The following is a 144,179-nucleotide window of genomic DNA, read 5'->3' on the forward strand; positions in this document are numbered from 1 at the left end:
TTTTCATTGAATCGAGGGAACCATGAAAACCGGTCAATTTCAAGCAAACCTGCGCAGGTAAGGACACAGCATGCTGGGATTTGGAAAGCAGTAGTGGAAAGTGTAGACCTCCGGGAACGTTTATATTAGGGAAACCATTATTTCTCACTATGAGAGAGGCTATGCTAAAATCTTGGAGAGCCTTTTCGGCGATATAATCAGCAGAAAGCAAAGTTTGGTAAGTTCTTTGTGGGATGGAACAGAAGGAATGGAGAGAAAATAGGTTGTAAAGTATGAAGTAAACACGGACATCCTACTTCAGAAAGGCCATCGCTGCCAGAACAGTATGGTAGAGCTTGAGTCAGCAGTAACCAGAGCAGAGTCCAGCTGCACCGGAGCTCTGTAAACGGAAACAGGAATTCGGGGCCAGAGTTAAGTGCCTGAAGGTGCAAAGCCGGGTTGGTTTCTGTTTCCGGGAGCAGAACTTAGGGTCGCCATTGGGCTTGCTACTGGCCAAGTCGGTGAACGCAGGAGGAGCTCCAGATCTCCTATACTCTTGACTGCTTTCCTTGCTGACCTATAGATGCCTTTCCTTTAATTGTAGCCTTAAGCCACACATAGTTCTACATTCTAGGATTAGGGTGTGAAAGGAATAAATGTGATCCCTGTCCTGTTTTTACTAACTCTTTAGAGATGGAGAAAAATAAAGACTGGATTATCAATTGCGCTAAATTGGGCTGCAAATTGTGAGAAAGAGGATGAAGGACAAAACCAGAGAGTGATGTATGAGATTTTAAGGGGATTTGTTTGTAATACTGGAGGAAAAGGGCTTCATCTTAGATTTTTTAATAAGTCTAGTATGTCCCCTTAGAAAGGTAGCTGCAACACAGTCATATAAAGAAAAAGGTGTCTGGAGAAGCTGGTATTACAGTTAAGGATTTGGAGTTCATCATGGTATAATTGTTAGCTCCAGCTATGCGCCTCCATTATTGTACAAAGAGAAAATGTGTAAAGACACCAAATTGTTAATTAAGCCAGAGTGCTTTCGAGGCGGATTCTCAAAGCATCTACACTGATTAATTCTATTTCAAAAAAAAAATGTTGCATTTTAACATCAGGACAGGATTTAAAAATAATTTCAAGTAATTTCCTTTAGATCATAATATTAATAACCTCAAAAATTGTCTCTAATGGGGTCTCGTGTGCTTTCAGAGGTTCTAATCAGAAAGTATGTGAGACGGGCCCATGGTTGGGCTTAATGCCTACTGAGCACTGTGTGTTCCAATGGCTGTCCATTTTAAAGGTAGCTTTAGCACTCTGTAGTCAGAGGGTTGACGGATTTGCATCTTTCATTTAGTTTTCTGCTCTGTGAAATGGTAATAAGCCATGCGTGTGTTCAGTAGTGGGGGAGTCACACACTGAAAGCGTGTAAAATTTTGTATCTGAGTGCAGGGAAAGATGGGGATTCTGGCAGGACGAGTCCTATTTTTCTTACTCTGAGACTCACTGGTGGCCTATAGTGGTCATTAATGCTCATGAAAAGCAATGGGATCTTTTGGAATAGAATGATCAATAGTGTGATACTCTCCAATGACTGCTGTTTCTGTTAGGTCTACATGAGAGAAAGCTACCTTTCCCCCTGTGTTGGATTGCAAGTACAGGGAAGAAAAGTGTGGAAACACACACACACACACACACACAAACACACAAAGTCAAGCAATTTAAGATATGACCTCTGTAATAGCAACACAAAAATCTGGACTTATCTAAGACCCTAGGCCTCTGAGGTTTGTTAATGCTAAGAAATATGGTCACTTCCCATTTAAAATGACTATTTTTTTATTTTATTGCATCATTTTAATATAAAGGTGTTCCTAAATTTGCTTAATTACTTGGGTTCAGTTGATAAACTGAACTAACAATTTCAACTCATGTTTATCTTTACACCTACTATTTAAATATTTTAAGCCTAAGCATATTATGCTGTTATGATTTTAGAATAAGTAGTGTAAAAATGAAGAGTTACGACAGAAAGCCATGGGGGAGGGGGGAGAAAGAAAGAAAGAAAAAGAAAAGATCTCACTAGCTAACACATTTTTAATTGAATAAAGGAAATGTTATCTGTTGAAGGATCTGAGTAATAACCTTAGCTATTTTAACACAGGAGTAATATGATTTTTAAATGTGTCTACTGTTAAAATAACCTTTGCAGCGTCCACTGAGCTAGGCCTTTTGTAGTTTAGCTGATTTTGAATTAAGTTAGTGTCAGGTGTGGTGGTGCACAGCCTGTGATCCCAGCATTCCAAGAGTAAGACAAGAGGATCAAACCAGTCAAAGCCAGCCTGGGCTACAGAGAGAAACCTTGCCTCAAACAAATAAACATTAAAAGAAATAGCAAGTTATCTAGATTGTGTCTGGAGAGGGCTCAGTTAAGGGCCTGTGCTGTCCTTGCAGAGGAACCTAGGTGGATTCACAGCTCCAGGCTAGTTGCTTACAACCACCTGTAACTCCAGCTCCAGGGAATCCTATGCCTCTAGACTCCCAGGAGAATATCTGCACTCATGCACATGTGAACAATGTAAAACAAATCTTTTTATTTTGCCAAACATTTTATGTTATCAAGTGCCAAGAATGGGCTACCTCTTGTTGGTCATTGGTCAAAGGAATCCTGTAAACTCTCCCAGACACCACAGGCTATTGCCACAGTAATTGGTTGCCCTTTACAACCTGGTGATAAGGCTTTTTTGTTTTGTTTTATTTTTTTTGTTTTTTTGTTTTTTTATTCTAAGGAAACTTGGCTGCTACAAATGCAGCAGAGAAGGCTAGAGACTGATCAGAGCAACACTTCAGTGTCTTTCATTAATGGTTTCTTTCTCATGGACTTTGTGTTAGGCACAGTGTAGGCACTTCTGATTTAGACACGATTCACTCCTTTCAGACCAAAGCCTAGCTTAAAAGACTAACTTCATTTCTGGTGTGAATGAAAGTGGTCTTGTAGAGAGCACTTTCTAGTCCTTGCAATGTTCTCACATCTATTCCTTACTCTTTCCTCTGCACCTATCCTTGGAACAGGAAAAAAACGAGCTAGCTTGTACCATTTTTTTTCATGGTGTGCTGTGTCCTTTAACTGAGTTGACAGAAAGCCATGACTCAGAGTTAATACCCATTGACCAGCCATGTGACACGGATATAGCTGTCTGTGAGATGAATTTTTACTTCATTTATTTAGTAGCTGGCCATCTTTCCTCCTCAGGAATTGCTTGCTTTTAGTTCTATCCATTTTTTATCGCGTTACTTTTTTCTGGATTGATCTCAGTGGAACTTAAGTATTGATATGCTTTATAAATACCTTCTTTCTTCATGGCTTTGAGTCACCTGCTCAATTTTTGTGGTATCTTCCCATAAATGATGTTCATCCAGTGAAGAGAGTTCTAAATATTGTTAACAAATGTCAAAGTTTTGTTTCCCACACATAGTCTTTATTCTACTAAAAGCTTAGTTTGTACAGAGGGTGAGGAGCACACCTAATATTTTCCCCAGGTGTGAAATGCCAATGTTCTGAAATGTTCCCATACAGCACAGGCATGTGGCTGGCTGCTAGGCTTGGAGCTAAGCCTGTTTACTGAGTGGGATTTGGATTTATTTATTAAAGTCTGATTTCCCCCCACTGGTTTGAAGAGCGAGTTTGTTCACCTTTACTGTGTTTATGTCAAGCAGGCCTATTTGTCCCTTTCTATCCTGGCACCATGCTGCCTTAATATAGCTTTCTGTCTTCATCCTTAGTGGAATTCATTTTTTTTCCAATTTGTCCCTCTTCAAAATTATTTTACCTTCTTTTAGCCTATCACCTTTTTCAATGAATCTTGTAGTTAACATGTCAAATTGCATACCATGATTGAATCAGGATTTTTTTATAAGAACTGCAAAGAATTTATAGAATGATTTTGGGGGGGAGAGTTGATATTTCTATCTATTGAATCTATAATTTACAAATACGGTAAAGCTGTTTTATTTTAGATCTTATTTGTTATTTCTAAAATAAGGAATATTTCCATAATGTCTTGCACATCTCTTATATTTATTTCTAATATTTTTTTGTAATTCACACATTTTAGAATTGTTAAATCATTGCTTTTGATTCCTAGAAGCATGGACATTAATAATTTAAACATTTCCATTCTGAACTCTAATAATATAGCTGAAAAGTGAATAATTGAGACAAACACATGATGCTTATACTACATGGATACATAGAGTCTCCATAACTACTTGGTGACTGCAATGTGGCTGCTACTGTTATTTTTATTTTAAATGTGAGAGCTAGGCAGAGCAAACACTTTAACGTGCCCCAATCAAACAAGGAGAGTCAGTATTTGAGCTGAATTAACTGGCTGTGTGCTCAGTAGAGGGTTCTGGAATTTTCATGTTAATAACTACCTATGAATAATGATAGTGTTTATCCTCCGTTCCTTATCTCTATGCCTTGGACAGCCTATATCCACGCTTCCATATTGTCCAACTCAATATGGAACACAAGTCACAGGGGCACATCACCTTGTCTTCCTCCTGATTTCACAAGGGCCACAATTTTGCTGTATTTCAATTTTCAGAAAAAGAAAAAGGAAAAAACAAAACAAAACAAAACAAAAAACCTATGAGAAAACAGGCAATTATTATAATCATGACTATACAAATGCAGGACCTGAGAGTTAAAATCAATAAGCTCTACATCACACATCATAAGTTTTAGAGACAGTGTTTTCCATCTGGTTTGATTGATTCCAAAGCCTGTACTCCTACCCACAGTATGTATAATATGCAGTTGTTGCATACCTGAGTACATGTGTTTAAAGAGCAAGAGTTCATGTAATTCCTTTGGAATTGTTTTTACTTCAAAAAAAAAATAGTCACGTCATTGTTAAAGATAAAAATTCTCACAGATCGTTTTAATTACTGTTCTACTGCTTTAATGAAACACAACGACCAGAGCAACTTATAAAAGGAAGCACCAACTTGTGATTTTGCCTATAGTTTCAAGGTTAGTCCATGATCAGCAAGGTAGAGTGTGGTGGCAGGCAGGCATGGCGTTGGAGCAGTAGCTAAGGGCTTACATCCTTATCTGCAGGTCGCAGGCAGGAGGAGACTGGGCCTTTGAAACCTTGGAGCCCATTTGTAGGCATGCATCTCCTCTGACAAGGACACACCTCCTAATTCTTCCAATATAGTTTCACTAAACTGGGGACTGGGCATTAAAATTTGTGAGCCTATAGGAGACATCATCCAAACCATTACAGATCCTAACAGTTTATAGAGTACATAAAGGCTATGTACTGGGAGCACATTTCTGGGAGCACAGCTGGGATGAGTAGAGCAGAGCAAGACCTCTTAAGTATATTGCATTTGTATTGGAAGCTCCTTGGGGTGCCTAGGAACACCACGGTGCCTGTAACAATATAAAGATAGATGTTACATCTTTTCAGAGTATATGGATTGCTTTATCTTGACTGCTAGGAACTGATGATTACAGACAACTTTTCTGTTTACTCAAATACCTCAGCAGTTATCTAGGCTTTGGGTGAGTCAGAGCCACTCAGTCCAGGATGGCTGATGTCAGTTACAGAGACTGTTTTGCAATGTCTTTGTCCTCAGGACAAATGATCTTCCAGGTCTCTGACAGCAGATCTATAGAAGGAGAAGAAGCCCTTCCTAGTTCTCTTAAATTACATTTTTATGTCCTGGTGACAGCTGAGCTAAGGAATTAGCTGCTGGCTGAGAAAATGCTTGCACATTTGTTTAGAGAGTCTCTCAGTGGGTAGTTCTACAGTAGCAGGGTGGGTGTCACTTTTACAGAGGATTGTCAGAGAATCTTCCACAGTAAATTTCCACACAAAGTGCATCGTTTCCTTTCTGGAAGAGGGTCTTCAGTAAAAGATAATTGCATGGTAAAAATAGTTATTCATCAAAACTATTTAACTGTGTTGACTCTTCCTTTGTTTTTTGATAGCTAAAGGCACAGCCTTCTAAAGTCATCATGTCTTAGAACAGGCTACAACCTTAATATGTAAGTCAGAATTCTAAGAAAAAAAACACTAAAATTTAAAATAAGCATAACAGCAATATGAAGAGAATATAAACCAAAATCAACACAAGAGATGACGCTGAGAAATGCTGAAGAATCCTAGGTCCTGACGCACATTACCGATGCGGCAAATGGGAACCTGGAGAAGTCATTGCATTGTGGATTTTGAAATCAGCAAATAATCCTAGAGTAGCGAAGTGGACTCTGCGGTTACCTTGCGTATCTGTGGAAGAGGGAGGCAGAGGGAGGCAGAGGTTGGACTCAGTACAAAGGAAGTCCTGGAACAGTCACATCAGAGAAATCTACAGATGCTATCCTCTTAGCTTTAAAAAGAAGAAAAGGGGCCATGGGCCTTGGAGGGCCACCCTACATATGCAGAGCTCGAACAGCCAGATGAGAAGTTTCTCAACAGAACCTCTGTTCACGTCACAGTCTAAAACTTGCCTTGACATCATCCTATATAACTGATTTCAGCCAGCATGTCTATAAAGGATAAAGTTTGTTGCTTCAAGCTACAGTATTGACAGAGATTTGTTACAGCAGCTATACAAAACCATTAATTCATGTTTAGGTAATTGGAAAAACAGGTAAGAGGAGTCAAAAGTTGAAGCTGAAGTAATAATTACAGCCGCTCATATGAGGTGGTGTATGCCTTTAATCCAGCTGTTGGGAAACTGAGGCCAGAGTACTGCATGGTTGGTAACAGCTAGGCTACACAGCAAGACCATGCTTCAAAAAATAATTCAAAATATCATAGAATGAAATCCCAAACCCCTAAGAACACCATATTAACAACTTATAATCGGAAGAAGCTTGTAGCTGTTTCTATACCCATCTCCCTCTTTCTAGGTGGCTCCAAAGCTCACGCACTAGAATCAATCCAGTGTGTGAAGTATGCGAGCTACTAAATGTTTGCTTATATCTTGTAACTGGGACTGATAAAGTAAGACAAAAAATAGCGTAACTTGTTTTCTCAAAAGTAATTTGAGTTTTTTCTTCTGCGCTACCTTTATATTATCTTTCCTGTGGAAAACTATATTATAGTATACTGATTTTTTCTTTATAATTTAAGTAGTAATTCTTATAATAAAGCAGGAAATTCTACAGCTAGCATTTAGCCCCAACATATTGTTTGGAAATTCTACTGGTCTATGAAATTCTCAAGTTTACAAACCACTTACACACACTAGTCACAAAAGTAAACTGTGTTGCATATATTGTATTTAATGTTATTGTATCACATTACCACACACTTAGAGTGATGATGTATTATTATCCTATTATTCTGTAGTATAATAGTCAGATGTGGGTCTCACTGAAAGACATATTTCACTCTGTTGGGCATAGGGAGAAAGTCTGTTCTTGTCTTTTCCAGTTTCTGCATCCTCTGTTTTGTGGAACAATAGCAAATTTGAGTTCCACTCATGCTGTTATCTCTTACTTTACCCTGACCTTGGCATTCCAGTGCTGAGTAAGTGCAGTTTATCCACTGTAAAGATTTTGAAGCACACTGTCAAACCCACACATGTAAAAAAAAATTCTTTGAGTCATCACTGTCTGTTCAAGTATTAGTTTTCTTACTCTTCTTTACTTCAAAAGCAAAATGGAAATAACTAAATACTCAACACCCCTGAGAAACTGACCATAAACCATAAAACAGTGAACCAACAAACCAAGTCCCTGTCCACTGATGAACTTACACTTACCAAGACAGACATTGCTTTCACAATATGTTATGGCAAACTGCCTTAGGTGATTATCTTCCTACAGAGAGCTCTTGTATTTTGTCTCTAGTTCCATGATGGAAATTGCTTTATTCCATTTTTATTATGTGTTTATTTTTATTTCTTCTCCTAAGACTTGGTTACTCAGGACTGTGATGATCAGTGGCCATTGTGGAATCTTCAACCAAGGGCTCTAAGGTTAAACCTCCTGAGGTTACATCCTGGCTCCACAGTTAACCATATCTTTTTGGTGTCCTGACTATGTATTAGTGGCCTTCTTGGGCTGAATGAGAATCGCCTTCATGACGTAGAACTGAGAAGACCTCTAGGACTAGACCGAGATGTAAACACTTAGATGTATCACTGACTTGGAATTCTTTGATAATCATGTTCAGTAATTTGATAAGTGTGAGTAATCTTTATTGATTCCAAATTTTCATTTTTGTCACTATGTAAACTTAAAAGTTTGATTCTAAAACTATGTCATCATTTCATAAACCTGTAAGAAAACTGACAACTAAACAACAGAATAAATGAAAGCACAGAATTCAAGATGTTAAAATCGTATCCTGATTTTGTGGTTCAGAATGGAAAAAAAATCCCTGCCAATGACACTATAATGCTTATAGTTACTTAAATTTTTATCTAACATTTTTGACAACTGTATTCTTAAATTTACTAGGGATTGGGGTTATTATTATTATTATAATTATTATCACATGTGACAACAGTATATAGGGCAACAGACAAGTTCCTGCAGTCCAGAGTAATGACTGCATCATGAACGGTGTCTGGCTCAGAGTTCCAGAAGATATCATTGACTAGAAGGCACATTTGGATCTCAGAGATGTTTAAAGATGTCTAAAGGTTAGAATCAGTGAATGATATATACGAGTACTAGGGAGACTATTCAAATATGGCCATTTCGACCTCTGACTCTTCAGTGACTGATGAACAGGGCTGTGATAGGAGAGGACTTGTGGTTTTTTGTTTTGTTTTTTTATTTTGTTTTGTTTTCCACAGCACATATTGCACATGTCTCAGGTCTGCTGCACAGGATATAGTTGCTCAGTTACCTAATGAACCTGGTGGGTTAAGCACTCTGTCCGCACAGCCTTGAGAGTACCCATGCAGAAACTTACACTCTCCTTGTCACTCTAGGCCAAAGTTTAAGATGAATTGGCAAAATTAATAGTTAAAATGGCCATCTTGCCAAAAGCAATATACAGATTCAACACAATACCCATCAAAATCCCAATTCAGTTATTCATAGAGTTAGAAAGAGCAATTCTCAAATTCATCTGGAGTAACAAAAAACCCAGGATAGCTAAAACTATTGTCAACAGTAAAAGAACTTCTGGGGGAATGAGGATCCCAGTGCTCAAGCAATACTACAGAGCAATAGTGATAAAAACTGCATGGTATTGGCACAGTGACAGACAAGTGGACCAATGGAATAGAATTGAAGACCCATAAATGAATCCACACACCTATGGTCACTTGATCTTCAACAAAGGAGCTGAAAACATCCAGTGGAAAAAAGACAGACTTTTCAACAAATCGTGCTGGTTCAACATGCAGAAGATTGCAAATTGATCCATTCTTATCTCCTTGTACTAACCTCAACTCCAAGTGGATCAAGGATCTCCACATAAAACCAGACACACTGAAACTAATAGAAAAGAAACTGGGGAAGACCCTTGAGGACATGGGCCCAAGGGAAAAGTTCCTGAATAGAACACCGATAGCTTATGCTCTAAGATCAAGAATTGACAAATGGGACCTCATAAAATTACAAAGTTTCTGTAAGGCAAAGGACACCATCAAAAGGACAAAACAGCAACCAACAAATTGGGAAAAGATCTTCACCAACCCTACATCCAACAGAGTACCAATATCTAATATATACAAAGAACTCAAGAAGTTATACCCCAGAGAACCAAATAATTCTATTAAAATGGGGTACAGAGCTAAACAAAGAATTTTCACCTGAAGAACTTTGGATGGCTGAGAAGCACCTTAAGAAATGTTCAACATCATTAGTCATTAGGGAAATGCAAATCAAAACAACCTTGAGATTTCACCTCACACAAGTCAGAATGTCTAAGATTTAAAAACTCAGGAGACGCCAGGAGGTGGTGGCCCTCGCCTGCAATTCCAGCACTCTGGGAGGCAGAGGCAGGCAGATTTCTGGTTCGAGGCCAGCCTGGTCTACCCATTAAGTTTCAGGACATCCAGGGCTATACAGAGAAACCCTGTCTCGAAAAAAAAAAATCCAAAAAACCAAAAAACCAAAAAACCACCACCAACAACAAAACAAACAAACAAACAAAAAAACCAAACCAAACCAAAACAAAACAAAAAACCCTCAGGAGATAGCAGGTGTTGGCAAGGAACACTTTTCCACTGCTGGTGGGATTGCAAGCTGGTACAACCACTCTGGCAATCAGTCTGGCAGTTCCTCAGAAAACTGGGCATGACACTTCCAGAGCACCCTGCTATAGCACTCCTGGGCATATCCCAGAGCATTCCCCGGCATGCAATAAGCTCCACTATGTTCATAGCAGCCTTATTTATAATAGCCAGAAGCTGGAAAGAACTGAGATGTCCCTCAATGGAGGAATGGATGCAGAAAATGTGGTATATATACACAATGGAACACTACTCGCAATTAAAAACAATGAATTCATGAAATTCTTAGGCAAATGGTTGGAACTTGAAAATATCATCCTAAGTGAGGTAACCTATTCACAAAAGAACACACATGAAATGCAGTCACTGATAAGTGGATATTAGCCCAGAAGCTCTGAATACCCATCAAATCATTCCCAAGAAGAAGGAAGGAGAGGGCCCTGGTCCTGAAAAGGCTTGATGCAGCATTGTAGAGGACTGCCAGGACAGAGAAATGGGAGGGGGTTGATTGGGGAATGGGTGGAGAGAAGAGGGCTTATGGGACTTAGGGCGAGGGGGAACTGGGAAAGGGAAAATATTTGGAATGTAAACAAAGAATATAGAAGATAATAAAAAAAAGAAAAAAGATTATGTAAAAGCTCTCTGTAGCTTTTGGCAGAGTTGACCTCATACATTATGCAAATACTGTTTGAACAATTAAAGAGACATCTACCACTTATTTAGGGTCTACTATGTCCAAGTGCTATGATAAGGGCTTTCTAAAGACTTTTCTATTCAACCTCCCACTATAACAACTTTAGGTAGGATAGTGTATCACATGTCACTGTGACAGAATACCTGACAACTTGAGGGAGAAGCCTGTTGTGGCTCCTGGTGTAAGTGGGTATAGAGTCAACCTGGCAGAAAAGGAGAGAGGCTGGTAGCGTTGAGTTGCCTCTGCACTCAGGAAGCAGGGAATGAGGGACATTGGAGGTCAGCAGGCTCCACCTGGCCCTCTTCTTATTCATTGTGGAGTCCCTGTCCAGGGGGGTCTTCCCTCTTCAGTTAAGCTTCTTTGGAAATGCTTTCACAGATGTCTCCTGAGGTAGATCTGGTAGGCCAGTCCAAATCCAATCAAACTGACAAGGAAGACTAATCACTGCAAAGATACAAAATGGAGAGTCCCTGAGTTAGGTAAAAGGATGGTCTAGGAATCATGGTTTTGAAAAGCCAAGCCTGGCTTTAAACCCTTGTTTATTTGACTCTAATTACTATACTGGATTGGCCTCTATATAATTACATGGGTTATACCTAAGCAAATAAATAACCACTTCCGGTTAGCTGAAATGAAGTCAGAGGGGATTCTTTAGTGATTAAATTTGTTCTTTGACAATTGCACATGTGTGTGCTGCAAGGTTTAGCCTCACACTGTCTTCCTATACCTTCCTTTACATCCCTGCCCTGCCTGTCAGCCTCACTCCTGACACATCATTTCCCACATTCATGGCTTCTGTTTTGCTTTGTGGTTCTGCTCAGAGGAAAGGATGGTGTGTGTGCTATAGTCTATATTCTTACTGTTTAATTCTCATGAAGAAACTATACTTTATTGACACGATAATAATTTAAAGAATAATACCACAAAATACAAAGTCACCATTTTCTCTAAATGGCTAAAATCAGCTTCAGCTGGAGGCCTGTCTGTAACCCCCAACTACCACATGTTATTAATTCTGTGTTATAGCTAAACAATATGTGTAAATTAAATAAATCAACATTTTTTTGAAAAATAGCCCACAAAGTAAAAAATAGCTCTTGAGAGTGAGATAGCTCTACAAATTTAAAGTAATTATTATATATTGAAATATTGTGGTAACTTATTCACTGGAATACTTCAGCATTAAAAAATATACATTTATATAATCTAGAAATGTGCTCTTATGTAATAGGTAAAATTGAAGTTACGATTTTCCAATAATTCAGGGAAAACAGCCCAACAATCTCTCTCTAAACATCCCCAGTCTATGACAATTTGAACAGTCTCTAATATTCTCTCCTTAATGTAGTGAACAGACAGCCAGTTCTTACTGCTTTTTCTTTCACAGATTGTTGACACTCCTACCAGGAAGCTGGATACAGCAGCAGTCTTCAAAGTTGACCATCTTATTGAATCACCTGCAAGAGTTTCAACAAAGAAACACCAAGCAAACTGCTGGCAGGATTTCCCCACAGCTTGCAATTTAAGAGACAGAGACTGTGGCCTGGGCATCAGGAGTTTTTTAAAAGCTCCCAAATCATCCCCAGATGATTATCCTGGGCAGCCAAAGTTGAGAAGCACTGACTAAAGAGTTAGATAATAGAAAACACATCTGTGAGTTTGAGAAAGAAGGCTGACTCAAATAGCCTAACAGTAATACTTCTGAATTAGCTACAGATTTTGAGTATACGTTCTATGTGTTCTCAAAACACCATAGAAAATGAAGACTTAGATATGGTACTAACTACACTAATATCTTATGAGCCAAAATTATAACCATATCATTATCTCATTAATACCCTGCTCTTAAAATTATCTTATTTGTTTCTGGAATTCTGTTACAATCTGTGTTTGGATTGTAGCACCTGAAAACCCAGAAGTTCTCCCACTGTCTTGAGGGAGGGCAATAGGAGTGCACACAGTAACAAATTTATAACTTGCCATCCTGGGCAGTTATCCCAGTCAACGCTCTTAAAAGACAATTGACACACTAATATAACTTCTGCCAAAATAATCCTTTGCAGAGCCAAAGTAACTTTAGATATGATAAACTGTCTGCAATACATGAACCTTATGAAGCAAACAATTGTAACAGGCTATCTGAATTTCTGACATTACTGTTTGTTGGAAGAACACGCACACAAGACAGCAAGACTTTGTTCACCAAGTGGAAGTGATATGGCTAGATATCCACATAATAATGATAATAATTTCTATCCATAAGAATAAAAAAGAAATCTTCACAATAAAATTTCGTATTTGATTTCTATGGTGATTTAAAGTCGCCTCAGTTCTTGGTAAAGGTCTTTCTTAAACATTTTTAGCGCTCAAACAGTACACTAAAAAGGCAATTTAGAAGAAAAAATCAGACTTGGTTGACAAGAAGTGATCATGATGCTGTCAAGGCAGATAAGGGAAGTCGCTGTGATGTTTATATCTAGCATTATAGCTGTTTCTAATTAGCATATTTACCTCTGGTTCCGACTCTACATCATTACCCATCAATACTCCACTTTAAACAGCCCCTTAATGGTACGTCTTCTAAACAGACAATTGGCAATTGCAAGAGCAAACACTGTATAAGAGGAAAATATGACCTCTTAAGAGGAGAGTGTCATCTACTGGGACTTGATGGCAGGGAATGAATATTCATTCAAATCAACATCTGTTACTTCCACAAGCCACAGCAGTAAATCACTTTTAAGGAGCCCGAGCAGAGATGGATCTCATATCCCTTCCCTCACCTCAAATCAATCTCTTTACAATGGCATCGTTTGGTTTAGATGTCACATCACACATAAGACAGTGAAACACCCTATGGTTATGCCATGCAGGCTATAGAGCCTCTGGGGTCAAACTCTCTCGTGCTGGCTTTATTTCTTTTGTATCCACCATTCTCTGCTCTATATTTATGAAGTGATATCGTTGGGATGGGTGCAATGCTAACCATTTGCAGGGCCTTTAACAGACACATGTCTGGTCTTGTAGCATTGATTTTATACACACACACACACACACACACACACACACACACAAGTGCACACAAGTGCACGTACAAATGAGTACCATCTTCTACATGCATATGTATCTAAGCTCTGTTTTACTACAATAAGTATACTCAGATCTAGCCATCAATTCAAACGCTGTACTAGTCTGGGCACACGATACCTAATGATATCAGGGATTTCCTGCAGATAACAGCCTGGAGGACCTTATCTCTCTGTGTTCACAGAGTTCAATTCACAAGCAGTTTTAGTTTTCTTTACAGAAAGTGAGAAATTTCAGTATTCTACAGTTTCTCAGCCCATATCAGATATATGCAAACTTCTTGCTCCCTTTATGAAATCTAGGTTCTACTTAGAATTAAGATATTCCTAAATCTGATTTGGGAGATATTTTTAAAGTATTGAAGAAACTATTATATTTCAGCAATGCACATTTTGTTTTTAACATTTCTCTATGTCTTCTAATACTGATGTGACAAAGCACTAAGATTTAATCTGCTACAATAAACACTCTGTAATCAACACAGGGGGCAGTTGGTTGTTGTTAAAGCCATTGACCTGCATGTACCACCCCAGAAAGTCATGTTTTTGAAGTAACTTCAGCTGTTTTCCCTTAATGGCAGTGGAGAACAGAGTGGTATGATTTATACATTTGATTGAACAAACAGAATGATTTACAATTTAGGTCAACTTTATAGCAGACTAAAGGGAATGGTGTGGGCAAGGGGGGAAGGGAGAGAAAGAAACAACAGAAAGAAAGAGTAAATTGCAGGCGCATTGGTAGAAAATTTGCCCAGGACCACAATCATTTGTGAATTTTATAAGAGCTTACTTTCTTTCTCATTGAACAATCGTTACCAACCTCAAATGGTTCAAAGACCATCCAAACCCAGCCCTTCCCTCCTTGGACTCCTGAAACCAAATACTTAACTCTCCCCACCGGCTTTCAGTATTTCCAGTGGGTCCTAAGAGACCCCAACATTTTACTGTTAATAGTTGGACTAAGAACACTATTAATTGTTTCTCCACCATCTTGTGGGACACACCATCACTTGCAATATTATTTCGCTCTTAGGAAGTGGCAGCCCATAGAAGACCAAAGCATGGCTTCTGGGGTGAGGAGCCACCAGGTAGTGGTCGTGGGACTGTAACAAGTTATTTTCTCTGTCTCTGTCTCTGTCTCTCTCTGTGTGTATGTGTGTGTGTGTGTGTGTGTGTTGGTTTCCTCATCTGCAACACTAATCTGTTCAAGTACTGGCCTCACAGAGTATCTCACAAGTCAGTATGTAGAACTGGCAATGCAAAGGTAGTCCTTAGGACACACGCGTTTGCTGTATTTATCCAAGAAATGCTTACCGAGAACCGACAGAATGCACAAAGAGCACTGGTGATGGAATTGTGACGGCAGGGAGTGATAAGAGCTAGAAGGATGTTTGCTCTTTCTCCTTTAAAAAGAAGGGTAACTCACCACAATGCTAAAGAAATAAATAAATGAAATCCAACGGCTGCTTTTTTAACCATATAATTATCCCAAGATAGAACTCGTTTTTCATCTACTCCACCACTGCTCAGCTCTGTGTGTGTGTGTGTGTGTGTGTGTTTTGAAGGACATGTCACATGCATACAAAAATATTCTTTTCTCATTAGGTGAAAACTCAGTCTCTGTTGGATAAGCATGTAAAATTACCTCCTCCATTTTCTGCACTTCGGGGCAGTGAAAGCAGAGGCCTCTGAGGCTGCTTATCTGGTACCACGCAGATAAATGAAACTGCCCTGGTTTATGATGCAAGCAGCTCTTGTTTGGGGACGCTGAGGACGTCTCCTTTTTAAATCACCCCTTAGATTATAAATCCTTTAGAGCAGAGATGATAGCGTTGTTTTTGCTTGGTCATATTTAGCATGGTGCTTTCTGTTAGGCTTCTTAATTGAATCCAGTTTTCGATATGCTAATAATTATATTTTATAACTACACTTTATAGGGATTTCTGGGTGCGGGGGGAGCAAAGGCCGTAAGGTAAGTCATAGACTTCTTCTGTGTTTTGTTTTTGAGACGATGTCTCACGATGAAGCCAGACTCTTCCTCAGAGGTGTGTCATCCTGCCTGGCCAACAAAGGCTTTTTAAAGCTAAATTTCTAATAACAAGAGAGAAATAGAAAATCATGTAGATAGATACGTTCTTAAAATTGTTGTTGGTCTGATTCTTAAACGCACTGTGGTGTGTGTGTGTGTGTGTGCCCACCTTAAGACTATAAACCATGTAGATTTATTTGATTTGTTCATTATGGCTTTATTTTAGCAAAAGCATAAATCACTGGTTTTCCAGAACGTGAAAGAACCTCCTCTCTCTTGTTCTCTGTGCCTCCATTTTGGGTAGAGCACTTACAAAGAAGAAGGGCTGGCTAGAGGGCTCAGGTTATTGAACTCCCAGTGTCACAGCAGGCCCTCTCCCCAGCCCACAAAGTCACTGGCTTTATCCCAGATGTTCCCAAGAGATCTCTGAGCCTTCCTCTGATCTTTTGTATGATGTCATGGGCTCCCGAGAGACTTGGGGAGCAAGTGGTTCCTCTCTTTTACCTCCAGGGGTAGCATCTGCACACTTACTAATCAGAACTAGAATCTATGCCACTGTTTCAGTGTGCGGGAGCATGGAGCTAGTAAGAAGTGGAGTTACTCTGCCCTAAGAGATACAAGGTCTCTTTCCACTTATCTTTTTAAAAAGTCCTCTTCAGTGAGCCTGAAATTGAATAGGGTAGATAGATTTTAACCTTAATTTTTAGTAGTTAAGCCTTATGATACACAAAACTTAATCCCATTCATGCAGACATTTTATTAAGCAGGTTAAAAGGTGTTTTGTTGCCGTACTCTTTTTAGAAATAAAAGGAAGCCTGTGGTTGGGTACTTATGCTCTGACTATGCTGTATTAGAAGTGCTTTGAGTAAAGCGAACCACAGGCACTATTTAGGAGATTGCAAGGTCACAGCTGAACACCCTTGGTTTATCTGGGTGTACAAACCCCCTTGTCCTTTAATTTATCTAATTACTCTGATCCCTTGTGTGCTTGGCCTATGTTACTTTTTATGAAAATTATTTTAGGCTGTGGAAAATATTGTTTTCCTTATTATTCTGTAGTATTTCCTTCAGTTGGCTTCCAGGGTGAAGGTAACCTGCTCACTCTTCAGGAATAATTTACTATTATATTCCAAGTACATACATGGGTCTTAGCCTTAGTGGGGGAAATAGTAAAGATACTTATACAAATAAATTATGATTAAATTATGAAAATAGCATGTTTTACATGATTGTAATAGAATTGTTCTATGCTACTGTAACAGAACATCTCTCATGTTACAGACGGAGGTGAATATTAACTGTTAGAAGGAGTTGAGGAAGGCTTGAGGTTGATGGGAAGTAGAACAGAATGGGGGCAGGATTCTGAAGTTTTGCTTTTGAAACATTCATGCTTTTTATATTAGGGTAGCCTGGAACTTCCTTTGCTGCCCAGGCTGACCTCAAACTTGTAGCAATTCTCCTGCCTCAGCATTTCCAAAGGCTGACATTACTGCCATGAACCACCATACCTGGTTTCTCACATTCTGCCTACTGTTCTATAAGAAGCTACCTTAAGGGACCCAGGGAAGTCATTCAAGGTCTCAGATCCTTAAGTGCCCAGGCTGAAACATCCTCATTTAAATGATGTTTTTGTTATTCTGTCTCAGTTACAAAGATGTTCATGGGGATGTAAACATGCAGATTAAACTACTTTGTTTACAAACAAAAGCTTCATACAGAGTCTTTTCCTATTTAGACATAATTTGTGCAAACCAGACAAGGTGGCTAGAACCACAAGTAACCAAGTTCCTTAATCCAAAATGATTTCTTGCATATCTCTTTTTATTCACTTTTATATACTTTCCCAGGGGATTACTGCACACACATGTGTTTACTGAAGAAGAAATAAACATTAATTCCAATTTTACACATGAGATACTGTAAAGTTTCCTAGAACCATCTATATGATACTGTTAAGACTGCCATCTAAAAATAATGCTTGACACTTCTAGTTAGTCAGTATTCTATGAGCAGACCTTGGAGAAAATGGTTTAGGCACAGACAGGAGCTGGTGGCAATCGCAGTTATATTCCTTCCCATTCTTCATACATGTATCATTTTCCACCAAGTGAGTGAGCTCTATTTTACTAAAGCTTAGCCCTCATGGTGGACAGTTGGAGAGGTTTTGATTTTTATAGAAAACAAATTACATGAGAACAAGCATTGTCATATGGCATTTAAAAATATTTTCTATTATTTCCTTAGGATAGATTCCCAGAAGCAAAATCACTAGGTCAAAGGGTATGAATGTTTTTTATGCCTTTGAAACCTACTGCCAAATGGCTTTCTGAAAAGGTTCTGTCAATTTACCAGGCCTTCCGTAATACAGGGAAGGGCACTACCCATAGAATTATCACAGGTAGTTGGCATTATGGTTTTTAGATTTAGTGTGCAAAAATGTGCAACCTTATTCGAACATACATTTCAAATATTTAAGGCAAAGATGAGTCATTTTTATGCAGATAAGCAGATCTTATTTCCGGTTTTCCAGTGATTATATGATGTTCTTATATTTTTATAAAACTATGAGGAACTGTGTGAAGCATGTATGGGTCCCTTTTCACAGTAAAAACCATTTTTGTAATTTACAGTTTAAATTTTGCTGCATATGCACAGGCAGCACATCGAGGATTCTGCTTTTGCCTCACTGAATACATTTCCTCCTGAGCTGTTTGTTGTTCTGTTGTTCCTTGTGTCACAACTCCTCTCTACCCGAACTAAGAACCCAATTATTCTGATTTTTCCCCTAGAAGTCAAGTCTTAGGAACTGTTTTAGCTTTCGTGTTTGGAGATAAGGTCTCACTTTGTAGCCCAAGCTGGCCTGGAACTCATGGGATACTCTTGCTTCAGTATGCAATTATAAACTTAATTTAGAGATATTACTAGACCATGCATACATGAGCAAAATTACAGATATGTGATACAGACATATCTTTAAGTAATCTGTTTCATGTTGGTAATTACCTCAATTCACTTTTAGTTAATTACACAAGCATTTTGCTGTGATTTAGACAGTCTCCTAGATTAATCTATTTATTGGGGTTTTCATGATTAAAAATTGTTCTTTCATTTTTTTAAATTAACTTTAATATTACGACAAACTCTAAAACAGCCTGCCTGAATCCTCTCATTTTCATTTACCTAAGAACAGAACTACAAATTGTTACTCAGCCTCTGTTTCCACTAAGTTCATGCCTGTGTATTTATTCATTCTTTGCCCCTCCCTTCTGTAAAGATAACACTTGCTCATTAAAGAAGAACAGCAATGAACCCAGTGGGAAAAGTTTATCTACCTCCATCACAAAACACTCAACTTTGTGGAATCCTCTTAGACATTTCAGTCTTGGAAGTTTTGAAAATACAGTCTACATCCACTGAAAAAATAGTGGGTTTTTTGGCCAGTGTTCTGCTAAGGTGTATAAGATAGACACAATTGTACCTTCATTAGCATTTGTTGGCAATCTGTTTCTGGATGTGTGCACACTGGTCATGTGCATCACCGACGCGTCGGCGAATCTGTTGTGTGATTGTTTGCCTAAGCTGGATCTTCCCACCTCTGCAGTGATATTTTCCCTTGCATTTATTAACAGATGCAATGGCTGTTCCTGGCTGTCAGCTTGACTATATCTGGAATGAACTACAATCCAGAACTGGAGGGCTCACCTGTGATCCAGATCTTGAGGCTGGGAGATACAAGTTTGTGACCTGGATCTTGGCATGGAGATCATGGAGATCTTGAGGCATAGAGGCTATGTAAAGTTTAGGCCCAGGCAAGATAGTACACACCTTTAATCCCAGGAGACTGAGGCAAGATCTCTGAGTTCAAGGTCAGCCTGGGACAAACCAGTCCCATGGTGGCATACACCTTTGCTTTTTTGTTTGGTGTTTTTTCTGTTGTTGTTGTTTTTGTGAGACAGGGTTTCTCTGTGTAGCCCTGGCTGTCCTGGAATTCACTCTGTAGACCAGGCTAGCCTTGAACTCAGAAATCCGCCTGCCTCTGCCTCCCAAGTGCTGGGATCACAGGCGTGCGCCACCACGCAGGTGGTATACACCTTTAATCTAGGCCACACCTTCCGATGAAGACCTACATAAGGACATTGGAAGAAAGAAGATTTGATCTTTGCTGCTTGCATTTACTTGCTAACGCATCTGTTGGAACCTACTTGCCTTGTGGGACTGAGCAACTGCTAGATCCTAGGACTTCCATTCTCAGCTGCTGGTGACCGTTGTTGGGAGCTGGACTACATTCTGTAAGTCATCAACAAATTCCCTTACTGTATAGATACTACCCATCTGTTCTGTGACTCTAGAGGACACTAGCTAAGACAACAGATCTGCCTTTTAATTATACTTCTCCTCTTCCTCTCCCTCCTCTTCCTCCTCCTTCCCCTCCTCCTTCTTCCTCCTCCTCCTTCTTTCTTCTGATGCATGGTCTTGTTCAAGCTAGCCATGAACTTTCATGAGTCACCATGTCTGGCAAGATGCTTTTCTTAACATGGAGAGACCGGATTGAAAGGTATGAGTATAGTTTAAGGTTTCTGTTAAAACCCCCAAACTGAGCTGGACCTGGTGGCACAGACTCCCTCACTCAGCACTCAGGAGGCAGACGCAGGCAGAGCTTTGTGAGTTCCAGGCCAGCCAGGGCTGTATACTAAGACCCAGCAAAACTACACCCATGTCTAACTGTTTTTCTAAACAACTTTCATCACCTAAGAAAGGGCGAAGGGAACTTAAAAAAATCAACTTGCAGCCAGGCAGTGGTGGCACATGCCTGTAATCCCAGCACTCTGGGAGGCAGAGGCAGGCAGATTTCTGAGTTCAAGGCCAGCCTGGTCTACAGAGTGAGTTCCAGGACAGCCATAGGTATATGGAAAAACCCTGTCTCGAAAAACAAAATAAAACAAACAAACAAACAAAAAAAAAAAAAGAAAGGAAAAAGAAAAAAATCAACTTGCCAGAATTTAATTATGAACTTTTTTTGAAGAGGTATCTCAGTTTAGGGTTTTTATCTGTTTTGCAGTGTCTACCACGCAGCACTGTTTCCTGAGTCTGTACCACATCCTGGGATAGTTCCCCCTTCCCCAATCCTTTACTTTCCCCATTCTTTTTTTCTCATCCTTTTCTTTCCCTTCCTGGTTTTCTTCGCCTCTCTCCTCTTTCTGCTCCGTCGTCTCCCTGCCTTTTCTTCTATTACCTTTCATTTTTCCCCTATAAGTAAAACACATTTCCCTACATTTGCTCCTCTTCATGTTGCTTTCAATCCTTGAGCGCTGTTTTGAGGATTTGAATTCCTTAAAAAGTCCTTTCTGCACTAAACAGTCCTCAGTTATCTCAAAGTAACACAGCAAGAACTAACAACTGCGAAGCCAAGGCCAGGCTTGCAGACATTCCCGCCCTTTGATCTCAGCCCTGGAGTGGGTTCCGCAGAAGTGTGTCCTGGAGAGATCCCCAGATGAAGCAGTTCACTGAGCTTCAGGAGTCCAGAAGCCGCGGCAGACAGAGCCTGGTAAAGGATAGCGGGGCTTGACCTGGCTTCCCAAGAAACAAATCCAGTTCACTGAATAGGGACAGGAAGAGAAAAATTTAGGGCCTGAAGGGTACAAGTGATTGCAAAGTACCAGAAATAGCCAAAAGAAAATAAGACAAAGGAAAAAAAGAAGAAAGAGGTGAAGAAAAGTACATTGAGAAAAGTTACAGGGTTAAAAGAAACAACAAAAAACCCACCCCAAATCCATGTTATAGATTAGTAAAGTTGTATTTTATTTCTGGTGTGTGTGTGTGTGTGTGTGTGTGTGTGTGTGTGTGTTTTGCAGTGAGTTTAGCTTCTTAAGTCTCATCCTGGGTTACACAATAAGCCAACTCAGAAACCTTTAAAGCAACTAATAACAAACAAACAAACACAAAACCATGGGTATATAATTAGAAAACACTAGATCCATGGGAAGGCTTCTGGAAAAGCATCTCCCAAACTAAGGACATGTGATGTGAGCCTTACCTGTTTTCACAATTAAAAACACTCTCACTGGGAGGTGATTGGAGAATGGGTGGAGAGAAGGTTTATGGGACATATTGGGGAGGGGAGATCTAGGAAAGGGGAAATCATTTGGAATGTAAACAAAGAATATTGAAAATAAAAATATTAAAAAAAAAAGAAAAAAACACTCTCACTGAGTCACAGTGGGAGATGGGAAGAGGGAAGAGGAGTTTCAGTAATGGTAATGGCCATTGCAGTTGGACTGTGTCTTTGCTCTAATATCTGATCCTCTTAGGACTCTGAGAGGCTGGCAGGACCCCATACTAATGAGAGAGTGCATGAGTGAGAAAGAGAGAGAGGAGGTGGAGACACACACACACACACACACACACATACACACACACACACAGAGAGAGAGAGAGAGACAGAGACAGAGACAGAGAGAAAGACAGGCACACAGAGACAGAGAGGGAAGTTGGGAAGAAGGGAGGGAGGGAGATGGACGCCAATCATCATGTAGTTGATGTCTGCTTCTTGGCACTATTTTGTGGACACACTGTAGGGGAATTACTATGTATTTTAGGGGATGATGTGCATTGCTTTAGACTTATATGTCACCTGTAGTGGCTGTTCATCATGATGTTCTCTAATTTCAAACATAGACACTGCAAAAACAAACAGAAAAAAGTACAATCCTGGGTGCCTTGTGAGGAAGGAATTCTTATCCAAACCCTTTCACAACTTAAGAGTTGCTCCTGGGTCAGGGAGGTAACATCATGGTACTCTGAAGGACAGCTAGAAAAAGCACCTGATCAGCTCTGTTAGTGAACTGAATGGGGATGGGATGGGGTGGGGTGGGGTAGCCGAGTACTTAGGATTGTGGTGGCAGAGGCCTCTCTTTCTAAACTTCCCACTGATCCTTTTAACTTAACAGCATGGACAGTACTACTTGCTACATGCCTATTAAGGTCTGTTTCTTGCTTTCTCTTTGCCCTGTACTAGGGATCAAATCCAGGCCAGAGCATATGGGCAAACACTCCATTATTGAGCTGTATATCCCCAAATGGCTTTCAGATATTTTACCAAGAACGTTGTCTTTATTGTGTATATTTTCTCCCGGCCTACTGCTCCCGCCAGGCTCAGTCTAATATAACTTCTCTTGGTTTAGGCCTGTCACCACAACTCCAAGCTGCATTAATAACTCGTTAGTTTTTTAACTTTAAAGACATTTTTATTACATAAAGGTTGTCACACAATTGGACGCTCCTCTAGGTCCTGCGGACCTAGCACAGGACGGTGCTCTACTTTGTACACACTTGTTCTCACTCTCCGCAGAAAGGCTGCTTCTGAACCAGTTTTTTTTAAACTGGTAGTCAATACTGCTCCAATCTCATTTTCCCTCTCCTTTAATACAGTATTTCTCAGTCTTTATCTATTTTCTTTTTACTCAACTACACACTGTGCATAATAAGGTATTCCCAACTGCTTAAGAATTTGCTAGTTCCCACTTGTTCCGATGATCTGGTCTCCATGGATCGAAACTCACCAAAGATGAACTTTTTGTTAACAATTAGCCTTTGGGCCTTCAGGCTATTCCTAGGGTATTGAATTTCCCCCGGAAGCTCACCTTCTACCCACAGCATCCCCCCGCAAAGCCAAAACTCCAAGCTGGCTGGCTGTTGCGCTAGTGTCTGGTACATGATGTAAGTTGGGAGTTTTCTGATTCAGACCCTGTCCATTTGCACCCTTTCATTTCGTCAAATCGAAGTGTTGGGGCATTGATCCACAAAGAGATCATTATCCCTCTTCAGACCCGACTTTGTTCAAACCGGAACATCCTTCCTTCCATCCAGGTGAATGTCAGTAATGGGGTCTCTTTCCAGTCACAGAGCTCTCGGCAGGAAGTAAGGAGACTTGGCACTGGCCACACGAATTTTGAAAGCAGTTTATGTGCCTAGCATATACCAGTATGTAGCCCGTGTGTGTAAGTTCACCGAATATGTCTCTGAAAAGTTACAGATGTGACTTATTTATAGTTTTGAGTAGCTTCTTTACCAAAGCTTTCCTATTTGGAGGAAAAATATTACATTGGCTCACTCTCATTTTTCTTTCTCTTGAGCATTGGCTCATCTGGTACGGCTCCGCCATTCTAGCTCCTTCTGTGAACTCTTTCTCCCAGCACCCCTGGCCCCGGACACTTGTGGGAGAGGAATGCACAAATTCCTTCGAGGTTCCATCACTGGAACATGGTCTTAGGAGCTGCAAACAGGAAGTTTCTGGACTTTTGTCTATTTTGTGCTCGGGGCAAAACTGGCCTCCCCTGGAAGATTCCGCAAAAAGAAAGGCAGGCGTAAAGCAACCTTCATGATCCCTACCTAAAACATTTAATGAAGACACTGCCATAGATTCCCTCCATGGCTTCTCTGTCCAGAAGTGGTGTCTCTCTGGCAAAGCAGAGCCCGCAGCCACAAGTGTCAGGTTAGAGCCCCTAAACTTCCTCACTCCACTCTTTACATCTTGAGCGGGACATTTAAAAAACAGTTTGGGATTTGTAAGTTTTCAAAGCGTCCAGAGGGCAAGTCCCCTTTGGCAGCCACATAGCAGGACGGGAGCCAGAGAGATTAGCTGAGGTTGGTCCCCGGTCTCAGAAGCCAATCCACCTCGTCAGAGCCCAGGACTCCTTTACCTTGCTACTTCCTTCAGCTCAGAGGGGCCAGAAGCAGCTTTCCTTTGCCTGCGTGCCTAGCCTCCTCAATAACACCATTCATCTCCTGCCTCCCGGGGCACTGGGGAAGCCCCAGCCACGCGCCAGGGTTCACGCTTAGGTACGGGATTCCCGGGGAACCGTCGGCCCTTAACCCCAGGGGCGGGTAGTCCAATGGGCAGCGCCGGCCCCGGAGGCGGGCTCAGGCCGGAAGCCACCCGCGGCCCCGCGAGACCGCGCCCCCGCCTCCTCCTCCTCTTCCAGTACGAGCTTAGCGGCGGCCAAGGGCGCAGGGGCCAGCCCGCTGGTCCCCGCCGCGCTCTTTGTCCCGGCCGCGCGCGGGCGGACGCCTGCGCATCTGCCCCCGAAACCCCCCACCCTTCCCCCCCCACCGGGGAAAAGGAGGCGCGGCGGGAGCGCGCTCGCGCGGGGGCGCGCGGGAACAGCTCGCGCCCCCTCCGCCCGGCAAGTGGCGAGCACGCGCACCGCCGCCGCCGCGCCCGCCCCTCCCCCGCCCGCTCGCTCGCCCGCCCGCCCGCTCGGAACTTGCTGACTGCGCGACCGGGAGGAGCCGAGCCGAGCCGAGCCGAGCGGGGCGGCGGGAGGCTGAGCGCGCGGGGGGCTCCCGCGTCCCTGCGCCTCGGCCGGCGGAGCGCCCACCCTACCGTGGCTCCCGGAGCGCGGGGCGGCGCCACCCTCCGGCCGCAGCGCGGCACTGCACGGCCGCCTGCGACTTTCGATGTTCCACACTCCCGGGCCGGAGCCTCGGCGGCGGCTTTTTTTCCCGCCCCCCCCGGTCCCCCCCCCAGGCTGCCTCCATTTCCTCAAGGAAGGTTCCTCGGCGCTCTCCCTCCCCCACAGCGTAGCGGCGCGCGAGCGGGCCGGGCGGGCGGCCGAGGTAAGGCGGCGGGGCCGGGGCCCGCGTGGGGGGCGGCGGGGCCGGGGGCGGCAGCTTTGTTCGCGCCGGGCGCCGCGCTCCTCAGTCAGCCGCGCTCGGCCGTCGGCGGCGCGGGGCGGCGGGTCCCGCATCCCCCGGCGGGCGGACGGGCGGGCGGGCGCAGTGGCGCGGTCCCCTGCGCGGCCCTCCCCACAAAGGACCGCGGGGCTGCGTGGCCCGGCGCTCGCCCCGGGGCGGGCCGCGCCAATTTGTTGCACTTCTGGGGGTGGGGGGTGGGGGAGGGCTTTTGTTTGTTTATTTGTTTGTTTTGCTCTCGGGCTTTTGGCCGCTGTGCGGATTTTTTTTTTTTTTTTTTTTTTTGACAAAATGTCGGTCGGTGAGGGAGGAATTGAGCGGGGAACGTCGGTGGCACCGGGAGCTTTGCAGAAGGTGCAGTTTGGATCCTGCCCTTCCCCGGGTGGCAGCTCGGGCTTGGCCGGGTGAATCTTCGTCGCCGGCCTTGGGGACGGCTGCGGGGCGGCTGCCAGTTGATTTTTTTTTTTTTTTATTCGAGTGCTGTGTTCAAAGGCTTTCGGTGCGCACGGGAGGACCCGCCACCGTAAATAAGCATATGGGCGACTAACAGGGTATGTTTCCCTCTGGGAAGGAGGATTTGGTAGCTCAGACCGGTGTCAGCCTGTAAATATTTAGACGGTATTAGTGACTTCTGAACATTCTCAGCGAGATCTGTTATTTACAGTTGTCATATGTTATTAATGCCCGTTGCCCAAGTTCCCTGGCAAATCTGTTTCATGCCTTCTGAGAAAGTAGACAATTGATAGATTGTCTAAGGGATGGGAAAAAAATGTGAGTGGGTTTTCTGACTTGCATTTGGTAAATCCCTCAATGCCTGCGTTATAATACATATCAGACTCCCTTTAACCTTGCTGTACCATAAGTACAGGGACTTTCGAATCCTTTTCAATAAAACACTCTCAAAGGTGCTTACTGAGAGAGGAGCATGCTGCTGATTTTTTTTTTTAAGCTCTAATATTTCTGTATGGGCCCCTTCTCTCCTTAGAAGTTTTCCCAGAGATAACTTCACCAAGATGTCCAGTGATAGGCAAAGGTCGGATGATGAGAGCCCCAGCACCAGCAGTGGCAGTTCAGATGCAGACCAGAGAGATCCTGCCGCTCCAGAGCCTGAGGAACAGGAAGAAAGAAAACCTTCTGCCACCCAGCAGAAGAAAAACACCAAACTCTCTAGCAAAACGACTGCTAAGTTATCCACTAGTGCTAAAAGGTAATGTCTACAAGGGAGGACTCACACTGTCAGGTTCCCTTCTCATTGGTTGCTTTTGTTGGCTTTAACTTCAGTGGCAATAGTTCAGAAATACTGCTCCATCAAACGCATTTGAACTCGAGTGGGCTGTCATTCTGCGTGTGGTATGTACGCAGATTCCCCACAACTATGGACTTTAAAGCAAGTGTACTTTGTCTTGCATGATGGCAACTCGAGGATCGCCTCGAGGAGAGCCAGGGCTCACTCTGACAGATGAAGGAGCTGGCAAGGGAAATTTGGTGAATCCAAATTAGATGGCCCATTGGAGAGGCTTCCTTTTGTGAGTCACGTGTGGGTGACATTGACAGTTTCGAGAGATCATCAGTGCTTCTCTCCATAAAATTGAATGGTCAAAAATGACAATATTTACCAGGAAATTGGTAAACACCAGGCTTGGCTATAGTGGGAAGCAGCTCTTAAAGCGTGCTTTAAATTGGGCTTACTATTTGTCTGACGAGGACTTTAAATCTTGTGGCACAGGTGTAACTGTGTGTAAGTTATCGTTCTCCCACCTTCATGTGAGGGCAGATATGACTCAGAAGCAGCCGGTTACAGTTTAGGTGTCACCCAGTGACTGAAAACACCCTGGTCCTTCTCACTCCAGCATCATGGATGAGCTTGACAGGTTAACAACAGGGGGAATGTTTCTGAGTCCAAGTGAAAGATCGGTTCTTCTCTGTTGACTTCTGTTTTCTGTGGTGACTGAAAAGATTCTGCCAGTGGGGCTCCAAGAGGCAGCTGTGTTGGGATATCTAGAGAAACTAATGATTAAGGTGGAATGTGCCCACCTTATCCAAGACCGGTGTTTCATTGTTTTTTGTTTGTCTGTCTGTTTTGTTTTTTATTGGCCGTAAACGAAGGAAGCAAAATGTAAAAACTGATCAAATGCTGTATTTTATTGTGGTTCAAACTTTTTGTATGGATCTTAACCATCGCTCAAATGCTGACAGCTTTAGAATATTTTATTAACCTGGAACAGTGTTTGAAATAATCTGAAGTGACCAATTTGTTGCACTACCGTGGAAGAACGTATTAAACATGCTCTGAGTTTTGAAAAATGCCCTGAATTTGAAGAGAATCGCTTTTGCTTATGCCTCCAGCTTATGTATTTCTCTGTCTTCCCCACTGCAGATAAGGTGTATCAAAAATCAGAGAAGACACGCAGCTGATAGGAATGCCAGTTTGAAATTTTCATTGGCAAAGATATTTATAAATTTTAAACTTTTCTGGCAGCTAAAATATTGCCAGAACTGTTAGTGTGCTCTTGTAGCCCTCTATTAATTCTTAGCTCAGTAAAAAGTGACTTGAAGTCATTGTCAAAATCTCTGGTGTTTTCCCTCCTCCCTTTCTGTCTCATTTGCATATAAGCTTGAAAAGAGAATTTCTTTGGTAAAAAATGTTTTTTAATAGATTATATATCCGTCACTGAGTAGTCAGAAGGGGCTGTTTCCCAGATCAGGTGTGAGTGACACACTTATTTACAGCTGCACGTGAGAAAAAGAGCTGCGAAGTTTCCGCTAAGGGATTTGGGTTATGCCTCTGAGAACAAAGAGGAAGCAGCCATGTTAGCGTTACTGAAGGCAAAGCCAGCCTTGCATTTAACTGCATGGTGGTAGAGGGCAGTGTGATTCCCCAGGTCTTCTGCAGACTACCTCAGATCCTTTTTGTTTGTTCTCATTTCACTAACAGAATTCAGAAGGAGCTAGCCGAGATCACCCTTGATCCCCCTCCTAACTGCAGGTAAGAAACAAATTTTGTTGTTTGGATTGTGAGTTCTGGAAAAATATTGAGAGATGAATGATCTTGCCTGAATATATGTGCAGCCCAAGAAGCTGGCTTCATTTGTTTCCTTTTCCCTTTTGAAGTGCAAAAACTAAAAGTGCACTAACCAGATAAACTAAATAGAAAGGAGAAGAGACTAGCGTGTGCGCATGGTGAGCTCCTGAGTACAGGACTGTGTGCAGCTGAGCTTGGTGGGACCGGGGCTGCTGTTGTATGGATGTCTGTAGAGCAGTTTTGTTCACAACCATATTTCAGTGATTTCTAAAAGTCTCAGCCTTAAAGAACTGTTTGTGTGCAAGCTAAACTGACCTTCCAAATTTAGAAATTGCTGAATGCAGTTTTAGAAAATGTATATGCAATAAACAGGAGTATAGTCAGTTCTTTTTGATTTATTCAGTAACTTGCCTTAGGGTAAATTTTATGTGCTAAACGATTGGTTTCAGTTGTTTTCTGGAGGATGCATTGTTGGAGTTACTTACGTTTTAAGCAATTGTCCTAATTACTTGAGAAAATCCTTAGTAAGTAGTAAGTTGTAATTGTGGAAAGAATTTGACTGGAACCCAAGTAGCTAGTGAGTGCTTTTTTTCTTTTTTCCTTTTTTTTTTGTTTGTTTCATCATATATGTTACTTTTAAAATTTTTGAACAGTGGTTTTTATATGGCTTATGAAATGAATCAAATTTAGAGATCAATTTAAATAATTTGTATAGAAAGAGTTGCTGGTACAGTTGAAGTGATGCTACAGTTTGGTAGGAAAATTCCTCAGTGTTTAATTCATTTCTGCTACAAATTCTATATTGCGTGTGTTGATCAGAAAGATCTTTAAGTCATTTATAAACAAAAATATAATCCATTGACCTCTTACTGTGTATGTTAATCAGATTTGTTGAAAAGATGATCTGATTCTGCATTTTCCAATAAATTAATAGCTTACTTAATAGTAGGTATGTCTAACTTTAAAGTATTAATTTCTGAGCTATGCTATCAAATACAGCAGCCACTAGCCACATGTAGCCATTGATGGCTTTATTTGTGGCTGGTTCAAAATGACATGCTAAAAGTGTGATATATGCACTGGGTTTTAAAAGATTAGCAGAGCATAAAATTTTGCTTTTACATGTTGTGATAATATTGTGGTTATGTTTAATAAAAATAAAATTGTTTTCATTTTTTTTTTAGTTTTTAGAAAATTTACAACTAATTACTAATGACTAATGTTGCATTTTTGCTGTTTTAAAAATAAGTAAACTGAGGGATTTCTGTCTATCCTCCTAAATCTGTGTTCATTTAAGAAGGTCAAGTTGTTTGCTCTCTGAAAGAATAACTTAATTTGCAACATATATACTTATTTCTCCCAGTATGAGAGATGTAAAGATCAGAGAGAAATCTCTGCTATTAAAAAATTCTGTAAGATCAAACATTTACAAAGGTAGTTGATTTTTCTGCAAATAGCAAAATCCAGGGGACAGGAATGAATCTATGGTAGCTGTGTTGAATGCCTCTGAGCAGAGCTGTAGTGCTGATGCAAACCAGCTTGTACATTAAGCCCAGGATGTTTCTACAAGGTCACCAAGATTATGTTAGAGGAAATAGAACCTCTCTACTGTGCAGTTTGATTTGTCCTGAAGTTGTGTATCAGTCCATGAGATAGTGCTTGGCATTTGGCAGTTAGACTGGTGGGAAAGGGAGGCTTGGCCCGTGTTTGCACACAGCCATTTGTATCTCTGGGCTTGATAGCTGTCAGTACTGCAGACGATGCCTTTCAGTTCCCCATTTCTTTGCTACCTGACTTTTTTTGCCGCTGCATAAGAAATTAGAAAAAAAGCAGGCTTTATAAATTGTTTCTTAGCACTTTGAAGTTAGGCTTTCTTCTCCTACATGCCTTACTTGTAAAAAGACCAGATACTTTGGTATGTCTGATTTTGTATGGAAGGTCTACTTTTTACTGGATAGGAACTTTGCAGGTTGTTTTAATGTAGGCAGTGTTGAATTTTGACAGAGAAGTCTAAATTTATTTTGTGTGTGTGTGTGTGTCTGTGTGTCTGTGTGTGTCTGTGTATGTCTGTGTATGTCTGTGTATGTGTATGTATACACACACATATCCTTCATGTCAGATCTGGGAAAGAACACCACTGTGTTCTCAAAATTCAAAGGTGTTTAAATGTTTGTTGTGAGGCTTAATGAAGATTGTATGCTTTAAATTTACTTTTTACTTAGGATGCCATCAATATGTGTATCTCAGAAAAAAAAAAGTTGAATGAAATGCAGGAAAATTTTGGGGGAAAAGCCAGATTACTCCGAGTAGAAAGATTTTTCTGAAATTTTCTTCTTTATTCTTTAGTTAGGTTTAATCACCTACCGTGATTAAATATTGTCTAATTGTTGAATTGTATACCCTTAAATAAATTTGATTATAAGTTGGTAGATTCCTTCTTTTTCTTGGTAGTAAGAACATTGATAACGATGTTCTCCTTGGTGATTTGATTGTGTTTCCACTTTGGAATTATGAGATGCTGCTGCTCCCAGGCAGGATGGGACTCCCTTCTCAGTTCTCTTGGGAAACACCCTCACAGACGTGGCCAGAGGCGTGTCTCCTAGGTGACTTCAAACTAAGCAGGTTGCCCATGAAGATTAGCCGCTGATGAACTATTTTCTTACTGGTTTACATTTATAGTTTTGCCATCCAGGCTTCAGATTTGGCTATAAATAATCATATGCTAGTGAGGTTGAAAGAAAATTGTGTGTGCATTGCTCTGCTTTTAGAGAAACCTGTTGATAAGACTGTGGAGTGATTCATAAAAGGGTGACCTTGTCTTACTGGCACAGCTTGTAGAAACTCCGAATTTAGAAAGGTGCTATCTATACTTTTAACTTGACCCCTAATTTCTCTCTATATATAAACAAGTGCAAATGTATGTTTCTAAAATGTTCTTTAGCATGTTTAGGTAGAATCTATTTGTATGCAAACATTTAGGGTAGTATAGTTTTTGGATGTGGGAAATGTCTAATTTATGGTAAAACCTAAAAGCAGGTGTTTACAAATTTTGACAACTTACCCCTGAAGAAAAGGAAAATTGGAAACCTAATTTCTGAATGAGAAGCTGATAATTCCTTACTTATTCCTAAACTCAATCTGGGATTTTCTTCTACCTTCTTCTGGAGGTTGCTTAACTGCTTTTCATGGTAGATCAGACCTTTGCTTAGTGAGCTGCAGACCACACCTGTGCAACACATGTAGAATTGTGAGAAGTGCAGAGTGCTGTCCCCCACCCCACTTTTTCCTCCAGAGGTGAGGACTCATAACCTTGAATTTAACAAGACTTGAAGATTTGTGTGTTAAGGTTTGAAGTCCTAGTATAAAAGTCAGTGTGTCTGGGTGCAGATCCTGCTCTGCTGCTCAATAAGCAGCATGTCGCACTAATAAGTTATGTTTTATTTTTATTCTTCCATTTTCTCAAGTCTAAACAACATGGCATTCCAGGAAAATAATTATTTTGCATTGAAAGACAACATTAAAGAGTGCATGTGTTTGTCCTTATTTCAGTAGTGGTGTTTAAGATGATTATTCTAATAAATTCTAAGCTATCACTTTTATTTGATTATAAGAAGAAATTGAGATTCACAGTAATCTTACTTTTTGCATGTAAACCAGTACAGAAGGACTTGATTGCTGTAAGACTAAAGACATTTTTGCCCCCAGAGGAGTGACTGAAAGAGCCCCCTGCAAAGGTCATGGCTTTGTTAGTATCTGCTAATGCTCCCTTCAGATAAAGTCAGGAAGGAGATGGCAACAATAAGTACTTTTGAAAAGTTACATACTGTAAATTGTGTTCTCCATACAAAACTGTTTGGCACTCTATACCATATTCTCATCTTGAATTCAACTCTGTAACAGCAGATGCATTGTGTTTGGTTATCAGAAAAATCGGATTTGCTTAGGTGTTGAGATTTAGAGAGTAGAACATGACTTTTTTTTTTAAATAAATAATAATAGTTATTATTACAACACCCAGACACAGGTTTAGAGAATAGATGTAGAATTTTCTTTTTTCCCATGTGTGTCAATGCATTTGGGCTTTTTTCTAGAGGCTTAAATTCTAGAGGATAAACTGTATTAAACTTGTGATATTTTTCTTTTGTCTCTTAATCAGTGGTTTTTATATTGGGTCACTGCCCTAGGGCCCCCAGCCCTATCTTGGGAACGGTTACCAATGCCTAGAGACAGCATTATTCTTGAGAATTGAGGAAAAAGGCCACTAGATTTAGAAGGTAGATGTCAGAGGTGCTGCTGTACTTTGTAAAGCACAAGACAGCTACCCTCCCCCAGGAATGATCAGAACAAAAGCACCAGTAAAGCTGGGAGGGGCATCGTGCTTAACTATTCCTGCATTCTGTCTCTTAGGTCAGGGGACAGTTCACTTTTGACTATTTTCACGTATGATTCTTTCCTAACTGATGCCCCCGTCTCTTGTCAGTGGCTTGTGTCTTACATTACAATTATTACAATGTATGATGAAGCACAAGAATTGATAGCATGAGTACCTGCCAAATCACAGCTTTGAAGCACAGAAATGCTTTCAGCAATGTTTCTTTTCGGTCTCATAACTGTTGATAATACCCTTGGCATGGTTTGGCTTTAGGCTGATTGTTATCTATGATGTTCTAAGAAATATTAAGGAAACATAAGGGATAGGTACGCAAGGGCCAGACATAGTGTCAGTGGTAGTGCTTGCTTAGCATGCATGAGGTCCTAAGTGTGACTCCAAGTGCCACAAAGCAAACAAACAGGAAGACACCATTGAGGAATCACCAGTGTTGAGTTTTAAACTAACTGAATTATATACAAGCAAGAAAGCCATGCTCTTCATTTGCTTTTAAATTTCATTATTAAAAGTATTAGCCTGCCTGAGTGGCATATTGCCACAGTTTCATACTTCTTTATTTCAGGCTTTGGGCCTAGTTATGTTTCATGGTGCGTGAACTGTCAGGTGTTGGAAAGGCAGTATGATGTGATTACTGTGCTTCATGCCTACTTGAGGCAGCACTCCATAATCATACTAGGGATGTTTCTACGCTAAAGACTTAATGTTTCTACACTAAAGACTTGTGCATATTCATACTAAGTGGGATAAGTAGAAACGATAAGTAATTTAAGGCCAGCTCATAATTTGGCTTTGCTACTAAGTTATTTTGTGCCAGTTTTACTAGCTCTTTGGGTCTTGAGAGCTTAGAACACACAGGTTAGAACACACAGCTTAGGCGTGTGTATAAGTAAGCGCTGCCCAGTGCAGCCTCAGCTCTTAGCCGTGGTACTCAGAGCGGCAGGGCCTAGTAGTGGGTTCCAGGTTCTCAGTCGTTAGTTTTGGCTTATTGGGTGGTTGCTTTTATTGTTTTATATCTTGTATGCTTACTAGAAAAAACAATGTAGATTTAGAATTCTTTACTCCTAACGTGTATAATTTATTAGTGTATTTCCTTTAAAGTTTCTTTATATTGGATTATTTTCTCACTTTGCTTTTAAAATACTGCCTTAATTTTTCTATTCATTCTAGATATACAAAATTACAAAGAAAATATATCCTTTAACACATACAAGATGTTTCATTTTCAAATATGTATTGTCTTGAAGCATTTTAGTCAAATTAGGCTGTAAAAGAGAAACACCAAATTCTAATTTTGGTGCCATTATAGAGACGCTTAGATGAGTTGTAGGCAAATACAGAGACAAAGTGTGGAGCAGAGACTGAAGGAAAGACCATCCAGAGACTGCCCCACTTGGAGATCCATCTTTTGGCTTAAATTTAAAAAGTAAATCTAAGAGTTGTTGAGAAATCTAAAAGATGTAATACCGTGTATGTGAAAGAGTCAGGCATACATCTTAGCTAACTTCAGATTTGAAAGTAAGCTTTTTCTCTTTGAAATAGTACTGTTTGAAAACCTGATGAAAAGTATTCAGAGTTTGTGGGTCTTTGTGTGTGTGTTTATTGTCTTTGTCGTGTTTATTGTCTTTGTCGTGTTCCTCTGTGAAAGTATCCAAAATGTTGGTACTGCATGGTTTTAGAATCTGGCCCAAAGTGAGTTTCAAGTGGTTAAGTTGGAGGGGAAAGCTTCTTCCTCTAGCTTAGTGGTACTGGCCTTTCTCTTTAGGGAGTGAGGTATCATTCTGAAGGATTTTGTTTATAGGAAGCATTGCCAAGGTTGCCAGCTCTTTGTTCTTCTCCCTTGTAAGGGCAGAGTAGAGTTTTCTGCTTATGGCTTTCCTGTGCACAGATGATAGATCTCCATTTTTCTCTGGGTTACTGTACGAGTAGTCCATTTTTATGGGTTTTGAATTTGATGAGAGGCTTTGTGCAGTTAAGAATGTCTGTGCTTCGTTGGGAAAGCTATCAGAACCAGACTTTTTTATGGCTGAAGATTTTATTACAAGCAAGCCAGCCTGGTCAGACCAAGGCTCCCTAGTGTCAGCCACCTAGTTTCAGGCTCTGAACTCGAAGTAAATGTCCCGCCTTTGCCGCTCTTGAGAGGAAATTCTCTTCCCTGATGGGAGGGAAGGTCTGGTAGGTTCTCACATAGTAGGGATTACTTAATAGGCTTTACTTACTCTTCTTGCTCAGAGGCAGGCCAGTGGGTAGTGGGTACCAGTCCGGCTCCTTCACAGTAAGGAACACGGGACGCTGTGCCAGTCTTGTCTTGGTAATACTCCTGCTGCTGCTGGACTGTCTTGTAAAAGTTAGCGAGCTCAGTGGTGCGCCTGCTGTCAGAACAAGATTTTAAGGAAAGTCTAAAGCTGATAGCATGTGCATATATGATAGTCTTCTGTCACTAGGAGCTGCTTTTAGCAAAATTTATATAATGTTCTCAGAGTGATAGGCCAGGTTTATAGAACTTATCACTCAAATTTATATGTTACATTGTTTTTAGATGTGACTTTGAGGTCTCATCTCTGAATGTTGTGGCAGTTTATAGGGAGCCATAAGTAAACACTTTTGGCTTATTTATGACACCTGTGATGCTTAATTGTGATTAAAGTAGCATCGCTAATAATGGTTCAACTTTATGAGTTGGTGGTTAAAGTTTCTAAACTTTAAAGATCTGGTCCTCTGACTTTTACTGTGAACAGTTGTTGTTTTATGTTTATGGCTTTTTGTAACAAACCTTTGGAAAGAATTGGAAGGAATCCCAGTAACATTCTCACTGTCATAGGTCTGATACCTGTAGGTCTGCCAGATTGGAGGGATTGTGATCAGTTGTGTGTCATTCATAAAAGGTTTTTCTTTCCGTTTTCTTTTTTGCTCTTTCAGTGTCCCAGAGCAAATATACTTTGTCGCCTGTTTAACATTCAGTTTGTCTGGGGAAAAATAAAGACTTTTGTAGCCTGAAATTGCTTTTGGGGGTGTAAGGGCATATCTTTTGGGCTGAAAAAGAGGCCTAAGATGGATTTTGCTACTTCTTCATTTTATTTTCCTGACTCGAAAATCATCACAGTGATCCTCCCTTACAGCCATGCCTCAGTGTTTATAAACACCATCATTTCCCTTCTCCAGGTCATTATTTCTAGATAGTTTTGTTGTATAAAATGTTATAGGTTTCTTACAAGTGTATCCTTTTTTCCCCACATTAAATTTTAAGGCGAGACTCCTGAGTCCCTAAGAGTGAATTTTGTGAGTGTGTGGCTGCTTAGTTTATGGCTTTTGATGCTTTCTATAGTTTTCTAAACTAAACTTAAAAAGTAGTGGCAGCAGGATGTAGAAGACCTATAGGAAGGCATTGGCTTAATGATTTTATTCTTGCCTCATACTAGAGCATTTGACTATTTATTGGATTTGTGTATGTGTATATGTATATATGTGCATGCTCGTACTGTTACCTGTTATCAGTGAGGTTAAATCTACCACTTGGACTGGAAACACAATTTGAGGCAAGTATGTGACTTATGAAATAGGCTTTCTTCATTTTATTTATAGAATATCTTTGAAAAAATTTGAAGGTCATTTTTGTTAAATTTGCTTATGCTTGCTGTTAGCATTTCTATTAAAGGCTTTGTTTAAATTGTATTCATTTTTTTTAACCCTGATACATGTTGTAAATGAACATTCCTTGCTAAAGCATTTTAATTTTTTAAAAATAACCTTTTTGTGGAAAATATCAAATGTGTAGAAGAAAACAGAGCAGTTCGAGTTGCAGTAGTCACCGATCTCTGGCTTTCTGTTTCCTCTACCCAGTCCAGTCCTTTAACTCTCCTTATCACTCAGGGCAGACATTAGCATTGTTTCTCTCCCCTTTTAGAAGAGATAGTGCCGCATACTCTTTTTCAAAACATATAGATTACTTTTAACTTAACTACCGGGTCATAGTTCCTTAGTTATTATTCAAAATTACAAATGTGGGACAAGACTGAACAGCACCGCTCCATGGCCTCTGCAACAGCTCCTGCTTTAGGCTTCTGCCTTGTGTGAGTTCCTGTCCTGATTTCTTTCAGTGAGGAACAGCAGTATGGAAGTGTAAGGCAAATAAACCCTTTCCTCCCCATCTTGCTTTTTGGTCATTCATGGTATTTTGTCACAGCAATAGAGACCCTGAGACACCCGTTGACCATTGACTCCTTTTTCTTTTTGTCTGTCTTTCCTTTCCTTTCCCTTTCCCTTTCCCTTTCCCTCTTCCTCTTCCTCTTCCTCTTCCTCTTCCTTTTCTTTTCTTTTTTCTTTTCTTCCCCCTCCCTCCCTTCCCCCTCTTTCTTTCTTTTCTTTTCTTTTTTTTCTCTTCTCTTCTCTTCTCTTCTCTTCTCTTCTCTTCTCTTCTCTTCTCTTCTCTTCTCTTCTCTTCTCTTTCCTTCCTTCCTTCCTTCCTTCCTTCCTTCCTTCCTTCCTTCCTTCCTTCCTTCCTTCCTTTCTTTCCATAGCAAAACTGCTAGACAGAATGCCTTCCAGGAGACACTCAGATGTGACAACCTTTTTTTGATGTTTTCTGACTGAACAGCCCCTCCTGGGCTTGGTAACACTGTTTGGGGAGGTTATGTAACTTATAGGAGGTAGGGCCTGGCTGACAGATATTTTCCCTGAGGGGCCAGTCTTTGAGGATAGATAGTCCAGCCCCGCTTCTGCCTCTGTTTTTTTTTTTTTTTTAAATTCTGCTTTCTAAGCAGAGACCTGTGTTATATGCTCTCACCATTGGTGCAGTGATGTCTGCCCCGCCCCACCCCATCCCACCTCATCCCTCAGTTACAGTTTTTTGCTCCCATGGACTGAAACTTTCTAAAACAATGAGCCTAAGCCCATTTCCTCTTAGTTGCTTATGCCAAGGGTTTTGTAACATGTGTAGAAGCCGTCCCACACCAGTGATAAGGTGATCCTGGTTAGCCGTGTGCTTTTCCTTTCACTTCATCGTAGTCAGTTTTCTGCAGTTCTTTGTGGAATCATTAATTCCTGGTTGTTGTCTTTGAGTGGATTGTACTTCTTCAGAATGTCACTATTATCCTTTTAGAACTTTCATATGTGCATATATGTGTATGGGTGTGTTTCCTTCCATGTGTGTGCATGTGGAGGTCATATGTTGACTTAGATACTGCTCTGTTTTTTTTAATGTTTTAATTATAGTCTCAAAAAAGATAATTTAGAAAATGTTAAGTTTATGTAAAGATATTTGTGTACATATATCTCTGTGTGTTGTTACCTGCAAAGGCCAGAAGAAGGTGCCTGGTTCTCTGGAGCTGGAGTTAGAGGCAGTTGTGAATGCCCTAGGAGGCGCTGGAAGCACATTCGGGTCCTCTATAAGAGCAGCAGATGTTCTTATTGCTGAGTCACCTCTCTATTTACTTAATTATTTCTGTGACATTTAAACTTTTTTATATAATATATTTTGGTCATATTGGCCTCTCCTCCTGCCCAGCATAATTGTTAAATCTTTTTGCCGAAGATATCATTTGAAACCATTGAAAATGGAGAAATCCAGCTAGTGTCCAACTAGAAGCATCACCCCTACTGACTTGCATTTGTGGTGTTGGAAGGTATTGTACTGGAAAAGAAAAATAATCAGTCTCATCCAGCTATGAACCTTGTGACCTACTTTATTTTTTGAGACAGGATCCGGCACTGAACCTGGAACTTGTTTGAGTAGCAAGTAGCCATTGAGCCACTAGGAGCCTAATGCTTAACCACTCATTCCTCACTTCTGGGGTTATTGCTTACCTTACCTGTCTTATGTGAGTACTGGGGATTTGAGCTTGGTCTTCATGCTTGAGCAGGAAGCACTTTACCTAGTGAGCCATCTCCCAAGCCCTGTGTCTTTTAAATAAGCACCCTCCAGGCTAAATCACCATGCCTTAGGAAAAAAAATAGAAGTAAAGGTATTTTGAAAAGTTAACAAGCTATTCCTTTAAACATGATGACCTGGCCAATTGTTATTGTAGAGAAATTAAGTCTTAGCAGTAGAACAGTAGAAATAGTTTCCTATCTTTGTTGAGAATGGGTTCAATGTTTTAAAATCTGGGTTGTTTTAATTTTTATTTTATGGGTATGGGTGCTTTGCTGGCTGTGTCCGTACTATGTTTGTATCTGGTACTTGTAGAGTTGACATTGTATGTCTTCCTTTATTCTCTGTACTGAGACAGTGTCTCTAGCTGAACCTGACACTTGCTAGGATGTCTAGCCAGCCTAGTCTACCTCCCTTTGGGAGTTCTTCATATCTTTTACAGAATGGCAGGGCTATGATAGTCCACTGAAACCTCTTGGCTTTCTTATTTGGGTCTGCAGATCCAAACTCTTACTCTCATGCTCGACTGCTGGACTCTGAGTCATCTCCTCAGGTATAAGTATCTGTATGAAAAATACTTTCTTCCCTCAAAAATTACTTTTTAGACATTTTCATTATGTGAACTTGTAGTTAATTTGAGGGTTGTGGGTTCATTATGTACTGCTGTTCACCTGTGTGAGTGTTTGTTTGTGTTTGTTTTTCTTACTAGTGAATTTTATTTACAGGGAAACCTGTGTTAATGGGATTTTCATCTGTTACTTGAAAATATGCTTTTCTAATCTCTTCTATTAGCTTCTTTTGCATTCTAAGAAAACCTGTTTTTAATGCTGTTAGTTTCTCTTGCTTTTCATACTTTTATCCCTTGAGGACTTAAGTATTCAACTGTATGAATCTATGGGGCCATTCTCTTTGAAATCACTACACATGGATTGGCATTGTGAATGTGTGCATGGGATGTTTATGTGAGGTTGAGAGTGAGGCATGGAGAGTGATTCATTAGTTTAACACAATACCAGGAGTATGTTTTGCAGTGTGGATAGTTTAAGACTTGTGCATTCACAATGTGACTGTGTGTGTGGTGTGGTGGTGGTCCATGTGCCCAGCTCCAGCATATTCGTGGAATCAGTTGTTTTCATCCACCTTCATGTGGGTTCTGGGGATTGAACTCATGTTGCCAATCTATGCAGCACGTGCTTTATCCGGCAAGCCAGTTCACCAGCCCTTTCAAATGATTTTAAATAAAATCACAGTTCACATTTGTGAGTAGATGAGACAAAATTAGCAGTATGTTTTTGTATGAGCTGCTTTTAAAAATAGCGTGTTTGTATCAGAAGTCAGTGCTGGAGATACAGGAACTCAACAAATGGGCTCACAGGATTAAAGCTCAGGGTCTGCTTGGCCATCAGCATCTCATTACCTTCAGATTGTACTGACTTCTTCTCAGTTAGCCCCACTTTAAACACCCCTTTTTATGTCCATAAAGCAACTGGTAATATTTCCAGGTTTCTCTTTCACATTGAGTTATCTTTTCCCATAACATGACTTTCCACCCTAGGCTTTTTGTCAGAAGTGTTTTCTTATTGTATGTAGTGTTGATCTATTTTGTATTATTTATTGTTGATTATCTTTGTAAGCTAAATTGTATCACTTTTATGTGTACATTGGAAAAGCACAGTGTTTATAGGGCTTGGTGCAACGAATTACTCACTAGCAGTGTTTAAATATTTTTATTTTGGGAGATGGTTTTGTGTTCCTCTGGCTCTGTGTACTGTGGCCTGTCTTCCTGTCTTCCCTTCTATACATTGAGTACATCGTTGGTCACCTGCCATGTGCTCTTTTCTCCAATCCAGCTCCTCCCTAGAGAAGTCACTGTTAGTTTAGTTATTTTATGTGTGTAGGTGTTTCACCCATATATATGTCTCATGTGTGCCTAGTGCCTTTGAAGGACAGAAGAGGGCATTAAATCCCCTGGTACTACTGGAATTACAGATGGTTGTGAGCTGCCATGTAGGTTCTGGGAATTGAACCCAGGTCTTCTGGAAGAGAAGCAGGTTCTCTTAACTGCTGAGCCATCTCTTCGGCATTTTTCTTAATTTTTCAAAAGCATACTTTACACAGAGCAATGCAGTTTGCGTATTAAATAACAGTATGACAGAATGACTTGATCAGTTTTAAACAGAAGAAAAAGATTTCAGATTACAGTACATATCCCACCAAAACAATCATTTTTTTTCCGAAGTGGGTCAGTGTGACAGATGTGTTCCATCATAGGTTATGTCTAATTCCTTTTTTCTTAATAATCAGTGAGAGTAAAAAGGCAGCTAAACGTTCATCATCACCACCTCAATAAAATGTTGGATTCATTTGAAATAAAAAAAAATGGTTTTTGCTACTTCAGAAAAGTAAGTATGTAGTTTGCATATCTACAAGAAAAGAACCTATGGAATGAAACTAAACATAATAAAAGTTGTATATCCTCTTTCATGACTCCATCCTCTTGCCTGTGGCTATCTTTCCTCATTATCTTCCCTTGGTCTTCTTTCTAACTTTTAAATTATATCCACACTTATGCCTGCTTTCATACATGCATGTGTGCATTATAGACTAGGACTACATGTGTGAGAGAGAAGATGCACATGCATTTTCATTCTTAGCTTGGAGCCATTGACGTACGCATACTTTCCAACTCTGCTTTTTTCCTGAAAATTTTATGATTTCCTTTTTCTTTTCCAGCTGGATAGTATTTGAGTCTGTGCCAGGTTTTCATTATCCAGTTATGTGTTGATGGACATTCAGGTTGGCCCATTCTTGACTGTTGTACATAGGGCAGGGGAGGGGCAAGCATGGTGTGCCATGCCTTGGTGGGAGGGAGGGCGGGCACTTGTCTAGGAGTGGCAGGGCTGTATTGTAGTTTCATTGCTGATTTTTAAGGAGCACTCCAGCTGACTTCTGTAAGGACTGTGTTAATTTATACCCTGTAAGTAGTGAGTTAAGGGTTGCTCTTCCCCTGCATGCTCCCAACATTTGTTATCAGATTTCTCAGCCATTCTGTTGGGGTGAGGCATTGTCTCAAAGGTAGTTTTAAAATAAGTTTTCCTGATGACTAACAGTGCTGAATACTTTTAACACTGGTTAACTTTTTTCTTCTTTAAGAACTGTTTATTGTTTTGCTGCTTTGTTTTCTTGGTGATTTTAATTTTGGAGTTATTTTTAAATTTTGGTATTATCTCTTATCTAAAATACAGCTGGTAAAGATTTCCCCACTCTGGCCTGCTAGTGTGCCACTAGCACACTATTCCACCTGCTAACTCTGCCTTCCTGTGGAGTCTTGTTTGCTGCCACTTTGCTTGTTCCTGTGCCCTGCACTTCTGCCTGGAAAGTTCTTGCTTGACTTCAGAAATCCCAGTGTTTTTCCTAAGGTAGTTTCAGGGTTTTAATTCAGGTTTCAGATCTAATTCTCCTTCATTTTTGTGTAATTCTCCTTCATATCCAGTTTTGTTGGAAACGGTTATTGAATGAACTGTGTTTTTTGTAATGTAGTTTTTGTTAATTCAGTCGCAAATTAGGTGACCATCGCTTTCTCTGTTTATTGCCAAACCCCCTTATTTTGCTCCAACAATCTGCTTGATTTTATGCCAGTTCCAGGCTATCTTTATCACCATAGCTTATTATATAATTTGAGATCAAATACCGTGTTAGCTCCAGCTGGATTCCTGTGCCTCAGGATTGCTCTGGATGATGGTGGTTCTGTTGGGTTGCTTTACTTTGTGCTCCTATATACATTTTTTTTCTTTTCTTTCTTTCTTTTTTGGTTTTTTGGATTTGATTTTTTTCAAGATAGGGTTTCTCTGTATAGCCCTGGCTGTCCTGGAACTCACTCTGTAGACCAGGCTGTCCTCAAACTCAGAAATCTGCCTGCCTCTGCTTCCCAGAGTTCTGGGATTACAGGCATGTACCACCACCGCCCGCCTCCCATATAAATTCTTAAATTGAGTTTTCCAGACCCATCAAGTATGATTTCAGAATTTAGAAGATCATATCACTTGGTCTATATATTTTGTAGTGAGGCTAATTTCACAATATTAATTCTGCAACTTCAGGAGAAAGAAAAGTTTCTTTTGTCATCTAGTATCATCTCTGATTTTCTTTTTCAGTGTCTTGAAGTTTTCATTATAGTGGACTTTTGCGTTGGCTAGGTATATTCTTGGGTTCATTTAGTATTTTTCTCTTTCCTTTTTTGAGTTAATGGGCATGAAACACTTCTTTCTCTGAGGAGTCATTGCTATCTTTTAAATGTTTGAATCTTTTAAATACTTTTTTTTTTAGTAGATTCTATAAAGTCTTTCTTTAATAGATTCTGTGGTCGTTTAAGTATAAAGTCACATCTGCAAGTGAGAATAGTTTGACTTTTCTATTTTTAAAACCTTTTTTATCTTTCCAGCTCAGACTTAGAGCACTATACGAATAAGAGAGGTCATAGAAGCAAGTCTTCTGAGTTTGTTTCTGTTTAGTGTATGATATTAGCTGTAAGTTTGTTGTATATAGTCTTTATCATTGTGATTGATGTTTTATCAGTTCCTAGTGTCACTAGTACTTGTGTTATGAAACAATGTGTTCTTAAACTTTGTCCAGTGCTGTTTTAGTATTGAGAATGATTACTTCCTTTCTGATAACTTGGTTTATATAGTGTTTAACTTTTTTTAAAGATCATTCTTTCATTTATCTTTTTTACACTCCATATTTTTATCTCCTCCACCCCCTGTCCACCCTCAGAATGTTCCACATCCCATACCTCTTCCCCACTCTGTCTCCATGTGGATGTCCCCACCCCACCCCTGCAAACTTTTATGTGTTAATTTTGTTAATTTATTCAACCTATCAGTGATTCAGATGCTGTGGGGTGAGAGCAGTGAAGCTGGCTAATGAATAGTTTGTGCTGCAGTCATTGCTTGTCCCTGAGGTTGAGGTGGCTGTTAGAAAGGGACATATTGAAAAAATATGGAGAGAGGGGGCAGCCTTGTCTAGTCCCTGATTTTAGTGGGATTCTTTAAGATTCTCTCCATTTAGTTTGTTTGGCTATGAGCCTTGAATTCCTGTTTTTTTTCCAAGACTTTAAGCATGAAAGGATGCTGAATTTTTGTCAAGTGCTTTTTCAGCATCCAATGAAATGACCATGTGTTTTTTTTTCTTTGAGTTTGTTTATGTAGTGGATTGCATTGATGGATTTCCTTATATTGAACCATCCCTGCATCCCTGGGATGAAGCCTACTTGATCATGGTGAATGATCTCTTTGATGTGTTCTTGGATTCAGTTGGCAAGAATTTTATTGAATATGTTTGCATCGATGTTCATAAGGGAAATTGGTCTGAAGTTCTCTTTCTTTGTTGAATCTTTGTGTGGTTTTGGTATCAGCGTAATTGTGGCTTTGTAGAAGGAGTGGCTTCATAGAAGGAGTGGCTTCATAGAAGGAGTTGGTAGTGTTCCTTCTGTTTCTATTTTGTGGAATAGTTTGAAGAGTATTGGTGTTAGGTCTTTGAAGATCTGATAGAATTCTGCACTGAAACCATCTGGTCCTGTGCTTTTTTTGGTTGGAAGACTTTCTATGACCCCTTCTATTTCTTTAGGGGTTGTGGGACTGTTTAGATGATCTATTTGATCCTGATTTAATTTTGGCATTTGGTATCTGTCTAGGAAATTGTCCATTCCCTCCAGATTCTTCAGTTGAGTATAGGCTTTTGTAGTAGGATCTGATGATTTTTTTGAATTTCCTCAGTTTCTGTTGTTATATCCCCCTTTTCATTTCTAATTTTGTTAATTTGGATACTGTCTGTGTGCCCTTTGGTCAGTCTGGCTAAGGGTTTATCTATCTTGTTGATTTTTCTCAAAGAACCAGCTCCTGGTACAACCCTAAGATTTCACTTCACACCAGTCAGAATGGCCAAGATCAAAAACTCAGGAGAAAACAGGTGCTGGCGAGGATGTGGAGAAAGAGGAACAATCCTCCACTGTTGGTGGGGTTGCAAATTGGTACAACCACTCTGGAAATTAGTCTGGCGGTTCCCCAGAAAACTGGGCACCTCACTTCTGGAGGATCCTGTTATACCACTCCTGGGCCTATACCCAGAGGATTCTCCAGCATGTAATAAGGATATATGCTCTACTATGTTCATAGCAGCCCTATTTATAATAGCTAGAAGCTAGAAAGAACCCAGTTATCCTTCAACAGAAGAATGGTGCAAAAAATGTGGTATATATACACAATGGAGCCATTAGAAACAATGAAGTCATAAAATTCTTAGGCAAATGGATGGAGCTGGAGAATATCATACTAAGTGAGGTATCCCAGTCTCAAAAGATCAATCATGGAATGCACTTACTGATAAGCAGATATTAGCCTAGAAACTTAGAATACCCAAGTCCTAATCCACACATCAAATGATGTCCAAGAAGAACGTAGGAGTGGCCCCTGGTTCTGGAAAGGCTCAGTGCAGCAGTATAGGGCAATACCAGAACATGAAAGTGGGAAGGGGTGGATGGGGATCAAGGGGAGGGAAGAGGGCTTATGGGACTTTTGGGGAATAGGGAGCCAGGTAAGGGGAAATCATTTGAAATGTAAATTAAAAATATATTGAATAAAAAAAAAGGAAAGGGACATACATTTGCAATGGCTTGCCATAAGTTTAATGAGTCAAATAGCATAGCAGAGTCAGCATTTGTGAGTTTGAGAGTCACAAACATACATTTCACCTCAGCCTTCCCTCTTATATTGTCTTAATTTATGTAGTGATTTTCATACCATAGAGACATTTGGGTATGAATTTTTGCCTTATAGCTATTGTCAGAACTGTAGAAAAATTCTTTATGGCTATGAAGTTATACATCTTTATTCCATTTAATGCAAAGATCTACTTTTATACTTTTAATAATTTAGGTATCAGGTATCAATATCTTAATATGTTTTTGTGAATTTCAAGTTATTTGTTTTGGTTAATGAAGTAATAAAAATGCTTATAACAGTTTGAGTTAATTGGTTTTATTTTTCAAATGACATACCAAAACAGGTTTACTCCTAGAATTAGTTAACTTCAGCTGGAAGTCATGAACTGCTGTAGAACGGGATGAGGTCAAGATTTTATGTGCACATGCATATAATGACAGATAAGCCAAGAGCCCTGCCCTAAACACCAGTGGGTGGCTTAGGACTGTTGTAGGAGGCTGCTACAGCTGGCACAGAGACAATAAGAGCTAGAATTAAGCATTCTTCTTACAGGAATAGTTTCTCTAAGAAGACTCCCATATTCAGTTCAAAGACAGAAAGTTGACTTACATAAACAGGACTATACTTGTCCAGCTGTGATACAGTCTCTCATTAGGGATTTGACCTTCTGATTTTGTCTTTTTTAAATATCGTGAAGGCTACTTCTGAGTCCAAGGTGGCAAGATAAATGAGATTCTAATTAAATTAAATTCAGATCAACAATGAATTATTTCAGACAAACACAGATGTGTGTGTGTGTGTGTGAGAGAGAGAGAGAGAGAGAGGAGAGCACGAGCATGAGTGTGCATGTTCAGATATATGTGAAGGCATAGGACGTAGTTATATACAAACTAAATATTCCTGGGAATTTAGGGTTTGGACTGGTTTTCCATATCTGTATGGTTCAAGTTTGTTCATTATATATGATATGTATCTTATGGTCACATACCTTTTTTTTGGTTAGCATTTTATTATTAATAGTTGTCCATAAGTTATCTTCCCATTTTTGTTGTGTTTCTTGCAGCATATCGTATTTCCTCTTTGGTTTATTTGGGTTTTCTCTTTTCTTCCTTAGTCTGGTTAAAATGTTTTTCCAATTGTGTTTATTTTTTGAAAAGACTTTTGTTTCTTTTTTTAGTGTTCTATTTCATTTATTTCATCTCTGATCTTGTTATATCTCTCCTTGTATTAATTTTGGATTTAGTTTGTTCTTGCTTTTGTTGCCTGAATTGTATCTTCGGGATGCTCCTTACTGCCCCCCCCCCCCCGCCCCATTCCTTTCTCTTAATATGCATATATATTGCTGCAAGCATCACTCTTTGATACTGCTTGCTGTGTTTTTATATGGTACTTTTATTTTCATCTTGTTACCAAGATATTTAAAAAAATTTACATGTTTCCATTATTCATTAAAAACCCTGTTTAGTTCTCTGTACAACTTCTAAAGATTTGTTTATTTCTATTTTTTTTTTTTTTCTGTGACGGTAAAAGGGCATTCAGGTGCGAACCATGGCTTCAGTTGAATCTAAATAATACTTGCCTTGTTTCTCAGACTAGTCCTGAAAATATAAATAGTATTAGTGACTTGTCTTGTTCTGACATTGTTCTGAGAAGAAGCAACTTAGGGAAGGAAAGAAAGGTTTAGGTTCATTTTTGGTACCCAGTTTGAGGATAGAGTCCATTGTGGTGGGGAACCATGGCAGCAGGAGCTCAGGCCCTAGTCACATTGCATCAACGGTTGCGAAGTGGAATGATGAATTCTTAGGCTCAGCTCACTGTCTCCTTAATCAGTCCAGGTCCCCAGCCTATAGAACGGTGTCACGTCATATGCAGTGTACGGTTAAATTGGTGTTGCTACCTCAGTGAATCTAATCTAGATAATTCTTCCCAGCCATGCCCAGAAGATTGTCTCCTGGGTAATCCCAGATCCAGTCAAGTTCACAACCGATATTAATCATCACAAGCATTTATAATATCAAAATACAAGTTCATTTTTGATGTTTATGTTTGCGTGTGTATGTGTGAGTTGATGCATATGTACACATGTATGTGAATATGAGGGATAGAGACAGTCTTGGCAACTATCCTAAGGAACACCTTCAAACTTACTATGAGATAGGTCCGACTGGTTGGCCAGGGAGTCACAGATCCATCTGTCTCCCCAGTCCTTGGGATTACAAGTATGTGTGCCATTATATCTCAGTTTTTACTTGGTTTTTTAGGATTGAACCCAAGTCCTTAGGCTTGGAAATAAGTATATTTTGAGCTGTCTCCTAGTTCTGCAGAGCCATTCGAGAGTAATCAGTGATGAGCGAAAATATGTGTTAAATACACTGAGAGCATGTGGTTTATCCTGCAGAATGTTCTGTAAGCTGAGATGTGTATTTTGTTGCACTTTGATGAAGTACTGTTGGATTCACTTTAATATTTAACTGTTTCTTTGCTGATTTACTTTTGGTATGGGGGTCTGTATGTTTTATTAAGGATGAATCTAGCCGGGCGGTGGTGGCGCACTCCTTTAATCCCAGTGCTTGGGAGGCAGAGGCAGGTGGATTTCTGAGTTCGAGGCCAGCCTGGTCTCCAGAGTGAGTTCCAGGACAGCCAGTGCTGCACAGAGAAACCCTGTCTCGAAAAACAAAAACAAAAACATAAAAGGATGAATCTAGGGTATTGAGCTTGGGTTTGTGAGGTCCCCTCTTTAGATCTTGCATATTTTGCTTCGTGTAATTCAGTACTCTGAATATCGTATGCATATATGTATTTAAAAGTATTTTCTTCTTTCACGTTGATTCCTTTATGATGGATACTGTATGTGCCCCTCTTCTTGGACAAGGACATTGCTTTGTAGTACCAGTGAGCTGAGTTAGTGATGCTTTTTTCCTGCCCACCCTCCAAAAGACTGCAGTTACAGTTGTGCACAACTACAGCTCACTTTTAGCTTTTTGACATCTGGTTTAGAATTTTTACATTATATATATGTATGTGTGTGTATATATGTATGTGTGTGTATACATATATACATTATATACATGTATGTGTGTATACATATATACACACATACATGTATATATATCAATATGTATGTATCGATCAATATATATTGAGTAGTAACTCTTACTTTTGGCTTTCTGTATATCGTATGTCTTTTTTTCATTTCCAGTTTGTGTGTCTTTAGTAGTAAGTGAATTTCTTGTAGATGGTATACTTTTTATTTATGTTTTTAGCTATTGAACCTATTTTTCTATATCTTGTGAGTGGGGAGTTTTACCTGTTTATATTCAGGGTTGTTAACTGGTGGGAAAGGCTCACCTGGATTATTCTGATTGTTTTCAAGCTCTGTATGGAGCTCCTTTGTTCCCCTCTTGTTCATCTTCCTGGTTTGGAGATTTCTACAACAGTAAGGCTGGATGTTTCTTTTTTGTGTGTCTTTGCTGTACTATTAAGCTTTGCACATCAGTTTCTGCGATGTTTTCTATCAGTCCTTTGTTCTAGTGTAAGTCTCCCTTAAGCATATCTTGGAGGGTCACTTTTGTGATAATTTTATCATCTTTTTAACTGTCATGAAACTTTTTCTTTGTTTATGAAAATGGTTTTGTTGACTATAGTATTCTTAGACTAGAATGTGTAATATTTAAGTGAAGTAACAATCTCAGAAAAAAATATCTTCTCCCTCATGGATCCTAGTCTGTACGTGTGATCTGTAAGTTCTTTATAATAAAGTTGAAACTTTTTGATGACTTGTCAGCTTTAATTCGTCATACAGTACATAAGATCTTTATAGGCTAATTTAATTCAAGCTTCTCAGTAAAATTAAGCAGATCCCCTGATTTGGGTACACACACAGGTGCTTTAATAAAATCTGGAGAAAAAGTCTAGATTTCTGGATTCGAGTTGCGTTACTCAGTTTTATGTCACTAAAGCTGACACCTGAGATCAGGTTATTTATGCCAAGCAGATTAACTGGTAGAGTTTTGAAGGTAGGGAAGTCCTCCGATACAGTGCTGATACCTAGGAGACATGTGTTCTGTTACTGCATCTCATGGAAAGAGAAGGAAAAGGTGACAGAACATAGGAAAACAAAGGTGACAGAGCAAAGAATAAACTGATCTTTTATCAGCTTATCTCCACAGCAGTGGTATTAATCCATCCTGGAGGGGCTGTCACCTCCCTTGGTACCTTCTGATGTGCTCACACTGGATATTAAACTTAGATGTGAGTTTTATAAGGAATATTCACACCATAGCAACCCAGTGCTTTTTATGGTGTGCCACTATCAAATGGGCAACATTTTCTTTTAGAAAATCAGCCCTGACTATGAAGGAGTTGTGTGATGAGGAATATTATTTAGAACTTAATTTCTAGCTCAGATCCTTCCATGTTTATCATCTCTTATCTCAATGGCAATCTTGTGTGAGCTGTAAAAGTTGGATCACTGAAATCCTTTGGTAACTAGTGTTACAAAAATTGTTCATTCCATTACTTTCTGGTTTATTTTAGATTTTAAAACCAATCAATCATTTCTTAATTTAGCTGCTTTTAAAAGGAGCAAATATTGCAGAATCTTTTTTTTCCTAGTTAGCTTAACATGCAGTATTTTTATTTATTTGATTTAAAGTTCTGTTTATGAGTTTTATTAGACAAATATATTTTATGGAATATGTTTTCCATTGTCAGAATTAATTTTTCATTTTATGTAGAAGGGCAACTATTTGGTTGAACTGCAAAGTGGAAGAGTTAGTTACTAGTCTCCTTGGAAAACAAATATTGTCTTGTAGAAGAAGCGACAATGATTTGGTTTGGTTTTATGATACTTGGGATCAAATCTAGGGCAGTGTTCATCCTGGACAAGCTTGCTGCTACTGCTGGCTCCACACTTTGCACCTGCAGAAGCTGACAGTTATGAATAGTAGTTTCTTCTTGCCTTGCAGCAACATAAGCTAGATTGCTAACTGTAATTTGGTTAGATTTAGTAATTTTTGTTAGTGATTTGGCTCAGCAGTTACGATCACTTGTTGCTCATCAGGAAGACCCATGTTCAATCCCCAGCACTCATGTGGTGGCTCACAAACAACGCCAGTTTTAGGGGAGCTGATGCTCTAGCCTTCACAGGCACCAAGCATGCGCATGCACGTGTATGGATATAAAACACCTTTATACAGAAGGGGACCCTAGGGTCCAGAAACTGTTATATGCAATATATACTGTTTATGCTAAGAATAGCTTAAATATTATGGATTATATTAGAAGCACTGATTTGGGTTCGTTTCATTGACATATATAGTGGATACTGTAATTTTTAATATGCCATATATATATATATATATATATATATATATATATATATATATATATATATATATATATATATATATTCAGTTGTCAAGGTACTTGTCAGCTGCAGTTGCCATTTTGGTGTTAATGTTATTTTATTTCCTCCTTAACTTTTTTATGTAGTTTAGTGTGAGTGTGTAGAGGGTGTCTGCAGACAAGAGTCACTTATCTTCACTATACGGGTCCCAGGCATAAAACTTAGGTGATTAGGCTGAGTGTGGGCCCTAGTGCTAGTGTTTTAAAGGAAATTACAGTTTTAAAAATCAAGATGTTTCTGGGGGTTGGTTTGCACATGTGTGTATGAGTGCTTTTATAAAGTGAAGAGTATGTGTGCAATTCTAAGTAATTTACAGCTATCACACATAGTTAGACCTAAAGCTAACTTTGAAAGTTTGTTACATGACTCTACTGTATTCTGTTTGTACTAAGAGTTTGAGATATACCACAACTTCCTTTGTCTATGGATGTATTATATATTTTTGAAATTTAAAATCTGGAATTTGAATTGAAGTATTAAGGCCCTTGATGGCATAGGATATTTCAAGTTTCACCATTATCTGACATTTTTATAATGAATTTCAAGTTTTTCCTTCCATGTTCATAAAGCCCCTTCTTATGTAATGAGAGTACAATTAGGGATAACAGGCTTTGTCTAAGACTGAAAGAAACAAATAGTATCAATGTCACTCAAAGGGAAGGTCGCTCTGCCAGGCAGTTCATTTTGTAAAAGTGCTTCTACAAAACCTTAGTCTAACAAGCATTGTTGGCTAAGATGTGTTCTGGATAGAAGTATCTTTTTCTTCTTATCAAGTCCTCTGTCATACTACTACAATGTTAAATTTATCTTGAAAATTAGTAATGAAACATTTCTGTGATACATCATTTTAAACATGGAAGGTTTAGGGGTGGGAACAGACTTAGCTTAGTTGGCAGAGCGCTGGACAAAGGCCCTGGGTTGGATCCCCTAGTGCTACATAAACCGGGCTTAGTATTTACATCTGTGGCCCTAGCACTTAGGTGGTGGAGAAGGGAGGATCAGAAGTTCAAAGTTATCTTTAGCTGTGTATTAAATTCAAAGGGAGGGACTAGCTATATGAGACCCTGTCTGAAAAGGGGGGGGGGTACAAATCAAAAGCAAAATATTAAAGGTTTGTATCACTGTTTAAATCCTGAAGACAGGAAGCCCACTTAGGATTTCACTTTCTTAAACAGTACAATCAATAAGACACAGGAATAAAATGAAGTTCCTTCTCTTGCTCTCCCTCATCCTCCTCCTTCCCTCTCTCCCTCCCTCCCTCTTTCTTTCACCTTATGAAAACTATTCAGAGATACCAAACTATCAACTTTGATTTAGAAAAAAAAAAAACCCACATAACAGAATGGCTATAGTTACATTGAAATATGTTGATGATGTAGTTTATAGTAAATCAACAATAGTAAATTACTAGTAACCTGACAGAAGCTGAGGTGGTTTATTGGGATTGTCAGTGTGGTTATCCTGAGCTCAGTAAAGCATAGCTCTGTGTGTTTCTGCTGTGGCATTGCCAGAGATGGTGAGATCTTGAATTTCTGACCTAATGGATGGTTTAATTCACTGATATCTCTCCCCACCTCCCACCAATAAAGATGAGAATAGTTTGGAGTTAGTAGAACTCAGCAAAGTAGGGGCTGCTTGGAGGAAACAGGTCCCTGAGGTTTTTTTTTTTTTTTTTTTTGAATGACTTATGCAGTCATTCAAAAATGCAGGCTCTGCTTTCTGACTGCATTGTGGAGTGTGCCCACACCTGTGCTGCACCACAGCAGATTTTCTTTTAAACCTGTGAGATTATCACTCAAGTGATTATTCACTCTAGCTATATGAAGATATGACTCTGAACAGTTATTAATAGCTAATACTATGATTTGAATCCAGAGTAAGTGTAATACTCTTCCACTTCTCACTTCTATGACAGAGTTCAGTGATACAGAATATGGTGGTCAGTGAAATTTTGAAAAAAGTGACATATCACAGCTGTAATTAGATATTTCAAAAGGAAACAGCCCCAAGTGGTTCATTTCCCAAGAAATTGTGTGTTTTGATATTAAGTGAAGAAGGAAAATTAATTGTGTAACAAAATAAATTTAATATCTCAAATTTGAAAATAGGTAATATTTTTAGCATCAAAGTCAACATTAGACAGATGTCATATTTGCAAATAAAATACTGGAAAGCCATAAAAGCATCCTAGAAAGCAAGCCATATATGTCACCATCACCCTTCACATTCATCACTCTGGCTGCTTATCGTTTCTGGACTGGAGAGATGGCTCAGTGGGTAAAAGCACTGACTGCTCTTCCGAAGGTCCTGAGTTCAAATCCCAGCAACCACATGGTAGCTCACAACCATCTGTAAAAGAGATCTGATGTCCTCTTTTGGTGTATCTAAAGACAGCTACAGCGTACTGAGATATTATAATAAGTCTTTTAAAAAAAAAAGAGTTTAATTTCCATTAAAGAATTTAATATATTTGTTAAAATATCTGGTTTCTGAACAAGTTCTATACGTACTCTAACTTAGGTCCTATGTCTCAGTGTAACAATAGTGTTAGAAATACCCGATGTTTTTAATGCAACAACACAACAAGGAAGTTTGATCCAGGAGGCATGGGGTACATTCTAAATATACAAGATACAAGATCTAAATGTAACTATTTTAGAGGTGGAGATGTGGAGGTTTTGACTTGGGAAACTACTGTTTTGAATTTTTGAATTCAAAAGTTTTGAATTCTGAAATCAATCAATTATGGACATTTTAGATTAGGATCATTTAGCTTCTAGTTCTATCTCTGGCCCCAGATTCTATCAAAAAAGGACTTAAGCCACAAGAAGGTTGTGCTGAATTTTAAAAATATTTATTAATAATTTTTTCAATTGGCTAATAAAGAAATCTCTTATTTAACTCTTAAAAACCCTTAAATGAAACAGAATAATAATCATCACAAAAGTCTATTTTCTACAGTTTTGATGCTATAATTCAAAATTATCTAATAACAAATTTTTTTTACTTAATTTCCTAGAGTGTATGTTTTTTTTTTTTTATTAAAATTGAGGTCTAGTAGTAAACTGCCTTTATACAAATAATTATTAATGACAGAATATAGCAGATATGTAGGTTTATACTAAATTCTTTTCAGGTCTTTAAATATGTTCACAACAAGATGTTTAAAAAATAGACAATAACAATTAATTACATGGTAAGGTGTCCCCATTACATTTATATATATCAGTTGTCAACTTTGAAAAGAAATTTAATAAAACTTTCAAAGAACAATGTATGGCACTGCTAAAAATATTTAATTAGATCATTTTCTAATTTGATTATTGCTTATTTATTTTATGATGACTGGAAACTCCAAAATACTTAAAACTTTGGAATTATAAATTTTTCTGGATTGTTCTTCATATGATAAAATTAGGTGGTTACTAATCTAATTCATAGTAAAAGTTAGGCATATAATGTAGTCAGTTATGGTCTGATAGTAGTCACAAGTCTAATATTATGTGAACCCTGGTGAAAATATTAATGACTGCATTTTTTTCTTTTTTTGAGACAGGGTTTCTCTGTGTAGCCCTGGCTGTCCTGGAGCTCACTCTGTAGACCAGGCTGGCCTCGAACTCAGAAATCCGCCTGCCTCTGCCTCCCAGAGTGGTGGGATTATAGGCATGTGCCACCACTGCCTGGCAATGACTGCATTTTTAAAAAGAAGAGTCTTTAGTGACTTAACATTTTAACATCTGGTTCACAGACAATTAACTATGTCCTACCCTTCCTGCCCATTTATAATGATAGTCATAAGGGCGAAATAGTAGCTATGAAGAGCAACAGCAAATGTAGGTGTGGAGTGAAGTAACTAACGTGGGAAGAATCACACAGGGTTGTCATCATTCTGTTACTATCACAGTAAGAGGTAGGAAGAATCAGAGAAAGTACGCATCAGATTAGACTTGATGATGAGTGACTTTTCTTAAGCACTAACATAAGTAGAAGACACTGCTTTTAGTACTTCTGCATAAAATTCTCAACTAAACTAAAAAAGTAGACACTATTAGTATCATCACTGTACAAAAGATGCCAAGAAAAAGAGAACATAAATGGTGAACCTAAAGTCACACTTGTTGAAAGTGCTGGCACCAAGAGAATAGCTGTCAGCCATTCTGCTATACTAGACAATAATTCATGATTCTTTTATGTAGTTTTATATCATCCTTTAATAAGAAGGCAAACGCATTAATTAATATGTGTTTTGGGTACCCTATACCTTATAAGGAATCTGAAGACAGATGCAAAGGGTATATTCTTCATTGTGAACACTAAGAAATAAAAATAAAAATATATATCTGAATGTAATGAATCAGCAGTATATAGTGAATGAGGTTTCTTTATACAGAACAAAATTATGTGCCGACACCTTGGCAAAATTTTGAATGTGGGCACAGAGAACCAAACCTTCTCTTTAAGAAGTAGTAGTTTAGTCTTCAAAGATTGTGAAAACTTTATGAAATACTATCCCCAAAACTATTTTATCTAACCATCCATGTATCTTTCTGAGGTGTATAGAGTTATCACTATAAATAACTTGAACATTCATGTAAAAATAGCACTTGATTCCAGAACTATGGTGATTTATTATAACAATATTAGTGACATCTGATGTTCTATTTAAGTTCTAATTTTGTAATGGAACCCAAGTGTATCTGTCCTGTATTTTATTAATTTCAGAACTGTTAACACAAACTAGAGAGATGGCAGTCTGTCAATCAAATCCCTTGCTTTGAGAATCTGAATTTGGAGCGGGCACTCAATGTAAAAGCCACCTGGTGATCTATCCCATATACAGTTACCAAACCCAGACACTATTGTGGATGCCAAGAAGTACAGCTTGGTATAGCTGTCCCCTGAGAGGCTCTGCCAGAGCCTGACTAAGCCACACATCGGACTAAGCAGGGGACTCCAATGGAGGAGTTAGGGGAAGCACTAAAGGAGCTGAAGGGGTTTGCAACCCCACAGGAAGAGCAACAAGTACTTCCCGACCCCTAGAGCTCCCAGGGACTAAACCACCAACCAGGATACACATGGAGGGACCCATGGCTCCAGCCGCATATGCAGCAGACGATGGCCTTATCTGGCATCAATTGGAGGGGAGACCCTTGGTTAGGGGAAAGCTAGGGTGGTGAGGTGGGAGCAGGGAAATACTCATAGAAGCAGGGGGAGGGGGAATCGGGTAGGGGGGCTTATGGAGGAGAAACCAGAAGGGGAATAATAACATTTGAAATGTAAATAAATAAAATAACCAATAAACTTAATGATAAGTGTTAAATAATGAGATAAATGAATTCAAACAACTCCAATTTCATATAACACGGAGACAGAAATGTTACAAAATTAACCAGCCCAAGTTTCTACATACATGGCAGAGAGAAGCATGAAGTAAAACTACTTGGGGACTGAGGTGACAGCTCATATAAGGAACCATAAAACCTGCTTCACCCACTGTGTTTTGTGTGTACTATCTGTACTAAGGGTTTCCGTTTGAAGTGAGGAGTCACAGCAAACCAACAATATTCTGGGACTTCTTAACTATAGGGTTTTTTTTTTTGGTTTGGTTTGGTGTGTGTGTGTGTGTGTGTGTGTGTGTGTGTGTGTGTATACACACACACACACACACACACACACACACACACAGTTTAACCTTGTGAGTTTTTGTTTAAGGTGAGAGCTTGGTCTCTGAAAATGTATGTCTTGCCTTCTAAACTGTACTCTCTTATTTGAAGATGGAATTTAGTTACAGGTGTAATCACAAAAATCTGTCCATTGATGTGTCTACTGATAGTTTCAGAGAACAGGAAGTTAGTGTTTTCTGGAGCATGTGATGGGAAGAAGTTGACTCTGGTTCTTGAAGTGTAAAATGTTCTGTGTACTGGTACTCAGGTTGTTATAGAGCTGTATGCATTTGTCAGAACTTACAAGATTGGTTTTGTTGGTGGTGGTGGTAATGGTGGTGGTGGTTTTTCGAGACAGGGTTTCTCTGTCTAGCCCTGGCTGTCCTGGAACTCACTCTGTAGACTGGGTTGGCCTTGAACTCAGAAATCTGCCTGCCTCTGCCTCCCAAGTGCTGGAATTAAAGGCATGCACCACCACTGCCTGGCAAGATTGCTTTTTAAAACAAATAAAGTTTATTTGCATTGAAAATAGAATAGGACACCATTTGTTTTTGATTGTATTGATACTAATTTTGGAAGTCATAAAATGTCTTACTGTCCATTGAAAAATCAAAAGGGCTGTGTTTTAGTAATGTAAACACTAATTGGATAAGATTTTTCTGAAACATGAATATGAAGAAAAACTAGTAAATACCAAGGGATGGTAGAGGAAACTGACACAGCCATGTAAAATATTTACTGGTTTAGTTATGGGTTGTCAAAATGACCAAATAAAACAATAAATTATTTTACAACTAATTTTTCTCCATATTCACAATGTGTTTCTGGCACAATAATTTTGCCTGTTCTAGGATGTTCTGAAGGTGGAGCACCCCTGCCTATCTGAATGCAGTAACTGAGTTTCCTCAGTTAGCATAAAGTCTTTTTAGACATATCTATATTATTATCTTGACATCTTTAATTTATATGATAAACTAAGAATAATGTTTTTAAAAACTAATTCTTAATGGGATAATAAACAATGCCTCACAATCTTGCATTCATAAACTTCAGTTTGTAAGTCAGTGGTTCTCAACCTCACCAATGCCAGCACATTTTAATACAGTTCTTTATGTTGTGGTGACCCCAACCATAAAATTATTTTTGTTGCTACTTCATAACTGTTATTTTGCTATTGTTAAGGTAAACATATCTTTGTTTTCCAGTAGTCTTAGGTGACCCTTTGAAAGAAAGGCTCATTCAAACCATCAAAGAAGTAACAACCCAGAGGTTGAGAACCATTGTGCTAAGTCACAATGACATAGCCACCTTCATACTCCAGTGAGAGGTTTTAGCTGTCTTTGGTTCCACTTGTTATACTGTATTACATTTATCCTTTTTTATATCTGTGTTTTAATCAGTTGGCATGTTTTTATCTCTAAGATTTCTGGCGCAAGATGTATATATAATAGTGGATAGGAAAGAGTGTGGTTTTTCATTAGAGTCAGTTTTGGGTCATGAGGCATTTTTTATCATGTTTGTCATTTAATCAAAAGGCATTTATTTAGTAACATGTTAAATAGAAAACGTTTTGTAAATTGTTTGTGGTTGTGTAAGATGTTGTAACATATACTCATTTAAGTTAGAGTAAAATGGCAGTTCTTATTTAATACAAGGTATAATATATAGGGAGGTTGGTTACTAGAACTTTTAGGGGTCTCATAGGTTAAAATACTGTAAGGTCTCATTACAAAGTCACCAATAATAAAAACAACCATCATTTAAAATGACACATAAGAAAACGACTTGAGATTTTAAAAAATAAAATCTTTCCCTTTCTATCATAATGTTAGTGGAGTTATACAGTTAGTACTCTGACTCCGAGAGGAACAGGAGACTTGAGTTTTCATAAAGTATGCCTTGAAAGCTTTCCTCTGGTGCTTCAGGACACTTTCTTATCTCTAAAGGCATGTGATGGAGAGTAAGGCTTCTCAACATCATAGTGATCTTCTGAAATATATTTTGGTTTTCATATGGAGTGTAAACACTTGAGCCAAAGCCCTTTGTCTCTCCTCACAGAACGGGTAGTAACAAAAGCTTCAGCTCCAACATTTTTACAGATGATCACTGTGCTTCTACTAGTTGTTAAAATAGGTGGTGAGATTCTAAAACTTCTGTGTCATACAAGGATAGCACAGATTGTGGAATTATATCGATGTCCTATGCTTTCATTTGGTGTATTGAATGACAGCTAAAGACCCCTTGTAACAGTATGATTTGAAAGTGAATTGGAGTATGAAAATTACTTATGCCCATCACAAGGTAAAGGGTGATCTAGGAAAACCTTACATTTGCAGATCTACAGAGTGTAAATACTTTAGTGTTACTTGTCCAAGACATTTAGGAAGCCAGTGCTTGAGGAAATAGTAGAGGTATTATTTCTTCTCTTAGATTTGTCAGTAATAAGTTAATATTGGTAAATTATAGTTGAAAGTGGGGAGCATATTCAGATTTTTGTAAGGTGTTTGGTTGTTTTTATTATGAGATTCAGAAGCCATCTTCTCTTATTTATCTTGTTGATAGGACATGAGGCTTACCAATGCTTCTTTTGTTTTCAGGATAAAGATGGAGGTCTATTTGGAACATTAGTTACTTTCTTATAAGCTCAACTTTTCCTGTGTTGTCATGTTTTCATGGTTCTGTCACGTTGTCCTTATTCCTAGTATATTGTTTTCTGGAGATTTTACTTATCAACTAATACATATAGGTATCAATTAACTTTCCCATGCACTACTTCTTCCTGATCCTCACTTCTGTCCTAACATGTTCATACATCCCTGGCACTCATCAAGGCAAATGTCTCCTTTGTAATGCATATCAAATTTCTGATTTGTTTGTGGTAGGTTAGTTTAATTAAGGTCTTTATCCTCAGGTAGGCTATATTCTTGACATTAGGAGCCTTTGTATCATTCTTGGTAAAAGTATCCATAATAAAACAGTAGAAGTCATTAAATCTCTAATGAAATGATACATTTATTTCTCTTTTCTTCAATGAATCTAATTACTAAGTGCAATATTTTATAATTATAAAGATTAAATTCATTGTGGATTCATTTTAACAAACCATAACATGGGGGAATACACAGTACTGGTTAGTTGTAGTAGAAACTGGTAACTCCTTTCACTAAAATTTACAAGTCCATTTTTGAAAGGCATGCTGTGTAGGAGGCGAGCAGGAATACAAAGCAATTAGAAACATCTAGCAAGTGTCTAGGTCTTCTTTTTAGTAGGCTGGTTTTCTTGTCATCCATCCATCCATCCATCCATTCATCCATTCATTCATTCATCCATCCATCCATCCATCTCCTCTGCTATTGTCTGCACTTATCCTTAATAAATCATGAAGATTTGATTCACTGTCAACCTAGAGAAAGAATGTTTTTCCTACAGTCTGCTATAATAGCAACGGTTCACTTAAAAAACAATTCAAGTTTGAGAAGAAATAAAGGCACATGGTTTTTCCTTTGGAAGAAGTTTTCCTAGGTTTCCCATAGAGGTCACTCATGCTCATGTAAGCATTTGATGTAATTAATGTAATCTGTCTTACATGCTAGGAATATTCCAAACCCTAGCCATCAGCCATCATTGACATCTAAAGTTATTTTTTTCTCTGTTCCTGAGTTTTGTTTGGTAAAGTTAGAAATTTATAGGCCTCAGCTTAGAATTAGGAGGATGATGGACAAGGGGAGACTTAATTGAAGGAAGGGATTTTGATATCTCCATTAGTGAGAAAAGCTAAGGATATCTAGAGTAGTTCTTTTTCAAATATTTCAGTTAAATTTACTATTATATACTACAGAGAGTATAATAGACTTGAGTGTTTTGATTGCTGCTGATAATTGGACTTTACTATCTTTAGAATTTGTCCTTCTAGCATCATCTCTTAGACACTGAAATATTACAGATAACTGGAGTTGGTCTTGAAAAAAGTGTTTCACATCTTATGTAAGATGTGTTAGAAATATTTTACATGACTTATAATAGTGTATTGTGTAGTGAGTTGTGACTGGCATTCTTAACTATCTTCTAAAGTGTTTCTCATTGCTATGTATGACTATATTTGGATGATGAATGTCGACATAGACAAAGCACGATCAAAGGCTCTATGGTAATACTGGCTCAAGCAGAAAGGTTTGAATTATTTGGAACATCTTTAGACAGGTTCCATATATACTTTTTGAGTCCATCTGTCTTTTTTATGTGTATACCTGTCAGAAATACTAATTTTTTTCATAAGCATAATCCTGCAAATGGAACATGTGTATGTGTGTGTGTGTTTAAAACAAGCTGAATCTAACTCCCTTTAAGAAAAAGCTATGAAAATAAGCACTACTTTTTCTTTGTGAAGCACTATACAACATTGTCAGGGATGAGAAAAAGGAAGAAAGCAGTTTATATCCCTCACTCCCAGTATATGACTAAAAGATTAAGGCGCCTTAAAAATATAACTACTTTTCATGTGTCACAGTAGTTTATAAAAGAACCAAGAGATTACATAGCACTTTGCAGTAATTTGTGTAAAACATTTTGCTGGTACAAGGTGCTTCATGATTCCGGAAGGCCTGTGCTTTTGTGCTGACATATAGCAGTATTTAGACGGTGCCTAACAGAGATCTTACTGAAGAGTCCATGCCTTAGGGCAGTATATTAAACTGCAATTTCTGGAATTGAAAAACGTGTTTTAGACGAGGTGCATACAGTATAAGCAGTGTACAGCCTTACAGTGTAGATGAGTTACATTATTTTTGAAGGGTGATGCTCTTTCAACTTTTTAAATTTATCGAATAGTGCATTACTCTTGGGAAACACCCTTAGCCCATGCCACATGACTCCTTTGGGGGGGCAGTTAAACTTGTAAAATATTTTCTCTGGCCTTTTCAGATATTCTTGGTATTACTTCTCCTTCCTTCCTCTCCCTGTACTTCCTACTTCTACAGTTGAAAGTCTTCCCTACATTTTGTCCATTGTCCCTTTGTGTCATTTGTTCTCTACCCTCATTTCTAGAGCTCCTTCTGCCCTAAGTACCCCCTCACTGTGGACCATTTCTTCTCTTCTGGCTTCTTTGGATATGTCAGGTTATGTACTCAAATTTAAGTATATGGGGATAGAGCCGCAAGTGAGAACATGTGGCTTTTGTTTTTCTAGGTCTGGGTTGTCTCTCTGGTGTTACAATTTTAAGTCCCCCCTCAACTTAACTTGAAAACTTTATTATTTTTTGATAGCTGAATAGAATTCTATTATTCATATGTATTATATTTCTGTTCCCCAGTTGAAAAGATTCTGGTTACTTGTAGTTCCTATCTGTTGTGAAGAGACAGTAACAAGCGTGCCTGAGCCAATGTCTCTGGAGTGTGACCATGAGTCCTTAGGGCAGATGCCAAGGAGAGGTATAGTGGGGTCATATGGTAGATCTGTTTTTAGCTTTTGAGATTTTCGACACTTGTTTACAGTTTTTCATTCTACTAACAGTGAGTATAGGTCCCCTTTCCCTGCATCCTTACCAGGATTCATTTTCATTTCTTGTGTTTATCTCATCCATTCTGAGTGAAGGAAGATGAAATTTCAGAATAGTTTCAATTTACATTTCTTTAATTATTAAGAACGCTGAACATATTGAACAACTACCCAGATGCCAGACATGGGAACCACCTCCCTCAAATTGTTTTTTTGGGGGGACACAAATCTCCCCAAACAGTATGCACTGTTTCTATTGCCCATTGTTATTCTCCAGAGTGCTAAAACCTTATTGCTGAAGACACTATATTCTTCAGACACAGGACTAGGAGGTAATGAGCTGGAATTGATCTGGAAGCTGCCTTCTTGAGGGCTGGTTTCTCATAATATTGGTAGATAGTATGCAGTCTGCCAAAGGAAAGGAACAACTGATAATCCTACCCAGGTGAAAAGCCTGCAACACACAATGACCTCAGTGACAAGATACTCACAATGGCCCAGTAGTAGTATTATCTTGGGAATAGTTAAAATCTGTCTAATTGGACTTATAGCCCACTCAGTAAGGAAAGGATTCATTCCTGCTACTGTAAACCAGCCAGTAGTTACCCATGATCAGAGAGGTTATAGACCTGAGAGGAGAACCTACCATTTTCCTAAATTAATATAATATGTAACTGCATTCTAAATACTTATAGTTATACGCACAGGTAACTGTAGCTCTCACCTACTCATCAAAAAAGCATCTTTTTGCAGCAGATAGAGACTATACCAGGGATCTACAAGTTGTTTAAAATGTGAAGAATAAGTGATTATAGGGTGCCCAACACCAACTAATAGTAATCAGTGCAACCTCTGCACCTAAGGCTTGGAAAAATCACAGAAGAGAGTCAGGGGGAGTTGTAAATCAATAGACTCGGGACGCCTGTAGGAGATCGTGTTCCCTAGAAATGAAATGGAAATTGTACGCATGAAATCTTCATAGTATGATTCTATCTTAAATGAAGAGCTATAAGTAGTCATTGGCTGCTGAGAGAGGGAGAAAGTTTCCTTCAGGGATGGGCTCATGAATTTCAACCTGGACATATACATATGAACAACTGTAAAAGGATACATTAGGCTAAAAATTTACATCTATGTGTGAGCATTTATACCTTAGTAGTAACTAAAGAGGAAGTCATGAATTTGGGAAGGAGATGTGGGGCACAGGAATTGTTGAGTGTAGGCAGGCAGAGTGTCAGCTGTAATTATGGTTGGTAACATCAGGACTAGCAAATCCATTTCTGTTTGATATGTAGTTTTATACTGCTGTAGATGCCAGTGTTTATATCTTTAATATTCTTAAAGTGTATAAACATTTATTTATTAAACCCTACCTTAATTCCTGAATTGTATGCAGCTCACTGGAAGGTTTCTGGTGAACTCTTTGTTCTACTCTTAATTGTCTCTAAAACTTTTATCTAACTTAAGGGTTCCTTTCTCTGCTTTCTTCCTTTCCTTCTGTAATACTCATGCTAAGTGGTGATTGCCTCCTTGTGGGAACATGTGTCAGTGTTAGAAGTCACCACTTATTTTAGAGATATTTATAGGAATTTGTTCATTTCCAGGATTATTCATTTTTAAATGAAATGGACCAATTCTGAAGAACAGATACATTAGTTCTGATATATAAAGGACTTTTTTGAAATGTTTATTTACAGTGAACATATGAGCTAGTTTTAGCACTTAGAAGCAAAAGTGTAGAGGTTTGCCTTAAGTTTGAGGCATTAAAATTCTAGGATACTTGATAACTTACTTCTAGAAACTTTTTTTTTATTTAAATATCTGGAAATGGCCTGAGTGCTTTTAGAAATAGTCATCAATGAGAATATGTTTCATTCCCACACATTTTATTAACACTAACAATAACTGGCTTACTCTTCTTACTAGAAGGCTAATAGCTGTAGATGTCTCCTGCCTGTTTATAAGCTAGATCTTTGTTTCCAGTCTTCCCAGGATGACTGGAATCATGCTGTCATGTGCACAATCTTCCAGTCATCATGTGTACAAGGGAAGTGTCCTCCCTCTAGTCTGCTCCTTATTGATTATCTTTGTCCTGATTCCTTTGTCTCTTCTGTCACAAAAGAAACTCCTCCATTTTATATTTTCTATGACATGCTTGCAGTCAGTGTCCTAACTTCCTGTCTCTTTTCTTCGATTCTTTCCTGTTTTATTCTAATTGATAGGCTGTCCCCTTTCCTCCCTGTCCATAGCCCACCTATCACTCTGATAATACTGTATCCTCTGTCTTTCATTTTCTAATCATTTAATAAGAATCTTTTGGCCTTCCATTCTTTTTATTTTTTAAATTTTTATTGGATATTTTCTTTTTTTTTTACATTTCAAATATCCCCTTTCCCAGTGCCCCCAGCCCCCCAAAACTCCCTATTCCTCCTTCTTCTATGAGGGTATTTCCCCACCCACCCGCTCCCACTTTCCCGTCCTCACATTCCCCTTCACTGGGGCATCGAGCCTTCATAGGACCAAGGACCTCTTCTCCCACTGATACCCTACAAGACCATCCTCAACTACATATGCAGCTGGAACCATGGGTCTCTCCATGTGTACTCCTTCCTTGGTTGGTGGTTTAGCAAGTGCTATCTTTTGTAATTGGCTTACCTCACTCAGGATGATATTTTCTAGTTCTATTCATTTGCCTAAGAATTTCATGAATTCATTGTTTTTAATAGCTAGTAGTATTCCATTGTGTAAATATACCACATTTTCTGTATCCAGTCCTCTGTTGAGGGACATCTGGGTTCTTTCCAGCTTCTGGCTATTAAGAATATGACTGCTATGAACATAGTGGACATATGAACATATGTCCTTATTACATATTGGAGCATCTTCTGGGTATATGCCCAGGAGTGGTATAGCTGGATCCTCAGTTGGTACAATGTCCAATTTTCTGAGAAACCACCAGACTGATTTCTGGTACTGGTTGTACCAGCTTGCAATCCCACCAGCAGTGGAGGAGTGTTCCTTTCTTTACTTCTTCACATTTTCATCAGCATCTCCTATCAGCTGAGTTTTTGATTGGCCTTCCATTCTTTGTGACTAGAATCTTACTCTTTGTCTCTATTGTCCTGGGGTATCAAGTTCTGTTTGGAAGGATAAGAAGGAGGCCAGAGTGGATACCTGCCAAACAACTACATGAACTTGAAGCCTCCTGGTTAAACTGAGGTAGTATGGATAATGTAGTTTTAAATGTTTAACCTGGCAGCGTGGTAAGCATTGATTTTTTTTTCTTAAGTATTGTTTACTTAAAAAGATATGAAGGTATTCAGTTATGGTTATGGGGGAAAGTTGTTCATGATAATATTGATGGGCAGGCGTGGAAGGTTTCATTTGTAGTTTATTGTTAGAATTCTTCCAGAGTTCACAATACCTTGTTTCAAGATGTAACTTTAGAGTATAACTGTTTGTAATTCAGAAACTTTTTTTGTAAACCAAGACTTGAGTAATATTTAGTACTTTTTGCTTTAGCATGTACATTTTTATATGTTCTATAGTTTTTCTTTTAAATAAATATACTTTACTTTATTCTTAGGAATTTTTCATAGTAAAATTTAATAGAAACTACAGCATTGCCATACACCCCTTTGTTTCCTGCCTCCCTCATATTATTTTCATTGGCATTCACACCAGTGGTGTGGGTGTTGTGTATTACTTGCTTTGAACATGCTTTGCCACACAAAGTCCCTAAAGTCTCTAGTACATGTCAGTTTATTTTTGATGCTGCACATCTTATGAATTTAGACAAATATATAGTGATACATTTATCTATCTTCACATCAGTATCTACCGTCTAGTACCCTGCTGACATTTTTATTTTCTCCATAGTTTTGCTTCTTTCAGGTTATGGTATGTTTAGAATCTTGTGTGTCGCAGTGTATAGGTTTTCAAATTATCTTCTTTGACCAAGTAATATTTAAGTTACCTCATTTAGATGTAGTAGCTTCTAGCTCAATTAATGTGCGTTGGTTGCTGTGGTGGTTTAAATTTACTTGGCCCAGGGAATGACACTATTAGGAGGTATGGCCCTATTAGAGTAGGTATGTCACTGTGGGCATAGGCTTTAAGAGCCTTGTCTTGGCTGCCTTCAGAATGAAATGTAGAACTCTCATCTCCTGTGCCATGTCTGCCTGGAAGCTGCCATGAACCTAACTTGATAATAATAGGCTAATACTGAACCTGTAAGCCAGCCCCAATTAAATGTCCTTTATAAGAGTTGTCTTGGTCATGGTATCTGTTCATAGTTCATTGCTTTCCAGCTATGACAATTATGAATATTTCTGCTATGCACAGGTTTTTATGTTGAATTTTCTGTTTTATGGTTAAATAGCAACAAATGTTACTGCTGGATCATATAGTAAGATATTCTTATTCTTTAAGAAATTGTTAAAGTATCTTCCAAAGTGAATTATCCACAGGCAAAATCAGGGGGGAAAACTAGACATTTTGCATTGCCTCTGTCATTTTCCTTTACTAAGTTCTATACCCTCTGCTGAAAAGCTGCTTTTGCTCTGTTGTTACTTTTGCACTTACAAAGATTAACTGAAGTTGGGCCACTCTCTGGGTTCTCCGTACTGTTCTCTTGCTTTTCTCTTTTACCTATATACACTGATGTCCTTTCTATGGCTATGCAGTTGTGTTGCAAGTCTTCAATTTGGGTAATGCCTTCTTTGTTCCTTCCTTCCTGAGCAAATATTCTGAGTTCTTCTCTACATAAACTTTGGCATCTATTTGTTGGTATCTACAGAATAATTGGATTTTTTGGGGGGAGGGGCAGGGTTAGCATTGGAACACAGATGAATTTAGAACTGACATCTTGACACTAGTCTCCCTACAAATTTGATATGCAGAATATCTAATTTTATCTTTTTTAACATTTATTTGTATTTTATGGGCAATTGTTATTCCTGTATGTATGTATATACACTATGTGCATGTAGTACCTACTGAAGCCAGAAGAGCACTTGTGAAACTGGAGTTACAGATGGTTATATGCTATGACGTGGGTTCCTGGAAGAGAGCCTGGGTCCTCTCCAAAGCCACCAGTACTTTCAACTGCTGAGTCATCACTCAAGCTACTGAATTTTATTAATATTTTACTTTTATTTTTAAAATTGGCAACAGCTTTTCTATAATTTTTTATACATACTTCATTTTGTTGACTACCCCTCTTCTGGCTTCTTGAGTTTTCTTTTCAGTTGATTTACTACTTTAAAATTTAGTTAGTTGATACATGAGAAATTACCATTGGGCCTGTCAGTGATGTCATTGCTGACCTTAAAGACTTGTTTTCATAGAAAAGTGAGGAAAGAAATCCAGCTTGAAACTATATTAAAAACGGAAGGAGAGGAATTAGAGATGACACATACAAGGACTACATTAAAGGAACAGTGATCTGAATTAAAAGCTGAGAGGATAGAGAAACAAGTTTGTCATTTAGTTATGTTTGGAAAAAATGCCATTGCTGGATGTTTGTGGACGTTCACTCGAGAGAGAAAAGTTGGTGGTGTAAGGAAGGAAGGTTGTAGAGTTCTGCCCTGTAGAAGGAGAAAAGTAGAAATCATGGAGGTCAGAGGAAAGATACAAGGGCTGGTTGGTCAGTTTCACCCATGTCTTTTCCACTCAGTTCTAAGGCCTCAGTGGCAGGCTTGTTGCTAGCTTATGAAATGCTTTGAGTTAATGGTCTCAGTGCTGAAGCTCTCCTTTCCCATGTTCCTTGGTGGGTCTGTTCAAGCCTCTTTATATTCCAAGTGATGCTGTAAAGGAAATGAAAATAGACTCTTTATATTTAAAGTCCTGATGTAATAGAGTTAAATGAACCCTTTTCATGCAGCATAAGGGAGACGGAAACAAAATTTAGAAACAAGAATTTAGTTTCACAGTGGGAATCTCAGCTCCTCTACCATGTAACAGGATTTAAGATGGATTCTTTATCCTCTCCATCTTTGCTTCTTCAAGGGCTGGTAGATTTGTCCAAAGCATTATTTTTTCAGTCTGCAATTCTACAGTCCATTAAAATACATTGACCTCAACTTACCTTCTGCTCAGTCATCTGAATTTGGGTATTTGGAAGTTGGTTCTCTTTGGGTACTTATACAAGTATTCATAAGAACTGCGGGGAGAGCAGAGATTACCATAGTGACATTAGAGTAGCAAGTAGAAATATTTAAGAACTATGGGAAGCCTTTGTTGATGTTTGTCATTTGAACTTCACTAGTTTTACAATGTCTCTTTTGCAGGATTAATAACATGTAGTTAAGCTGATGTCCTATTATTAATACGGTTGCAGTACGTTTTGCTCTTACTACTTTATTAGGTCTTCCAGATCATCTCTAAATTGATGGGCAGTTTAAAAGAACACAAGTATATGCATGCTTACAGAAAGCCAGGATACTTTTTAGTATGCAAACCTAGAGGAAAATAGGTAGGACAGGTGTCTTAGCCATTAAGGAACATACCTTTGCAGAGGACTTGAATTTGATTCCCAGCACCCATATCAAGTGGCCCAGTACTTGAGGGAATAAAACACTGTCTCCTTGACTCTGAGCACCTTCATTCATAATATGCACATGTCCTCCTGCCCAATCCTACTGCATATACACACGATTAAAGAGAAGATGACAGTCTAAACAAATAGAGGAAAATGGTAATTTGTAAGGTGTGTTTGCACAGTAATTACAGGAGTCATTGAGTTGCAGTGCCAGCCAGAAATTATGAGTTAAGATTATATTGAACTGTTATATTTTTATTGTGATACTGATATTTAGCATATTGCATTAAAGTGTTTCATTGGTTCAGTAGGATCCAAGTCTTGATTTCTTAACGCAGGATTCCTGAAACAGATTCCAGGGCTGGGAGGGTAAAGCATCTTCTCATGCCAGGGAGGAAGAATGTACTCTAAAATGACACCAGCATGTTAGAAACATATTGGGGTATATTCTAAAATGATGCTGGCCTGTTAGACGCATGTTGGAGCTGTTTTGTAGGCTCACTCTCTGGACAAAAGTCCAGATGATGTTTCAAGCACCAACATAATTAAAAGCAATAATGAATTATAAAGCACTGGAAAGAAATGTACTTTATGAGTTCATATCAATAACATAATATTTATATAAACACACAAGAGCAAGAGGGGGATGAAGACAGCTGTTAAATGTGGAGGAATAACTGGAGTTGAAAAATCGTGATTGTGCCAATATTATAGGAGTGTTCAGAGGATTCCAAGTGAGTGTTAGGAGAATTTTGAATAAAGAGAAGGGTATTTGCATAGTAGTAGTTTAACCAAAGAGTACACATTAGATGCAGAACAGGCAGTAACTAAGCAGGAGGAAATTTGGAAAGCATCATCAGTGGGTGAAGCTTACTATCACCAGGGAGGGACGGGATACAAAATCATGTGCTTTAAAATGTCTTGACCCCAAAAGGACATGATTTATTGAGTGTTTTGGTTAGGAGTGTATTACTTGAGTCTTTAGAGAACCATAGACAAACTCAACTGTTGCTGCATATTTATTTTTTAAAGGACTATATTTTGTCAAATAAAAGTCAGAAAAAGATAAGTTCTGATAGAATCCATGTTAAAGGAAAGTCAAAGCATAAATGGGCGTGCTGAGGTGCACATGATGGGCAGCAAGGCAAGACGATTGCAAGCGCTGGGTCAGCCTGGAGTTGCATAGTAAAGTCCTGTCTTGGACTAGATTAATAATGTATAAGATTTTTCTTGACTCCCAGGACTGGATCTTTTATCTGGGGGGAAAGAGTATATTACAGAGTTAGTTGACAATTCTATAATGCAAATTATAGATTAGTGTGGTTGACATTTAGTAACTATTGATTTGTAAATTATTTCTAGAAGAGTACATGTAAATATTTACTGTGGAAAGGGTGACAGTGTAAGCAAATTACACTTGTAAGTGTTCATGTGTGTGTGTGTGTGGAGGGGTAGCAAGAGGGGAGGGAGTAAAGGGGGTAAATAACCAAATGCTAACAAGGTCTCCAATAAACTTACATAACTTTTGTGTTTTCATTATAATTTTTTTGTTCATTGGAATATTTCAGAATTTATACATGTGTACAGGAGTACATCTTGATGGTCTTATTGCTTTAAATTGCTTATTTAACTTCTAATTTTGCATTCATCTTAAGATGTTAACCTATATTTATAGATATATATTGATTTTTAATTTCTTTTAAATAGTGCTGGGCCTAAAGGAGATAACATTTATGAATGGAGATCAACTATACTTGGTCCACCTGGTTCTGTATATGAAGGTGGTGTTTTTTTTCTGGATATCACATTTTCTTCAGATTATCCATTTAAGCCACCAAAGGTAAGAGCTTATGTGTACATTGATTAATATTTATCCTCCTCCAAAACCCAGTTATTCTAGAATTTATGTGTATTACTGTAATAATTTGTATTTAATTGTTGTTCATGAATTAATATGGAAACTCAACCAGTTTTTAAAACCAAAAAGTTACTGACTTCTGCCTTTTTATAATAATTTTGTATTCAATATAGTTTGTTAATAGTAAATAAAACTGCATTGAAGAAAACATAAATGTAAACATATGCAAAACTCCCTCTGAAATAAAACTCATTGGTAGCTTTCAGAAATAGGTTAAGAATAAAGATTTGTCTTTATTCCTAGATAAGCAAAAACTAGAAAACTAACAAAGGGCAAAACTAATACTTAGTCATTCTATGCCATACAAAACTGAAGAGTGGTAGGCTCCGATCTACTTTCTTAATTCATTTAAACAGATTGTAACAAACTGAAAACTATGGTTATGCTATTTGATACTATGGATACTTATTTGAAGGGATTCTTCCTCTGACTTCTCATTATAAAGTAGTCGAGTAAAAACCCTGGAGCTCAGTCTGCAGCTGAGTTTGCTAAAGAGGAATCCAGCCCCCAACTTGTAAAATGCTTTTCTATTTTTTTAATTTGATAAAACTTTGTAATGCAATATATTCTGATTATGGTGTACCCTCCTCTAACATCTCCCACCCAAATCTACTCCCTTTCTTTCTCTTTCCTTAGGCCAGAAACAGGCATCTAAAAAATAAATACAGTAAAAACAAACCAAAATAGGACAAAACAAATAAAAGCAAGAGATCCAAATACATTTTCTGATTTTTATGGGGTTTCTTGTGTGAAAAGGCTTTTCATTTCAAGTCCTGAAAATATTTAAATATATTTGTGATTCACGGTATATCTATCTGTATGTATCTATTTATCTTACCTATCCATACCCCTTTCCACCCCCTCATCTATTTCTCTTTCTCTGTCTCTCTCTCTGTTTCTCTGTTTCTCTCTCTCTCTCTCTGTTTCTCTCTCTCTCTGTTTCTCTCTCTCTCTCCTCTCTCTCTCTCTCTCTCTCTCTCTCTCTCTCTCTCTCTCTCTCTCTCTCTGTCTCTCTCTGTGTGTGTGTGTGTGTAGTCTTGCAAAGGCTTACTACATGAATTAGAAAGGACAATTTTTCTGGACAGTATTCTTTAACACAGTGTAACAATAGTTCCACCTAGTGGTGTGTACCTCAAATTACAGACAAGATGGTTTCTGTCTGCCTCTGCCCACCCCACCCCCACCCTTCATTTCTCCTCTCCCTCTTATCCACTCTTCCCCTTCTGGTTCCTCATCAGAAAAGAGCAGGGCTCCAAGAGAAGACAGCTAGAGAGAACAAAACAAGATACAAGACAAGGCGAGAACCTCACTGAGGCTGGAAGGACAACCCAATTGGAGGAAAAGGGTCCCCAAAATAGCCTGGGCAAAGCACTGATCTATGAGTATAGCAGAATATCATTAGGAATCATTTCACTGGTTTTGTTTGTTTGTGTTTGGTTCTGCCTTAGGTCTCTAGGCTATCCAGTCTCTGGTTCCTGGCCATCTTGGAGTAGGGCATGTGCTCCCTCAGTGGCTGTCAAGTTAAACCAGATGCTGGTTGGCCATCCCCTCATACTCTTCACTGCCATTGCTCCAGCACATCTGGAAGGCAGGACAGAGTGTAGGTTGAGGTTTTTGTGGCTGGGTTAGTGTCTAGGTTTGTCTTTCTGTAGTATATAGAGAATCATCCTATGCCAAAGAAATTAGAATGTAGGGGTGAAGGCTCCGTGCTGGCACCGTTTGACCTCTCTGCATTCAAGAGTTATATGAATGTTGCCTCAGCTACTGTTTCCCCCACATAGAGTTCCCCTCTGTCCTTGATTCAGCCTGGGTTGTTTAGGGATCTCTACAGAACCCCCTTTGACCAACAGCTCAACTGAATGCTACCCAATCACACCACTTACCTGGCTACAAAAGATGTCCAGTTCAGACGCGATATTACTAAGAGTCCACACAAGGGTCACCTTCATAACTTCCAGAAAATTTTCACTGAACTGTTTCTACCCTCAACCAATGCCGCTCAGTTCAAGCTGTCTCTGTCTCCCTGCACGCTCTCACTTCACCCTCCCTGAGCCACTGGATTTTATAGTCGAGTGCAGACCATATTTGTCTCAACTGGGTCTGGGTTACCTCGTTGAGGATGGTGTTTTTCTAGATGCATCCATTTGCCTACAAATTTTATGATGCCTTTTTTTTTTCTTTTGAACAGCTAAGTAATACTTCATCGTGTGCTGCATTTTCTGACAGGATAGTCCTTTAGCCACCTGGACAAACTTACTTCAAATTAGAATTATGTTTAAGTGTTTTACAGTGTGGCACCTTAGAACCTAAGATCCTAAAAGCTATCTTTAGAACCTCTTAAGTCTACATGTCCACCTTGCTAAGTCAGATCGTTAGAACCCTCATGCTGTAGTGGGATAAATTACCCCCTCATTGAGATCGACACACTTGATGTAGCTTGTTTCCAGATGCTCAGTTTTCATTCTTTTGTTGTTTTCAGCATAATAAATGTTATTAAGCCTCACGTCTATTTTTATAAATAGTGAGACTTCTACATGTCTTATTTTTTCATATTGGAAATTGGTTTTAACACTTTAGAAAATAGGGGGAAGGTTAACAGGATATGGCTATATGATATTATTTTTAATGTGAGGAAGAAATAATTTAAAAGATGCTTACTTTTTTAGCACTATTAGTGGAAATGGAAATTGTCTAGCAGAAGGGCTTTGAACTATAGTCATATATATACATATATATGTATATAGTCATATACATACATATACATATATGACTTGTGGTTTTTATGAGTGTACGGCTATTTATAGATTTAGTATGCTATGGAGTTCCAATGTGTTAAATTTATAACTTTGTAATGTTATTTCTCTCCTTAAGGCAGATTTTTCCATTCTTAAACCTTATTCCTAAATGAAACATAAAATTTGTGGTATCTTGGTAACAAGACTTACTTCTTTCTTTCCCTCTAATTCTCTCTCTTCCCTCCATCTCTCAAATATATATTTTTGCTTTTATTCTTTGAGACAGGGTTTCTCTGTGTAGCTCTGGCTGTCCTGGAAAAGACCAGAAATCTGTGTACCACTTCTGCCTGGCTTTTCTATAGTATTTTTGAAGTTCACTTAAGGTATTGAACTTCCTAAAGAGTAATACACATTTTGTTAATTGAAAATAATTTCTATGTCTTTTAAGTAATCAATTCAGTCTTTGGACAAGCAAGTATTCCATTTTCTTGAACATTGTCTATTAGAAGCACGGACAAAGTACATGTATAATTTTGTATAAGTTTCCATGGTCACATTAAATAAATGAGAGGAGCTAATTGTGCATTAATTTTAAAGCTATATTTAACTCTATATATCCAGAATATTACTGTTTTAATGTGCTATAAGTAACATCTATAATAATATTATTAATGAGCTCTTTCATGTTTTTGGCACTAAGTCTTTGAAACATGGTATGTTGCCTAGTTAGAATTCAGATCTTTGTATTCACAGAGTATCATGATGTCTTCTGTAGCCCCTATTAAGCCGTCATTAGGTAGTGTGTTTATGTGTTCATCCACTCTTTCTGCTTTTTTTTTTGCCCCCACCTGCTGAAAAAGCACTTTTGGGTATTCTTCTTGTTCCCTGATTCTGCTTTGAAGCTCACAGTATACTGCTAATTCCAAGATAGAAAATTCTTTTTTCTACAAGTCCAAGTGATGAGTTTACCTCTCAACTACTTTTTGCATTTGTATAGAAACATACAGGTATTTATTCCTGAAAAAGAGATGTCAGTTTCTTTTATCCAGTAACAGGAAACCTTGCTTTTTTATGTCAGTATCTATAGAAGAGTGACTAAATGAAAGGTAGGTAACACAGATGATGGCTGCCGCCTTCTTCCTAGACCTTCATTTTATTCTGACATAGAAAGAAGTTTGGCTGACTTGGTGATACTCATTATTTTTACTGGAAGCTGACCTAACCTTTAAAGAATTTTTTATTCTTTCTTCTTACTTTTGATGCCAAAGCATTTCTCCACTTTCCATGTTCATGTATGCCCACAAAGATGTATATGATATATAGCTACACGTATACATGCATATATAATGCCATTTATGTAGGTTTAATTGATGTATTGTTCAGTTTGTCCTTAAACCAGGGTAATGCCTGGTATTGTATGTAGTGCATGGTAATAGTCCCAGTACTCAGGAAACAGAGACAGGAGGATTGCTGTAAGTTTGAAACCAGTGCAATGTGTACAGCAAGTTCATGTCAGCCAGACTTACACACCTAGAGACCTTGTATCAAAAATAACAATAAAAATAAATGAACCAAATATAGTTCTTTCTATACTAAGTCAAAATAAAACCAAAGATCAATACTTTTAGCTAAAATAAAAACTATTTAACTTTTAAAATATTTTAAAAATAGTTTTAAATAAAACTATTTAACTCTGTTGTTGTATCCAATGTAAGAATAGTGCTGGTTAATTATTTGCTGTCAGCATCATCTGTAATATGTTACTGTTGAGATGAATTGGTAATAAGCCCTGTTTGCTTCCTGTTTCTACTGTGACTGTCTATAGGTTACTTTCCGTACCAGAATCTATCACTGCAACATCAACAGTCAGGGAGTCATCTGCCTGGATATTCTGAAAGACAACTGGAGCCCTGCCTTGACCATTTCTAAGGTGTTGCTGTCTATTTGTTCCCTTTTGACAGATTGCAACCCTGGTAAGCAAATCTTTATGAATCTACAAGTAAAATGTTCGTTTAATGTTGGGTCAAGACATAAATGTTATTATTAGGAAGATCAGCATCATAAATAACCTGAGTATCCACTAAGAGACTAGGTATTAAAAGAATAAAACAACTCTGAACTCACAGGGAGACAGTCTTTAATAATAGTATGTCAAGATACAGGGACCTGGAAAAATATATACACACCATAATAGTGTTAAGTTGTAGATATAAGACATAAATAGAATATCTGAAAAAAAATGACTTAAAGGTGCTAACAGTTGTATGCCAGGGATTGGATCCTGAGTCTTTGGCTTCCAGAAGGGAAACCTTTTACTGTGTCTGTATTGGCTTTGTTTGGTATATTCTCTATACCATGTGTATGTGCTTTGCTTATAAAAGTTTTAACCTCAGATTCAACTTTTACTTCAAAATTCTATTTAAAATGAAAAGACAGGTAAGTTTTTAGGCTTCTTGTGTCTATAATTATAGACATTACTGCATGGCCAGTAGGGAACATTTCATTCTGAATAGCATTATAAGATAGAAGCCTTATGTGAAACTTAGGTTAAAATGCATAGCAAAACAAAAAATGGAGCCTCTCTCCTAGATTTTCATCTAGGAGAGATGAACAAAATGTCAAGAACAGCATGACAGGGAACTTGCATCATTGACATCTCAGCAGAATATCTTAGGGCACCTAAGTAAGACCCACACAATGACAACAGCAATTTCAGAAGTCCCTGCCCCTAAATGCTTAGCTACACTCAGTGGCTGCTGGGGGGGGGGGGGGCGGGCAAGAATGTGTCTATTGCAGTGATGAGCCCCCGATAGGTTCCATCTTTATTCCTAAGTGGTCAGCCCTAAAGACATGGACTGAAGAGAGGGAAAGAAAAAAGAGATGCACATTAAATAAAAGTAATGTGAATACAGTAGTCATATATGATTCTCAAAAGGTAAATTGAGTTTAAAATATTTGTAAAACACATCTTTTCTAAATATTATATAGCTGCTTCTAGACTATTTTTTATGAAAGAATAAAAAAACATTCTGAATTAAAATGCTGCCAAAATATAACTTTTAATCTAATGCCTTGCTATAACTCTATGTTTAAAGCATACATGTTTTAATGTCCTTTTTACTTTTCCAGCGGATCCTCTGGTTGGAAGCATAGCCACTCAGTATTTGACCAACAGAGCAGAACATGACAGGATAGCCAGACAGTGGACCAAGAGATACGCAACATAATTCATATAATTTGTATGCAGTGTGAAGGAGCAGAAGGCCTCTTCCCACTGTGCTGCGGATCTTTATAGCCTTTACAGTACGGACTTCTGTGTATATGTTATACTGATCCTACTCTTGCCTTTATCCTTTGGAGACTGGGAGACTCCCCCAAAAGGTAAAAGCTACCAAGAGTAGAACTTTGTAGCTGTAGATTAGTTATGTTTAAAATGCCTACTTGCAAGTCTTGCTTCTTTGGGATATCAAAATGTATTTTGTGATGTACTAAGGATACTGGTCCTGAAGTCTACCAAATATTATAGTGCATTTTAGCCTAATTCATTATCTGTATGAAGTTATAAAAGTAGCTGTAGATGACTAGGAATTATGTCATTTGTATTAAGGCCCAGATCTATTTCTGAGTATGTGGTTTATGCTGTTGTGAAAATGTTTTACCTTTGTCAGTTTGTAATGAGAGGATTTCCTTCTACCCTTTGTAGCTCAGAGAGCACTGATGTATCATCTCAAACACAATAAACATGCTCCTGAAGGCATAGTTTCTTGTCATAATGTTGGAAGTCTTGTCAGAAGGTGTGTCTGAGATGATTGTGGATGAAATAAAGAAGTGGCTATGAAGACTGATTATTAAGGACAAGTACAAATGAATGAATTATTAAATTGAAAACATTTAAAAATCCTAAGTGTGTAAAGTTTTTTCCTTTAAGGAGAGAATATAGTGGGCTTAAATATAAAGCTGGATTTTAACCATTGGTCGTAAATAACAACAACACATAAATTCTACATTGACAATGTAGCATTTGAATTGAAAATGAAGTCCTGGGTTATTCAGGACTCTCCATGTCTTAACAGAACATTTTGTTTCTAAATGGATGATTTCTGTTCAATGCTAGGCAGTATTGTCAGATAACTGCTGTGCCGTGATTGCATTTCTATGGTGCTTCCCCTGAATCCTGATCTTGAATTTCTATGGTGCATTACTATTACCATGATACAGGCTGGCAAATGTAGCCAGAGGCGTGTCAGACCTGTTTGCCCTGAAGGTCGAACGTGTGTTAGTGTGCAGGCGTGACACTCTCGGTTGAAGGCATTCACAGTGTAAGAATTTAGAGGTTAAATTACTTCTAAGTGTAATTAATAGGCATATTTTTAAGCTTGTAATTATTAAGCTTGCTTAAGAGAATTGTAAACAATATAATTGTACTATTTTTTTCCCTGTGCCTGGAATAAATTAATCTGTGGTCAGTGTCTTTTCCGGTCCTAAGTATGCTAATACAGTACCATAATAAAGTTTATGGAGATTAATTATTAGGATAAAAGCAAACATTGCTTTGGGCTGGAGAATGTTAGCTCAGTGGTAGAGGCTAGCTTGGCATTTCCAGCACCATGTACAGAGAAAGATTTCTTCAGGAAAGTCTACTTTCTACCTACTATCTTAGGTAGCCTACCACTGGAAAGTAGGGGGCTATTGTTCAAGTATTTAGTGATAGAAATCTTAAATCAGAGGAAAGCTTAAAATTAGCAGTTGCCTATCTTTTCCTGCAAGTTCTTTACACACACACACACACACACAAAACCCTTTTATACAGGAACTGCTAACAACATGTTAATATTTAGAAGATTTAAGGTTTATCTTTGAAAACTTCTGAGTCTTAAGTAGAAATAAAAATCCACAGTTCAAGTCAATGTGATGAGAGTGGAGGTGTTCTATGAAAGTCAAACCGTTTTAATGAACCATGGTGAGCTGTAGAAAGGACTTCTTCCCATCACTGAGGTTAGCTATTTTATACTCTTAAAGTTGAGTTTCTCTTGGTGCTAGAAAGTTCTCATTCTGAATACTAGGATGTTGCCTTGCCAGTCCAACTGCAACTTGTAAGTAGGAAAATGGCTGAGCCACTGCGTATTCCATCAGACCTGTGTTCTGATGATCATGATCACACACCTCCCGAGGAGCTGGGCATGTGCAAAATAATGGTGAATATACATATTGCCTGGAACTCTCCTATAAAAGAGTTATTCATACACTAGTTTCAACTTCACTTATTTTAGTTTCAGACTTATTTCTAATGAATATTGGGAAGCTTATTATTATTTGTTACAGGAACACTTAGCATAGTTCCCCTTGTTTAAGCACTTGAAAATGAGACAAATAATACTTAAACCAAGAACATCTTATATAAACACGTTTGTATTGATAAGCTATATTGGATATGTTACTTTATCTGCACATGAACTTTTTTTTAAACTAAGAAATCTTAATTTTGGGCATCAGAATTTGTAGTTTTGTCTCATACTGCCTTTTCTCAGATGAGGTTTTCTCTCTGATGTGTAAGGAACTGGAGTCAGTATTCAATGGTATTCAAGTAATATAAGGACTACTAGTGTAAAATATGAGGCAGTTTCTGTTAATCACATTAATGTATACATTGACATACTGTTTGTCCCATATTATATTGTGGACTTTGAACGGATCATTTAAGCATCAATTATTTTTTGTCAAAATTTAAGAATTTAAGAAACTCATCTTACAATAATTAATTACATCATGGTTATATTTCACGTAATGTTTCTTATTCAGAGCAAGTAAATGTATAAGCCTCTTTTATGTCTAGTCACATTAGGTTTTGCAAATAATACCCAAGTAAAAATGATTACATTTTGTTAGATATAAATTATTGGGTCAAATCTCACTATCTATTCAGCCTTTCCTTAGGATGTTCTTTGGTGTTTTTTTGTGTTTATCTCCAGTGTGCAATGGAGTGTTCCTGCATGGTAGACTAATAGTGCTTTCAAAATGGTCATAGAATGCATTGCTGAGTAGCTTATGTAATGCTTTACATAACAAGTAGTGGTAATAAAGCCTCACTCACTGTCAGACAGCGTCCACTCTGTTACACTGGAATTGTGAGGTAATCCTGATGGGCATACGCACATCTGCCAATGGCATATGCGTTTCTACACTTGCTGCTCCCTTTTCTTTCCTTCCTGCCTGCTCATCTCATAAGCAGCTCTGTAGGGAATGCCCTAGATCCAGCACTTTCCGGTTTGTAATCTCCTGTGTTCGCAACTGCTTGTGTTTCACTGGCAGTCCAGAGTGAATTTTAAGTACGAACTTTCAGTGTCAACATATATCCTAAGAAGTGCAACGCTGCAGGAGGAAGAACCATAATCAGCTCATGACCCAGATTTGGACACAAGGATAGTTACAGACATCCTTTAGTAGCCTCACTAACTGAAGGTTAGACAGCAGGGCTTGGAGCTTAGTTCTTAGATACATTCTAAGTAGAGCAGTGCATACCTCATAGATAGCTTGGCATGTAGACACAGTGAGTACCTTATTTGTGGAGGTCTGTCACATGCAAGTCATTGAAAAGTTTTCTTCTCATATCCCCTCAGTTTATCTCCAATCCACCCCTTTGATGAAAATTTCTGTTGTACAACTCTCGTTTGTCGTTTTTTTTCTGAGATAATGTCTATACAAGCATCACAAAGAATTGAGCATGTGTTTATTTTCCATTATCTGCAACAAACCAGGTGTCCTCCCTAAAAGTCAAGAACTTTTTTCTGTTTCTTTTTGGAAAAAGGTGAATGGATGGGTGGTGACTAGAAGATGTGGAAATGTATAACCCCTAACTGGTTAAATTGTGGGTTTGTTCTTCAAGCTTAAGTGCTTGCAAATCGATTGGTTTATTTAGAGAGTAGGGAATATACAAAGGTGAATACATTTTTTTGGGGGGGGGGAGGGAAGATTCAAGACATTGTTTCTTTGTGTAGCCCTGGCTGTTCTGGAACTCACTCTAAACCAGGCTGGCCTTGAACTCAGCCCTGGCTGTTCTGGAACTCACTCTAAACCAGGCCTGCCTCTGCCTCCCAAGTGCTGGGGTTAAAGGCGTGCACCACCACCGCCCGCCTACATTTTCACACCCTTATTAGGCAGTTTATCCCTTTCCTGTCCAGATAGATTCTTCTCCCTAGCATAAGAAAACACATATTTGGTTTTAAAAAAAATGTATTCATTTTCTGCTGAAAGAAAAGTTGACTCTGCTGATACAACAAGAAAAACTGGTGTAATGCTTAGTAAATTTACTCAATCTATATAATAATATATGTAATACTGACTGACATTTTGAAAATATTCTTGGGCCTGCAAGATGGCTCATCATAGAAAGGTGCTTCGCACACAAGCATGAAGACCAGAGGTAGTCCAGAGTCCACATATGTGCAAGGAGAGAACACCCCGTATCCTTGCCTTCATCTTAGTCAGTGCACATACACATGGAAGGGGAATAGATAGTCTTTAAGGTTACTCTTAATATTCAGTATCTGTATCTTCTATTTTGGCATTTTACTTTGTTCAGATTAACATCCTATTTGGATGTTTGGATAATGAGCCTTGGGAAGATATTACATATCCTGTGTCTCAGTACCTAGCCTGGTGTCTAATATGTAGCTGCCAACTGAATGATTATCGTGGAAGTAAACTTTCAACTTAAGGCTGACCCATACCACATGACTCATACTACATGTCTGCATAAGAGTCATGTCTTCTTTAATTCCTCAGCACACTGATTGCGGTGTTTGATACGTGGTAAATGCTGCTTAGGTTATTCCTGTTATCTTAGAAGAATAAATTAATCTTATAATTGTAAAACTTCATCAATATACCAGAAATCATTCTGTCTGTGACTGTACAGTTTCCTATTATCATTGGTATCTTCTTAATTCCCTTCTACTGGTAAAAAGAAAAAAGGTTGCAAAGAAGCATATGTAGGCTTGTGTACTGTGTGCCAGCATTTTGATGAGTAAAATCTACCAGTGGTGTTTCTTAGGTTATAAGTAGCCTAGTGTAGCTGCCCAAGTTTGTGTACGTGTACTCTGATGTTTGTATGGTAGTGAAGAGCTGTCCTTGCGTTCTCAGAGTGTACTGACTTTGTTAAGAGACTCGACTTGTACCTGTATTTTAGGAAAGTAGGAAAAATGAAAAGGATGTTCTTTGTGGAATTATTTTAACAAAAATACTTTAAGGGAAAGAACTACATAAAAGTATATAATATTCTGTGTGCTGCTATATGTTAGGGAGCTGCTCTTGAGTGTTGAAAGCTGTTGGGAAATGGAATAACATACAAATCAAAGGGCTTCTTTTTACTTCGTTGCTCAGTGTTGTTCTAATAAGTCTAATTGGAGGATGACTCCCTAGTTCTAGTTATCTCACAACACGAGCATTTAAATCAACTCCGCAAACAGGGCCCACCATGGTGCAATACGGTCAGGAAGTCAACTCACCGAGAGGTGGATAGTTGAACAGTGCTGGCATCAGAAGCCTGACAGACAAGACTCCCAGAATGTAAGGGAAGTTGGGCTTTTTCTAGTGATTTGAGATTGGGGACATTATGTCAAGCTTTGTGTTATTAACTATGAAGTGATTAAAAGTAAGTTGTGTGGAATATAAAGGACTGAGGGAGTAAAGAGTTCCCTCCCTGCCCCTTATCTGCTTCTTCATCATTAGTGGAACACTGGCCTTCTGAATGGGTTTTTACCAAACAGTGAAGGATGACAGTGGCAGTGGTTACTATATAGTGTATATAATGAGAAAGTTTTCTATAGGTTTTTAAATGATACACTTAAAAATGCATATCACACTCTGCTTGTGTGTATCATCTACATTAATGTGACTTCTAGAAATAAATTAATTTTACTCAGTTCATTGTTATTTGTATAATTGGGACAATTGATATTGTCCTGGGCTCTTAGATGTATACCCAACCAAAACAAAACAAAGCCCTATCCTTAATACCCTACCCATAAGCACGGGGAGCTCTAATGGAAAAGTGTGTGTTAGTAAGTGGTATACAGAAAGCGGAAGCAGGAAAAGCGTTAGGGAGCGGGTGTGGGGAGGAAGGAGGAAAGTCGCCCTTCACTTAGGAGACGGGTACTGGTAGTGTATAAATCAGGGTTCCAGGTCTTCAGAGACATGGAAATAGGAATTTCCACATCCCTGTGCAACTTCATTGTTTAAGATGTGCGTTATCTTCATTTCCCCAATAAAACTGCTGCTTTAGGAACCGAGGCTGAGTTGAGAGTAGCCCGGAAAGACGTGGACAGAAAAATAAGAGCTGAAAGAGCTGGACGTGAGAGATAAGCTGGATCAGAGTGTCCCAGGGCAGTGGCGGGTGACAGGCAGAGACTGCAGCAGGAGAACACGCAAGGATTCAAGAGGAGTAAGTGTGAGACTGGAGGCTAGCGAGCTCCGGAGAAGACGGGTGCGCTAGGCCAAGAGGACGTCGGGGAACAGGTTGTCGGGTCCTGCATGAGCTTTGGCTCTCATAATTGGAAAGCTCTTGGAGGGTGTTTTTACACCCAAAGATTCAAGATATGAATTAGGTTTGTTAGGCTGAATTGAGAGGGAAGCTATAAGGAGAGGAGACACGTACCAAAATTTGAGAGCAGGGGGATCAGTTAGACTAATACAGCAATCCGGAGAAGTGCTATCAGTGGCCTTGACCTGGGGAACAGTGTTATTGATAAGAAATACCTTGGTCTAATTGAAGACAGAGCTAACACCATTTGATGAAGTTTGACTGTGTGATGTAGAAAAGGAACCAATGCGTGGGACTTGAGCAGACCAGAAGGATATAGTTGTGAGGGAATCAGGGGAACAGGGCTGGGAAGAGGGCTAAGAGCTTTACCTCTGACAGTCTGGTTTTCAAGTGCACGACTAAATGCAGGGGGTGTGTCGGGACAGTGGATCTACAGATCTGGGTTGCAATCCTATCTGGATTAGGAGGCGTGTGCATTCCGGACTCCAGCGTCTGCACTATGAAAATACCCAAGCCTGTCTGCCGGGTGAGTGCTGCTAGGTCAAGAAAGGAGGGCTCAGCTCTGTCATAAAGAAGGTGGAGTGAGGAACCCAGGAGCATGAAAGGATCAGGAGAGAAGGGAGTTTTAGGGATGTCAGAATGGCCTCCGTGATACCAAGTCAGGACTCAAATGGCCACTTTCATTAGCTCCCTGGGGATGGTTTGCATAGCTGACTTTAACAAAGTGTGGCTTTGTCCAAGTCTATGATTAGGTCCAAGCTCGATTGTGGATGACACCAAAGGAGAAAAAGGAAGAAACTATATGCTATAATTTTTCATGTTTAAGCTCATGTAAATGTTCTGTCTGAACTTAAAATAAGTGATGCCTATTTTCCTAAGTTAAATTAATTGTATTCTTTAGTATATTTCATATAGAGGTAACTTGATAATTGCTGTATTTTCCTTATTTCCAAAGAATTTTTAGGGTTTGTTTGTTTTTTTTTTTTTTTCCTTTCTAGCCCTAGTTAAATCCAGTGCTTGGTTTTCCCTTACCTACAAGAATCTTGTTGAAAGAATACCTTTTTGTCTATACAGACTCCAATCCATTCTTCACACTACTAGCACACAACTCTTCCCCCATACAAGCTCCATCTGTCAGTTCTTACTCATGACTTCAGGGGTTGGTTGCCTGTTGTTGAACAGGTAAAGGCTACACTCTGCAAAAAGCCTCGCTTTCAGTCGTTGTACCATTCTGTAAGGAAGCAGCGTCCATGAGCTCAGCAGCCCCAGATGTTTGTTTTGCAATGAAATTCAAGGGTCACTCTTGATATCTGCAGCATTTCAAGTACTTGCTCAAAAAATGATGACAGTGATACATTGTGAATACTTCCTAATCTCCAGACTCTTCTTCAAGGCTTACTGCTGTTAATAACACTGCAGTTCTTGGATACTCTGACATCTTTGTACTTTCCTTGGAGTAGTTAGACATGGATGTATGTAACCCTGTGGACCCGAGCATGTTTAAGTTTCCACTAAACACCAATACATGCATTGCTTAAGATCCTTTGCTAGGCACATTCATATTTTAAATGTGCACTTGGTGCTTTGAAACAGATGGTGAGGTGGCACATTGCTGTCTGTACCTAAGAGCATTTGCTAAAATTGAGCTTTCTGTTTAGTTCAAAATAATTCAGTGATGAGTGGGCTACTTTGTACTTTTCTTCCCTCAGATTTTGAGTATTTGGAAGTCTTCGCTTCCAGTGACTCAAACTCCACGTAGCTGTATTTAACTATGAGACTTTGTGAGTAGGCAAGTGCCTAGTTGGTGGCCAAGTCCTATGTATCAGTTGGCATGTGTCACTTGTTCTGTCATAATGGTGTTTCTAGTGAGACTAGCAAGTGCTTGCTTCTGTTTAATTGTGCACACAAAACCTAGGCTTAAAGGGAACTCTTCATTAAACTTATGGTAAACTGAAAATATATTACTGAAGTGATTTAAAGGAGCAGATGCCAGCCCCTCCATTTCAGTTTATTCCCTTTAGTGCTCAGATAACTTTACTTAGACTGCACTCTCTATATATGCCTGGGCAGGAGAATCACAACTAACAGACTTTCTCAAGTCTATTTATAGAAGGGCATGTCACAAATCCATTAGCATTTTTGAAGTCCGGTAACTTGGTAACTAAAATTGGAAATCCCTTTGTATTTTGACTTGTAGATTGTTATATCCTTGTCAATGTATTTTTTCCCTCGTGTATTTTCAAAGTAGGATTAACATAACCTATTTATCATTCAAGAATAGTAGCTATAAATTATCATGGGATTCCAAAAGCCCACAGGGCTCCAGCAGGACTCCTACACAGAAAGTACAGATACATTCCCTTTGGCACTGGGGTGTGGGTGTTGCCTGTGGTGATGGTGGATCAGGAGGTATGATTTAGGGAGGCATCAAACTGGGCAAACCAGCCAACCCATTTAAATTCTGGGGAGAAAAAGAAAAGATGTACTGTTTTGAGCTTGGGTTAAAAAGACTGTCTTGCTTGCTCTCATTTCTGGAAGCATAAAGAGATCAATAAAGTTTCCTCTGCTTCTCTAAGTCACGCTTGTCTGTATTTTCTTAATGTTCCTGGGAAGCCAGGGTCACAGAGGGTGGTGGGTTCTCCTGGTATAAATGTTTTGATTCTGTGGTGTTACTGTAAATTCTTATTTTTCTGAGATTAAACACATTGTATATGGGTGCTCTGACCACATGTCTGTTGGTCTCATATAAGGTACCTCCTTTTAAGATAGCCTCCTCCTTAGCATTTACAACTTTGAACACATTTGGAAAACTATTCCCTAACAAAGTATCCATTTATAATGGAGCTAGAGGACCAACTTATGGGACATGAACACCTTCCCAGGGACACCAAGGTCACAAAGGATGGTGTGTTATCAATTCTGCAGTGTTACTACTGTAAATTCATTTTCTGAAATTAAACACATTCATTGACCATGGGTGCTTTAACCACATGTAGATTCATCTCATATAACATGCCATGGCCTGGTCTTTTAAAGGTTGCTTCCTGTTTAGCATTTAGAGTTTTGAACAGATCTGGAAAACGATTCCATAACACAGTCTCAGAAAATGGAGCTAGAAGACCAGCTTATACAAGTGGTACTATACCTTCCAACCATTGCCGGCTCCCAGGATGATGGATGACTTCGGAAAATGACCAGAATCTGATTATTTTACAAAGAAGGGCTGGCCCATGACTCATATATTGCTATCAAAACCTATCATCCAATAAAAAAAAATTACAGTCTGCACTTATGAAAACATTGCCAAGGTTGCATCCTGTCATACTTGAGAGTTTCCTTTGGAAGGAACAAACATGGAGATCATAACTTTTAAATTTCAGTGTATGCTCAGTAAACCCTGGAAGTAATGTATCTATACTTCGTGAGTAAAATAAGTCTACAGATAGCTGACACTTGATTTCTGACTTCTGGGTTTTTACTAAACTGAACTTCAAAGACAAAACAGTTTTACCACCAGTGTTATTCACTTGTTCTATAACTTCAATTATTTTTATATATATATACATATATATATTTACAGTTAGGTAACTGAGCTAAGGCCAGTGAACTACACTGCAAAAATGTAGTGAGAGAACATTTTAGTGGCGAAACAGTGGACATTGTAAATTATTTGGAGAGCAAATGTAAGAAAATGACTGACTTGACATCCTCCTGTAGAACATGGTTTTGCTTGGTCTCTGACTGTGACCTATCTTTTTCATTGCTTTTGTTTGCTTACTTTTGTCTTAGCTCTGAAGATTGGAATTCACTATTAATTGCTGAGAGCAGACATGAATGTTATTTCTTTTACATTTAAGAATGCCAACAGTTATGTTTATTTAAGGATGGATAGTTTATATAAGCAACAGTTGCCTTAAGGGTCACTTACCAGTTTTACTCTCCAGGACTGGCCTTGCTAATCATTTCTAGATAATTCAGATTCCCAGAAGCAATGGTAGAGGGGAAACATTTTAGGAATTAGAATTATTTTGGATGTAGCGTCAACAAACTCATAACACATTCTCAAGAGGAAATCGGGCTGTGTCTAGATTTGGAGCATTTATTTAGTACTGTTTCTTCTAGACCAACAGTCAAGTTTTCTGTTTCTTTTTGTTGTTGTTTTGTTGTTTTATTTTTGTTTTGTTTTCCAAGCAGTGATGTGGTGGAAGGTCTGCCTTGATGAGGAGCCCAGCACACAGCCATGGATACACATACTAATTTATTCCAGCTGCCAGAAGGCTCCCTCTTCAACTTCCCTTTCCAGTCCACAAGGAAGCCCATCCTGCTCTTGGAACAAGTAGAGAAAAAAAGAAATATCCTCATGTGGATTGGACCATCTGGACTTTTGAGTCCTTCCCAATTTCACTAAAGCAGTGGAGGAGACGTGGTTTAAATTCATTTTGTAACAGATAAAATGTGATTATGTCAGTCTTTAGTGATTTTACTTGTTTTGAATACTTGTATATTAAATAAATTATGAAGGTGTTATATTGTCTTGCTCCTAGACACTAGGTTTTATTAGGAAAAATGCCATGCTTTTATTGATGGTATTACACACTTTAGAAAGCTTGGGAAAACAGAATAAACATTCTACATAATTTATTTCAGAGACTGTTAAGTAAATAGGTTGAGATAAATGCTTAGTGACATGGCAAACATACACATAACATATGCCTGTCTGGAATTAATAAAATTCTAACTATGGAAAATATTATGCATTTTTAAAAAAAAACCCTGAAAAATGCTTCCCACCTTTCCATTTTCTTTTACTTGTATTTTTAAGAAAATTTGTTTACTTGTGTGTTGATGAGAAGGATGAATATAGTCATGTGACCTTTAGAAGTATACGTTAAAGGGAGGTTTGGGGACATCTACAGCATCACAGTACCAAATAGCTCTTCCCTACTCACAGTTCTACCATTCTCTGACTACTTTCTGCCTTGTACACTGGCTAATAGTAAAAGCAAGATTTAGAGAAGATGCACCTTTGATCAATCTTCTCATATCTTGATGTTTTGGATAAAAGTGGTTTTCCTTCCATCTGTCCCCATCAGAATGGATGCTTTTAGGGTAGTAGTTCTCAACCTGTGGGTCAGCGACCCCTCAGTGGGGGTTGCATATCAAGATATTTACATTACAATTCTTAGCAAAATTGCAGTTAGGAAGTAGTGATGAAGATAATTTTATGGTGAGGGAGGGGGTCACCCAGACATGAGGAATTGTATTAGATTGTTTTAACATTAAGAAGGTTGAGAACCTCTGTTGTAGGGTGTAAGGTATCCCACAGCTCACTATAAATCTCCACTAGATGTCAGTGTGTGACTAAGTGAATCCAGTCCCGACTTCTAGAACTTACAGAAACTTGTAAGGGGGTGAATCCATTTATTCAGAATGATACAAAGACATCTTATTGGTGCCCATTAATAAGAAGTGCTATTTTTCTAACAGTTGTTACTCTATTTTCAAGTAAGGAATCCTCTGACTTTATCTGAAACCTTCAGATGCTTACACACCTTCACTTTTCCATAATAATACTACAAAAACTGTAAGTGTGATGTTTATAGTAGAGTTGCATGGTGACACTGACTGGCCTAAGGTTGCAGAGTTCCCATGCAGTAAAACCAGGCTGGTCCCCAAGTCCTTCTGTGTCTCTTGGTGACTGTATTACATCCTTTGAGCTGCCTTTCCCATAAAATGCTCAGGAAGACTGGCATAAGAAGAATCAGAGGACACCATGGAAATGCTTATACTAAAATCTTAAAATTTTAACTATGACCACATAAAATGTAAATGAACTATTAAAATAATTTCTCTACAGTGTTCCATAGATGGTGAACTAGGACCAACATCTTAATCTATTTACTTAAGAGAGATATGAAAGGGAAATCTAATCTATTTACTTAAGAGGATATGAAAGGGAAATTTAACTTGGGATGAAGGCTCAAACTGCTAGATATTTAATAGATTATTGTGCTTATTTTATGTTGTATGTTTACATTCTCTTCCTATAGGAGAATTTTTCAACTCTAATGTTACAACTTAGTGTTGTTTTTTCCTTGCTTTTATAACATAGCTAGCACCTATGTAAGAATTTTGCTTGTAAAAATCAATACACATAACAATGAAGTTAGGTTGAAAATGTGATTGGAAAATGTATTTCCTTTATGGATGAATAATGCTTTATAATGTATAAACAGATAAAAACATGTTCTTTTTTGTGGATGTCATTGAAATATGGCACAACATTTTTAGCCTTAAAAGATCTTATTCATATTTGGGTGCATCAAATAGGATTGTAGTTGAAGGAGTTGAAGAAGACAAATAGTTTTGTCTATTTTAAATAATTGTCATCAAGGGTGCAAAACACGGTTAGAAGTGCAGGTTTACAAACAATGTAAGTTTCAAATAGAGGTAAATGCTTGTCTGAATCCAATAATACGTGTGGTGATATTCGATGCCTTTTGGGGATTATATCAAAATTTGTAAGAAAGTGTTTAAAGTGTAAGATGGTATATAGCTAAAAGAATTGAGTTATCAAAATTGAAATCACTTGGCTTTTGCATATGGATATATTTTCATTTAGAAGTTGTACATAGCTAATACATCAGTCATCAAATTGAGGCATATAATAACTTTATATGCACAAAATAAAACTTTGATGGTGTGTCTGTTCACACATTAATGGTATATTTAGTGATAGTGTAGCAACTACTGGATTTTACACATGTAAAATCTTTGTAGCCAATAAACTTATTAGCTGGTTAGTGACTACTAGTTGAGGTTGGGCAGGGGAATCAGAATTGGTTAGAAAATTTAACGGACCATATCTCTGTGGTCCTTAACAAGCACCTCTATCCTGTAATGATGTTTGTAACCCCAGGCTTCCAGGCCTGTAGGTGTGGGTATTAGAGTTACAATGGTACAATTTCAGGAGTTTTTTTTTTTGGGGGGGGGGGGGGAATATGTATATAAGACCCTTTAACATCAACTCCTAACCCTAACTCACCAAATATGTACACAGTTGATTTAATTCTTACACGACTCAAGCCATTGAAATATTCCTGACATCAGTACGAAAATCTGAATTCATGGTAGTCTGCAGGTGCATCACTGACACAAATTTAAGTGACAGGTTATCCTAGGTGAATTCTTTATCCAGTCAATTCTTATTAAATCTGAAGGAAAAGAATTCTGTGCAAGACCAGACAAAATCAATCAGTGCCATTTATGATTCTGATTTGTTACTACTCTAAACCCAAACCCACACACAGACTTTTGTTCACACCTTTCATTGTTTCAAGAATGCCATCATTAGAGATTCTGTAGCTTAAAAAAAACAGTATTGCCCAAAGCCTTTTTAATGTGGCTGTGACAGGAATTGGTCACACTTGAATTTTATTAGTGACTCTACTGCTCATTAGCTCATAAAACTCACTGCCCCCATCTGCTTTGAAGCAAGTCATAGGGATTTCGACTGAGAGCATGAAAGATGCCAGAAGCATCCCAGCTACTGCCTGATACCACAGGCCCCCCAAGGAACTGAGTGCTCCTGGAAAAAAATCCTTGAGGAGAACTGGATGTCAGCATCTTTCAGCTTCCAACATGAACTTGTGAAGGAATCCTTGGGGACATTGATCTGGGCGCCTTGAACAGGAAAGTCTGCTTGTCCAATACGCTACCTTTTGGGTCCATAATGCCACTGTGCAGGGACAGACATCTTTGTCTATGGCAAATACTGTACTTATCACCTAGGGATCTTCAGAAGTTCTAGCACATGAGTTAGAATGGCTTGTTCAAACAGTTTGGCGTAGTTGGAAAGGCTTGCAAATTTGTATTCCTAATGATGCTAGGTCCTGACTTGGTAACAATGCTTTGGACAGCACAGCCCTAGGCAGCTGCAGTCCTGACAGCACCCTGTTTGTGGCAGATACTTCTGTTTTGAATTTAGAGCTGCTGACAAGCTGCAAAGGTAAGCCAGCATTTCCCCTTTGGCCAAAAGTGTTACCCAGACAGCTCCCCATTCAAGCTGACAAGGTGGCTTCTCATCTTGGCAAGCTTAGAAGCCCAGATTCTGGTGTCCATCACTTGTAATACTGTCAAGAGGATAAAAAACAGTTCAGTAGGCGCAGGTCCTCAAAATTATTTGGATCTTCATTTCCTTGCTGAAGTGAGTTGTATTATTTGAAAGTCAGGAATAAGAGTATACAGCAAAAAGTAGAATTGATGTTAAACCTTGTAGGCTTTTCTTTACAAAATCTTCTCAAAGCTTTAAGATACTGTAAGAACCTGCAAATATAGTGTACAAACATTCAGAAACAGGAGAAACTACATAATAGCTAAATAAATACTCCATTGTATTAGTGTGCCATATTTCACATTTATCAAACAATGGACATGTAGGCTGTCTCTAATTGGTTTGGGTTTTGGTTTTATTTGTGGAAAGAGAGAGAGAAAGAAAATGAGATTGAAAGGATAGGGATATGGGGAAGATCGAGAGGGGTCGCACCAAAATATATTTTTTGAAAAAAATTAATTGAAAAAATTAATAGGTTTATTCACTTAAAATATTAATAATGGATATTTTCTACAGACGTTGTTAATGAGCCTGTGCCAAAAAAAAAACCGTTAAAGCCACTTTACCTTTCAAAAAAAAAAAAACCAGAATAAAAAAGAGAAACTGCAATATAATTAATCCACTATTCATGACTGGTGACTGGTAGGTGGTCAATACTATTGAGGAGATCTGCCCTAAAACATAGGTCCCTTTATACACCAGAGAACTCTGTTGCTACACTCAAGAATTTCCCAGCTCACTAAGCGCTAGTAGTGAGTAACAGGACATTCTGTTCTACCACTGCTATCACCACACCCAATTAGACCAAGTTTCTTAAAATATAGCCAGGGATCCTGGTGTAATTGGGAAATTGGGATGACCCTCTGAATGATCTTTCTGGCTACCCTTCCAAGTGTATAAACACAAAAGCTACAGACTTTTCACTTTTGACACCCAGAACTCCTTCAGAGCTCCTTAGGCATTTGGTATCAGGAGTTTCTCTATGTTCCTATATAACAGTAGCATTGGCCTAGCGTAACAGCCTAGGGCAATCAGAAAATGCACCAATAGCCTTCTACTTTAGTCCTTCAAAATTTCCCTCTTTTCGTAAGCAAAAAGGGGAATGGTTGATTAAAATCTCCCAACTACTATCTTCTTTCCATTGCACTGTGGCCACTTTGGCTGTCTCTCAGCTTTCAAAGTAGGCTCAAGAACCCAAAAGGTACAGTTGTTGCCTCTCAGTCCACCATGTACCTTCCTCTCTGAACACAAGGGCTGTCCAGCTACGACGGTGTGTGCAGACGAATGGTAGCTTGCAACCTCTGTTCACTGAAAGACATATGCCTCCATTCTCCAGGGCGCAGTAACCACTGTTCTCCTGGGACTGCTGTAGTCCCTCCCGTTTGTCTACCCGTCCCCCCACAAAAAAAAATTGTCATTTTCATGTGTCTAACCTGGTGACTGACACACGTCCTTCATAAATTCTGTCTGATAAAGTATGTTGGAAGAATGTTATTTGGTTTTTGTGCCAAGAAATTGAGAATTCTAGTTTTCCCCCCTCTGATTAAGCAAGCCCAAAGATCACCTAGGAGCTACTGTCTCTGAAGCTATCTTTTGAGGTCTCTCTGTGCTCCATCCAACCCTGACAAGATTAGGATTCTCTGTCCTGTTTCTTGTGCTCCAGACCCTATGCATTCCTTGACATAGGTTCTTACAAATGCATTAATTCATATCTTAGCACGGGATATCAGGGCGAGCTATAGAAGGAAATGTTTACCCCAAACAATTCTTCTTTTAGTACTATTCTTTGGGGCTTGTAGATGTACAAATACATGGTTCACTAAGTTTAACACACACACACACAAGATATATTAACCAGATTTACATTCAATAGGGAATCATCAGTACCATGTGTTTCTGTTGTGAAGAAAATATACTGGTATTATACATTGAGAACTCAGTATTTTATTACCATGCCATGCTTTTTTACAAATCACCCCTTAACTGTATTCACTTTTAATTTTATACTCAACAGAAAGGAAGAATGGCTTGATGATTATCTTTAAACGTGCAAAAAGTGGTCTTCGGTTTATCACAAACATTTGCTTCAGTGGAATTTCTGATAGGAAGATTGGCATACAGTTTGGTAGTTACCCCTGTAAGCTTATCTCCCACACCAGCTGTTTAGCCACAGCTAAACTTCTTAGCTCTGTCGTTTACATTTTTATTGGTAAAATGAGAATGTCGGTAGTACTTACTGTGTAGGATTAAGTGAGACAGTGGTTGAACAAACCATGAACGATTGCAAACAGTCCCTTGCAGTCTTCATTTTCAGGAAAATGCTCTCCTTCCCAGGCTGTCTAACTCTTCTAGTTGTTTTCATTGGTTTGGTCTCATGCTTAATTGAATCCACAGCTGGTGCCTTTTGTGTATTTGGCCAGACGGATTTCCAACCACAGGTGAACTTTTGAAGAAATGCTGTGGGAAGTGTGAGACAAAAGCAGGTGAGTGTCACTGCCATCATGAAAAACTTTCTTGCTGTTTTTCAACCAGGCCTTTGAGATCATATCTAATCAATGAAATCAATAGTGAGTCCTAACCACCTATGACATTTTTCAGATATTAATTTTATTTTAGTTTTTTAAAAATGGCTGTATACATTTTTTGTGCATGGTAATGGAGTTACACGTGGATATTTCCATGTAACTACATAGTGAACGCTGAACATTCCCTCCCCCCATTACGCTTCTGAGCCATGAACATGGGGGCCTCAAGCTAGCTTTTCTTTGCCACCAACTATGAGCTGACCACTCTTAGTTTGTACTGTACCCATAGTAATATTAACCAAACCTTTGAATTTTGCTCTTGAAACTAGTAACAGAAAAATAAGGCAACAAAGTTCATATTGATGGCCATTATTTTGTGTCTCATAATTTGTATTCTGACTTTTTATGCCTGCCATTACCAACAGGTCATATAATTTATGAAAATCATTTAATAAGTATTGCTAGTTTCCTAACATATAAAATTTGCTTAGTTTTCAAAACTAATTTGGTTGAATTGTTGTGGGAAGGTAGCTGTTCCTTTTTAAAATTTCGTTTCTTTTTTATGTATATAAGCGTTTTCCTGCATATGGGGATGTGCACTTCATGTGTTTCTGGTGTTGAAAGGGGTATCAGATTCTCAAGAATTGTAGTTAGAAGTGGAAGATGGTTGTGAGGTAACATGTGGGTTTTGGGAACCAAATCAAGATCTCTATAACAACAAGTGGCTCTTTACCACTGAGCCATCTCTTCAGCCCAAAGTTTCTGTTCTTAAACATTTGAAAAACATGTAATATACATGTACACACACACATATGTGTAGCTGCCTGCAGCTACATTCAACAGGTTACTTGGAAGGGATCCTGGGAATGTATGGGAAGCTGATGAGAGAAGAAGGAGACCAAGACAACAGTTGATGATCAAGGTTCCAAAGTTTAATGGAGGACTCAGGATTTAAAGTTTCAGGCAATACCCCCTCCCCCAAATGCCAAGGTCTGTTCAGGAGAACTGGTCTGACTGCTCATCACGCCTTGGATCAACTGCTTAGGCAGCTGGGCAGGTCACCTGCTTAATTCAGGAATTTGTAGATCTAGAGGAACAATGAACTCCACTTTGGTCTGCTTGCTCCACTCTAGGTGGTGGTAGTAGGCTAACACAGGGCTGGGAGGGGAAGGCACACATATGTATGCTTTGTGGATCTTTTCTCAGCTCCCATCTACTCTGAGTGTTTTGTTTTGCTTTGCTTTGCTTTGCTTTGCTTTGCTTTGCTTTGCTTTGCTTTGCTTTGCTTTGCTTTGTTTTGAGATAAGATCTCAATCTCTAACCCTAGCTGGCCTCAAATTCTGTAAGTAGCCCAGGTTGGCCTCAAATTCACAAGCCACCTGTCTACTGACTTCTGAGTGTTAGCATTTTGAAACAGCATCTCTCCCTGGTCTGGAATTCCGTGGATGGAATGAACTGGTTGACCAATGAGCAGCAGGGACCTGCTGGTCTGCCTCTCGGGACTGCAGTTGGAAGCACACTTCATTATGCTTGTCTTTTTCCCATGGTTCTTAGGGATCAAACTTTTCTTCATTCATACTTGTTAAACATTTTATTGAATGAGCCACCTCCCTGACTACTTTTCTTTTCTTTCTTTTTAAAGTTCTTTATTGGTTCGTTGTGCATTTCACATCATACACCCCAATTCCACTCATCACCCTCTGCCCTTACAATGCCCCCCCAAATGAAATAAAATAAGATAGAATTAGGGAAAAAACTTGCTGTGGAAGCCTTACTGTGTCACAGTGTGTCACACAGTATACACCTTTGTCCACATAGCTTTACTTGCAAATGTTCATTGCAATGAGTCATTGACCACATTTCTAACTAATATAGCTCCTCTTTTTATCTGGATTATAGTTTGAAATGTGCTGAAATTCATTAAAGCAATGACTCCACCTATGCCTACTATCTGTAAAAGAGATAATTGTGATCTCTGAGGAATGATCTACAACAAAATTTCATTTTACTTTTCTTTCTCTTTTTAAAGGATATATGTAGTATTAGTGGGCAAAGAGTTATTGGTGCCCAACTAGAGTATATGAACATGAAGGAACAAGGTCATTTCCTGGATTTTCATATATGTCAGTCAGATAGTTTGTTCCCATAGGGAATATGTACAATCAAAGGCTTTGTGACATTCTGATGCTGGAAACTCTGTCAGATATGGAAAAATATAAGAGGATATTCTTATTCACAGACACACCAAACATACAGACTGGATAAGGTCAAAGGCACCTAGTGAAGCTTGGAAGAACAGAGTATATAGACTTGGTATTTAGTGAAGTAAGGGACATAAAGATGGGGCTGAGTCTCAAAGTTACTCTGAATCATCATGGAAGAATCATCACAGAGAGGTGAGCCAGAGACAGACAGAGAACTTGCTACCACTGAGTCTTGCTGTATATAAGTATGGTTGCCTTGAGTCCTTTCAAAGTCCCAATAGAAAAGGTTTGACACTGTAAGTTATAACACTAAAGTGAAAAACAAACAAACAAACAAACAAACAAAAACCTTGAACTTAAGATTTGGACCAGAAGGTAACCAGGCTCATAATGAACACTTTCTTAATTAGGACACTGTTTACACTGCCAGTGCTGTGCCCTGAAGGTAAAACCAGGCAGAATCTCCTAGTTGCAACTGCACCAGAACATGACAATTACTACAAGATTATCATGTCTGCAGCAGCCTACCCAAATGCATTTTCCCAAATGCTGAGTATTTAGAGGAACCTAGGCACCTCAATCACTCTGCACTGAAAATACAGCACTGGAATGATTTGTTTTGTTAATTTGAAGTTGGATCACTCAGAAGCCAAATACCAACCTTTCCTAATATCGTGGTAAGTACAAGGCATAACCCATCTTGCTGGGGTTCTAAAGTTATGAGTCCCTTTTAGCTTAGGCCGTTTCCAATGTGATTGACTGCCTTTGAGACCTGGCTATCTCAGGTCTTATGGGGGGAGGCTTATCTCCATTTTTCTACTTCTCCCTGTAGACCCAATGGAACATACATCATATAAGACTAAAAGCAGTGTTTCTTAAAACGTGATCCAAGGATCCATCATTTGAGTTGCTGGTTAATACAGCAATGGCCAGACCCTACTCAAAATTATCCTGGAACAGCATTACAAAATGACTTGGGGTCTACTTTGTGTGTGCATGTGTGTGCCTGCATACATTTTCATTTGTCTGTGAATGCATGCATGTGAACATGCCAAGGGCTGCATGTGGGGGTCAGAGGATAACCTCAGTGTCAGTCCTTATTTCCTACCTTGTCTGAGAGTCTCTTGGTTGTTTTGCTCATGCATTGACCAGACTAGATGGTGCATGAGTTTTCAGGGATTCTCTTGCCTCTATCTCCCATAGGACTTCTATATTACATATGCTCACACTGTATATTCTTCTTTTACATGTGTTTTGAGGATTCACAATCAGACTCTCATTCTTGTGTGTCAAGTAGATTTTATACCCACTACCTTCTTCTCTCCTACCCCAGGAAGCTACTTTTAATACTCAAAATTATTTCCATATATATTAATGTTTAAAACAATTGGATAACATACAGATATGCTACTTAACATCAGAGGTTTTCCTCGAGAGTTACAGACCAGAACCATCCACCGAGCTTTTCTCCCACTGTTAATGGTTTATTTTTATTCTTTGTATTCTGAGATCAGGATACAAATATAAGAAAAAAACCATCATTTTCATTTATTAAGAATCCAACTGTAGTTAAAACATCTATATTATAGTGACAACCTCATAATGGAATCCTCCTGGGGCTTAGAAGTCACACCAGGGTTCAAATCTTCATGGTTTATCCTTTTGGAATTTTGGTAAAGTCAATCTATAGTAATTTCTGATGGAGTTAGCCAAGAGCATTTTTCTCCTGAGCAGTGTACTGTTCTCCTGCCAGTTAGTGGTTAGTGTCAGCCCAGTACAAGACTTAGTCAATGAAAACCCGAAAAGTATCTTGTAGGAGAAAGATGTGCAGTGGACGATCTGGTTTCCTGTCCAGTATCATAGGCAAATGAAGGTGAGTGACCAATACAGAGTAGAGTGAATTATTTGTAGGGATGGCTTGTTGGTTCCACTGCACTTACTGTTTGCAGAAATCAATACGATAATTGATTCATTTCATGTAGTTAAAGGCTTGGCTGTTGTTAATTGGAGAACCCATTAAAAATATGTTGTTTCCAGGAAACTGTGAGCAAGGACTCCTTAGGAAGAGCCTTTGATAAATAAGCACAATAGCTAGTTGTTCTCACTGGTAGAGGCCACCCTAGCCCTCTAATGTTAAATTGTTTGTGGTTTATAATGAAATTGAGTTAGTATTTATTATCCACTGTGGATCACAATTAGTGTATGATTTCAAAGCAATAACTGTATTATATGATTTTCAGCAAAAATTCCTCTGCATTAAATATAGAAAGGTGAAAACCCCAGACTATTACCCCTTGATATTTATCTCTTTCACATCAAACAGCAATACTCATTCTTGTCATTAACTAGTAAATTACTGAATTAATTATTCCCTTCCCTGAAAAAGCTTGGACTCATTTTAGAGGTCAAAAGTTGCATATCTTATTTCACAGTCCTTCTTGTGTAGATGCCTGTACTAGGTCTGGTCTAGAATATTCAGACATGCATGAAAGATTCAGAGGGCCTATCTCTCACTGTCAAGCTATTTGCTACTCTGAGTTGCAAGAAGGGAAAAGTTACTGGCTTTAGTTGTGAGCTGGGTTCAGGTAGTGTGATGGTTTGTATGTGCTCGCCCTAGGGAATGGCACTTTTAGATGGGTGTGGCCTTGTTGGAGCAGGTGTGTCACTGTGGGTGTGAGAGTTAAGATCCTCATACTAGCTGGCTGGAGGTCAGTATTCTGCTAGCAGCCTTCAGATGAAGATGTAGAACTCTCAGCTCCTCCTGCACCATGCCTGCCTGGATGTTACCATGTTCCTGCCTTGATGATAATGGACTGAACCTCTGAACCTGTAAACCAGCCCCAATTAAATGTTGTTGTTATAAGAGCTGCCATTGTCACAGTGGTGGCTCTTCACAGCAGCAGAACCCTAAGACAAGTAGATACTTTCAATGAATGGTCCTGGTTAAACTCATTGGATCACAGAACCAAAACAGAAGCCATGAATCTGGGAAAGGGATTGGTATGGGTTGGGGTGGCTGTAGGTGGACGGGGAGGGGACAGGAATAAGAGAGAGAGAGTTAAGGAGGGAACAATCAGAATAAATTATTTACATGTGTAAGATTGTCATATACCACAATCAACAAAATGTATTTATATGAAAAAATTAAAAATGTCATCAAATTAATGATATGAGGAAATCCTATGGATTAAAATTTGGGCTGCTCAGAGTAACTTTGGCTTAGAGTCATCCAAGATGACTTCCTGGAAGAAGGAGTCCTGAGTCAAACCTTGTATAGGAACTAATTAAAGAGTAGGAGGTGGAATGAGATAGTAGTCGTGGCTCTAGTGATAATGGTGCATGTGTTTGGTAGATTTGATTAAAATGGTGACAGGAGTATGTGTGTTTGAAGAAGAAATAAGATTGGTGAGTAAATGGATTGAAAACGTGTAGATTCCCTAGGAATTGTAGATGATACCTCTGTCCTATTGATTGAAAAAATATATGTCCTTAGCTGAGCAGTCATGGCACATGCCTTTAATCCCAGCGCTCGGGAGGCAGAGACAAGCAGATCTCTGAGTTGGAGACCAGCTTGGTCTACAAAGCCAGGACAGACAGAGCTACACAGGGAAACCTTATCTTGAAAGAGCTATAAGACAACCAATCAATCAAAAATGTACCTAATAAAGAAAGTCCATGTATACATAGGAAAGCCTGTTTTCACAGACTTGGTCAACCAAGATGAAGTTTCAGAACATTCGCACCGGGTCCTCTCATTGCCTCGAAACCCAAGGGTTCACTAGTTCTTCATCTGATCTCTCTCCGGGTAGCTTTCATGTTTACTTTTCTGTTTTTTTCTCTTCTTAACTCTCTTTCTTCTGCGTTTACTTCTTTATTCATCTTTTATACAGTTAAGTTGAGAGAGAGAGGAGAGAGGAGAGAGAGAGAGAGAGAGAGAGAGAGAGAGAGAGAGAGAGAGAGAGAGAGAGAGGGAGAGAGAGAGGAATCCCTCCCTTGTGCAATGCAGCCAGTTGTCTTCCTGATGTTGTTTCTCACTGGCCTTTGCTCTGCACCATAATGGGGCACGTGGCCAAAGTGTGTTCATAAATGAAGATAATTCTCCTCCTAAGAGAAATTCTGGTGCTATTAAAATCTCAAACATTTAACCCCATTACCCGTTCAGTGAGGAACAAACATTTTCCCAGCGTCCCTTGTCTTCCTCCCGTAGGTGGAGTTTGTACTAAAGAGCATTCTACCCGTGGGCTTGCTCTGTTTCTCGAAGATCAGTGCCTTGTCTTTCCTTCTCCTTTCTCTGCCTTCCCTCCTCTGAGATGGTGAAAGAGATATTAAACTCACTCTGTCAGGAAGAGTCACCTTTAAACCTGATGTTCTTTAAATTGCTCCCTGGAAGCAACTAATACTCATTACTCTTTAATGGCTTCATGTCCAGTGTAATGTGGATTTTATATTCACATACATCCTCTTATTTAATTATCCTCCTAGCCATATGAGAGGCATAATCATCCCCATTGTGATAGATGCAGGAATACAAGATTAGAGGGATGAAATAACATACCCAAGACAAGACAGCAAATTCCAGACAGTAGGGATTTGAAGCTATGTTTTCCAGTGTTTGAAAGTAGGCTAATCTGATTCCTTCCTATTTTCTATAGCTTAAGCTTCTTCCTAACATTTTGATTTCTGTCTGTGACTCAACTAAAATGATTTACCACTAGATTATTGTGAAAAGTTTACCCATATAGCTTCTCTTATGATAAAACTGAAATTTAAATGTTTTAACAAGCATGCCTTGCTAATTAATCCTTGTGAATCTTATGGATCCCACGTTACCAGCTGATTTTTCCATTTTCTAAGGGCCTCTTACCAGCATGCCGTGGTTTACTTAGTTCAAATTCAAATGCATTTTAGAATCCAAGTTCATTCTTTGTATGTCCTTACATGGTATGGAAGAGAAATCAAACCCCATCCCCCCTTTCATTGCCCTTCCTCCTTCCACACCTACATGAGCATGTTTTATAATTTAATTTTAAGGTATTGTCTTGTGTGATTATGAGGCTGGCAAGTCCTATCTGCAGTACCTACCAGCAGGCTGGATTCCCAGAGAAGAATCATTGCTTGAGTTTGAGGATATTTTGGAAGGATAATTCCTTCTTCTTCGGGGACACATCCATCTATGGTTTCTTGCTGTGTTGAGCTGATGAGAGAGGCTTTCGATACAGGGCAATCTGCCTTTTGCAGAGTCTCCTGATTTAAATGTTAATCCCATCACAAAAATATCTTCCCAGAGCATCTAAACTTATATGTGATTGAATGTCTGGGTACAGCATTAGTACTGCATGAATTCTACCATCACAGCTACTTATTGTTGAACTTCTTCCTTCATTTAAGTGTCCACCTGTGCGTGCAGACCAATACCTACAAGTATACATATTAGACTCTTGACTGGAGAGGAGCAATTGGGCCCTTTGGTTGTGAGGAAGCAGGAGATACTTGTATTTTGAGTAGCATTGCTCTTTATTGGTCAAGTATCTTCAGTATTCAAGTTAGTTTCTATGTAACACCAGTGTTTGGTTACAGTGAAATAGAACTACCAAGCTCATGAGACATTCCCAGTCCTCTGTTGTGTTCCTTACCCTACCTTCTTTCATTTTTCCCTCATCACATTCTACTCAAATCATCTCACATTGGGTGAAAGAAATGCACTCAATGTTGAATTATCATGATACTTTAAACATCTTCTAAAGCAAAGCAATGTAGAATATGAATTCCATGCCCTTTCCTTTTCAAAAAGGAACTTGATAATTTTTCTAAATTTGCTAATTTTATTTGGACCTATGTTTTTATTGTGAACATGTTTCCAAGATATTTGCTAGAGCTCCAAACTTTTCATGTGGTGTGTGTGTGTGTGTGAGAGTGAGTGTGTGTGTGTGTGTGTGTGTGTTATACAGGTTCATGTGTGGGGCACATGTGTACATGCAGGTATGTATGCACATCCATGTAGGCTCCAGTTTCTGACTGAACCTGGAGTTCACTGATTCAGCTCACCTAGGTAACCAGTGATTTCCAGGGATAAGCTATCAGCACCACACCCTACCCCAGGCTTGGGGTGAGAGTCAGTAATGTAACTGCAGCCCAAGCATGAGGACCGACGTTTGTGAATATTTATCTCTAGCATTCACAAGCACAGTGTCGTCTCTTTAAAATGTTCTCTTTGCCTTATTATATTGGCTCTGGTTATTTTGCAATCTTTAATTTTCTATTTCAGGAAGCTGGAAAGAAGCCATTGGTGGAAAGAGGAAAGAAGGAACTTAAGGGGATTGTGACAGAGCATCAGTGGTATGAAGGAGAGAAGGGATGATGGGAAGGTTTAAGTGTGGAGCAGATGTAGGGCAAAGGTGAGGGATTTAGCAAATGATAACTAACATTAACGATGTTTTAAAAACCCATATCTAAGCCTAGTCCTTCCAATGAGGGGTATTAACATCTCAGTACAGGGATCATACACCTTAGCTGCATCTTGAAAGATGGGAAAGACTTATCAAAAAAATTATAAAAGAGATAGTCTGTATTTTCCCTGTACATTGTGTAATGTTCCTCCCAGATGACATAGGTTGCAAGTGCTGGGTATAGCTAACATCCCTCAAGTCAGAGATGTTGCAGAAATAAAAGAAGCTATTGCCATTGCTTGCCATTCCCCACCAGAGCTCTCTGGTAAGGCTCTTTTCCTGATGTCATCACACACATTGATCACAGAACATGGAGAACTCAAGTTGGTGCTGACTTAGATGTTTATTTCCTGCTCAGTGTCTTTCATAGTTCCTGAAGGATGCTGAGGTGGGAATGAAATCAGCAGTCTTACACAGCTAGTAATGCTGCAAACTACAATGATAACTACGAGCATGCTCATAGGTGCAATATTGCCAAGAATTTTATGAGTGTAACCAACTGCTCCCTGGTTGGATTTCAGGGCCTCTCCACAGGAGGAAACACGTTCCCGTTATTTTAACTAGTGCCAAGAACCCACAGCTGGGTTCATAGAGCCACTAGTGTTTTGTTAAACATAGTACTGAACTGCCTTCTAAATTTGTGTCTCTGTACACATAGATTAGTGCAGCACTTAACAGAGACACTTCTTTGTGCAGTGAATGGTGAGTAACTCAGAAACTCACAACCGGTCAAAATGCAGAGCATAACTGTCCAGTGGAGCGATCAGCCACAAATGGACCATCTTTATCACAACAATTCCTCACAAGACCCAGGAACCATTTCAGAAGAGAAGGCAGGAAGATTATGAGAGCCCAAGGTTTTGGGAGCACCAGACCAAAACAGTATTTTCTACATATGACAGGATCACATATATGAAGGAACCCAAAATTCCACATTTTAAAGAAAATTTCAATAGCTGATAATATGAAATACATCCCAGCATTCCTGGTCTAGCTATTAAATCTTCATAAAATAAATGTATAAGAAAAATGGACAGAATCCATCTCAGTAGTGGAGTCATTTAGAAAATGCGAATTAAGACCCCCAAATATTACTACATACCTATCGGAAAATGCAAAGCAAAAAGCGACAGCACCAAATGATGGCAAGAGTTCCAAGTAACTGAATTGTCCATGTTGCTGGTGATGCTGTAAGATGGTTCTGTCACTTGAGAAAGCAGTCTAGCAGATGTTTCAAAGACTAAACTCGCACTTACCATACATTCCTGTGATCACACACATGCCTTGGAATTTACTCAGAGGAGATGAAGATTTGTTGCCACACAGAAATATACACACAAATGTTTATAGACACTTCACTCATAATTGTCAAATCTTGAGAGTGACCAAGATGTCATTCAGTAGGAGAAAGGATGAATAAAGTGTGGTATATCCAGCAATGAAATATCATCCATCCCTAAAAAAGAAATGAGCTATTATTAACTGCAGAAGACATGGCGGGAACTTAAATGCCCATTACTAAGTAAAAGAGAATATCAGACTCTATCTCAACTACCTGACATTCTAAAACCCAGAGACAAACGCTATCCAGCTACTGTGTAGCATGACAACGGAGCTTCTAGGAACCCAGAAAAGTAAGGAATTATCTTTCAAAAATCTTTTTAAAGTAACCACATCTTTCCCACACTAAAAGACATCTTAGTCCTACATGTGTAAGTGGTTAAACAAATTATGGTGCATCATGTGGTCTGGATGTTGGAGAGACATCACTTACCTCACAGGGAGAAGGAATGAACCATGGGTAGAGGCAACAGTCCAAGTATTTCCCCCAGGAATTATGCTGTGAGTGAGCATAACTAAGCCTCAAGTTTATATCTAAATTTCTCTGTCTATACAACACTCTTGAAGTTTTAAAATTATAGTACTTGTGAACAGTTCATGGTCATGGAGTATTACATAGTTGGGATGGGTGAGAGCTGACTGAGGCTTTTAAAAGGGCAACTTGAATGATGGCTGTGATGCTGAACATCTGTATCTTGTCCTCTGCCTATACCCTCGTGGTAATGTTACACTATAATTTTGTTAAGATGCTACTTGTTGAGAGAAAGTGGGTGTGGTATTTACAGACTCTAATTTCCTAAAAATGCATGCAAATATATAAAAAGCTCTTGAAAGTGAGAAGTTTGACTGAAAAAAAAAAATCCTGTTGAGCATAGTGTATAAATTTGATGCAGAAATGTGCCAGCTCTTCTTCTAGTGCCTGCCAGTGAAGTGCTGTGCAAAGCTGAGCAGCTGGCCCAACCCCCTCATGCAAAGCCCTGCTGCCCTGCTAACCTACTCTTCCTTACAGCATTGCCCGGAGAGAATCTACTCACTTTAGTATATAGTCTACGCTTGGATGATTTGATGTTAGTTTTCAGTATTCCAAATATTAGGTTCATAACCTGTCCATGGATATGCTGATACCTCTGATACCAAGTCTCCAACAACTCTCTTTTTGTAGGTTCTGAGATTGGCTTACATATTTACTTGTAATGGAAATATTTTTTTATTGAGAAATATTTTTACGGAAGTTAGCACCTGGAAAAATTGTGTAGTATATAATGATGTTGATAATAAAACAAACTATAGCAAGAAATGAAAGGAGAAAATAGGTCTATTGGCAGTAGAATGTTCTCCTTCGTCATATTAGTAAATAAAACCCAGATGCACCATGCATTTCTCCTTTCCTCGGGAGCAGAAGAAGGAGTGTCTGGCAGCCACCTGGTTGGAGCTGAATATCCAGAGACTTACTCTACTAGGGAAAACAGCTAGCTAACCTGAAAGGCTACACACTAAATGACTCGTCTATGCAGCACTTGGGAAGTGATACAATCATAGCAATGATGAGCAGGTTAGCAGGTGCTCAGTCTTTCAGTGAACTCTCTAGAGTCCTGTTACTTCAACTTCCCACAATCCCAGGAGCTAAGACTGGGGAACGGTTCTGTTTCTTACGTCCAAACCGACCTCCGGCCTTCCCAGTTCTCACAGTCTGCTCTAGGACTTCTCACAATGTTCACGGCATTAGGAATTAAGCGTCCACGACGATGACAGGAACGCCTGGAGCATATATAAAAGATAGAATATACAATTAAGCTTTTCTACGTCATGAGTGAAAAATGCACGAAGGTCTTCCATGGCTCTCTTGCCGGCGTCTATAGTTCGCTGGGGCTATGGAAGCACGGGCCTTTGGAAGGCCGGAGCTAAAGTCCTTTGTGAAAGGCAAACCACATCCGTGTTGATCCAAGGTTGATCACATCCTCGAACCACTCAACACCTCCTTCTACATCTCTCTGCTGCTTCTATCTCGCAATCGACCCCACCCTTTCTGCTTGTTAGCATTGCTATTTTATATTTATTTATTTTATGTGTCTGAGTGTTAGTGTTTTGCCTGTATGTATGTGCACCACAAGAATCTGTTTTGTGTTTGAGGTTAAAAAAAAAAGTGTTGCTTCCCCTTGTAATTTCCTTGACCCATGGTATTAGCTGCCACGTGGGTTCTGGGAACTGAACCCAGGTTCTGCAAAAGCAGCCAGTGCTCTTAACAACTGGACCATCTTTCCAGTGCCCTTTCACAATGTAGTTTGTGCATTTTCACCCCATGATCTCCTTTAATCCTCCCTGTATCTTACTAACCCCCAAATAGGTCTTCCTCCTCACTCCATAGCCTCTTTATCATTTTAATTCACCGAGTCCAATCCTACTGTTAGTCACCTGCTTGCTAGCTGTTGCTGTCCCAGTGACCTCCCTTCCCTGTTCTAAACATTGTAGCCAGGATCTAGAAGTCATAACATCTTGAATCTCCTCACACAAATATGTCTCTGCCAGGTTGAAGGTAACATTGCTACCCTCAAGTGATAAACAAGACTGAGGGCAACATAGTTTCAATTTTTCATCACTTGGTTTTATGGCATTTACAAATAATCTTCCTCCTTTGGATTACTGAATGTCTGCTTTTAAAAAGTTATTTGTTTTATTTTATGTGTATGAGAGTTTTGCCTACGTGTGTTTGTGTGTGTGTGTGTGTGTGTGTGTGTGTGTGTGTGCACTACATGCATGTCTGGTACCTGCAGAGGCCAGAGGAGGGTACTAGGTCTCCTGGAACTATAGTTACTCATGTCTGTGAGCTCATGTGGGCGCTGGGAACTGAATCAGATCCTCTGCAAGAACAGCAAGTGTGCTCTTAACTGTTCAGCCATGTCTCCAGACCCCTGAATTTCTTTTTGTCTGGAAAAAGTGAAGCTTCAATCTTTTTTACTTTATAATAAATGTACACTTATATAAAATATTTCATATGCTTCTTCCTATGAAAAATTGCCAGTGAGATTTTATTGATTTTAAAACTGCCACAGGTGGCAGTTTCTTTTAATCATGCAGGTATTCTAGATTTAAAATACATTTAGTCTTGAATACCTAATGCATTCATATGATATATATGTGTATATTTCATATAGTATATGTGTACATAGTGTACCTCCTTTCATCTTTGCCTTACAACTCATTTAGACCCGTGAGTATAAGGGTCTTTCCTGCCGTGGTACACATGTAAGTTATGTATGATCTATAGAAGTGATAAACTATAAAACACATCATTCCATATAGTTGCTTTTCCTCCATTAACTCATAGAGATGGTTCTGTATTAACCATAAAGACCAGCTCAACGCCTTACTCTATGAATATACCATGCTCTATGTAAAGAGTTCTATGTTAGCAAGATGAGGGTGTTCAATCTTATGATCTTGTATTCATATCTGTAGACACAAAGGTGAACCTTCCTGTAGGTTCTATGTTGTGAGGTAAGTCCTTAGAAATTCCACTGTATTTTAAAATACTAGCATTTGTTATGCCATTTGTAAAATTTTCATATCTATAGAAATACATGGAGCAAATGATTCAAAATAACATCTTAATTTTAATTGGTATTACCCATGAGTTTTATGCATTTATTTTTTTATGATCTGTAAATTATATGCACATGTAGTTTTGTCTTTTACTTTATTCTTTTCTCTCCCTGCTTTCTTTTTCATTTTTTCTTTTTACTATCTCTCTTTCTTCTTTCCTTCCCTCTTCTTCCAGATTGCTTTCCTATTAATGATCAGATTGAGAGCCATGTAACCACTAGATGGTGGTACAAGCACACAGGGAAAAATATTTTGTAAACAGACTAGGTATTAGTTTTGATCTCCTGCTTAGTTTTTAAATTGCTATACACTTGGGCCCTTAAATGCCTCCTAAGGGACACCACTGTGGTCGCTACTTAGTAGTTGAGCCAACATAACACTGATGTTAGCTTCCGCGGCAGCTGCTGTGGACCACTTTATGTTGATGGTGAGACTTTTTTTTTTTTTTTAGAATGCTCATTGCTTGCATATATTAGCTCTTCAGTAGGAATCTGCTAGGTTTCCTGAGTGATTTGAAGTGCTTGCTTATATTCTTGACTGATTTACAGAACCTACAATGTTGCAGTTGAGACTACTTAGAATTTATAATCCTGCTTTATTTAGTTGACTGAATTTTATGAAGAAATAGCAGTTCCCTAGCGATTTCCTAAAACGACAGAAGGCAGCTACTTACTATGGTTAGCCCGATCAGCTGCAGTTTAGAGATTTGTGCAAACCTGTATCATCCATCATCATCTTGATGTCTAAAATGTATTTTAATATCTTGGAATTTATTATAAAAGTCCTTTCTCTACTTGTGATATGGGGAATGCATGGCAATCTGTGCTGTGAATGTTTGTATCAGAAAATTCTTCTTAAATCACAGAAGAAAAGAATCCTGTGATGTTGAAGGGTATTTGCTTGTAGAGATACATGATAAGCTTAGCATTTGAACTCTTGAAAACCAGCTCACTGCATTCAGCACACGATTATGAGCTCAGCCCCCCTTCCCAAGCCCACACCCTGCACCCCACTCGGTAAATGTTCTTTTCAGACATGGCACACATTCGTTCTCCTGTTTGGCAGTGTCCCTATTGGGTTTGTGCGAATGGATATATGATTCGTTCTTGTTTTGTGACAGCACGTTCCTATTGTCAAGCACATGTGTCTTCCTGAGAGGTGTTCTTACAAGCGAGTTCACACTTAAAAGTTCCACAAGTCACTTATTTGGGGGTGAGTGTTGACGCATATCATCAAATTTGCATCGGGTTGCCTGACTTGGGGGGGGGAAGAAAGACTAACATTTTAGCTAAATTGTCTGAAAGGTTTTGATAGTCATAAGGCTTTCTTGCCATTTACTATGCCCTAATGAAACGCTATGCTCTGCTATCTAGTAGCAGTGTTCAACTGTTACACCTGGAAGGCTTCATTTAAGACGTTTGCTGTCTAACTAAAAGGAGATGGTTTCTTGTTAAAGGAGATGGTTTCATTCACACATAAGGGAAGGCAAAAATAATCATTGACTCGAATGCAACAGAACACTGAGTTGAGAGAAGCAGTCCCTAAGATGATGAACCCATTGGCACCCTGCTCCACGACGTAGCATCCACTGCAGCTGCGTCCTCAGTTTTATTAGGAAAGATAGCCTATTTTGTGATCTACAACGTTTAAATCAATTGAACTATAGTGAAATCTGTCCCCTGAAATGGCTATTACACAGCTTGCAACCTTTTGTTCAAGAGATTAAGTTTGCATCTCCTCACATTATCTCCTTGTAATTGGAAAACTTTCATTTTGACGGAGAAAATGTGCCAGCGTCCCCGAGAGCCTTGCCACAAGCCAATGCAGAATGCCATCTGGAGGGTCCATGCCCACATCAGGCGGCAGCCTCCTGTCGGGCAGGATCTGGAACTTTGCAAGCAACAGCTAATAACATCTTAAGCTCCATTTGTCTAGCTCGTGAGTGCTCTTGGCAGAGGTCATAACCAGCAGTGGTTTTCTTGATTTGCTGCATCAAATGTAATTAGGTTAAAGCACTCACTGACAGAGCTTCTGATAATGGCATGAAAGCCTCAGGCTTGAATTTACCCATCCAGTCAAATTTAAGTTTAGAGCAGCAAAGATGTATTAATTTCATCACCAGGACAATGAATATTGGTAAACTTGAAAGGTATTTATTTGGAACAAAGCAGTTTTCCTCATTTTGGATTTCATACTTCTTTGGCTTCTATTTTAAAATTGAATTTAATCAATTTATGTTCTGGTTCCTAGCTTCTGATAAAGTCTCCTGCTAGGAGACGTAGCCTCACGTGCACACAAACCACACATCTCCTCTGAGCCATTGGTCACACTGTGTAAAATGATAAGATATCTTCAACATGTTACTCTACATAACTGAATTCTGCCCGTTGTTATTCATAAAGACAGAAATGACACCGTGGTTGACCTTTTAACCCTTGCCTGTTGAAAAACTCCAGGGTAGCAGAGGTCTCTTCATAAATGAGTCAGTTTGTGGCTATGAGTAAAACAGAGAACCGTTGCTTAGGGTTAAATTTAGGGCAAGCTCGGGCCCAGAGAATGAGACAGACATTAGCTATTGTTAAGGGTATACAAAAAGAATTTCTGCTCTCTGCAGAAAATAAGGTTTAATAGTTTTTAACACAAATGTAAAAAAAAACGAGTGCTAGAGAAAGAGAGAGCTGGGGTGTGGTCTCAGTTAGAAGGCAAAGGTCCCTGGCATGGCTGTAAAGTTGATGATCTTCACAAGGCTTTAAGAATAAGCAGAGGAGTGATGATATGACGTAAAAGACAATCTCAGGCGGGCTGCGTTTTTCAAACTGACTTCCACATTTCTTCTCCTGCCCCTGGCTCTTAGAAGTATTGGCATGACACTACTGAAGCCAGGGGAGGAGTGCAACTGGAATTTCTCAGGAACAGCAGTGATTGCTGCTCGTTGACTTTGTACCACATTGGGGGATGATGTGTTGGTTTGAATGTTTCAGGTGGCTTTGCTTCTGATAAAAGCAATAGGCATGTGTGAGAAGGAGGTTAAGTAAGTGTTTATTTGAGGATTTAATATTGCACATGCTGATGGAGTGCAGCAATTGCCATGCTGCGATTTTCATATTCATGTGAGCCATATTTATTTGTTGTTTACCTCTCTGCATAATGGAAATGCCATGAAAATCTGTTCCTTCTACTGCTTTAATTTTAAATGAAGCTAAATGTTATGTATAATTTTAAGTTACAGATTGCTAATTTCATTCTGTTTTAAATACTCTACACATAAGCAGCTCTTGTGCTCCTGCAAGAATCCCTGCTTTGAGCAGAATCAAAGCATAATTCTTTCAGTAATTATATAATAGGTAGGTAGTTAATAGATTAAAACATGATCCTGAGACATCATCATATCAACAGTCTATTTCAAACCATATAGTTACCTACCTGTACTGTTCATATGTATATGACTCACTGTAAATAGAATATGTATGCCTTTGTAACTTTCCTGACAAATATAGTATAGTCAAAAGGCAAAGGCTTACTGCATCTGTTGATAACGTATTTGCATCTAATTTACTTATTAATAATCTGGTGACAGACTCAGTACTTAGTGAAATGGTTATGAAAACTTCAGGAAAGACCTAGTTTTCACCTATTTCCACAATAGTATTTTAAAGACGCTACCAATGGCAGAACGCAAAACTAGTTCTTATAAGGGAACAAAGCAAAGGAAATATTAGAAAAAGAAATCTAGAACTGTTGTGTAGAATCCATTCATGTGCTATATTTTGACTTCTGTCTCCTGGCCCATCCTTCCTCTTCTCTCCTCAACTACAGAGCCCTATCTGGAACCTGGCTACATGCCATCCAAGACCTACTAAAGTATTCACTTATTTAAAAAACACCACTCTAGACTTAGCACATATATGTCTATATCTATATATCTCTATCTCCATCAGTCTATATATCTATATAGATATTTGTTAGAGATATTCATGTTTAGATGTCTATATGGAGATATTTAAATAAGGTCTCTCTGGCTGGCTATAGCCTTCATGGGAACAAATCTATGTTACTTCTCTATCTCTACATCATCTCTATATCTATCTATGTATTTATCTATGTATCTATATATTTATTTATCTATCTCTATGTATCTATGTTATCTATGTATCATCTATCTATATATTTATCTGTCTATCTATCTATCTATCTATCTATCTATCTATCTATCTATCTATCTATCTATCCATGTAAGGTCTTTCTTGCTGGCTCCAGCCTGTGTGGGAACAGATCTATATCACATGAATGGGAACCTTGAGTCAATAGCCCTGCAGGGTAGTGTATATTTACATGTTCCAAAGGCAGAAATGGCTGAGATGGTTCTTTTTTTTTTTTTTTGAGACCTCTTAATGTAGCCTGCAAAGCTCGGAATGTGCCAGTTGTTCAATTTCCATTGTTATTTACCAAAGTGAAGCTTTGAATTAAGGGAAAATGTGCCATCTGCCTACCTCTGTGATAATGCTTGGTTTTATTCCCAAGCATATCAACCACTGGCTTGGCATTTCAACTAACTGAAGCACTTTTCTCATTAGACTGTGTCTGTGTCTACAAAAAGCCATTTTTCCTGGTTGTTCATTTGAATATTCCTATCCTCTCTGTCTTCCTTCACTGGACTTGAGGATTTCTATCCCAGAATGTGGCCAGTTTGATAAATCACTTTTGTTTTCTAGGTACCTTATGTCCATGCTATCCTCAAGACACTGCTTTTTCTAGTGACTCAGTCAGTCAACTCTTATATTTATTGATTTTTATTTACTATTTATATTCAGAATATTGTTCTGCGGACACAAAGGGCATGTATAATTCTTTGAGGAGATAAAATACAATGTGATATCTGTCCTCAACTCAGTCTTAGTTAAACTGATTGTGGAGTTCTAAAAATAGTCTGTTTTAACTAGAAATTTCTAAATGCCAGCATATATCAGTAATGTATTTATCTGTCCTGCATTCCACAGGAATTTATTAAGTATTGTGGTATGTGTAGCAGTTTTAGGTTCATTGGAGATAGGAACTTAAACCATGTATGGTGCCCGAGCTGGATGAGTTTAGAGCAAGTGGATAGCATGGCATAGGGACCTGCCTGAAGGACTTGAGCACCACCCAGAAGCCTAATAGCTAATGCATGGTCCGATCCATTCAACTTTACGGAAAACCAGCTTTATAACATAGTGTTCAAGTGGCTCAAAGTAAAGTTTGAAAAGTACTGGATGACACCAGTACTTTTGCTCTATGAACAACACCAGGAAACAGGAATCACCAAATTTTATTAAAAGAGGAAAGAAGGTAAATCTGAGTAAGTGAAAGAGGGACATTGAATATCATCTGAAACCTGATGCAGAATATAACATTTGGGGTTCTAACTTAGAATGTCTTTTCGCAGCAGCAGCAGCAGCAGCAGCAGCAACAGGGAGAAGCAGGCTGAAGTATCACTGGGCTCTGAGTGGGATGTGCTGGCAGACTCTGATAGAGTCAAGGCCAAAGCCTGGAAGACAGAGAAGGGTGAAGAGTCTACACTGGGAGCGGCGATTGGCTGCAGTGTTAATACAGGCTCTTGAACCTAGATAGACTTTCTTATCCCAGGCACGAGGAGGCCAACATTAATGTTTTCCAGGTGATCTGTAAATGAAGAATCAGGGCTTATTTTTGTTAATTTTCAAACAATAATGGAAGTCCATAAAATATGCAAATCAAGGTACAACGTTCTTATGTACACTGAATTTTCCCAAGCATATCTAACTTATGAGAACGTGAATCTGAGAGGAGGAAAGGAGTGTTTCAGATCATCTCAACCAGTAATATTGCTTCAAAATGCAACAAAGTTAACATGGGGAAAATGTCTACATCTCAATCTAACGTGGGAAAAATGTCTACAGCTCAATCTACAGTGAATTTTCTCCTTATCACCAAGGGCAGGCCCTAATAATCTTCATCAAAGGAAGCTTTCCTGGATGCCCACCCTTACTTCATCCTCCTTTCTGTTATCATCAGCCGGTGGTGTCTGAGGTTTTGCTGACTCCACCCTTATGCTCTAAGCCAAAAAGGAAAATCTTGAGTGACTGACGACTTTCTCAAATGAATCTCTTTATGTTATCATGTCAAGTGGTTTCTGCTCTCTTATGAAGTCAACCCTTCGTCATAGGGATTCTTCCATTCAAACATTTGAAACAATTGGATATTCCAGCTCTGACAAATTCAGTCAGCTCTGAAATAACCATGGGAAGCTTGCTTTCCTCAATAGGCCCTTAAGACTGTCTCAGCAAATGATTTCATTTCAAGGATGCTTTAAAAGCCGACCTCTATATTTTAGGGTTTTCTGGACATCTGTTAGGTGGCTTTCAGTGTGCTTTCAACACATGACTTATCTGTACAGAAACCTGACCTGACAGAGAGAAGCCTGCGGCTTCCCAATAAACGACAGAGTTAATCAGCAAGACAGACCCTAGAGCAGTGTCTTGGGCAGTCGCCTTAAAAAGATCAGAGAAAATCACCGGATAATTGCAGTGGTGGTGTTCCACACTCAGCAGGACAAAGCTGGTGCTTTTCTATGAGTGGAGCATCTTGAAGAAATTCTATTTATTTATGTATTTATTTATCTATTTGTAAATACAGGAATACATATATTCCTAAAATACATACATTCCTATAATTATGAGAAACTAGAGGAGGAAGCAGAACCATGTACTGATTTGAAAGAGGCATTTCCTATCTAGAAGTAGAGTCCATGCAATTAGAAAGTGTGTTATCTAATCAGTGAGATGACATTTTCAAAACTGAATCATTTTAGCCTAATTTAGACAGACCATAATTTAGCATGAACTTTTTCTACATAGCTACAGAAATGTTCTCTCACACAATACTAGCTGTCCCGCGAAAGAATAAATATAAAGTATTAAAGGGACAAGATTTTTCTTTTATTTTTACTTCTAGTTTTGTAGGAAAGGGTTTTTTAATATTTTGCAAATGTGACTCAAGCTACCTAATTCTGTATTTAAGTTGCAAATGGCCCCAGTGCTGTTTTTATGATTTCTCCCAAAAAATCTGATAAGATCAAACATCTGAAAAACATGCTCTCCAGGGAGTTTCTCCCCAATATGGTTCATTGTTCTGCAGGTTTCATACTTATGAGTCATTTAAACAATCATTATTTCAGTAGTGAAGGCTGCACTGTGTGTGTCATTACTAATCATGCCTGACAACAGAAGTTTTAACGATTCTTTTCATTGTATCAAAATGAGAATATACAAATCAATTAATAAGAAAGCCAAGATCAAGGAAAATATGTTTTTCTTTCTTCCTTAAAAAGGAGTTTTTAGGGAAGCTGACCCTATCAGGGTCAGTCAACAGTAGAGTGCAATCTGTTCCATCTTCAGTTAGCATTATCCTTCCTCCTACTGACATCCTTTCCTCCTACACACACTGAACATCCTTGAACGCGAAGAGTGTTGGCTCTGTATCTTGTCTCCTTCCTGCTAATATTTTCTTTTCTTTCTAGCTCCTTTCCCACCATACCAGAGCACCACCACTGAGAATGAGTAGAAATAGCTTTCCCAGTTAAGGAAAAACAAACAAAAACCCGAGGCCTGATGGAATGGCCGGCCAGTGACTGGTCACGGAAGTCAAGCCCACGGAAGACAAGAGTATGACGGTAGAAACATAAACACTTATCAGTGGGAACAATGTGGCACCTGACACGGCCTCTGCCTGTTAACTTAGTGTGCTGCAGCTGACTGTCAAAATAATGGGGTCCGTTGGCCTAATTAATTACCCATGCTTCTAGAAGTCAGGCTCATGAAATGCTTCTGAACCATCTGATTTTACAGACTAGAGTGGAGTTTTTCATACAACTCTGTGAGTAGGCCCATTGGGAATCCCAAGGTAAAATCATTTGTATTAGGGACTTGAGCTGGACTCACATATTAGTGAAAGAAAGAAATAAAGTCATGTAAGCTATGACTTTCTTTACCATAGGGGAACAAAGGTTCTGTTTAATGAAACAATTCAGATACCCAGGGCATCTTCCTATCTCTTTTGCCACTGACTGGCTATAATGCTTTAAACACATTATATTTAGGTTTATGCTGGAAGCAAATTGTTCTGTTATAACTACTCATGTGTGCTTCTCTAGAGTATCCTTAGAAAGCAAGAAGATAAGCCAACCAGACAAAGCTCCTACACTGGGAACAGAAATGGCTGAGAGTATATTAATGCAACATTTTGAGAGGGAGATGCGTGAATGACACACTGCAGAGAGAGACCATCTGCAGAGGAACATGGGGACATGTTTCCTTCATTCCCCATGCAAGTTCTCTATTTTAGTGGGTATGTGGAAGAATACAGTCATATGTATAATTATGTGAAGAATTCCTAAAGAAAAATGGATGAGTTTCTTTCTACATAACTTCCCTGGATTGTGGCAGCAGTTTTAGTGTCTGACAACTCTGTAAGCTTGTTTGTGGAGATACACAGCTAAAGGAAACAATATCAGTGTTTCAGAGACATATCTGCAACAATTCCCGCTGCAGTTCTAGTTATAGTTTGTATCCATCAACTGAAGAATGGATAGAGACAATGTGGTACTTACATGCAGTGGAATATTATTCAGTCACTAAAATAGATGAAATTTCATTGGTGCCACAATACAGATGGGATCAGAGATAGGAACTGTGAAGTAAGCCAGGCACAGAGAGATGGGTTCCACATGATTTCATTAATATGTGAAATCTAATAAAGCCAATCTCAGAACCTGATAGGAGAATGGTATTGGCAGAGGCTAGCAAGAGCAGTATGGAGCAGAAGAGGGAATCAGTCAGCAGTTGGATAGGAATTAATAGGGTTACTCTAGCTTAAAAAGGAAGGATAGTAGGGTGACTCTAGATTAAAATGACTTGAATGCTTTGAAAGTCAACATTGTAAAGCAATGATCAATAATTTAAATGTTTCTACATTTAAGCAGATTTAAACATTATATAATATATACATAGTTTAAAATATTACACTGGCCCTTTAGTATATATATATATTTTTGTATAATTACGTATTATATAACTTCACTATATAATTTTAATGTTCATAAGTATCTGTTGAAAATTAATGGAATTTAAAATGTACAATAATAATTCTGGTGCTGGAGATATAGTACAGAAGGTACAGCCTTCATAGCATGTACAAAATTATGGGTTCTGTCCAACGAACCACTTGATCTGGGTGTGTAGGCTCGGAGCTACAATCTCAACACTCAGAAAGTAGAGGAGGTATGATCACAAGTTCAAGGTCATCTTTAGCTATATGGAGAGGGATACGTGAAAGACTGTCTCAGAGCCCCAAACCCCAAACACAATCTAATGCTCAATGAGAATATATGAAATGATTAAGATGATAAGAACTTTGCTTCACATGTATCAGAGTAACTATATTTATATATAACTTTAGAACTCTACATGAAGACTAGGGTTTTTACTAATATATTGTGTATGAACTTAGGTTTTTAGTGCCATTTCACAAGCCACTTTGTACTTGAGCAGACAACAGTATCTAGTTTGCACCATATAAATAAACTTGCATTTTCCTGGCATGTATTTTCCTATAACAGAATGATGTTTGCCCCCATTAAATGCAAATTGTAAATTCTGGGTGTCAAAAGTACTAGACTTCCGAGTGCCCCAGCGCCACAGGAAATCACTGCCTGTTTGTTCTCCTATGCCTTGCCTGCAAGGTTTCCCATAACATAAAAAATGTCTGAAATCTTTGTCTTATCCTTGTGAACTAAGTGTAATATTTCTGGCTTTCACATCTATCCAAGTTAGAGTCAGTCTGAGTTCTATTTTTCTTAGCTTTAAATTAGAACAGTGGACCATTTCGCATAAGACATCATTGCAGTAGGTATCATTATTCCAATGCATTTGGAACACAGAACCGTGAGTGTTAGTAACATTGGAAGCCACTACTTCTAGTTGTGGGAGTCTCTCAGACAGATTCTCAGTAATATATTCTGTCTCTATTTCATCTACAATGTGAGTTCCTTTTCTTTGGGAACGTTCATTTCCTCTATGTACTAAAACAAATTTTCTCCATTGAAATCATTTTGGTGGAGCACATGGGTTATATATGCCTGGTGGATTTAGTGACCATTCTTGACCCCAGAGACCTGGTTAGCTTACAATCAGCCAGTAGGGCAAAGCAAACCAGTAAGACACAAAGGTTTGGTGGCATGGTGGACAGAGTGGACAGCACAGAAAGTATATTACCCGTGTCTGCAGGTCTTGGCTCTCTTCACCACGCCCCCTCTTTGCTGCAGGACACCCACATGCATCTGAATGCATTTCTGTGATACCTTTATTTTGACAGTTCTCAAACTGCAACATGTTGCACACTAATTGACTACAACTGGTTTTGAATCATCTCTAAAAGGTGTAAATTATTGTCTCCTAGTGACCTGATAGAGGTGTGAATGAATGGTAGCATCTCTAAGATGGCTCAGATTTAAATAAGCACAAAGATATGAATTCAGTTGGTCTGCTTTGGTTTTTGGGTGTTTTTTTTTTTTTTTAATTTGGATTGGAGGTTTACTGCTTTAAAATGGGAAACAAATGTGTGAATTCTATCAAGGGTGTGAAACTCTCTATTTGTACAGACTAGGAGACTTGGTAATAAGGAAAGAGGTGGCAGAAATTATTCAAAAGTTTAACAACATTTTAGTTTTAAATGCAAGGGTTTAGAGTTTGCTTGGAGAAATTTTCTTGCTGTCTTTGCTGTTAAAGAATTGGAGATTTCTAAAAAGCCCATGATTGCTATTTTCCTTAAAGTTTTAGCACTGGAAATTGCATTGATAGATCCTTTCTCTTTCTAAAGGTGATTATTTGAAGTATATGAATTTGGTAAATCCATGATCCTCAACTTAACCCTGCCTAAATGAAAGGTAACACCTTATCTCTTCTCACATCACTGGACAATGGGCCTCAGCTGCAGGGAACACTTGAGCCTTGTGCCCGGTGTCCAGGCCAGCTGGAGGGCTGGGATCCCTGCTTCCCAGCCAAATAGACACTTGGCACAGTGGTACTCCAGGGCAGAGGTTTAACATGGTGCAAACGAGGGTTGGCTTTTGAAGCATCTATCCCTTTAGGTGGGTGTCACTGGGAGTCCGAGAGCTCCCTTTCATTAACTGGTCTCACACATGGATAGCACTGAGGACAGAAAATAGCTGATCCCTAAAACAGTTGGTTCTTTTTTTATTACTTATAATTTTGTCTATTTGCATGAAAGCCTGCCAGCATATGGCCCGATGAATTAAAGAAAAAACAAAGCCCTGTAAATGGTTAGCCACTGGCCAGGGCCTCCAGCTCCCTGGAGTTATTAGTTAGTAGATGCTGGCTAGTGCATCTCTACCTGCCACTTTCTGAAGGGTGGGGGCATAAACTGGTGACTGACTCTGTCTCCATAGTCTAATAGCATTCAGCTAATGCCGCTGCTTAATTCCCCATAGTACTGTCAAAAGTGGTAACATGTACTGTGTCCATAGTAAATGTGATTGGCAAGCCACCACTTTCTGCCTTACCTAATATTCAGCATTAATTATGTCTGATCAGGAATAGCAAGTGAGAGGGCTGAGGAACTTCCTGTTCCCGTTCACTCAGGCCATGAGGAGAAATTCAGAGGGTTGTATTTTCACATTATCCTTCCACACTAGCATTGAGACGCTGTGATCTGGGATGCAAATAAGCCACCGTGCGTGTGGTGGTGGTGGGGGGCATTTATTAATTACATACTCAGTCTTTTCAAACTGCAGTGTTTATATGGTTCCACATTTTTCCTTTCTCATTTTTTTTAAACCACAAACCTGGGAGAAGGGAATCTATTTCCTGTTTGAGAGCTAACCCTTTCTTTGCCTGAAACAAAGAAATTAGAATAATTTGGGTCAATATTTGATAGTCAAACTGAATCACAAACCTTATTTTCTCTTTATGGTTTTGTGCATTTAATATATAATTCTATTTGGCAACTAGCCATCTAAACAGAAATGATGTAAACATTTTCATTAAGTGGGTTAGCAATACAGGAAAACAAAGAAGCAAACCAACAAGCACGGCGTATATAGAGGGTGGGGCGGAAAGAGAAAGCAGAGGCAGCACTTCAGCCTTGGGCCCAGTTTCCAGGCCAGAAGGTGGAGTTTTGTAGTTGAGGTGCTTTGGGGTTACCCATACTACCGGGAGTAAACTGGCATGCCCTCTGGAGGAAGGCCTAGTAAACATACTGGTTCCCTCATCTGTGGTGAATAGGTATTTGGATGTATCTTCCCCGGGAGAGTTCTGAGAACACATTTAGTCATAGCTAAAATAAAGTACTACATTTTTAAAAACTGCACTACTGTTTCCAGATGAGGCAGTTTAGTTTATGATAAACTAGCTGAGGAGTTTTACTTCAATTCCAATTCATATAAATAACTAACGTTAACATTACAAGGAATACTTGAACATATAGAAGAGTCATTTATAGGTGTGAAATTTGCACCAGGCTGTGAGATAGATTTAGTGGTGTTTCAGTTTTGTTTCTTCTAAAATCTTGGGAAGTTTTGAAATGATACTAATAAAATCCTGTTATTTCTTGTGGGGCTCAAGAAAATAAGACTATAGGTAGACGGAAAAATGTGCCTGCAAGTACAAACAAGTTCAAAACCCTTGCTCTTGCTAGATAAAGTGGCTGTAAGCGATCTCTAGCAAATCGGGTTTTATTTCAAATGGGTTTGCAATTCTGTGTTCTGTAAACGTATGTGCAAATTTATAACATTTAAAGCTGAGATGGGGTAGTCTGACTAGATAGAATCTATTAATCAGTAGTACAAACACTTTTCTGAGTTTCAAATGAAATCCCTGCAATATGCCTACTTGCTTCAGGACTTCAGTCTTCACAAACCCAAACCCACACATTAGACTACACCCTTTCATGTGTCCAGGAATGCCAGGCTCACGAGGCAAGGTCCGGAAGCATAAGACCACTCGTTTATATTTTCAGTGTGATTCTGGAAGGGACTGAAAACCTAAATCCTAGTGCCCCAAATCCTATCAATGAGATTGGCACATAGAATTTTGGAATTGAATAGAGCTTTTTAACTCATTAAACTCAGCATTTTTTTTTCTTCTCTGAATAAGATAAACAACATCAGTCCCTTCTCCTTCATTTAATTAGCAAACCCAAGAACCAAAGAATGCCCCCACCTTTTCCTGGACCAGAATATTTCTGAAGTCTCCAAGGTCGAAAAATAGTCATCTTTGCTAATTAAAACCATCCTTTCAATAAACTATGAATTTTGTTGTTTGGAGGTAAACATAGTGATTCCAGATAATTTACGGAAAGAAGGCAGCCGGAAAAGATATGTAAATTGGAAAAGAGTTTTTGAAAAGTAACTATAAAGAAACTCAGTCTGATGTTCCACTGCATGTATAGAAACAGCGAAAAAGTTCATCAGCCCCAACCTTGCCCTGCTGCTGACTTCTCGGTTTGAGTATTAGGTGACCTGAACTGAGCTGGGTCTAAGTGCCTGCTTTACAGGAAACCATTATCCTAACTGCTGCTCTCTCTTCAACCAACACCCAAAGCCACTGCCAGTGTCTAGGGGATGAGACTTCACAAGGTAAGTGAAAAAGAAAATAGGCGGAAGGTATCTTCACGTGGAATCAGGTGAATGCTTTAGCTCAGAATAGAAGCGCACTGCCCGTGGGGGTGGGGGTGGGGTTGGGGCGGAGGCGGTGGGGGTGAGAGGGATATGCAGGCCTACCTTGTGGCATCACTTGGGATGTCAGTGTCTTGAGACAGCTCTTAGGGTTCCCAAGTGTCCTGTGAGAAATGGAAGCAGTCTCTGCTATCTAGACTGGAGGAAGTACTCTGTGTTTTGTAGGACAGATGTCAAAATATTAAAATCCAAATGATGGCTAAGGAGTACCACTGGTTTGATTGACTATTCCTCATTGTGGCCCCCATTCATACTGTTTCATTTTAATAACGCATATTTAATAACCCTGAGATGTAGAAAGTAAAAAAAAAGATAATAATAGAGGGATATATATATATATATATATATATATATATATATCCCTCTCACACACACATAGTCAAGATTTAAATATTTTTGCAAATACTGTGGACATTGCTATTTTTTTCATTTGTAATATAATATTTTATTATTTGAGAATTTCATATACAATGCACTTTGGTCATATTCATGCCTGATTCTTCCTCTAACTTTTCTCAATTCCACTCTATAGTACTCCACTGCTTCCCACTTGTTGTTGCTTGGTTTTTAAAGCCCACCCAGTCCAGTGTGTGCTGCCCATGTACTCATGGGTATAGATCTGTCTACTAGAGTGCGGTCAACCAACCAGGGGCCACACCCATAAAGAAACTGTCTCTCTCTCCCCCAGAAGCCATCAGTTGTCAATAGCAACTCAATTATGGGTGGCAGCTCATGAGCCCATCTCTGTTCTGGCTGGAATGTTGACTGATTTGGTCCGGTTCTTCCCAAGTTCCCAACTCTTGCAATATTTCTGTCTCTCTTCTGCAGTTGTTCCTGAGACTTACGTGGAAGGTGTGTGGTGTAGTTGTCCCATTTGTGACTGAGGTCCATACTCACTTGTTCTTGGCACATTGACTAGTTGCTAATTTCTGATTTAATCCTTATCTAAGTCATGGAGAAACACCTCTGATAAAGCCTGAGAGTTGCGTCTAGTGGATAATTTGATACAAGACATGGTTATTTTCAAAGAGTGCTTCTCACAAAAAGAAGAATGGCAGAAATTAGTTTTTATGGCTTTTTTTCTATATCTTCTTTTCCCTTCTGTGAAATGCCACCTAGATTTGAACAGGTATTTGTGCCTATTATTCTTTTAACTTTGCCTCTGAGCTGATTATTGGGCTGTCAGTACCTTTTTCTATGCACTTCTCATTTTTCCTCTTTTGCCTCCTTCTTGTAGTGGTCCTGAATTCCCCTTCCTCTCTCAGAGCATCCAGGCTGGTGGGGTGATCCCAAGGCCAGAACTGGTGGGGTCTGCAAGATCCAGGTCCAACTGGAAGTATAGGAGGGAGAAAGCCTTCTCTGAGAAGTTTAGTGTTACAAGTTTTTTAGAGGATATTCAGTAAAAGAGCTTGTGCACATACACTTCTCCCCCCCCCCCCCGGGGGGCAAATCAAGGGCTATATAAGAACCTTAGAGAGTGGAAACGGGTTCTTTTTAGGATGAAGTTTCATTGGCCGAGGCTTAATGTTCTGGGAGTACCTCATTTGCATAGAGAGGCATTCCAGGAGGCCAAGTGTTTGCTGAGCAGGTTCTTATCTGGAGAGAGGAAGTTGGACCTGTAATTTTGCCAAGGACTATGTAACATTCCTCAGGTAGAGGATGTGGTGGTCCATTTCCCCAGATCAGGCAGAGAAGAAGAAGCCCCCCTGGGAAAGGGAGTCTTCCATTTTGACCTGAGCTCCAGGGAACTGTTGAGCATGGTAGACTACAATCAAGAAGAAAACACTGAGTCAACAGTATTGTGCTCCACAAACTTCTGAAGGGGAAGTGGCACTGTCTAAGGCACCTGAGAAGAAAGAGGCAAAATCAATGGCAAAATGATACAATTTATAGGCAGAAAACACATATTTCATATTAAAAAAAAAACCTGCATAGCTTTTGATTACTTGACTATATATATATTTTTACATTCACTAGTCTTGGTTATATTTCGTTCCAACTCTTGTTCCTTGACACTGGTTGATGATTGGTAGTACTGGTGTTGGTGCTGGTGATGCTGCTGCTGCTGCTGCTGCTGATGATGATGATGATTTTTAGGCAGACATCTATACTTTAAATAGAATAATTTAGAAAGCTCCTTCTACCTTTAAGCTTTCTGATAGAGTGGTAAACATTTCAGAATGATTTCTGACTTCAGAAGATAGAGTGGTTATGCTACAATGCAGATCTTACAGGATTTCTAGCTTACTACTGTTTTAACAATGAGTATCAATGGTGTAACCTAGAAAGAACAGTAAACCAGAGCCCCTCATATCCTGACCCACTTGAGGCATTATGAAATTAGTTTAACATTATTTTCTTCTAGAAGAGCAAAAGGGTGTTTGAGCTATGGGGTTTTTAAAAATAAATCTAGATTTCATTTTCTGATGTTTGGGGTGAGGTAGGAGGGTTGAATAATTTTCCCATCAAAATAATTGTAATTCCAATTTTTTAATCATTTTTTCAAAAAGATAGCATAATACACACAATAGAAATGGGGGGGTTTACAAATTAAAGCAGCAAACGAATTTTGAAATTTCTAACAAGCATATGTGCTAATTATTAAGCAGCACCAAAATTCTAATGGTTTGTAATTATTTCCCTTCATGATAAATGTTGGGCTTGGCACTCAATTGTTTAAGGGAGAAGTCTTTTGATTATGTGAGTTGGGATATTTCAAGAAATGTGAACAGAGACACTCGTCTTCTTCATTATCATTTAATTTGCTTTCATTAGAGTTGAAGAGACCAGGCATCATCAGACCATGGTGGCCCTTTCACAGGCTGGTGCTTCCCCTTAAGTCCAATGCCCACAAAATGGTTATATTTGTATGCTTCTGTCAGCAGTATTGTTTCAAAATGAGAGTTCTGGAATCATGTCAGCATGCTGAAAATCTACACTGTTAAAACTCAAGGGGAAAGTTTGTGCCTGTTAAACAGAGGCGAAACTTGCTTTCATTATGAATTTGTGATTATAGTTTGAGTGTGTTCTGAAAAAGTCAGTATAAATATTAAACCTCAACTCTGTAACTCTTGAAGAGACATTTTTTAAAGTGAATTAATTAAACAAATTTTAGAGTCTAAGGTTTTGCTCTGGTAATGTAGTGTTTTGCTTAGTAGCAAAAATCTACTATGTTTACTCTTTTACAATATCTTCAAATGTTAAACACCAATCATCCTCAATCTTACTAGCACTTCAATCTTATTAGTAGAGAAAATTAGTGTTAGGAAAATCTAATGATCACCAACAATGTCCTTTCAGTCTGTATGCCTTCGGTCACAGCTAGAGAATCTTTCAGTTATTTAAATGAAGACCATAGCAGGCCTTTCCTTGTCCTGTATCAAGAGTTTCTGACCATGTGCTAGGATAGTATTGATGGACAGCTGGTTTAATATAATGCATTTTATAAATGTCAACCTACCAGCCTTGTCCTTGTAGGTACTCCCTTAAGACTTATCTTATTCTATTCACAGGATAAAACACCACAAATGTGGATTCCTTTCAAGTGAGACTATCAAATACTGCAGAGAATGGGTTTCTATTTAAACTGTACATGTGTACTGATGGTATCTGCTATTTGATAAATGTAAGAAGGTGCCAAGAGAATTGTAATAGGAGGGTAATTAGGCCAGTTTCATTGGGAGTGCCCACTAAGGGCTTTCAGTTTTGAAAAGTATCATGGAATGCAAAGATTAAGAAAAACATGCCTATTACTGGAAATGGTCTTTTCACTTGAGTGTGGAAATCTTTTAAAACTAAACATCTAATAGTGTAAAGTTTAAAAGTGTCTATGTTTAGGAAACCATTTGTTGTTTTATGGTCTGACCTGTATATTTGTTATCTAACTCGATAGAGATACTTGAAGACATATTCCATTTCTTGATCTGCACTTAATCCCAATCTCTTTGGCAATTTTTCTATCTCCATCTATACTCAAACATGCCCTCTTCACTTCATGCAAGCATGAGATACCACAGTAGAAATTTAAAAGTGGAGGTTTACATACAATTTCATATCTACAGCTATGTGTGTTTACATTTTGTGTAGAAAATGTAAAGAAAGTATTCCTATGATTTTTTTTAAAAGACTGTTACTTTGTGAAGGTTAAGCTTAATGATTATATAATCATGGTTATAGAGGATACATTGCTTTATTAGTTATAAAGTGATCTAGATTAAGAACCTAATGAGTAATTAATCCCGGTGCTTTGAAGAGAGAAGACATATGCTTCCATAGCAAGCATTTATAAGGACAAAACATCTCTAACCCCTCTTGATTCCCCAGCCACTGAAGTGGGTAGGTGAATGGAGGCGCATCCTCACAGAAGCAGGGTGAGTGGGGGATAAGAAAGGGGAAATCATTTGAAATGTAAATAAATATATCAATAAATTAAAAAACAAAGAAAAAAATGTACAAAAAAACTTAAAAAAAAAGATAGGGGGTTTGCAGAGGGGAAACCAGGAAACAGGATAACATTTGAAATGTACATAAATAAAATATACAGTTTAAAAAATTCAGAATAAAATGAACCTAAGTGTAGTTAAAACTTGGATCTTGCCCAGGAAGTCTATAACTCAAAGGTCAGCATTTTAAACTGGTTTCCTCTGCAATAGCAAAGTGTCACAAACATTAGGCACAAGGTGAGACTTCAGCACGGTTCTATGATTTTGGTCACACTTTAATTTACTTTAAGCTGTACAGGAAGTTAACATGAGATGAATGCTGAGTTCCTGGCTTTAGACCAAGCAAGTTCGTACTTGGTGAGATTCCACTCTCAAATGTCATTTCCCCTAGCTTTTCTACACTGGTCCAGGACTGACAACTACAAGTTGATATACATGTCTGTGAAAAGTGCCCCTCAAATACACTTGTTACAAACTGGAAGTGATCATCATGTCATGGCTTTATTTGGAAGACTTATATTCTGCCAATGTATTTCTTTATTGTTGAACAAACATACCTTCTTAGCATAAGATATGAACCCTAGCCATGCGGGTGCAATAGAAACTAGCCAATAAATGGAGTTAGGTAGGTAGACAGTGTGGTTTGTTGCCAGAGGTGTCTTTATTTCATATAAATACTAGTTTATATGAAATACAGGTTGAGAGCTAAAACCATGGGCGGCGATAAGATTATCCAGGAAGAGGGCTGAGAAGGAAATAGGTAGAAAAATAGAAACAGGTAAATTCATAATTGTACCAGAATATGCATAGTCAGCAAACAGGAGGAGAGAGGATCCTATCCAGGACTTCTATCCAACTTCAATAGAAGGAATGAGGGAAAGAAGGAAGGAAGGAAGGAAGGAAGGAAGGAAGGAAGGAAGGAAGGAAGGAAGGAAGGAAGGAAGCATGGGGAAAGACTATTGGGAAAAAAAAAAAGACCCGCAGGCTTTTCTAATGGGATTTTTCTAAATATTAGCATGGGGAAAAGACAGTATTTTTAAGTTAGAACCAGAAACAATGTATTTAGAGCTAGGAACAAATATAAAAAAAAATCAGTCACAAATGATCCTAAGTGATTTGCCAAATGTTGAACAAACTTAAGTCACAGGGAATGTGGGGGATTTCATGGTAGGCTTTGGGAGAGACTTCTGGAAAAGCAGCCTGGCTGGAGGCTGGGAGAGGAGAGAGCGACCACTAACCATCCTGTGTAAGCATTTGGGGCAGGGCTAAGGGCAGAGTGGGCAGTCTGAGTAAGGGAATGAACACATGAAATCCTTCTAGTAAAATGTTATTTGGCATTATAAACACGAAGACTTAATCTGAAATGATTCTGTAATATTTACAAGGTTTCTTGGGTATTGTCTTACAAAGGCAAACAACAAACAGAGAAGATTATTTGAAATACAGAATTAACTCAGTCACTTGAAATACTTTCCCTTGAAGGCAAAAATTTATTTTTGAGCTTGAGCATGTTTAACTTGGGATCTGCTGATGTATGTCTCATAAACACCTGTTCAGATGAAGGGTTTTCTCTCCTCCGTTCTGTGGCGAGTTGTATTCTGTGCTCAGTTGATGGCACACGGCATGCACAGTGCTGCCAATTTAATGTCAGGTACGTCGGTGTGTATTACAGCTTCAGGAGACACATCTTTCCACGGTGACAGACCATTTTGAATGGGATTTTTCTAAATATTAGCATGGGGAAAAGACAGCATTTGTAAGTTAGAACCAGAAACAATGTACTTAGAGCTAGGAACAAATATATATTAAAAAAAAATCAGTCACAAATGATCCCAAGTGATTTGCATACATACTGCGTTACCTAGCTGGTTGTCAAGCGCTTCAGCTTTGATTTTTAGATCTAAACAACATATAAAAACCAGACTGTTTATCACCACTGTCTTCACTTTAAAGCTTGTCTTGATGGTGATCTAGGACCCACCCTGGATCCTCAATCTCTCATGCCATTTCTTCTCTGGTTGGTTTCATTCCCTTCCAAGGTTCAAGACAACCTCTTTATAGTACTGGTGGTCAGATTTATACTTCTGAACTTTTCAAAACTAATGTGTTTCCTTTGTTCAACCCATCCTGCCTCTCAGCCTCCTTTTATTTCTCACAAAGTTGAGTGAGGAATGATGGAGATAAAATGCACTGTGTATGTTTCAGTGTGCACTTGCTATGCCCGGGCATGTATGCTCACAAGTAAACTATCACCTCAAGCAGAACAGTGAATACAATGAACACTAAAAGTCTCCTCATACTTTCTGTCACTTTTAGGTTCTTTCCACTCCCTTGTGAATGACACATTTTTGCCTGGCTCTTTTCTTTTAAACCCAGCCTAGTTATTTTGAGCCTCTCTGCTGCTGCATTTGTCAGTAAATTGTCACAGTGGTTGCTGAGTGGTAGGACTGCACAGCACCTCAACTATCTATTCACCAACCGGGGCACATCTGCACTGGTTCTAGTTTAGGGCTGTTCTACATAAAGCTGATATGGCCATTGATGTACAAACTTTTCTATGGCTATGTATTTTGATCTGTCCTAGGTAAAAACCTCGGGCTAGGAGGGCTACATCACATAAAGGCCTTAACACTCTTTAGGTTTTAATTTTTGAGTTTGCCTAACATTTTTTTCCCTCTAATGTGGCTATACCATTTTTATTCCTGACAGCTGTATTCGAAAGCTCTTTGTTCCCATCCTGCAGACTATTAGCATGGTCAGTATTTTAATTATGAAAATGTGTGTGCACTGTTACATTCAGTAGTTCTAACTTGAATATATTCGTAACAAATGATGTCGTAAATTTTGTCTGTATTCATTTTAAGAGACACTGTATGCTCAAATCATCTGTCATTTTTGAGTTGGGTGATTTCCTCTCTTAGTGTTAAAATTTGAAAGTCTTCTCTCTAGTTTCTCTAGATTTTTCCCTCCTCAGATGCATGTGATGAGCAGTGTTCTGCTTAGTACTAAAGAAGAATGCTTGACTGCTTGACTCTTTATGCAGCCAGTGATGGCCTTGAGCCACTTTCCAAGTGTGCTTCTATTCCTGCTTTATGGACTGGGGATAGAATCTGAGACACTAGGCGTGTTATGCAAGTACTTTACCAATTGAGCTACAGTCCAGCATGGATTTCTTAATCTACCGAGAGTCTAAAGGTCATCCCTTCAACCCACCAACCCACGGTAGCTAGAAGCTTCCTGTTCCCTCTGCTACCTTGTGGGCCTCTTTTTTTAGGGGGGTGCGTGCTGTGAACTAATTCTGTCTAGTTAGTCTCAGGAAGTTTCCATTTGGTGACTCACAGTCAACTTTCAAGTTAAGGCATCCAAAATAGAGCTCTTCCCCTTCTGGAAACTTTTCTCTTTCTTCACCCTCTCAGTATATGGCATCACCACGCACACACTTGCCTACACTTGACATCTACAAGTACCTTTTGATTTCCCCCTTCTAGATCATGACCTAAACCACACCTTTCAGTAAATAAGGGGTTAAACCATCAGTCCATTTCCTGTGTTTCCTCTCACTTCTGTGATCCCAGTCAATGATGAGAACAGTGCTCATTCACTGAAATTATTCCATCTCCTAAAGAACTTCCCTCTCTCCTGCACTGCTTACTTCTTTACTCTACCATGGCCATCCACCATGCCAGGCTTCTGGGAGCTCCTAAATGCGTAAAGCAGGTTAGATCAGGCTGCCTTGAAAGTCTTTACGACTACTTCCTGTCTCAAATAAATAAAAATGTGAATTCCTTGCAATGCCTTACAAGGTATGAAAGAGCTAATCACTCATATCTTGGACAATTTATGTTTTGTTCCATTTTGTTTTGTTTTGTTTTGTTTTGTTTTGTTTTGTTTTGTTTTGGTTTGGTTTGGTTTGGTTTGGTTTGTTGATTCTGCTCCACCTAACAAGGCCTCACTATTTTCTAGGAGGAAATAATGAACTGTTTCCGGCATTAAAATCTTGTCACCGCATAAAGTGTTTTTCCTTGAGTTTGGGCCACAACCCAGCCTATCTTATCTTCCAGATCTCGGCCTAAATAACAAGATGAAGCCTCATTAGCTGTCCCCTGTGGCTAAGCCTTTCTTGTTACTTGCACCCATACTTATGTTCAGGGAAACTGATATTTTTGCAACTTAATTTTGTTATCTTATAGGTCTCAAAGCTGTTATGATGTTGGCCTCTTTGTTTTTTGTTCACTTCTATTTACCTAGTATTTGCAGCTGCCTGACAGCTGCAGATATTTAATACTCTGTCATACAAAAGAAGGATATGTTTGAGTTAAAAATCACTTTTTGTAGCCAGTAAGATGGCTTTGAGGGTGCTTGCCACCAAACCTCCTGACCTTAATCTACATGGGGAGAAGTAGGGAACCAATGAACCAAATTCTACTACTTGACTTGTACATGTATATAGTAGCACACACACACACACACACACACACACACACACACTTTATTGTAATTTCAAAATGAGACAAAATTACATTTGAGATGATTTTTCTAGGGCTAGAAAAATTTCACTCATACTTTCTTAAAAATACGAAACCTCAGGCTAGAGAGATGGCTCAGTGGTTAAGAGCACTGACTGCTCTTCTAGAGGTCCTGAGTTCAATTCCCAGCAACCACATGGTGACTCACAACCATTTATGATGTGATACAATGCCATCTTCTGGTGTGTCTGAAGACAATGTACATTAAATAAATCAATAAATCCTTAAAGAAACTAGCAAATCTCTATGATGGAAGAGTCATCTATTTAAGAGGTGCTATTCAGGAGAAAACTGACTTTTTAACTTTCATTTTTGAAGACCTTTCAAAATAAATAAAGTTATCAAACCTAATGATATTGGCATAAAAGCAGATACACACACCACTGTGACACCATAGAGTGTCTAGAAATAGCCCTGTGCATTTACTGCTGACTTATTTTTGACAAATGTGACAAAAGCACACTGGAAAGACAGGCAGAGCATGAGAATATAATTTTTTTCATTAAGTGGTGCTGGACAAACTTGATATTCATATGTCATATCTTCAGATAATTTATATTTTATTTCCATCTATGACCTTGTAAAACATCAGCTCAAAATAGATAAACCTAAACTTAAGATCTTAAACTCTTTAACAAATAAGATAAAAAATGCAGAATAATTCAAGATATGATTATGAGCAGCAGATTTTCTAAGATACCCAAAGTACAGGAAACAAAAGTAGAAATAGACAAAGGAAATTATAGCAAACTACAGGACATTTATTCAATGAAAGAAACAGCAAAAAGACAATTTTCACAATGAAAAAAAACTTCACGTTTTTTTTCACAAGATAACTTATTTCCAAAGTATTCAGAAACTTCCAAAATTCCATTACAAACCCCTAAATAATCCAATTAAATATGGTGAAAGACTATTAATAGACACTATAGAAAAAGGAGAAGTCTTATATACTTGTTTAGAGGGACATAAGAGATAGAACATCCCTCGGAGAACATGTAAGATTACTCTGAACATTAATGTCTCTTAATAATCCTGCTACTCTTCTTTAGGTACAATGGAAATGATATGAACATATTAGTGGAACACCTGTAGTATGTCTGTTGCTGTGCTAGTGACAGTCATTATGATATGGATTCCATATCTTAATGAATGCATGGCATGAAATAAAAAAAATCAGAAAACAGTAAAATAGTAACTGAACATTGGAAAAAAAAAGCTACATCATAGTACATACCCTATAGCTCAGGAGGCATATGCAAGGAGATTGACATTCTGCACCAAGAATAGACTGAATAAGACAAGGCCTTGTCTCATATGAAAGAGAGAGAGAGAGAGAGAGAGAGAGAGAGAGAGAGAGAGAGAGAGAGAGAGAGAGAGGGAGGAAGAATGAGAAAGGGATAACAAGGTGTTGTCATACTATCACTTGCAACAAAATGGATGGAACTAGCAAATATTATGGTAAATGACACAAATCACACACAGAAAGACAACTACAGAACGTTCCCTCTCACATGTTGATGTTTAAAAATTCATTCAAAATGTTTAGTAGTGATTAATAGAAGCTGGGAAGGCTGGGTAGGGGAGGAGGGATAGCAGGAAGTTGGATAATGGGCTCCCAAGACACTTGAGCTGATCATTACACATGTATTAAATTATCATACTGTATCCTATAAATGTTTGCAAATAAATATTTAAAAAGATAAAATGCTGTCTTTATATATAAAACTGTCAAGATCCTGGGATTTGCCAAACATTAAGTTTAGCAATATTTAACAATATTATTCAGCTCTTATGTAAAATTTAGAATTAGTCAAAGCACAGCTAGTAAGTTACTATGAGCTCCTTTGTGCTGATTGTTTGTCTTCTACCACATGGTCACCTGTTTTGTTGGGATGTGGATTCAGAGATGAACTCATCTAAAACTATTACACTAAAACTGTTAGTTGGGATTTGGTGTCTGAATTTCTGTGTTTGTCAAAGTTTAAGATCTATGTTCTTAGTCTCTTCTTTCTTTCAGTAGAGGTTGTGCTATCCTTAACTAAGTTAACTAGGGATTAATCCTTGTTAATCTCTATTTGCCAACTACAGCTTTAGCCTGCCATCTTGTTGCCTTCACCCTTTCTGAAAACTTGAAGGGTGAAGCAACTGTGCGATACACAATATGGCTTCCCTTTCCTCCTTCCCTTCTCTACTGCATTGTTCATGAGGTTGGGGTTGCTGATGGTGTTACTATGGTATACTGCTTTCCCACAAAGTTTCCTGAGGTTACAAATGCTTGATGCTAATCATGTGATGGGAATATAGTCTAACGCTCTCCCAACTGAGCTATTTCAGCCTGGGTGTGTTGGAAATATAGTAGTAAGACAAAAAGATAGATATGTGTTTGTGGAATTTACATTTTGAAGTTAAAATCAAAATGACCCATTATCATCATTGTGCAGGCTTTATGCGACCTTATGAATATTTGGGCTTTTACTCTTTGAAATAAGTTGGTATCTCAGTTAGGTCTGTATTTCTGTGACAAAGCATTATGACCAACTCAACTTAGGGAAGGAGGCGTTTATTTCAGCTTACAGCTCCATAACACAGTCCATGACTGAAGGGAGTCAGGCAGGGGCACAAGCAGGGCAAGAATCTGGAGGCAGAAGCTTGTGTAGAGGGAGTGGAGGAGTGATGCTTACTGTCTTGATCCTTATGGCTTGCTCAGCCTTATTTCTTTTTTTTTTTTTTTTTTTTAATTCGATATAATTTATTTACATTTCAAATGATTTCCCCTTTTCTAGCCCCCCCCCCACTCCCCGAAAGTCCCGTAAGCCCCCTTCTCTTCCCCTGTCCTCCCTCCCACCCCTTCCCAGTTCCCCGTTCTGGTTTTGCCAAATACTGTTTCACTGAGTCTTTCCAGAACCAGGGACCACTCCTGCTTTCTTCTTGTATCTCATTTGATGTGTGGATTATGTTTTGGGTATTCCAGCTTTCTAGGTTAATAACCACTTATTAGTGAGTGCATACCATGATTCACCTTTTGAGTCTGGGTTACCTCACTTAGTATGATGTTCTCTAGCTCCATCCATTTGCCTAAGAATTTCATGAATTCATTGTTTCTAATGGCTGAATAGTACTCCATTGTGTAGATATACCACATTTTTTGTATCCACTCTTCTGTTGAGGGATACCTGGGTTCTTTCCAGCATCTGGCAATTATAAATAGGGCTGCTATGAACATAGTAGAGCATGTATCCTTATTACATGGTGGGGAATCCTCTGGGTATATGCCCAGGAGTGGTATAGCAGGATCTTCTGGAAGTGAGGTGCCCAGTTTTCGGAGGAACCGCCAGACTGCTTTCCAGAGTGGTTGTACCAATTTGCAACCCCACCAGCAGTGGAGGAGTGTTCCTCTTTCTCCGCACCCTCTCCAACACCTGCTGTCTCCTGAATTTTTAATCTTAGCCATTCTGACTGGTGTAAGATGAAATCTTAGGGTTGTTTTGATTTGCATTTCCCTAATGACTAATGAAGTTGAGCATTTTTTAAGATGCTTCTCCGCCATCCGACGTTCTTCAGGTGAGAATTCTTTGTTTAACTCTGTACCCCATTTTTTAATAGGGTTGTTCGGTTTTCTGGAGTCTAACTTCTTGAGTTCTTTATATATATTGGATATTAGCCCTCTATCTGATGTAGGATTGGTGAAGATCTTTTCCCAATTTGTTGGTTGCCGATCTGTCCTCTTGATGGTGTCCTTTGCCTTACAGAAACTCTGTAACCTTATGAGGTCCCATTTGTCAATTCTTGCTCTTAGAGCATACGCTATTGGTGTTCTGTTCAGAAACTTTCTCCCTGTACCGATGTCCTCAAGGGTCTTCCCCAGTTTCTTTTCTATTAGCTTCAGAGTGTCTGGCTTTATGTGGAGGTCCTTGATCCATTTGGATTTGAGCTTAGTACAAGGAGACAAGGATGGATCAATTCGCATTCTTCTGCATGCTGACCTCCAGTTGAACCAGCACCATTTGTTGAAAAGGCTATCTTTTTTCCATTGGATGTTTTCAGCCTCTTTGTCGAGGATCAAGTGGCCATAGGTGTGTGGGTTCATTTCTGGATCTTCAATCCTGTTCCATTGATCCTCCTGCCTGTCACTGTACCAATACCATGCAGTTTTTAACACTATTGCTCTGTAGTATTGCTTGAGGTCAGGGATACTGATTCCCCCAGATTTTCTTTTGTTGCTGAGAATAGTTTTAGCTATCCTGGGTTTTTTGTTGTTCCAGATGAATTTGATAATTGCTCTTTCTAACTCTGTGAAGAATTGAGTTGGGATTTTGATGGGTATTGCATTGAATCTGTATAGTGCTTTAGGCAAAATGGCCATTTTAACTATATTGATTCTACCGATCCATGAGCATGGGAGGTTTTCCCATTTTTTGAGGTCTTCTTCCATTTCCTTCTTCAGAGTCTTGAAGTTCTTGTCATACAGATCTTTCACATGTTTGGTAAGAGTCACCCCAAGATACTTTATACTGTTTGTGGCTATTGTGAAGGGGGTCATTTCCCTAATTTCTTTCTCAGCCTGCTTATCCTTTGAGTATAGGAAGGCCACTGATTTGCTTGAGTTGATTTTGTAACCTGCCACTTTGCTGAAGTTGTTTATCAGCTGTAGGAGCTCTCTAGTGGAGTTCTTTGGGTCACTTAGGTAGATGATCATGTCGTCTGCAAATAATGATAGTTTGACTTCCTCCTTTCCAATTTGTATCCCTTTGACCTCCTTATGTTGTCGAATTGCCCGAGCTAGTACCTCAAGTACAATATTGAAAAGATAAGGAGAAAGGGGGCAGCCTTGTCTGGTCCCTGATTTCAGTGGGATTGCTTCAAGTTTCTCTCCGTTTAGTTTGATGCTGGCTACCGGTTTGCTGTATATTGCTTTTACTATGTTTAGGTATGGGCCTTGAATTCCTGTTCTCTCCAAGACTTTAAGCATGAAAGGATGCTGAATTTTGTCAAATGCTTTTTCAGCATCCAATGAAATGACCATGTGGTTTTGTTCTTTGAGTTTGTTTATGTAGTGGATTGTATTGATGGATTTCCGTATATTGAACCAACCCTGCATTCCCGGGATAAAGCCTACTTGATCATGGTGGATGATCGTTTTGATGTGTTCTTGGATTCGGTTGGCAAGAATTTTATTGAGTATTTTTGCATCGATGTTCATAAGGGAAATTGGTCTGAAGTTCTCTTTCTTTGTTGGATCTTTGTGTGGCTTTGGTATCAGCGTAATTGTGGCTTCGTAGAAGGAATTGGGTAGTGTTCCTTCTGTTTCTATTTTGTGGAATAGTTTGAAGAGTATTGGTGTTAACTCTTCTTTGAAGGTCTGGTAGAATTCTGCACTGAAACCATCTGGTCCTGTGCTTTTTTTGGTTGGAAGACTTTCTATGACTCCTTCTATTTCTTTAGGCTTTATGGGACTGTTTAGATGGTCTAGTTGGTCCTGATTTAATTTTGGTATTTGGTATCTGTCAAGGAAATTGTCCATTTCCTCCAGATTCTCCAGTTGTGTTGAGTACAGGCTCTTGTAGTAGGATCTGATGATTTTTTGGATTTCCTCAGTTTCCGTTGTTATGTCTCCCTTTTCATTTCTAAGTTTGTTAATTTGGATACTTTCTCTGTGCCCTTTGGTCAGTCTGGCTAAGGGTTTATCTATCTTGTTGATTTTCTCAAAGAACCAGCTCCTGGTTTTGTTGATTTTTTGTATGGTTCTCTTTGTTTCTACTTGATTGATTTCGGCCCTGAGTTTGATGATTTCCTGCCTTCTACTCCTCCTGGGTGAAATAGCTTCTTTTTGTTCTAGGGCTTTCAGGTGTGTCATTAAGTTGGTAATGTATGCTCTCTCCATTTTCTTTTTGGAGGCACTCAGGGCTATGAGTTTTCCTCTTAGCACTGCTTTCATTGTGTCCCATAGATTTGGGTATGTTGTGTTTTCATTTTCATTGTGTTCTAAAAAGTCTTTAATTTCTTTCTTTATTTCTTCCTTGACCAAGGTGTCATTGAGTAGAGTATTGTTCAATTTCCACGTGTATGTGGGTTTTCTGTTGTTTCTGTTGCTATTGAAGACCACTTTTATTCCATAGTGATCAGATAGGAGGCATGGGATTAGTTCTATCTTCTTATATTTGTTGAGGTCTGTCTTGTGACCAATTATATGGTCGATTTTGGAGAAGGTACCATGAGGTGCTGAAAAAAAGGTATATTCTTTTGTTTTAGGATAGAATGTTCTATATATATCAGTTAAATCTAATTGGTCCAAAGCTTCAATTAGTTTCATTGTGTCCTTGTTTAGTTTCTGTTTTCCTGATCGGTCCATTGAGGAAAGTGCAGTGTTGAAGTCACCCACAATTATTGTGTTAGGTGCAATGTGTGCTTTGAGTTTTAATAAAGTTTCTTTTATGAAAGAGGGTGCCCTTGCATTTGGAGCATAGATGTTCAGGATTGAGAGTTCTTCTTGTTGTATTTTTCCTTTGACCAGCAAGAAGTGTCCCTCAGAGTCTCTTTTGATGACTTTGGGTTGAAAGTCAATTTTATCTGATATTAAAATGGCTACTCCAGCTTGTTTCCTGAGACCATTTGCTTGTAAAATTGTCTTCCAGCCTTTTACTCTAAGGTAGTGTTTGTCTTTGACCCTGAGGTGTGTTTCCTGTAAGCAGCAAAATGTAGGGTCCTGTTTACGTATCCATTCAGTTAGTCTGTGTCTTTTTATTGGGGCATTGAGTCCATTGATGTTAAGAGATATTAAGGAATAGTGATTGTTACTTCCTATCATTTTTGACGTTATTTTTTAAATTTGATTGCTTAACTTCTTTTGGGTTTGATGAAAGGTTACTATCTTGCTTTTTCCAGGGTGAAGTTTCCCTCCTTGTATTGGTGTTGTCCTCCTTTTATCCTTTTTAGGGCTGGGTTTGTGGATAGATATTGGGTGAACTTGGTTTTGTCGTGAAATATCTTAGTTTCTCCATCTATGGTGATTGAGAGTTTTGCTGGATATAGTAGTTTTGGTTGGCATTTGTGTTCTCTTAGAGTCTGCATGAGATCTGCCCAGGACCTTCTAGCCTTCATAGTCTCAGGTGAAAAGTCTGCTGTGATTCTGATAGGTCTTCCTTTATATGTTACTTGGCCTTTTTCTCTTACTGCCTTTAATATTCTTTCTTTGTTTAGAACATTTGGTGTTTTGATTATTATGTGACGGGAAGTATTTCTGTTCTGGTCCAGTCTGTTTGGAGTTCTGTAGGCTTCTTGTATATTCATGGGCATCTCTCTCTTTAGGTTAGGGAAGTTTTCTTCCATAATTTTATTGAAGATATTTGCTGGCCCTTTAAGTTGTAAATCTTCACTCTCATCTATGCCTATAATCCTTAGGTTTGGTCTTCTCATTGTGTCCTGGATTTCCTGGATATTTTGGGTTACAAGCTTTTTGCATTTTGCATTTTCTTTAACTGTTGAGTCCATGGTTTCTATGGAATCTTCAGCATCTGAGATTCTTTCTTCTATTTCTTGTATTCTGTTGTTGATATTTGCATCTCTGTCCCCTGATTTCTTCCCAAGGCTTTCTATCTCCAAAGTTGTCTCCTTTTGAGTTTTCTTAGTTGTTTCTACTTCTGTTTTTAGATCCTGGATGGTTTTGCTTAGCTCCTTCACTTGCTTGTTTGTGCTTTCCTGTAATTCTTTAAGAGATTTTTGTGTTTTTTCTTTCATGACCTCAGCCTGTTGACCAAAGTTCTCCTGTATTTCTTTAAGAGATTTTTGTGTTTCGTCTTTCATGACCTCAGCCTGTTGACGAAAGTTCTCCTGTATTTCTTTAAGTGTTTTTTGCATTTCCTCCTTGTTGGCTTTTGTATTCTCCTGGATTTCTTTCAATGATTTTTGTGTTTCCCTTGCAAGGGCTTCTAACTTTTGATCCATTTTCTCCTGAATGTCCTTCATGTGTTCCTGTACCAGCATCATGACCAGTGATTTTAAATCCAAATCTTGTTTTACAGGTGTGATGGGGTATCCAGGACTTGCTGGTAGAGGAGAATTTGGTTCAGATGTTGCCATATTGCCTTGATTTCTGTTAGTGACGTTCCTGCGTTTGCCTTTTGCCATCTAGCTCTCACTGGTGTTACTTGGTCTTGTCAGTGCTGGACTCACCAGTGCAAGCTGCCCCTTCCCCGTTGGCCTCTGGTGCACAGCTTACACTCTGCACTGCCTGTAGACAGGGTGCTGTGGTCCAGGCTGTTCAGATCCCGAAGCATCAGCCTTATTTCTTACAGCCTTATTTCTTACAGCATCCAGGACCACCATCTGAGGGGTGTCACTAAGCACAATGCACTGGGCACTTCCACATTAGTCATTAATCAAGTAAGAGCACTGCATGCTTTCCCACAGGCCAATCTGGTGGGCATCTTCTTAACTCAGGTTCCAAAAAATGACCCTACCTTGTATCAAGTTGACGTAAAACACTCAACACAAGTGTGTAGGAAGTTTTCAGCACAAGAGTGGTGATCCGACAGTTTTTATAGGATCATTTTGTCAAGTATAAGAAATTCAAAGGGTTACCAATTTAGGATGAAACAATATCCCCCCAAAACATTGTAAACTAAAAATTGTCATAAGATTGGATGCTTGTCTAATCCAACTGAATGACTGAGTAACCTTGCTAAGTAATTCAGGACTCTGTAGATTCAATGTGGCTATTGTGCACAACTGTCACATGCCACCAGGAGAGATCCACTTTCAAAATCTGAAGGAGTGTTTCTTCTAGACATGTGTTTAGCTGCCTCCAGTATAAAGTAGAAAATTCTAAATGTAAAATATCATAGCTCGAAAACTGTGTACAGGTTCTGGACTGGAGGGCAGGTGTAGGTAAAATCTCCTGGCTAGTGTTTCAGATACACTTACAGTCTCCCTCAGACTAAGAATAAGTTTTAGGTTGTCAATCAACACCATTCTTTGCACACATTCCTTCCCCTTACCTGATGTAGGCTCTCCCATCACAGTTCTCTGATTCAGCCTGAACTGTCCTATCACTGCCTTATGGACACCTAATGCACTTGGAGGTAGGTAAGGGGGCAAGAAGAAAGGCTCTCTTTCTATATATGTGGGCTCTGTTCCAGGAAACCCAGTTTTCTTTGCTTTATAATAAAGATTGAAATGTAGAGACTAAAGTCTCCTAAGGGTTGGATATGAGTAATACCTGGATAAAGTACATGCTTGAGAAGTAGGAAACATTGCCTGCTTTGTTTCCTAATTCTCATTTTCTTCCGTTTGAAATATGGTTGAACTTAATAAGCTAAGGAGAAATCCTCCAAATGGTATTGACAACCAGTATTGGAAAGCCGCATTTTTGACTCCTATCAAGAGTTGTGAACCTTTAGCAGAAAAACACATAATATTTTCTTGCAACTTAACCCAAAGTCTGACACACAGTTTATATTACATATGGAGGTTTGCCACAAAATAGAGAAAATGTACATTATATTTCCTCTCTCTTTTGCAAGCGTGAGTGTATTTGTGCAAGCGTATGGTATGCCTGCATACTATTTAAAAATAGTATGTATAGTCACCGAGGAAAATCAGATAAATACTAGGTTCAAACTGTGAAGGCCTTAAAATCCAAATAATGAAATAATCTGTGACAAGATAGTGACTAAGCCTGCATCAGTCCCACATGGGCTTTCAGTTCTAGTCCTGCTCTATAGATAATCACCATGCAATTACGCTATCTTCCATCTAACCCCTCCAGTGCCTGCCGATTATCATAGGGGGGCTTAGCTATCATTTCATAAAAATTAAAGAACAAATTGATTTTGTTTCTCTCTACTGCTGCCACCCAAGAGCGGTCGGTGCGACTTTCCTTAGGAGCATTGCATCTATAATTTACATGTAAAGCTATCACACACTTATCATCTCAGACAGAATGCCCGGGGATAATGTGGAAATTATGCTCTTTTGTGTAACTGGGCAGGTCTCCAAGATGAGTGCCATTTCTTGGAACAGCAGAATTCTCTTCTCACATGAGCTGCATGACAGAGGAGTGTTACGCAGCTCACCCGTGGATACTGGCAGCCAAATGGCACGGCAGAGTTCTGGTTCTGCGTTATGTAATTGGAAATCCCTGCCGTGCAATAACTTCTCAATGTGCACGATTGAAATTAATGTCTCACTTCTACTCGGGGAGACTCAGGCTGCCAATGATTTAATTTTTTTCTTTTAGGAGAGAAGGATTTATCTTAGAGGAAAGTCTAAGAGATGTCTTATGTGCCTGTTTGTGGCAGGGAGGCATTCCTTTTGCTTTTATGTCTAGTTCTGCAAGATGTATGGACTTGGCCTGTTTAGGGATGTTGGTATCTGTGCCTATGTGTGTACACATGAGCTTTGCTGTGATATTATAAGGCAATGCCTTGGCCATCATCACAAAACCACAGTTGCTTAGTGGTCAAAGCACGACAGCCAGTGTCCCCAAGGCACTGGCTCTGGTTCAGCAGACACTAAAGTCAAGGACATTGGTGATTTTAGAATTATTATAGGATGTGCTTTCTATGATCCTCTGAAGTCCATGCATATATTTTTTCTTCTTTTAGCTTGAGTTCCATAATTTTGCTACTTCTTAACCTAATTTGTTATAAATGATATTTATCTGTACCATTTTCCTAGTAAAAATCTATTTCAATGGAAAATTTTCCAGTGTTGTTTTATAGCAGTACTGAACAAGGACTTTCACCTGGAGGGAAATAATACCAATTATTTTAGGAATTGGCATTTTGACTGTTCCCTCATGAATTTAAATGTGTGTGGAATCTACCATTTTACCCACCATTAACCTTTACTAGGATTCTTTAGAATAATCCAAAAGGAAAGTGCCTTTATGTGAATGATCTTCTGGGCAACAAAAGGGGAAAAGGTGTATTTTATGAGCACCAAGCTGTTTCTGTAGCACCTGCAAAACCTCTGGCTCAGCCACTGTGCTCAGAGCTCCAGTGCTCATGTGGAAGACAGGCAGCCGCGCCTAGCTGGCCTGTGTACGATCACGCTTTCTCTTTGTCTTAGGGTGGCCATTGCTGTGAAGAGACACCATGACCATGACAGCTCTTACAGAGAAAAACATTTAATTGGGGCTGCCTTACATTTTCAGAGTTTTAGTCCATTACTGGCATGCTAGCTTGGTGACATGCAGCAGACATGGTGCTGGAGAGGTTCCTGAGAGTCCTACTTCTGAATCCTCAGAGAGCAGAAAGTCACTGAGACATACTTCCTCCAACACAGCTGCACCTACTTCAAAAGGCCACACCTCCTAACAGTGCTAGTCCCTATGAGCCTACGCAGCCATTTTTATTCAAACTACCACACTCCATTTCAAACTGTTTTTCCCAGGATGAGGTTATACTCAGGGCCCTTCATTTCCTCAAGCCTCACCAAGGGCCCATGCTTGCACTCCTTCAGCTCCTGGGATTAGTCTCTTAGCTGGCTGGGAGCTTGGCTTGCTCTCCCAGCTCCTATCATTCTTGCCGGGCTCTCCTGCTGGACATCAGTCTCACCTCCTCTCCTTCACTCCCATCAAGGCTCCACATTCCCTCCCATCTCCCTTTTGTATTTTTACTAGAGTACCTTTCAGTTTCTACTAGAAATTTCTCTTTAGGGCAGTCATCCATCTCTCAGACGTTCCCTCACCATTATAATTAGATTTTTTCCCCCTTAAAGTTACAGACTCTCAGCACCATTTCTTTTCTCATTGAGATCATGCCTTATAGCTATAGTTTAACATTTTTCCCCCTCTGTAATAACTTTGGTTAAGCTTTATCTTTCTTTCCCACGGATAGTCTACAATTATATCTCTCACACTCCAGCTCAATGCAATGCTTAGTATGTGATAGAGACTGTAAAGTACCATTTTTTTCTTGTTAAGATGAGTGAAGCAATGAGGTCGCATGGGGAGAATTTAGAATAAACTCACTATTATCATTATTATAATGATTACAGGACCTCTTGGCTTTGATCAGATGTTTTGGTGACCAAAGTCAACTTGAACATAGGGGTTGGTCACTCAGAGTTCATCTTGATAGACAATGCAAAACGAGGCTTATAAAAGACGATGAATCTGGAATGGGTGCTGATCTTTTTGGACTTTACAAATAAGAGAATTGGCCAGCATGCATAAGTCCCTTGTGTTACACATTGCACTAACTCTAAGCCTGTGATAACCCATGAATCATTCCTACTTGTCTTCTGAGATGTTGGTCCTTATCCCAACTCTATTCCTAGTGAAATGGGAGACTGATTTGTTTGAAGTTATAGAGTTGTTTGGATGGGTTCAAATGCTCACTGAGTTGAAAAATTCAACAAATGTATTGCCTTCTCTTTTTAAAAGAAAGCCATCAACATCTTTGCATTCTGCTTACCAGAAAGGACAGAAAATGAACACTTGTACCAGTATAGTGAAGTAAGAGAAGATGGCAACCTGCCTTATTCTTGCATTGCCTTTACAATTCTTTGAATCCATATATTGAGTTCTCTTCCTTTGTCCTCTCCCTACCCCCCTTTTTTCTCATCCACTCCCTTTCATCACCCCCACCCTCACCCACACTTCTTGAATCACAGTCTTTCTATGTAACCAAGGTAGGCCTTGAATTGGTGATCCCCCAGCTTCAGTCTCCCAAGTGCTGGGATTGCTGACAAACCATGGTGTCCAGAATGGTAGACTTTGAAGCTTAGTACTGTGCTCATCACTATGGTTTTGATACTAGTAATTATAAAAGGAATTACTTATTTTTATATAGCATCCTTGGGTGCTTTAAATTGCATCCAGAATTTAATTCTCCTGAACGGCTTGTAAGGTAGAAATCAGAGTTTCCATGCTAAAGATGTTAAGGCAGAAGTAGTACTCTCAGATATAGGGCAGATAACTAAGCCAGGGACAGATAATAGCTTTCTGACTCTGTATTGGCTGTGTCATTACAGAGCCTCTCATTTACTTCAATTATGGGGCAGTTTACTCTGGGGTACATATGTGTAAGTAGGGTCTGAGCTCCATTCAATAATGCTGGAACTATTTGTTGCAAAGTACCCTGTTACAGCAAACTTTGCTATGAAATTTTAGAAAAATTCATTAAACAGGGAGACTTTCTCCTAGGACTGTGAGAAGCTATACCCATGAAATCTCCCCAACATGACTATCTAAACACAAGCTGAGAAAGAACAACACCAGTGGACATGCCAAAGTGGACAGGAAATAGCACAATAGGGCCTCTATCCTATCCAAAGAACTATAGACAACTGAGGAATACCCCAAGAGAGGTGGCCTTCCACAGGGAAGGGCACACCAATTGTTTGTCCAATGTCAAATGAAAACATGCATACAAGAAAAATTATATAGACTAAGCAGGCTATATTTAGGAGTATATATGTATATCCATATATGTATGCAATAACAATTAAGAAAAAAGAAGTCATGAATTTGCAGAGATGGGCATATAGGAGGTTTTTGAGGGAGAGATGGGAAGAGAGAAATGAGTATATTATAAATATACTCAAAATATTTACTTACAATTTACTTACAATTACAAAAAATTAATTACAAAAAAGCTCAAAATAATTTAAAAATGAGAAAAACAAAATAATGGTCCTTAAAAGAAATTTGCCATGCATGCATACATACATACATATATCAACTTTATATTTTCACATGAGTACTGTTCATTGCTTTAAGGTTGGCAATGACTATGTTATTCAGATCACATTAATACAGATATTTGGTAAAAATGATCTCAAACTGAGTTTAATCCTTTGGTGTTCTTGTGTTAGCTGTTGAGAGTAACAATAAATGCAAAACATTTATATCGATGGTAAAACAATTAAAATAGCATCATTATGGTGGGTCTGGCAGAAATGATGGGGTTTTATTACATAGGAAATAAATGGCTTTGAAGGCCCCAGTGCTGATGTGTGTTGAAATTTGCCCTGCATGCAGGGAACGTGAAATCAAATCTTTTTCTCCCAGTTGAGTAGGAAAAGGTGAAGTGTGCTTTGGAGTTCAGGCCAGATTTTCATTTTTTTCCACAGTGTGTTTTATTGATATACAAACGTATCACCTCCATCACGATTAACAAGATAGGAGATGTATGGTTGGATAAGTAGCATAGAGGAAAAATATAAGTTTTTTTAAAAAAATTCATTTATTCCAAATGTAAACTGCTGAGATCAACCTGGATCATCTTT

The 144,179-nt window shown here is 38.8% G+C and overlaps 1 protein-coding gene across 2 annotated transcripts; it reads left to right on the forward strand.

Annotated features, from left to right (window-relative positions):
- The first annotated feature begins 25,519 nt into the window (after positions 1–25,519).
- On the forward strand, positions 25,520–77,201 carry Ube2e3 (ubiquitin conjugating enzyme E2 E3). Of its 2 annotated transcripts, XM_052182780.1 has the most exons (7): positions 25,529–25,618; positions 26,172–26,244; positions 26,679–26,900; positions 28,629–28,679; positions 70,499–70,631; positions 75,270–75,417; positions 76,574–77,201. In XM_052182780.1, the coding sequence occupies exons 3-7, from the start codon at positions 26,707–26,709 to the stop codon at positions 76,669–76,671; spliced, it is 624 nt and encodes a 207-aa protein (XP_052038740.1). In that variant the 5' UTR covers positions 25,529–25,618; positions 26,172–26,244; positions 26,679–26,706; the 3' UTR covers positions 76,672–77,201. The 2 variants fall into 2 exon arrangements, with proteins under 2 accessions (XP_052038741.1, XP_052038740.1); XM_052182781.1 differs by lacking the exon at positions 26,172–26,244 and having other exon boundaries at positions 25,520–25,618.
- The last annotated feature ends 66,978 nt before the right edge of the window (positions 77,202–144,179 follow it).

This window comes from Apodemus sylvaticus, chromosome 5 (assembly GCF_947179515.1).
Source record: "Apodemus sylvaticus chromosome 5, mApoSyl1.1, whole genome shotgun sequence".
NCBI lineage: Eukaryota > Metazoa > Chordata > Mammalia > Rodentia > Muridae > Apodemus > Apodemus sylvaticus.

Excerpts from the sequence above, each read along its gene's own strand:
- Ube2e3 (XM_052182781.1), top strand. The coding sequence starts at position 26,707 with ATGTCCAGTGATAGGCAAAGGTCGGATGATGAGAGCCCCAGCACCAGC. Across the intron at positions 28,680-70,498 it reads GATCCCCCTCCTAACTGCAG|TGCTGGGCCTAAAGGAGATA; the intron begins GTAAGAAACAAA and ends TCTTTTAAATAG. Across the intron at positions 75,418-76,573 it reads TTTGACAGATTGCAACCCTG|CGGATCCTCTGGTTGGAAGC; the intron begins GTAAGCAAATCT and ends TTACTTTTCCAG.